Source organism: Taudactylus pleione, unplaced genomic scaffold (assembly GCF_031769625.1).
Source record: "Taudactylus pleione unplaced genomic scaffold, aTauple2 ptg000332l, whole genome shotgun sequence".
NCBI classification, from domain to species: Eukaryota; Metazoa; Chordata; class Amphibia; order Anura; family Myobatrachidae; genus Taudactylus; species Taudactylus pleione.
Genome location: NW_028284733.1, coordinates 1,547,607 through 1,685,076, shown reverse-complemented (window position 1 = coordinate 1,685,076; position 137,470 = coordinate 1,547,607). Strand labels below are relative to the sequence as shown.

Sequence of the window (137,470 nt, the reverse complement as noted above, 5' to 3'; positions counted from 1 at the left end):
GGATAGGTGCTATATATTGCAATTTGGTCCGGCCAGAATGCAGAGTTTCTTGATCCAGTCACACAGGACTGTCGGCAAAATGTCAGGAGTATGTGAAAGAAAGACAATATGTGAGGTTATGTGTGGACTGTGAGAGGGGATGTAATAAGACATGGAAGCTATGAAGGTTATGTGGTCGGTTCTGGAATCTGATAAGCTTGTCTGAAGAGGTGAGTTTTCAGGGAACGCTTGAAGGATTGAAGAGTAGAGGTAAGTCTTATTGTGTGTGGTAAGGCATTCCATAGAGTGGGTGCAGCCCGAAGAAAGTCCTGTAACCGTAAATGGGAGCAAGTAATGCGTGGAGATGAGTGACGCAGATCTTGTGCTGAGCGGAGAGGTCAGGTTGGGAGATATTTTGAGATGAGTGAAGAGATGTATGTTGGTGTAATTCGGTTAATGGCCTTATGTGTAAGTAACAGTATTTTGTATTGAATACGGTAGAAAACCGGCAACCAATGGAGGGACTGACAGAGCGGGGCAGCAGACGATGAACGTTTGGCAAGGAAGATAAGCCTTGCAGCTGCATTCATAATGGATTGTAATGGCGATAGCCTGTTTTTGGGAAGACCAGTAAGGAGACTATTGCAATAGTCAATGCGGGAAATAATGAGTGCATGAATTAGAGTTTTTGCATTGTCTTGTGTGAGATATGGTCGAATTTTGTATATGTTTTTTTGATGTACGTAACATGATTTTGAGACAGATTGAATGTGAGGAACAAAGGACAGTTCAGAATCAAGGATGACACCAAGGCAGCGAGCTTGTGGGGTGAGGCGGATTGTTGAGTTATCAACAGTGATAAAGAGATCAGATTGGTAACTGTTATGGGTGGAAATATAATTAATTCTGTTTTAGAAATATTAAGTTTCAGGTAGCGAGATGACATCCAAGATGAAATGGCAGAAATACATTCAGTGACACGGACCAATACAGATGGTGATAAATCTGGAGAGGATAGGTAGATTTGAGTATCATCCGCATACAGATGGTACTGAAATCCAAAAGAGCGGATTAGTTTGCCAAGAGAGGTGGTATAGATTGAGAATAGCAAAGGACCTAAGACAGAGCCTTGCGGTACTCCAACTGATAGAGGTAGCGAAGAGAAGGCAGAATCAGAAAAAGAGCGATCAGATAGGTAGGAAGAGAACCAAGAAAGGGCTGTGTCCTTAAGACCTAGGGATTGTAATGTTTGTACGAGAAGAGAGTGGTCAACAGTGTCAAAAGCAGCAGAGAGATCTAGAAGAATTAGGAGTAAGTAATGGCCTTTAGCCTTGGCAGTGACCAAATCATTTACTACCTTAGTCAGTGCTGTCTCTGTGGAGTGCTGGGAACGGAAGCCAGACTGAAGTGGGTCCAATAAGTTGTGGGTGTTAAGAAAGTGTGTGAGGCGGGTGTAGACAAGTCTCTCCAGTAGCTTGGAGGGGCATGGGAGCTGGGAGATAGGATGGTAATTAGAGAGAGTGTTAGGGTCAGAATTTTGTTTTTTCAGAATGGGAGTAATCACTGCATGCTTGAACAGTGATGGAAAGATGCCAGTAGAAAGAGAGAGATTACAGATTTTAGTTAGGGTTGGAATGAGCACAGGAGACAGAGCTTTACTAATTTGTGAAGGTAAAGGATCTAGAGGAGAAGTAATAGAGTAGGAGGATGAGAAGAGTGTAGATACTTCATCTTCATTTGTGGGGTCAAATGAAGAGAATGTGCCAGAGGGTTCAGGTAGGGAATTGAGTAGGTCACTAGCTGAGGAAGAGAATAACATTTCATTTCGGATATTATCAATCTTGTCCTTGAAATAGGAAGCAAGATCTTGTGCACAGATAGTAGCAGGTGGCTTGGGTGAGGGAGGGATAAGAAGCTTTTTAAATGTATTAAAAAGTCGCTTGGGGTTAGAGGCTTGAGCAGAGATAAGAGATTGGAAATATATTTGCTTGGCAGTGTCCAGAGCAGTACGATAAGAGTTGTAGATAGACTTATATGTGAGGAAGTCACTTGGAGTGCGAGACTTTCGCCACTGACGTTCTACTTTATATGAGAGTTTTTGTAGATGCCTTGTTAAGTTAGAATGCCAAGGTTGACGTCTGAGTCTACACGGAGTGTGATGGGTAGCTGGAGTTACTTCATCGAGGGCTTTTACTAGAACCTGGTTTAGGTGTGATGCAGCAGTCTCAGGAGAAGTGAGTGCAGAAATTGGTGAGAGTCGTTGTTGTAGAGAGGTAGATAGTTGTTGAAAGTTAATCACATTAATATTTCTGCGGGTTTTAGGAGGTTTGGTTGATTTCACTGACATTGAAGTTGATGTAATGGAGGAAAGTGTGCAGGTGATAAGATTGTGATCTGAGAGAGGGAAAGGAGTATTAGTGAAATCAGAAACTGAGCATAGTCTGGTAAATACAAGATCAAGGCAGTGGCCCTCCTTATGAGTAGAGGAGTTAGTCCATTGGGAGAGGCCAAGAGAAGAGGTTAGAGCAGGGGTTCCCAACCATGGTCCTCAAGGCACACTAACAGTCCAGGTTTTAGGGAAAGCCATACTAGAGCACAAGTGACTTAATTACTACCTCAGTTGTTTTGATTTAACCATTTGTGCACAATCATGGATATCACAAAAACCAGGACTGTTAGTGTGCCTTGAGGACCGAGGTTGGGAATCACTGGGTTAGAGAGAGTAGTTTGGAGGCATGAGGAGATTGTGGATTGTCAATGGGGATATTGAAATCACCCATAATGATGGTGTAGATGTCTGAGGATAGGAAGTGAGGGAGCCAGGCTGAAAAATGTTCCAGAAATTGTTGCGGTGGCCCAGGCGGGCGATAGATAACATCAACTCACAGAGAGAAAGGGGTGAAAGTCCTGATAGAATACTTCAAATGATGTAAATGTGAGTGAAGGTACCTGTGGGAGAACTGTGAATGTGAAAGATGTTAGTCGCTGACTTTGGCTAAGAGGCCTCGCTCTGCTAAGGTGTTAGTGGAACGCATCACCAGTTCTCTGTGGATTTATACTTTGGAAATTCTGCAAGGACCTATACGCTATTCATTGCTGTGTGTTCTGTGATTAGCTTCTACTGTATGGGATCCTGGAAACAATTGTTTGGACCCAGGGACTATCACTGCTGTGTGATCTCTGATAGTTTCTACGTGTGGGGTCCTGGAAGCGATTGAGTGGACATACACTATTCACTGCTGTGTGATCAGTGATAGTTTCTACTGTGGGGACTGAGGGTCTCTAGCTATTTCGTAGAATTGTTCTGGGACATTATACTCTACTGGGACTGCCTCTGCCTGGACTGCTACCTGTTTATTGTCTGTCCACTGTATTTACTGCTTGTCCTGTGTGCTGTGGAAAAATAAACCATCACGTTGGTTTCATCTGCTCGGTGTCTGGGTGATTGAGAGAACCCCGTATCCTCACTGTTACATGTACAATGGTGAAGAAGTGGATATTTTGCAGAGCAGTGTTCCATACAGATCACCAACCGGTGAGTGTTTGCTGCTGCAGGTAGCAGAGCTAAGTAGGAAACTACTGTCTCCAACCATGTCACAGGAAAAGGCAAGATGGCCTCTGCAGATGCTCGATAGTGACTGTGGTGGATATCTTGTAACAGGGCATGAAGCCTCCATGGAGCAACAGGAAGTCTGAAGTCTGTGCAGTAGCGCACTCCTCTTTCAACACCCCCACCCTTCGCTACAAGCTTCTCCATGTTACACATACATTTAATTTTAGCTTTTTTGTAGCAACCTTGTAAATAAATTGGGTCAAACATATGAAAAGGCATCAACATTTCACATGACTTTAGCTTGGCCTTCCTGGAATATTGTATACATAAGCAAAAGTTCCTTTACTGATAGCATGGGCCATAACAACAGTCTCACTATATCACGATTCTTGATATCACTATTGAGATATTCTACACCGTTATCAGAACTCAGAGTTTTGATTCTGTGACCTGTGTGATTATCTAATAGTTTCTTGTAATCTGCAATCTTTTCTACCACTTCAGATTTCTCTCTGAAGTACACGTGTGTCATTCTTGTGAAGTCATCTATAACCCTCACAAGGTATCTGTATCCACTCACAGACTTTACTTTCATTGGGCAACACACTTCTGAATTTACTATTTAAATTGGTTTTGTAGCTCTATTTGTTGTTTTTGAAAACAGTAGATGATTTTGTTTCCCCAAAATGCAGCTCTCATATTCACATTTCTCTGTGTTAGAATGAGATGTACTAAGCTCTGAAAAGTGATAAAGTGGAGAGTGATAAACTGCCAGCCACTCAGCTCCCAACTGTCATGCCACAGGCTGTGTTTGATAACTGACAGTTAGCAGCTGATTGGCTGGTGGTTTAGCACTCTCCAATTTATCACTTTTCAGAGCTTAGTACTGTCGAAGTCAGATAATTGAGTATGATCACTGTGCAATTATTATCTGATGATATAGTTGTCTATGGTCTGATGACGAATTGCTTGGACGCTACTCTGCGTCAGAGCAATTCCGATACACACAAATATATATTTATATTACTAAAAGGTTTAGTCAGAGTGTGGAAAACAGGTTTAATGTGTATGTCTGTGGGTGTTTGCATATGTTTTGAGAAACTCTGCATACTGATACAATATGCCTGTAACAAATAATTAAAATGTTACACAGATAGTGATATGATCAGAGAAGGGTTCTAAATGCAAAGTTTTGAATCATTGTCAGGAACCTGCAGATCATTAACAATTGTATATCTTTTTGTTCGGTGCTGTTTTTGTTCATAGGAACTGACACCTACACTTTAATTACGTGAAGAGGGGCCTGTCGCAAGCTACCAGACAAAGTGGCAACAGCAAACAGCTGGGGGCCTCCCCCTGCTTAGAAATAAACCTTTATTTACAACTTAGAATTTGGTTCAGGCAATGTCTAAATATTAAAATTATGCCAGCAAATAGATAAAGCTAGAGCTATATATATATATATATATATATATATATATATATATATATATAAATCTATCACAAATACACTGAATTACATAGCACACACACTTAGACTTACATGGTTACATATCTCGTATGTTGTCTCTGAAACCTGTACCAAATATAGGCTTGTGAGCTGGGGCAGTAGTCAGTCATCTTTTCCATATCCTCGGGTGACGGTGACTGCAGATTCAGGATTGAAATACTGCATACTGGGCCAGTGTGCATGCGTAAGTATCGGTTTGTACCTTTTGTATTTACTTGCTTTTTACGCTAATTGTGTTAGATCTAAGGCCCTGATTCAGAGCCAGACGCTCTGACGGAGCGCTCGCTCTGAATCTGGGCCATCCCTCCTACTTTTTGGAGTGGCCTCCTGGCCGCTCGCATAGCTGTGGGTTGCCACCCACAGCTATAGCGAGCGGCCAAAATGATGGTCGTGATGGTCAAGACCATCACGACCATCGGGCTTGCGACGAGACCCTTGCGGTAGGGTCTCGCTGCCGCAAGCCCTGGAGTGCTTTTGGCTCTATCAGAGCCAAAAGCACTCCCACTGACATCACTAGTGATGTCAGTGGGGCCGGCCCCAGATGGCCGGTGTTCCCATGGGAACGCCTCCATCTGGGCAGCCACGCCTCCGGCACGCCCACCAAAGGGGGCGTGCTGTCAATCACCATCAACAGTACGCCCCTTTTGGTGCGAGACCCATAACAACAGCTTGGCCATCGTTATTCGGGCCTCGCGCATGCGCACGACGGAGCCACCTCCGTCGTGCTCATGCGCACTTGGGCAACATTGACCCGCTTGCGAGCGCTCAGCGCTCGCGAGCGGGTCTGAATCAGGCCCTAAGTGTGTACCTTTCTTTTTATTGCAATATAACTTTTTGTGCTTTGGAACCACAATTGGATTGGAAAGCAATTATTTCTTATGTGACTGGTAGCGCTAAATAGTGACATTTTGTGTATATAGATTTAGGGCTATCAATAGATGACAGTTTGGATTCAATAGTACATATGGCCCTATGACATATGACATTCCTGACATATGACATTCCTGTGACCATCCTGTTCTGTAGCTTCTGAATACTGTCACATCCAAGGTGATCAAATCTACAATGCTGGAGTTCCAGTCACTGTGACTCAGTTGTCATCATTGCGTAACAGTACTGTCTGTTAAGGACATAAAATTGCTGACATCTTGTGCCTGTAGCTTAGATGGTCCCTTTTCTGTTTCTCACAATGCACTTTCCGAAGTGAACTATGTGGTCTATCTGTTCTAGGACACTGATGGCTATAAAATGTGTTCCCATTTTTGGTACATAAAGCACATCTTGTTTCTCTGTGATGTTTGTTCCTGTTCCAAATTTTAAGTGTACTTAAATTGGGCCAACTTTAACTTGGTGAACCATTCCTCATTGCAGCTGAAAAGCATTGTTGCATCTGAATAGATACTGATGTGTCCTACTACATATTTGGTCCATATGCTATGTAGCGTGCCATGCTAGTTGTACCATGCTGTGGACATGTATATCGCAGCATGCTGCAGTAAGGTGCAACGTAACGTACTGAAGTGCTGGAAAACCCAAAGTGTGTAAAACAACTTTCTGTCCACCAGATGTCACTTTTCCTAAATTGCACAGTGCATACATGAAATAGCCAGTGAAACTTTTGTAGCATTGTCTGCTGATTGGCTGATGGGACTGTGGACCTCATTCAGAGGCTGTCGTTAGATGCAAGCGGTCACACAGAATCAGCTTAACGACCAACCAGGTTGATGGGCGCGATGGTGATTACCATTGCGACCATCGGGGCTTACGACCAGACCCTAAGGTTGGGTCTGGACACTCGTAAGCCCCAGGGAGCTTCCTGCTCTGATGGAGCAGGTAGCTCCCCACTGACATCACTGATGATGTCAGTGCGGCCGCCCACAAAACGGTAGGGTTTTGGAAACCACCCCCCCCGGTCCGCCTACCAAACGGGGTGAGCTGTCAATCAACATCAACAGCCGCTCCTTTGGTAGCGAGCTCCGGAGCGACAGAGTTTATCTGTCGCTCTGGGACTTGTGCAGTGTGGCCGCTGCGCATGTGCAGGCCTTACCATCAAGTCGGTTACCAGCGAATTGGCGCTCGCGACCAACTCTGAATAAGGTCGTGTGTTTTGTCGTGAATGATCAATGGACATAAGTATTGTTTTTATTTTTATTTTGAATCTTCACTATAGGATTAAAATTAAATCACTTAGTGTGTGAGTGCTATCATTTATACAAATACAGGTATCTGAGTTGACCAGAAGATGCACACCCAGCACTGGAATGTAGTCGGGATACCGGCATGTGGGATACCGATGGTCTGAATACTGGCGTCGAAATCTGGACAGGATCCCGGCACCAGTATCCTGACCCCTGGCATCTCGAAGGTAAGTATCGGGGTGTTTTGGGGGAGGTTAGGGTTAGGTAGCAGGGTTAGGCATTAGGGGGAGGGTTAGGGTTATGCACTGGGTAGGGAGTGTTAGGATTGGGGTGCGGGGAGGGGGAAGTTAGGTTTAGGCACTAGGGGGGAGGATAAGTTTAAGCACCAAGAAGGGGGTGTTAGGTTTAGGGTACAGGGAGGGGGAGGTTAGGTGTAGGCACTAGGGGGGAGGTTAGGGTTAGGCTCAGAGATTGGAGGGTTAGGGTAGGGGTTAGGGCAGCAGTTAGAAAATCACTCACCATGCAATCCTATGTGTGTCTGGATTCTGGCTATCAGGATGCCACTGTCAGTATTCTGACCAATGGCATCCCGACAGCCAGGATTCTATACCCAACCCCCAGCATTACATAAAGACTGAGCAACTGAAGTGAAGATTTATAGAAAAAAAAAGAGAGAGAAAGAAAGAATCAATATCCAAATTTCCAGGACTGCAGAACGCTCCGCAATGTGTGCAATACAATGCATACTCCATAGCAGTAGAGCGTAAAAATGCAGCTGGTGGCATACAGTAGCATAGAAATGACAGGTGGTGGGAAGTTGAAAGTAATGCATTGAGGGCCTGATTAACAGCTGCATGCAAAAAGCATGTGCTCGCTCTGAATCAGGGCGGCTGCTTGTTTTTTTTGTTTCAGCCTCCTGGCCGCTCGCATAGCTGTTGGTTACCACCCACAGCTTCTGCGAACGGCCAGGTGATGGTCTCAATGGTCAAGACCATTGCGACCATCGGGCTTGCGATGAGACCCTTATGGTAGGGTCTCGTTGCCGCAAACCCCATTGGACTTCCTGCTCTAATAGAGCAGGAAGTCCACCTTCTGACATCATGAGTGATGTCAGTAGGGCCGCCCACAAACGGCAGGCGTTTCTGCAGGAATGCCTCTGTTTGCCCCGTATGTTGCGAGCACCGGAGCGATTGCTTTTTGCGCTCGCTCCGGGGCTCGTGCACTGGCCCACAATCAACCCACTTGCGAGCGGGTCTGAATCAGGCCCTGAGTTCAGTAGACTTGCATAAGAATACTGAACTTCAATTGCTCAGTCTTTATGTAATGCTGGGTGTGCATCTTCTGGTCAACACAGATACCTGACAGAACCCACACAGCAAGTGAACCTGATATGATCTCTCATCTGTAGCAGTTTACTGTAGTCTTGAAAAAGAAAGTGATAATTTCAAGCACGAGGAGTGACTGTTTACACTGCCTGAACCTGATTGGCCAGCCTCTAACGGATTACCGTGCACTGCTACAGTACTGAAATCAGTCATAACCCTTTTTCTTACTGGGTCAATAGAATGTGCCTCCACCCAAGCTTTATTTTATAATGATTCTCAAGGAGATGGCTTGGGTCATCCCCCACCAACACATTAAGTAATAAGACACTTTCTTATAATGTTAGGACAACTCACAAAATAAATATTATGACTAAAAGAAATAATAATTTATTTGTCTGGAATACTTCTCCTCTGCGATTCACCTAGGATCAATAATGGTATCATGCAATACAAGGTTATTGAATAGTACAACAATAATAATAATTCAGATACTTTAACTAAATTAATAAAGTTATTCCCCTCTAGTTTTCATCTTACACGGCCACACCTATAAATCTACATTGGTGAACTTTATATTAAGTAGGCTTTACAACTCCTGATAGGATCCTTTGATCCCCTTAGCGTCTTACTTAGTTATATGATACCCTTCAACTCTTAACAGAAACCCCCCCCCTTGTACCTGCTGAGTATACAATTTACTCCCGTATTCTCATTGACTCAAACTAATTAATCACTCAACACAGCTCTTCCTAATAAATATACACATAACTCTATTAATATTTCAATACCATGGTATTGGGATATTGCTTTAAATATAATAGTAGATGTCTAATATCAGTCTCCACTAGCTATTGGAATTGTTTTATGGACTCCCTTCAGTAGAGTTGACTTGAAAGGTACAAACCAGGTTTGGAAGGGATGGTCGTTAGAAAATTTCCTGTATCCAAAGCTAAGTTTTCACCGTTCCTCGGATGCAGGTTGGAATGGAAATAGTATATATATATATATGGATATTAAAGTGTTCACAAGAAGATATCTTTATCAATAGGTGTGAAGTCTATGTCTTTGGTGCCACAGCTGCCATAGCAGTTTAGTGCTAATTTCTCCACGGTGCATTTGTTAGTATGTGAAGGTACAGTCAGGGCCGCCATCAGGGGGGGACTGCTGGGACTTTAGTCCCGGGCCCGGGTACTCGGGGGCCCGCCTGCCTGCCTGCCACTATCCCCCTGGCCCACGGCAGAAGAAGTGACAACTGACAGGCTGAGCCGGGGGCCCACTCCTATCATGCTGCTGCTGCCGCACAATAATATGAGTAAGTGACTAATAAGTCACTTCTCATCCAGGCACCCTCCCGCACTAGCGCACGGAGGGGGGGTTTCTAAGTACACAGAAACGCCCCCCTGACCTACCAATTAAATTTTTTTTCAGATATGGAGACAGCCTTGTCTCTATCTCTGCACCATCCTCGGGCACCACCCACGATGGGTGCTGCCCGGCTGCTGCCTGTTCAGATGTCAGCGCTTCCACATCAGGTGGCTTTCATACCACCTGATGCGGAAGCGCTGCCAGCTGAATCGGCAGTGCACCATGGTCACAGCCCTCCCAGAGGGAGTTAGACAGAGGGAGACACTGCCGGAGTCGGGCTACGGCAGTGTTTCCTTCTGTCTAGCTCCCTCTGCAGGGTGGGTTGGCCCCGAAAGATTGGAGGAGCAGACGACGGTGGGCACAGGAGCGTGGATACAGGTAAGTGTTTTTTTTTGTCTGTGTGTGTGAGTCTTTGTCATTATACATGTAAGGGGCACTGCTGGGGGGAGGCACTACTGGGGGCACTGGCACTGCTGGGGAGGGCAGTATATAATGGGGGACAACTACTGGGGGCACTGGCACTGCTGGAGGGGCACTATATAAGGGGGACCACTACTGGGGCACTTGCACTATATAAGGGGCACTGCATAGGGGGGACCACTACTGGGGGCACTACTACTGAGGGCACTGCATAGGGTGGACTACTACTGGGGGCAAAATATATGGGGTACTGCATAGGGAGGACCACCACTTGGGGCATTGTATGAGGGTCAGTGTGTGTAGACATATACAGTGTAATGGTCAGTCTTTGACAAAGATTTTTTATTGTGTATAAATAAGGTAGTGGGGAAGGGGGGTTGTGGGGGGTGAGGGAAGGGGTTTGTAGGGGGGAAGGCAGGTTGTGGGGGAGGGGTGGGCTGATGGGGGCCCTGCCCATTTTGACAGTCCTGGGCCCCACAATTTCTGATAGCAGCCCTGGGTACAGTATAAGTGGTTTCCTTATTTTAGCTGTAATCAGGCAGAGGTCTGTGTGGGCTCTGTATATGAAGGTACAGTATAAGAGGTTCCCTTATATTAGCTGTAATCGGGCAGAGCTCTGTATGGGCTCAGTATGGGAAGGTATATTATGGGATGTTCCCTTATATTAGCTGTAATCGGGCAGAGCTCTGTGTGGGCTCAGTATGGGAAGGTCTATTATGGGATGTTCCCTTATATTAGCTGTAATCGGGCAGAGCTCTGTATGGGCTCAGTATGGGAAGGTATATTATGGGATGTTCCCTTATATTAGCTGTAATCGGGCAGAGGTCTGTGTGGGCTCAGTATGGGAAGGTATATTATGGGATGTTCCCTTATATTAGCTGTAATCGGGCAGAGGTCTGTGTGGGCTCAGTATGGGAAGGTATATTATGGGATGTTCCCTTATATTAGCTGTAATCGGGCAGAGGTCTGTGTGGGCTCAGTATGGGAAGGTATATTATGGGATGTTCCCTTATATTAGCTGTAATCGGGCAGAGGTCTGTGTGGGCTCAGTATGGGAAGGTATATTATGGGATGTTCCCTTATATTAGCTGTAATCGGGCAGAGGTCTGTGTGGGCTCAGTATGGGAAGGTATATTATGGGATGTTCCCTTATATTAGCTGTAATCGGGCAGAGGTCTGTGTGGGCTCAGTATGGGAAGGTCTATTATGGGATGTTCCCTTATATTAGCTGTAATCGGGCAGAGGTCTGTGTGGGCTCAGTATGGGAAGGTCTATTATGGGATGTTCCCTTATATTAGCTGTAATCGGGCAGAGGTCTGTGTGGGCTCAGTATGGGAAGGTATATTATGGGATGTTCCCTTATATTAGCTGTAATCGGGCAGAGGTCTGTGTGGGCTCTGTATATGAAGGTACAGTATAAGAGGTTCCCTTATATTAGCTGTAATCGGGCAGAGCTCTGTATGGGCTTAGTATGAGGGAGTTGGTTTGGCTGGAGCTGTGCTTAGTATTACTCCCTCTCCTGAGGTAACTTCACTATAATGCGCTACCTGATCTCCCTACGAATATTAGTGAGGTAGTCTGACTTGATGTACTAAACAATCCGGTCACAGAATTATATAAATGACAAAGGGCAGTAAGTCTGTTAACACTAGTGACTCATATGTCTATGAACTTGGGGTCTGATTCAGAGCCACTCGCTCGTGCTGTGCATTCGCAAGTGGCCTGATGTTCTGCGTACACGCATGTGCATGCTTCAATCTGCGTGTGCGCGAACTACACACTGCGATCGCATCCCTCTCGCTCACCCAGCAAAGGCAGCCCAGGGTAATGAGAGGAGAGGCTGTTTGTGGGTGGTAACAGGGGCAGGACACTAATAACGGAGGGTTGGAGATGCGAACGCAGGCGTGCCCGGGTGTTTCAACGCCGTTTTAGAGGTGTGCATAATTAACACGCAGCGTCACAGTACACGTCACTTACCTTTTTTTTACACTGATTTCTTCGCAATGCTTGCGGTAGGGTAAAGCTACATCAAGCACTGCGTTAGCATCCGATGGTGCTCGATGTACCAATATTTTAATACACTTCCTGGAGATGACGTGTTGCTGGTGGGCGCCTCTGCCTGTGCGATTGGGTGTACGCTCAGACAAAGTGGCCGCTTGCTAAGACATGATGGGCGTGCTTATGCCTTGGTGATCAATCACTTCCCGTGGCGTCACTTTGACAAATTTGCATACGCATCCAGCGAGAGTACGCAAAGAGCGAACGGGTCTGAATCAAGCCCTTGGTTTGCTGAGGGGGTATATACATATATTTACTTTGTTGATGCTGTGTCCTAATTTACCAGCAGATAACAGGATGTGAGCGGCTGCTTTAATTAATGAGGCAGGTACTGACCTCTCCAGACTACTTCCAGTCAGTACCTTTTCTTCCGCTTCTTCCACAAATATACCCACCAATAGCTATTGGGGGCTGTAAGCTGATCCTCTCCCCTCACACATTGACGTCCACCTCCTGCGGATGCTCCCTCACATATCTCTGTTGCAGCTGCAGGTTTTAGCAGTGCTGGAGCCTGTCCCCTCATTTAGGCCAATACCTCAGGAACTGCTCCCCATTTCCCCTCACCATATGTAGGGGAGCCAACAGGTCTCTGCCTGTCCAGTCAGTCACCTCACCACTACCTGTTACTCCCTTTGCCTCAGTGCTATTTATACCTCCTAATGGGTTGTCATGGAAACCTTAACATCACCCCAATGCTAACCACATGATGGACACTCCTAGATTAACCCCCTCAATACTGCCTAAATTAGGCACGGGGGCCTCTCAGACCCTCCAGGCCACAACTTTTATTAACAAATATTTAAATTAAATCCTGCTCTCCTTATAACTAAAAGACCACAGTACATTTATGCACAAATGAATAATAATATTTTACAAGATCCTCTAAACATCATATTTTGCATATGATATAGGTAACCACCACTCTAAAAGGAGGCTACACAGTACTGTAGGTTTCATTCATGGAGCATTCGCCACCCAGAGGTTAAGCTGTGTACTGCATGGTGTGTAGTCTTTAATAGCATTCAGTACGCCATGCACGACATAACATGCAGTATCTGCCATAACGCGTATTGACATGTCGTGCCAGGGAAGCCAGAATACCGCACTATGAGCAAAGATATGGCAGGACACACGTGTACACCAACAATCTTTTCTGTGGTTACCTGTAACACTCAGGACTGACTCATCTTTGCTGTCGCATCACTTGCTTTCCAAAGGTTTCATACTGCTTTTTGACCTACCTTGTGACAACTATAACCTTTGAATTTAACATTCTGAATTTTTCACTCTCTGGGGCGAATTGCATACCCAAACATGGGGGCATATTCAATTTGGCACATGGTTTAGCAAGGAAAAAATCTTGCGCCCTTTGCACCCAATTTTGGATTACCGCGGGTATGCACTCTCCCGATACGCACGGTATCCAATAAAAAAAGTGGTTGCAGGGTTTTCAGCTCTGAAAACCCTGCACCACTTAAAAAAAATTAATAAATAAATTCTGCACTTACCTGCCCGGGGGTCCGGTGGCCTCCCCTCTATCTTCTCAAAGCACCAGTGGTGGCTGCTGGGAGTCCCGGCGACTGCTGGGAGGCTCCAGGGACAGGTGGGAGGGGCAAGGACTGCAGGGAGATGTAGTTCTCCCAGCGCCCATTCCAGGGGGGCACATACACTGTAGACACTGGGGGGCCATGCACATCAGGGGTCACACACACACTTACTCATACTTACAAACAGTAACAAACACTCACACACACTGACTTACTCACGCTGCCGCAGAAGACTCTGCTTCTGACGCTGGATGCAGAAGAAGATGCAGAAGGCAAGTAATTATGGACTAATTAAGCTAATTGGAATATTCCAATTGCTTAATTAGTCCTCAGGGGGGTTGCCAGCGGGGTCCGAGATTAAGTCCTGCTGATTTTGCCTAAAATTAACGATTTTAGGTAAAATCACACTAGCTCTGGAGGTGCTAGAAAACCTCACAGGTGCGGGATTTTTGCTTTTCTCGCCCTGAATTGAATATGCCCCATGGACATGAAACAACACAATTATGGACCAACAATTTCTCAATTTGTTACTTCAGTTTACAGTGTAACCTTTTACTGTTACATTTATTATGACTCAATGTTATACCCCTTTTACACCGGAGCTAAAAGCTAAAACCCGGGTTTTTTAAGTGTTAACCCAGGCAGCTCCCTGGTGTAAAAGGGGAGAGGGTTGGATCGCCGGGTCGAGTGACCCGGCAATCCAACCCAGGTAACTAGCAGGGTTTAACATGGGCGTAGCCCGTGAAACCCTGCTGTGAGAACAGCGCACTCCGGGTCACGATGACCTGGAGTGCGCTGCTAGCCGGCCGATTGGTCTGGCTTCAGTGGCGCTTGGAGTTGACATCATCTCCAAGCATCCACTTTCACGCCGGGAAAGCCGGGTCTATGCAGACCTGACTGCGGTGTGAGCGGTGCCGACTCGGGAATATCCCGAGTCGGCACTGGAAAAATTCCGGGTCTGATCCGGATAGGAACTTTGGGCCTGATTCAGACCCACTCGCAAGCGGCTGTCCGCTCGTAAGTGGGTCGATGTTGTGCACTGTGCATGCGCACGACGGCGGGAGCTCCGTCGTGCGCATGCGCCAGACGCGACGAGCGAAGGACTTTCCTTCGCTCATTGTGTCTGATCAAAGGGGGCGTGCTGTCGATGTTGATTGACAGCACGCCCCCTTTGGTGGGCGTGCCGGGGGCGTGCCTCCCTGACGGGGGCGTTCCCAAGGGAACGCCTACCGTCAGAAGCCGGCCCACTGACATCACTAGTGATGTCAGTGGGAGTGATTTTGGCTCTGATAGAGCCAAAATCACTCCGGGCCTTGCGGTTGAAAAACTCAACCGCAGGCTCCGGCTCGCAGTGGCGATGGTCAAGACCATCGCGGCCATCAAACTGCACGCTCGTATAGGCTGTGGGTGGTGACCCACAGCTATACGAGCGTCCAGGAGGACGCTCCATAATTATGGAGGGCGGCCCTCATTCAGAGCGTGCGCTCTGCTCAGAGCGTACGGCTCTGAATGAGGGCCCTTGTTCCAACTCAGGGTCAGACCTGGAATTTAGGTGGAAAAGGGGTATAAGTGTGGTCACTGCAAAAGTACTTTTCCTATATGCAGTAAAATGCATATCTAGATTGAGGAAATAAAACCATAAAGTAAGTTACAGTACTCTGCTATTTAGTGTACATTAAGGTATATTCTTGTATTCAGATCTAATACCTTGGATAACCTAAAGAATAAGAAGCTTCAATATATAACACCAATATAAATCTTAGAAATTAGAGTTTGTGTGATTCCTTACTACAAGCTTCTCTCTCACACACGGGGCCTGACTCAGGAAGGAATGCAGTTGCTTATACTTATGCAATTGGCCGATTAATTCGTACTACGCATCAGCATGCATCACAATGCGCGAGCCAGACACTGATCAGGACTGCGATCACAGAGGATACACAGACCCATGGCAGAATGATTGACAGGAAGTGCCGTTTGTGGGTGGTGATGGGGGAGTGGTCGGGCGAACGCAGGCGTGCCAGTGTGTCTCAACGCCTTTGCAGGGGTGTGCATAAATTATCCACTGTGATACCGGACGCAGCCTGTGGCCTCATAGCGTGCTCTGAAATGAGCAATTCCTGAGTGAGGTCTCACCTGCCTTAACTGTCCGTATGCGTCTGATGTTACTCAATGTTACCCATTGTTTCGCTATGTTGCCCAAGTATACGGACGTGAGTAAGGGGAAGTGGGCGTCCTTATGTCAGGCTGCGATCTCAATGTGAATGCAAACATTTACATAGCACCGCTGATATTAGCAACTGCGTTACGTGCGTATAAGCAGAACAGCAATCCTTGCTGAATCAAGTCCACAGTCTTTACTACAATTAATTGTTAAAGCCCATATTATAAACTCTCCTCTACCCATGGGCATTCGTTAGGTGGTACACGTACTTTGTAGGTCAGAGACCAATTTCAATGATCAGATTCCTATGTAATAGACTAATTGGCTGAGGTTAGGCATGTATAGACCTTAAAAGGGTGTTGCGTAGCCAAGTTTCACTTTTGTGGTTTATCTATGTTGTTATGAGTCTATACACATACTATAGTATCCAGCCTCCTGTAAGGTCCATACAATGCACTTGCTATGAGGATAGTAATTAGTCTCCTTTGTAGGCAACTGGTCACTGGCATATGAGGCCATAATCTCTCTACACAAAGGGTTAGTTTTTTAGCAACATAATTATCCAGGAAACACACACAGATCCTTGCAGGATTCTTCCCCATATTGCTTTAATGCTATATGAAGTACAGCACAAAATAATAAATCAACCTGCACCTTATCTTTACCTTAGATATGTAGGTATATATCTGCTGCAGCTAAAAAAGGAGGTGCTGCCAGCCTCACCTTAACACATGGAAATAGGAAAAAGGATTATCTGTGCTGATACATCCTATTAAGAATTCTCTATCAGACCAGTATATTTGCATAAAACAGTTTATTAAATATATAAATTATGTTCAACGAATAAATAAAAAAATATGAAGCTTATAATTCCAGAAATATTTTTATCATTAGTCAATCATATATTGTCTTAAAACATATTACATTAGGGGTGAGTGGCTTGGAAGGCAACAGGAGCAGACGTGCTGTTTATGTGCTCCTTGCTGGCGCCTTTAAAATATCTATTTATCACTGTTCCTACGACCTGCCTGAGAACCCTGCTTGGCCCCACACTATTTCTACACCTAACCCACATTGGGGAGTCAGGTTCGCGGAACCCGGGTTGTGTCTTCTGTACCCCTGCGGGTTGCGCCTACTTACCCCATTAAAGCCGGGGCCTCGATTTCTGGAAGTGAGCCACCATTTCCACCTCTCGCACAGGGGACCCTAGATGCCTGGTCTGCCTGTGGCCACTGTTACAGCGGTGGTCCTGCCGCACCTGAAAAATATAGCAGTGAGGATCCGGACTCCTGCCTCCCATGCTGGATACATCACCTCCTCCTGTTGTGTGACCAGGAGGGTCGGCACTGGGTGCTGGCGGCCACCTTCTCTCTAGCCTCTCTACACTCTGCAGCCTCTCTCCCACCTGCTAGATGGGCTTCTTTGGTGCCGCAGTCACTGGCTGGACTGTGCCCGGCATCCTCCTACTGAGCTGCTGCTGTATGTAATCGGGACCTCTGGATGACCACTATGCCTCTCTGACAGGTGATGGTGGGTCTACAAGGAGGGACTGTGTTCTCTTCCCATCACACCTCCAGGTTTGCCCTTTTTGTTCCCTTCCCATCTTCCCCCAGAGCTGGGGCTGGTGTATACCTCCCCTGTACCACCTTGTCCCTGTGGTGTGAGCATGGTGGCTGTTTTCTATTATTATATCACCCACTATAATGCTGCCACATGTTTTAAACCCTGTGACTCAGTTTACTCAGCCTCCATTCCAAAGGGTTTGGCTTCCTCTTGTGGCAGCCTGTAGTTATTTCATGATTTGAAAAAACAGTGGCTCTCAGGATATATCATTACGGACTTCCGGTGGGTGGGCCGAACATAGCAGCCATGTTTTAATGGAGCTCCCTGCTTTGCCGCTGATTCCAGGCCTAATTTGGGTCATCCACCCACTCCAACCGGCTAAAAACACTGGACAGTGGCTAGGGATAAGGCCAAGCAAGGTGCATCCATCAGCACCGGCTCCCTGCTCTCTATACCACCAGACCACGGCCTTGTGGCCTCAGATGTGGTGGCCATCTTACTGTGACTCCCAGCAGCTGTCTCTCCTCTGCAGACAGAGTGCTGATCGCAGCCTGTGGAGCTGGACGGCGACCACCCCGGATGAGTTCCTGTCTGCAGACCCTCTCCTGCAGATAACACTGGGTACTACTCTCAATACACTCTAGCGCAAGGTGCCATCTTAACCAGCAGACACCAGCATCCTCTGCCTTCCCCTCTCGTCAGGAAGTCCTTTCATACCACAACAGGTTGACATCAAGGCATTGGCATATTATTAACTACCACTATCCTTATTATATCATTCTTTAGTTCTGGTATATATTCCTCCTTGTGCAACACCCTTTCCCACATTTCGGTCTGCAATGGAAAAATATGTGGCAAAGACCCCCAGAGGTCCTAGAGGTTCACAAACCGGGCGTAATAAGGACAATGCCTCTATATCTGATGCTTCTTCAACTCCAACATCTCCTAAAAGGGATGATTCAATAGATGCTCTATTTGACAGCAATAAATACAGCTCTCAATCTGTGCAGAAATCAAAAGAAATATCGGATATCATCTCACATTTACTTGATATAAAATTAGCATCACTAACAGAGGCAATTAATGCAGCAATTCCGCAACTCACGCATCATTCCAAACGGCTAACAGAGGCGGAGGACCGCATCTCTACATTAGAAGTTGAGTTACACAATGCAAAATCTCTCCTCCAACCACATGATTCCACTGTGGCAGCTCTCCATGATAAACTTGAGGATTTGGAGAATCATAAATAACAGAAGAAATCATTTACATCTCATAGGCTCCCTGAATCAGTGAAACCAAAAGATCTTCTCCACCTAGTATCTGCGTGGCTTCCTGAAACACTGGGTATATCATTCACTACTCACCCATCCTGGTGGAACGAGCACATTGTATTGGCCCAGACTGTCAGAATAATCACCAGCGTCCGAGACCTGTCATTTTCAATTTGAATTATCTTGACAAGGTTAAAATATTGGAAGAATACTGTACAAGCCTTTACTACGATGAATTCAAATTGCTATTGTGTCAAGATTTTTCCATTTCAGCTTTCCACAAAGAGAAGAGAATTATCCATGGTTTGCAAGGTACTGTTTACTAAAGTCATCCGTTTTGTGCTCTTATACCCAGCTAAATTGCGAATCATACATGATTTAAAGCCCCAATACTTTGACTCCCCAAAATCAGCGAAAAATGTTCTTGATTCACTGGGATCTGTCTCTCCTCATTCTGTCCTGGATGACAATGACTGATCATTGGGAGAGTTGATAAGTTGACTTATCCTTACTGTATCTTTCACATGTTATTTCTGTACACTATGCCAAAATTACTGCTACATTTATTTGCTGCTTATATTTTTTATGTATCTTTGCTGATAATGTCTGTTTCTCATTTGTATACATTACGACCTTTAGGGTCGTGTTTCTCTAATCTTATTCATCACTGGGTTATGTTGGAATGCCCTCAGGGGTCACCAAACTTGGGGCCTGATTCAGAGGCGTTCGCTGTTTGTGAGCGCTCGCTCTGAATCAGGCCATTTTTTTTGTTTGTTTGTCGAGTGATGTCACTAGGGCCGCACACAAACTGGGGGCCTGATTCAGAGGCGCTCGCTGTTTGCGAGCACTCGCTCTGAATTAGGGCATTTTTTTTTTTTGTCGAGTGATGTCAGTAGGGCCGCCCACAAACGGCAGGTGTTCCTAAGGGAACGCCTGCGTTTGTGCAGCCACCCCCCCTCCCCGCCTACAAAACTGGGCGAGCTGTCAATCGACAGCCGCCCGTCTTGTAGTGAGCCTCAGAGAGACGGAGCTGATGAACCCACACAGGGAGTTGAATTTTTGTGGCAAGTTGGTCCTCATATACTCAATAATGAAGATAGGGAGGCTATTTTATCCCCCATAAGAGACTTAGGGGTCTATTTACTAAGCTGTGTTAGGAGATAAAGAGAACAGTGATAAGGTACCAGCCAATCAGCTCCTAACTGCCATGTCACAGGCTGTCTTTGAAAAATGGCAGTTAGGAGCTGATTGGCTGGTACCTTATCACCGTTCACTTTATCTCCTAGCACAGCTTAGTAAATAGACCTCTTAGATATTGAATCAGTGATTAAATCATAACCAACTAGCAAAACATCAGGTCCAGATGGATTCTCAGCAGCCTACTATAAAATACTCTCACCGCACATTGCACCTTGCCTTTCAACATTGTATAATTCCATTCTTACGGGAAATTCAGCCCCATCAGGTTTTTAACACAGCCCGAATTATAATGCTGCCAAAACCAAACAAAGATTGTCTTATAGACCCATCTCCTTGAAGGTTTCATAAGAGCTCGTCATTCTGTTCATAATGTTTGCACACTGTTAGCGACCATGAATTAAAACACATCAGATGAAAGAAAAGGGGAATATAGTGATTAGCTGTGATGCAGACAAAGCATTCGACAGAGTGTCTTGGTCTCATCTTACTAGAATATTTCATTACCAAAGCTTTGGCCTTGCTTTATTGCTGTCTTCAACAGCCTATACCAAAATTCAACTGCTTTTTTTGGCTATTCATTAAATACACATTCTGTTTATCCTGTGGCACAAGACAAGACTGCCCGCTGTCCCCACTTTTATTTAATTTGGCCCTTGATCCCCTTCTTAGGCATTTTATTGAAGAGACCGAATGGCAAGGTACTAAACTTGGCCAGATTGAAGTTAAATTTTCAGCTTTTGCTGACGATCTCCTGCTATACTTTGCAAAATCAAAATATACAGTACCTTTTTTGGTATCTTTGTTTCATACCTTTGAATCAGTGGCAGGGTTTAAGATCAACAACACTTAAGGTGCATACGCACACAATGATGTTTTGAACGATTATCATTAACGATATCGTTTATCATTCAATCGTTGAAAAAATCGTTCACTTTCTGAGTTAAAACAATGAACGATTATCGTTCATGTGCGTTCACGTTTGTAGTTTGTAGTTCAGTCAGACTGACCAACTCACCGATTATCAGTAAGGGAATATGCAAAAATCATTTGAGGTTTGAAAAAATCGTTCATTACATTTAGTAAATGAACGATTTTAGTAAAAGATTTTCGTTAATTTTTCCCTAAAATCGTTCATTTAATAAATTGTTGTGTGTGTATGCAGCATAAAAGTGAAGCACTGGCATTTTTTCCTGAAGCAAAAATGGATTGGGGGTATTCCTTTCCTTTCTAATGGGCTAATGATTGCATAACTTATCTAGGAATCAAAATCACTATGCATCCCTCCTACATATATAATGCAAATTACACACCACTATTACAAAATACTTTTTCAGATTTTACTAAATGGACATATCTTCCTTTGTCCTATATTGGTTGGTGTCACCTATATAAAATTATTTGTTTCCTCAGACTACTCTACTGTATGTTCTTCAAATGTTTCCTATTATACCGTCAGAGAAAGTCCTGAAACTTCTAAACAAAGCCTTAACAAAATGTATCTGGACAGAGTATCATAATTTAAATTACAACAGACAAGTGATTTAGGTGGTGTCAATTTACCATGTCTCAGATAATATGCCTTATCGGCCAACTACAGAATTGCCATTGACTGGATAGTAGGGGCTAACTCTTATACTACAAGATCTATGGAGCAGGCTTGTATCCCAGATTGGAGCTTGATCTCCCTTTTACATACCCCTCCACAATCTCTGCCAATGGAGATTAAAGATAACTTATTACTTCATACTACCTGTATGGCATGGAGACTGGTCCGCTCTAACCTGAAAGAATCTTTATATGCATCTTTATTTTTACCTCTCTGGGGCAATCCGGCCTTCTGTCCTCATAGAACATCTCTGATTTTTAAGATCTGGCATGACAAGGGCCTTAAATATGTTTATCAGTTTTTAAATGCAGATACTATGAATCCACTCACACACTCTCAAATGCAAGACATATCACAATCCCCTTATTTCCATTCTTACAAGCTACAAGTTATGTACAATCAATGAGGCGATTCAATTCAACGCGAATTGAATAGCAACGGGAGTGAGCTCCCGGAGCTATTCAATTCAGTGTGCTGTGTGGTCGGAGAATGCCGGTTAACGCGCCTTAACAATGGTGTTAAGGCGCGTTAACCGACATTCTCTGACCAAAGTGCCGGGAGCAGAAAAACAGCTGCGTGCCTGGCACTTTGGTTGGATTTCTCCTTGCATCCCCTTAACCCGCCCAAACAGCGCACTGAATTGAAGAGCTCCTGGCGCTATTCAATTTGCATTGAATTGAATCGCCCCCAATATTACATGTATTAAATGAGAGAGACATGGAATGCGGATTGGATAACAATACGCTGTAGATCTGGTAACCTCTATTCCACATCACAGAACGTTCTCGTTCATGACTCAATATAGATTCAGGTAATGTGGGATTATACAAATGGAAAACTGACTTTCCTGAGCTCTCAATGAAAACCATATTAGCTTCTTACCTCAAACTAATTAAACAACTAACCTCAATTTCATATACTGAAATGCATCAGAAAATCTTATACAGGGCATAATTTACACCAACACTGAAGTTCATTATAGGTGATGCATCCACCTCCAACTGCTATAAGTGTGGAACCCAGAGGCTGATATTATATACTGCTTATGGACCTGTCCTCATGTGCAAACATTATGGATGAATCTTCAAAATTATATTAACAGCACACTAAAGATTAAGGCCCTCATTCAGAGCCGTACGCTCTGAGCAGAGCGCACGCTCTGAATGAGGGCCGGGCTCCATGAGAATGGAGCGTCCTCCTGGACGCTCGTATAGCTGTGTGTCACCACCCACAGGCTATACGAGCGTGCATTGTGATGGCCGCGATGGTCGTGACCAACGCGACCATCGAAATTGCGAGCCGGAGCCTGCGGTTGAGGTTTTCAACCGCAAGCTCCGGAGTGATTTTGGCTCTATCAGAGCCAAAATCACTCCCACTGACATCACTAGTGATGTCAGTGGGCCGGCTTTTGACGGGAGGCGTTCCCGTGGGAACGCCCCCGTCAGGGAGGCACGCCCACCAAAGGGGCGTGCTGTCAATCAACATTGACAGCACGCCCCCTTTGATCGGACACAACAAGCGAAGGACTTTCCTTCGCTCGTCGCGTCTGGCGCATGCGCACGACGGAGCTCCCTCCGTCGTGCGCATGCTCAGTCCATAACATCGACCCACTTGCGAGCGGACAGCCGCTCGCGAGTGGGTCTGAATCAGGCCCTAAATTTGTAATCACTAAAACTTGGGCTTTTTGGGATATTCACCTCAAAGATACTGCCCATGGCCTCTCCAGAAGTAATCATATATTACTTGCAAGACTGGCAGCAGCCACAAAAAAGATTATTTTATTTCAATGAATCTCATCAGATCCTATATCCATAACACTATTACACCCAATAATTTATTTTTTTATTTCTAATGGACTGGACTGAGGCATCATTACACAAAGAAAAACAGGTTGAACGGTTCTTTGACACATGGCTTCCATACGTACAAACTTTATCCCCAGTAATGAAAGAAAATTTGAGGAAATGCTTTCAACTCAATTCTTAGTAATGGTAGTCCCCCCTTCTGATTTATGGTTGTTTTTATGTCTAGATTGTATGTTAATTTTGGGATCTTTTGTGGAACTGTTTAATATATTTATCCTGGCAATGTCATGGATTGATATGCTTGTGATGAAATAACTGCACTACAGTTATTAAACACTGTATATTGTATTACTGTATAACCCAGATGTGTACTCTTTATACTATTTGTAAACCTATCAATAAAATGTTTTTTTTTAAATGTATCAGTAGGAACTTTTCTTAATGTCAACATAGAGACATTGTATCACAGAGCACTCAGACCAATATCAGCATAGATACAATCTAACTTAGTTCAAGTCTGTGTTGTTGTAGATTGTACTGGTTCCGAGAGGATTCTAATAGAAGAGTGACAAGTCTTTATGTGACAAACCAAGGTTATATATAATAGAAGAGTGACAAGTCTTTATGTGACAAACCAAGGTTATATATAATATAAGAGTGACAAGTTTTTATGTGATCTTCCAGATCATAGATAATAAAAATAATATGGACAGGCAAAAGTTCATATATAGTACGACAAAAGCAACAACCACTTAATATTCCAGAGAGTAATCATTGTGTTAAATACTGGCAAGTCTGCTATGTTGTACCATATATAGTAGATCAAGTAATAAAAGTCTTGACCTCTAAATTGTGTTATTAGCTGATTGTTGGCAGATATCTTGGCCCAGGAGGCACAAGTGGGGACTTAATGATTTCCCAGATGTGTACATTCTCACCCATTGGCAGCTGCCACAGCTGGAATTGATCAGGTCTCAGCCAGAATCACTGTGATCAGATGACTGTGACTTTCTGTGCAGACGTCTGATGGAGTGGTGATATGGTGAGTATTTTTTTTTCCCTAACCCTAATCCCTACACCTAACCCTCCCCTACACCTAACTCTAACTCTCCCCTTAATGCCTAACCCTAACTTCCCCTGGCAGCCTGACTCTAACATTCCCAGCGGTGCCAAACCATAACGGTCAGCTTTTTCAGAATGTCAACATTTCACATGGCGTCATTTCAGATGTCGACATTGTGAACATGTCAACATTCTGAGGATGTCAACATGGTGACTGTTGACCTTGAACCCTGTCAACAATTTTGTGTGATGCTGTGGTGTCAACATTATGAATGTCAACATGGTAACTGTTGACCATGTGACTGAATTCCTTTATTATAAATATCTGACACCCCTGATTTTAAAACACATTTTACCCCAATTGTCACACCTATCCCTTGTTTCTAGGCCATAGCACTGTTATAATGTAATATATTGTAATAATGTTTCTGCCTTACAGTAGCCACACATAATGTGCAGTAGCCACAGACACAGCGCGATTGTTATTACACTGCCCCTCCGCACCTCTTAAATTGTAAGCTAATTTTGTCAAGGCCATCTTTACCTTCGCTTCTGTGTCATCGTACACCATTTGTTTGTGTCATGATCCCTTCAATGTGAAGTGAAATGTAATATGTCTTTAGAGAAAAGTACAGAAATAATGAATAAATATAATGAGCGGGATGCATCAACACCAAAAATGCGGTTAGACCGCCGAAAATTGCCATTTTTGGAGGTTCCCCATATGCACCAAGCTTTGTTCCAATAGACAATGCCATCTGTAAATGCTGTTGCCTTATAGAAGCCCATGGGCTTCTTACTGCATAGTTACCTGAGAGGAATCCCAGTAACCCTGTGACTTGCTCCTTATTATTATTATTATTATCATCCTTTATTTATATGGCGCCACAAAGGTTCTGCAGCGCCTTACACAGTACATAAATGAGCACACAAGAAAAATAGTTAATAGTAATACAAAACAATGCAGGACAAGGACATGGTTATACACATTGCTGCATAACACAAGCAACAGGACATCAGCAACCAAGTGTTAGGTGCCGTTGTGGGGAGTTAGGAGTAAATGATAGTATAAGTAGGGGGAGGAGAAGCACATTAGGATGGAGGGCCTAGCTCTTGAGAAATTACATTCTAAAGGGGAGGGGCAGACAGACGGGTGACACAGTGAGGAAGGAGCATGGAGCAGTGGGTTAGGATATATGCTGCGGAATGTGTGTGTATAAGATGACATTGTGTTATGTCAAAATTAAGGGCCTCATTCAGAGGCGGTCGGAGGATGAAAAAGCGGTCGCTCAGAAACTGGGCGGCCACTTGCATCCTGACCGCCTGCCTCTGTTGCACTCGTTAGGCTGAATTTTTCACCGCTCGGGTGATGGTCGCGATGGTCTCTGGGCATCGGGGCTTACGACGAGACCCTAGGGTAGGGTCTCACTTGTCGTAAGCCCCGAAGAGCTTCTGGCTCTGTCAGAGCCAGAAGCTCTCCACTGACATCACTAGTGATGTCAGTGGGGCCTCCCCCAAACGGCAGGCCACCCCCCCGGCCCGCCTTCCAAATGGGGCGAGATGTCAATCAACATCGACAGCTCGCCCCCTTTGGAAAGAGACCCGCTACGACCGGCGCTGTCGGTCGTAGCGGGTCTCATGCATGCGCACGAGGGAGCCGGCTCCCTCGTGCGCATGCGCACTGGCAAAACATCGAGGCGGCCGTGCGGTCGTAGACCGTACGGCCGCCTCTGAATAAGGTCCTAAGTCCTTCGTTCATCTATCTCTATGACAAAAATAGATTTTATTTATGTGTTATTTACATGATAAATGTACAAAATAAAGTTGTTGCCCTATAATTTTTGTCTGTTACATTTTAGCATCTAAATACATCCAGCTAAAATGTGGCTATATGGGACTGTCCTGCCATCCTAATAGTGAGTACTATAGTCCCGGCTGCTGGATGCTATGCCATGCTCCTATGAGTGGGTGCTTCTTACATGCTAGGCCCACCCACAGAGAGGTGCAGCCATCCTCAGTATGCAGTGGCCATGCCCCCTCCAGGGGGGGACCCCCAGAATGTTGCTATACTCAGCTCCAGGATTTCTCACTGCAGCCCTAGAGGGGACCGGCAGAGACAGTAGGGAATAGGGCTTAGAGGTGGGGTAGCAAGACCATGGAGGGAGGGAGGTGGTTAAGAGTGGAGGAACAGGAAGGGTGGTTGAGTGAAGCAGAGGGTTGGAAGAGAGACTGGTGAGAGAAAAAAATGGGAACAGCAAGTGGAGGAGACTAGAGGGTGAGGATAGGGGTGGAAAAAGTAGGTAAAGCAGAGGATTATGTAGACACTGAATAAGAGCGGTGATTGAAGTAAGGGTGTTCATGCTGTGGATGAGGTAATAAGTGAGATGAAAACTGAAGTGGAGGCTGTGTGATGTGGAGGTTGTGTGGATGTGGAGGCTGTGTGATGTGGAGGCTGTGTGATGTAGAGACAGTGTGATGTGGAGGCTGTGTGATGTAGACGCTGTGTGATGTGGAGGCTGTGTGATGTAGAGACAGTGTGATGTGGAGGCTGTGTGATGTAGAGACAGTGTGATGTGGAGGCTGTGTGATGTAGACGCTGTGTGATGTGGAGGCTGTGCAATGTAGAGACAGTGTGATGTGGAGGCTGTGTGATGTAGAGGCTGTGTGATGTGGAGGCTATGTGGATGTGGAGGCTGTGTGATGTGGAGGCTGTGTGATGTGGAGGCTGTGTGATGTAGATGCTGTGTGATTTGGAGACTGTGTGAGGTAGAGACAGTGTGATGTGGAGGCTGTGTGATGTAGATGCTGTGTGATGTGGAGACAGTGTGATGTGGAGACAGTGTGATGTGGAGGTTGTGTGATGAGGAGACAGTGTGATGAGGAGACAGTGTGATGTGGAGACAGTGTGATGTGGAGGCTGTGTGATGTGGAGGCTGTGTGATGTAGAGACAGTGTAGATAAAAGTGGTTAGATGTTCAAAATGCAGGTAAAAGAACAGTGCTGCTAATGTATGAGCGCAGCTCCAAAGGTGAAATATAAATAGAAGTAATTGAGTATTGGGAGCAGGATTTAGTTACTAAAATAAAGAATGTTAAAGTAGATATATGTGAAACAATGGAAAGAGGCAATAGAGTACAAACAGGATGTTTATTAGCATGAGGGTAAAAATTATAATGTGCAGAGCAGATCTAGTCAAAGGTGTTTTGAACAACAAGAGCAATCAGTGAGGGCAGCACAGAGTTTGGGAAGTACTTGCAATGTTTAAGCAGGGAGTGCACTAAGGAGTTTCCTGGATGTACATAATGCAGCTGTTAGTGATGGTGAATTGGCTTATTCACACAAGTAAGTTTGATGTCCTTCAGAAAGTGTTCTGGCTTTCTGGATGTTCGCTTTCAGTATTTCTCCAGTTTAACTCCAGGTAACTCCGTCTTAGTTGTTAAATTATAAGTACACTTATGATAATGCACAGAAGGACTCCCGGGTCCTTATTCGGCAATGGACAGCTCTTATCGGATCTTAGCCTCAGTTGTACAAGCATACAGCGTTACTATGCGATGACTGATGCATTACACCCAATGTCATATTTAGTAAAAGCTGCAGGAAGGCATGTACACAGCAGATAAATAAAGGTTGTCTGAAGGGGACGAGTCCCTACAAGGATTTTTTAAATGCTGTTTAGTAATTTCTTCACACACTAGTGCAAATTTAGAATTGACACTAGTGTGTGAAGCATTTTATGTTCTGTACCTGTACATCACAACTGTATTTCTTTTACACAGATGAGTAACAGGTTTATGTATCAAGCAGTGACAATCGTGGAGAAGTGGACCAGTGGAGAAGTTGCCCATAGCAACCAATCAGCTCCTACCTTTTATTTATGGACTGTAGTTGATAAATGCTACAGTACTTCAAAGCTGATTGGTTGCTATGGACAACTTCTCCACCGGTTCACTTCTCCACACTTTTCACTGCTTGTGTACATAAACCCCTAAGGGGTCTATTTACTAAGCAGTGTTAGGAGACAGAGTGAAAAATGATAAGAAAGTGATAAGGTGCCAGCCAATCAGCTCCCAACTGTCATTTTTCAAACACAGCCTGTGAGATAACAGTTGGGAGCTGATTGGCTGGCACCTTATCACTTTCTTATCACTTTTCACGCTGTCTCCTAACACTGCTTAGTAAATAGACCCCATAAGTGTAATTTTATGCTTTCATGATTATCCGCAAATAATTACTAAAAACAAGTAATTCTTTATCTCTTGATATTGCAAAACAATCTCAGTGCTTCTGCATTCTGTCTCTTGTGTACAGTAATGAGCTATCTTTTAACCTAAGTCATGGATAGTAGCCAGAGCTTCCAGTAATTGTCTTTATGTCCTGTCAACTACGTTAACAAGGTTACACCAACAATCTAGGCTATTTAGCTATAGTGTATGTACAGTATCCTTGATAAATGTCAGTAAAGATGACTTAGTTTCTAAACACAAACTGCATTTTCTTTGAAACTCCGGGCCTGATTCAGGGGAGGACACAGTGGCCCTGATTCAGAGACGGACGCTCTGAAAGAGCGCTCGCTCTGAATCAGGGCATTTTTTTTTTGGGAGCGGCCTCCTGGCCACTTTCATAGCTGTGGGTGACCACCCACAGTTATTGCGAGCGGCCAGGATGATGGTCGTGATGGTCAAGACCATCGCGACCATCGGGCTTGCGATGAGACCCTTGTGGTAGGGTATCATGGCCGCAAGCCCCAGAGAGCTTCTGGCTCTAATAGAGCCGGAAGCTCTCCCACTGTCAGTGGGGCCACCCACAAATGGCAGGCGTTCGCATGGGGACGCCTCTGTTTATGAAGCCACCCCCACACCACGCCTCCAAAACAGTCCGAGCTGTCGATCAAAATCGACAGCCGCCTCCTTTTGGTGCTAGACCCGGAGCGACCATCGCTAGCCGGGTCTCACGCATGCACACGTCGGAGCCGGCTCCGGCGTGCGTATGTGCAGTGGCCTAACATCGACCCGCTCACTAGCACATAGCGCTTGTGAGCAGGTCTGAATCAGGCATAGTATCTGTAGCAGCTGCTTACATGGTAGTAGCTGCGATAGCTGTAACATGGTAATGAAGCGGGAGGCGTCATGCCTCCTGCATGCATTACCGATCCAATGTTTTGTTCTTGAACGCAACTCGAGACCATCGGCCAGCTAAGTGACCCTGGTGTCACGCAAGCCAGCGGTGGCAGATGGTAAAAAGAGGCTAGAACATCTCTGTCAACCGAAGGAGGTCCTGGCCTCGTCCCTCCCCCACAATGACAGAGACATGCCTCCGTTTGGGAAACGGAGCCCATCACCACCCCATCCCCGTCAAGACTGTCAATCACTGACAGTCTGCTGCCAAACTGTGAGCGGCAACGCAGACCCATACTGAACATGCACAATACGGGTCCAGTGCATGCGCAGATTCCCAAACATCAGGAACCTGCGTGAAAAAATATACTGCGTCCTCTGCTAAATCAGACCCTCCATAATAGAGTTGTTTCTGTTTTTCCAATATTTACTATGTAAGACAGTGACCGTTAGTGTTCTCTATGCTACAGAGTAACGATCTGATTCTGAGACTGATGCAGCGCGATGTCGGATGCAGTGGAGCAGTTTTGTTATTCTGCTCATGTGTCCAAATTCCCTGCACACAGAGTCGGAGTTGCAATTAAGGTGCATAGGAGACGCGCAGTGTTAGAACTGATTTGATAGTGTGTCGGGCGTTCCTGGGCAGTGACAATGAGGTGGCTTAGCGGTCTCACAGAGACGGTCCGTCTAATGAGCGTGCTGCTGTAAGTGGTTGTGTACAGACTAGAGACGCAGAATCACTCACATTGGAGGCCATAGGTGGTGCAAGTTTTGATAGTGCGTCTAAAGATGGTGGTATACCAAGTGGTATTTTAGCGTACATGGACGCTGACCGCGGGCCTCCCAGTTTTCCACATTCGGATGCACGGCTGTAACCCAGGGAGGGGCTAGGTAGAGGCATAAAGTCGCAGCGGTGCGACTTACTGTGTTCCTTGGCTAAGATATTCAAAATGACTAAAGGTCCTTTAAAAAGAGAAAATTAACACCCACACTTGTTCTTTATTCAGAGGATTTATAAATGGCCGTTGGTGCACTTGAGCATCGGAAGTTTGTGCGTCATGCAAGTCTTGTTGCATTGTGCATTCGCACAACTTGCACCAATATTTTTTTTTGCTGTACGTGTCTAGCACTTGTGCCCCATTATGTTTAGAGTTGTGGATAAGGGGCGTGTAATAAATAATGTATTTATGCCCATATGTTACAGTATACTGTAGGTATCTGAAAATGCTACAGTTATAAGTCAGGTTTAGTTACACTTACATCCGACTAAGCACAAAAGTCTTTTAACATTTAGTTTGACACCAAAAAAAACCACATTCATTATTAGGATTAAGAAGAAAAACCGTCTGTAACACAGCAGCAATAATACAGCCTCTAGTGAGCAAATGAAAGTAGTTAAAAATAAAGTCTAACACACCATAAAATTATATATGTACAGTCAATAAAGAAAGGTTCAAAAGTGATTTGCAATCAGAAGTGACTATCTAGTAATGATGATCATAACCTCCATCAGTGTATTTACCAGCAAGTGATTCCCTTGCTGGTAAGGGACACTTGCCAAATCCATATGGCAAGTGTTTTTGACATACCAGTCTTATTCATATAATTATGGCCACGCAATCCTATGCAATGCTGCTATCCATAGCATCATGCAGCTGTGGGCGGTGCTATAATAATGTGATTTGCCTCAAAAGCCACTGTCTTGCCTGTTGGAAACTAAATCGGTATGACATACCGCCGGACATAAGCTGGAAGGCAGAACACTGAAAATCCCGACAAGCCAAGGTAAGTATTTTAACTATCCCTAACCCTCCCTTAGGGGTGCCTAACTCTAATCCCCCCCCTAGTGTCTAACCCTAACCTCCCCCCCAGGGGTGCCTAAATCTAACCCCCCTCCCCGCACCCTAAACCTAACCCTCCCGGGGGGGTGCCTGACCCCTTTCCCTAGCCTAAGCCTAACCCGCCCGGGGGGTGCCTAACTCTAAGTCCTCCCAGGAGCCCCAAGACCTAACCCTCCCCACCCAGCGGCTGTCCACTCCCGATGCCCGGCTTACCTTCGTTTGGTATGCCATGTTCCGGGATTTTGGCAGGTAGATAATGATAGGGGTTGGGATTTTGACGCCAATCATTAGATCCTATGCTGGGATTTCACAGTCGGGAAGCCTGTGGTCGGCATTTTGACCACCGGCTTCCTGACCGCATACCGTTGGAAACATGTTCCAGAGCACCAGCGGATGCCCTGAGACTACAAACAGCCCAATTGCTTAACCAGTGGTGGAGTTTTATTAGTGTTATATGAGATATACCCATACTCACTGTTATACACTGCTTTAATGGAGTGGAGTGGAGCAGGGTGATATACAACTCACCAGCCAGTGTGTGTATCTGGTGACCGGGTAGTGGCACAGTGATGCTAGAAGATGTTGTGGGTGGTGGTAATACAGAGGTCTCTCTGGGGAATCGGTATGATTTACCGCCAGCTGCAGCCCGACAGAAGTCTAACCCACCTTTATGGGTGCCTAACCCTAACCTCCCCCCCCAAGTGCCTAACCCTAATCCCCCCTCTAAGTGCCTAAACCTAACCCCCCCTTCCCCGCAGCCTAACCCTGTCTCCCAGGGGGGGTGCCTAACCCTAACTTCCACCCAGGGGTGCCTAACCCTCCCTTCCCCTAGCCTAACCCTAAACTCCCGGGGGGGTGCCTAACCCTAAGTCCCCCTGGGAGACCCTAACCTAACCCTCCCCTCCCAGCTGTCCGCGCCCGGCTTGCCTTCGATCAGTAAGCCTGGTGCCGGGTTCCCGGCGTAGGTCTAATGACAGGCGTCGAGATCTCGACATCTGTCATTTGTATTTTGCCGGGATTAGACAGCATTGCGACCGCCGGCTTCCTGACTTCTTCCCCTCTCTGGAGCTGACACTCAACACAGTGACAATATGGTGCTGCATGCACTGTATCTATGCCTGGCGGCCATCCTAGGGAATTCAACCTCCCTGTAGGAAGAAAATGGAGCGTGCGCGGTAGCGCTCTCCACTTTCAACACTGCACACTGTAATAGGGAAGTGTCTGGTATCTGGGAGTATGCACTGAGAACTCATGAGAATTCATCGACCACCACTAAACTCCCAGACATTCCAGTAGAGTAAGCAAGAAAAAACCATACAGTATATACAAGGTACTGTAGTAAAAAAAAATGTATTCAAATTTAGATGTATACAAAAAACTTTGTCCATCCCCTTTAGCATTATGACATACATGCAGACTACATGGGTGAGGCCACATAAACTGGTAGAGAATCAATCATCTGTACTTTCTGTTCTTGGTGTGGTCCTGTGAATGTCCTGCCAATTGAGTCGTTACTATCACAAGCCCTGGAAGTGACAAATGCTACTTTATAATTTGGGAATTTAAAAAAATATCCTCTGGATTGATGGATTCTGGTAAAATATGTTAAACAAAATGCCTATTAAATGAAAAAGACAAGTAGATTATTATCTGCAATAGTTTCAGTTTATTTAACTTTTGTCCCAAATATCAGGATTTTCCTGTAATCACCACATTAATGGAAATTCCCTGCTTCCATTAACCCTCAGCCAGGCTTCCTCCTTATTTTAGATTTTCTATCTTAATTTCTGGATTTACCCTTGGATTTGTTCCTCTGTATTTCCTATGGTTCTCTAATTGTCATGAACTAAAATGTAAGTACAATTACATAGTTATACAGTGACAGACACCTTTCAGGAAAGCCCCCAAAACAATGTTACATTCCGAAAGTTTATATTTAGTACTTTATATGAAATCATTGAGGGTCTTATTCTAGCAGACATTAAGGATCATTTATGGACTGTAAAATCTGTGGATCTTCAATGTTTCTTGACGTTCTGTATAAAAGGACTCCTAGTTAGTCCACCAAGCACATTTGAAAGTTCAAGGCCACAAGCCTATCATACAAGCACCCTGACCTTTCCAAATGTTCAATAAAAGTGAGCAGTGTTCGAGGAAGAAATATGTCAGACTGAACATTTAAAATTTTAGATTCATTTATTTTCTTAAGTGGAACTTTTTAAAGGCATTACTTAATTATGAGAGGGAGAGGAAATCATTACTGTCTTTATTGAATGTTTTGTGATTTGATATTTATGATGGAAATATTTTCCTGCATAAGTTCAAGTACAGAGGCGTTTTATCCAAAGAGGGGGCTTGTGTGTAATCTTCGTATGCCCCACCTGCATGCACTTGCATTGTTCCAGAATCTACTGTACATGCATATATCTCCGGGAAAATTATGGCGGCACCATTTTCCCAGTGATTTTCTCAGCAGCGCCTTCAAGGTAAGTATATTGGATGGGTTGAGTAAATGGTGTGCAGTGTGGCACCCCTTTCCATCAAACACCCTGCACCCATTATAGATAAGCCAGTGTGCAAACAGAAGGTACAAACAGAGGGCCTGATTCAGACCCGCTCGCGAGTGCTGAACGCTCGCAAGCGGGTCGATGTTGGGCAAGTGCGCATGTGCACGACGGAGGCGGCTCCGTCATGCGCATGCGCGAGACCCGAATAACGACGGCCAAGCCGTCGCTATGGATCTCGCACCAAAGGGGGCGTGCTGTCGATGGTGAGTGACAGCACGCCCCCTTTGGTGGGCGTGCCGGGGGCGTTGCTGCCCAGACGGAGGCGTTCCCATGGGAACGCCTACCATCTGGGGCCGGCCCCACTGACATCACAAGTGATGTCAGTGGGAGTGCTTTTGGCTCTGATAGAGCCAAAAGCACTCCAGGGCTTGCGGCAACGAGACCCTACCACAAGGGTCTCATCGCAAGCCCGATGGTCGCAATGGTCTTGACCATCGTGACCATCATCATGGATGCTCGCATAAGCTGTGGGTGGTAACCCACAGCTATGCGAGAGTCCAAGAGGAGGCCGCTACCGAAAAAGAAAAAAAATGCCCTGATTCAGAGCGGGCGTTCGTTCAGAGCGTCCGGCTCTGAATCAGGCCCATAGTCTCTAAAAATAAGGATAAGACTTGACCTCTGAGTTGGTGCTGATTGTCCAACTGATTGTCCAACTGCCCAGAGCTCAGAGCTTTAGCTCCATCCTGCCCACGGGATGGGTCATATACCGATGTTAGTAATGCCATTACAACCACAAAATGATTTGACAATTAGCTATTAACTATTTTGCAGACTCATAATGGGGATATTATTATTTTGTAAACTTTTTCCACCCTTTAAAAATCAGCTGAATCCAGACAATGGAAATGGCTGCTTTCTAGGTGTGTGTATGCTTTTTTTAAACAATTGTTATGTCTACAGTCATCAGATAGACATTAAATGTAGATATACTGTACCATCCCTGGTGGTCAAGTGGTGTCTTACCTTCTACTGGTTGCAGCAGTGGCTCCAGCGTCTTCTTCCAGGTCCCGGCGGTCATGCGAGGAGCAGTTCTGGTGCAGACATGTTACGATTAGTATTTCTCCCCTATCTCTAACCTTCCCCCTACAGCCTAATCCTATCCTCCCCATGCAACCTTACTCTAACCCTTCCTGCGGCTCCTAACCGTACTTCTCGTTATTTCAGATGCCGACATTGTGAAATTGTCAACATTCTAAGGGTGACAACATGGTGCCTGTTGGCAATTTGAACCATGTCAATTTACCAATGGTTAATATCGACCTCCTGACCGGATACCTTGCTAGGTATCCTGGCTTCCCCGCTACACAACATGGAGGCACCATGAATGTAGAAACAGGCTCAGTAATAGGAAAGGGGTAAATGCAGTAGAACCAACTGCCAGACGAGGAGAACCCAGTAGGTTATATATAGTGATGTTCTCCACATTTATGCCTGTTTCTTGAGAATTCTGTATGTGTGTACCCTAATGTGTCCTGGGTAGGCCATCTAAAAAACAATGATTTTAAATGATCATTTTTTTTAAATATTAGAAAGAAATATTTTTGTTGTAACTTTAGTAACAGTGGCAGGTATTAAAATGTATAAACTATAAAAACATGTGCGATAGCCTGCAGGTTGACTGAGACACTGTGGAGTCTTTTTATGCCCAATAGAGAAGGTTTATAGTACAAACAGTTTTCTGCAAGTGAGGTCTTGTGTAGAAATTATATAGCATATTAACTTGTATGTATGTTGTTCTACCACTTCCGGTGGTAGGCCATACCCCCAATGAGCGCATATGCTGTAGGTCATTGAAAGGATTACATTCAAGCCAACGTGTTGGCCTCATTAGTAGAGGAGGGCGGTGACCTGAATCAGCCACGTTACAGGAGTAGATAGAAATGACAGCCTATTGCAACTTCTCTGCCACTCACATGGTGACTCAAGTCCAGGGCCACAACTAGGGGTGTGCACCACTGCCTGAGTATCTCTTGTATTGGGCAAGCAGGGTGTCAGGTACACTGCAGTCTGTAGAGCCACCCGGCCACTCAGTGTCCTAGACCTGGCCCCCTTTATTATTACATAAGGAAGACTAGTCTTTTCTGCAAGCAGAGGAGGTATAATGTGTTAGCCAGGGACTTGGTAGGAGGCGAGGAGGTTCTAAGATACACCTGCGATATAGGGTATGGATCCATGACTGTAAGACATGTCAGACAAAGTATATTAAGTTAAGATAATGTGAGAGTTCCCATATAAAGTGGTAAATATATTCTCATAAGAAAGTGGTGATTGCTGCATGAATGCATTATGATAGCAACAGTGGCAAACGCAGGATTTCTAGAGGAGGGTTTCCAAATGCTTGATTTTAAAATGAGTGTGGCCAGTCCATGAAGAGGGCATAATTAGCATTTAATCAGCTATAATATGTGTCACACAAAGTGTACTGTGTGTATTAATTCCAGCATATGCAGGACCAGTGATCACAGTAAGTCATTAAAATGCGGCAGTAGGGCCATCCTGCCTGAGCTGTATGTTTTTATTTAAGATGTGGGCACTATTCCAGAGCATTGGAGCAAGTTTGTGAGTCTGGAAGAGCAGCAGAAGAACCTAGCACTGCCCTGGACATATATGTACATATAGGTCTCTAGCAGTGCACCTCCAACAGTGCATGTTTTCAAGATCTCCTAGTTGATGCACAGGTGTATTTATTATAGGGATGTGCGCCGGACCATTTTTGCCGGATTTGGATTTGGTTCTAATTCGTCGTCCGGCTTTGGATTTGGATTTGGATTTGCCAAACTGCGATGACTGGCTTTGGATTTGGATTTGGATTTTTTGCCAAAATTGGCAAAAAAAGCTAAAATTACATAAATTGGGCTTTTTTTTCTTCCTAGAGTGTTATTTACCTCAATAACATTAATGTCCAGTCATTTACAGTCAATTTAGACCACCTCACAGCTTAAATGATTGTTTTCACCATTATTGACCAAAGGTTGCAGTGAGCAAACTATGCCACACAGCAGTGGCAGAAATGAAAGGTAGTGCTAGATGGAGTTGTCCTTGGGCCCTCCCACTTACCCAGTGGGGTACGGCCAGCAGAGTCACAGTACTTGTTTACACAGTGGGCTATGCCCTGTCACGGAGCTTGTATAATACTCAGTGGACTTATGCCCTGTCACGGAGCTTGTATAATAGACAAAGTGGGCTATGCCCTGTCACGGACCTTGTATAATACTCAGTGGGCTTATGCCCTGTCACGGACCTTGTATACACTCAGTGGGCTTATGCCCTGTCACGGAGCTTGTATACACTCAGTGGGCTATGCCCTGTCACAGAGCTTGTATAATAGACACAGTGGGCTTATGCCCTGCCACAGAGCTTGTATAATAGACACAGTGGGCTTATGCTCTGTCACGGAGCTTGTATACACTCAGTGGGCTAAGCCCAGTCACGGAGCTTGTATAATACACTCAGTGGGCTTATGCCCTGTCAGTTGTCAGTCACGGAGCTTGTATAATACAGTGAGTACACATACACACAGTGGGCTTATTATGCCCAGTCACGGAGCACACACAAAGGGCTTATGCCCAGTAAAGTCACAGAGCGGCAAGAACACTGCCTACTCTAATCTATCTAACACTAGCACAGACAGCGCACTACCTAACTACCTAACTACGCGTCACACGCGAAATGGCGCTGACTGCCGGGCGCCACGCCTTTTTATAGAGGCCGAACGTCACCCGGCTCTCGCGAGAATCCGACGCCGGACGGGTGACGTTCGGCCTCGAGGTGGAATCCGAGTCAGGCGGGAACACCCGAACTTGCGTTCGGGTGGACTCGGATTCCACCTGTTCGGAGCGGTTCGGATTCCTCAGAATCCGAACCGCTCATCACTAATTTATTACTGGCTGACACATGTTAAAAGATCCACAGGTGGTGCTAATTATTTCATTTGCGGTACTGAGAAGAACATGCAGCACTAGTAAACTTCTATTATATTACTATCTCTATTGTGGTCATGGTGTGGACTGGGGAGGGGGGGTTTCCAGGCAAATGGAAACCCCCCTGCATTTGCCTATGAGCAATAAAGAGGTTGTTGTGAGAACCCCATGCCAGAGAGAGGGTGGGAGGAACCACAAATCAAGCTCCTCAGCAAAATACATCAAATAAAGATCTTATAGAAAAAAAAGAGTGAGTAGGACTGCTGCATGAAGATGTTAGAACCCAGGGCTGAGAGAGATGCATGAGAGAGTGTCAGAGTCTTGGTGAAGAGATCACCCCTGGAGAGGAGGGATAAGCTGCAGCTGAGAGTACACAGAGAGAGTGTCAGGGTCGTGTGTAAGAAGTGTAACCCGAAATGAGCTATGTGTTACTTACCAGTGCAAAGAGTTGCTGCACCAGGTATTGTACAAAAACCCTAGATGGGAATATATACTTTTAATTGACAATTGTAATGTCATTAAGCATGTAATCAGATAAAATGCAGCTTCAAGCATTTTACTAGTGTCGGCAGTAAAACCATTAACATTCTGGTAGAGCAGCCTTTTTACAGTATGCTGCCAACACTGTTAACATTTTTTTAAGCTGCATTTTAACTTTTTTCGATTTACTGCCGCCGACATACTCCTGCCGGTCTCATACTTTCTGACATGATTATTGCATACTTACCGACATTCCTGGGCAGCTTTCTGGGAGCAGCAGGAGGGCACATGCTGCTCTCCTCTTTGGGGGGCGTGGCCAGATGATAAATATCATTAGGCCCCGCCCCTTTACAGAAAACCCCTGCTATTCACGGGTCCGTGAGGAGGGGGTGGGACTAAATGACGTGATTTGTGCCTCTTAGCCCCGCCCCTTCCCTACGGACCCGAAAATTCCAGGTAAAATCTCACCATCCTGCCCACTTCACTAGCAAGTCGGCGGGATGTGGGAGACATGCCTAGTCTTCTGGCGGTGCAGGGGGTTACCCAAAAAGTTGGGAGCCTGCCACGATACCTGGGAGAGTATTCATGTATGGATTATTGTCATTATGCAGAATACATACTGCCTACATGTGTCAGAGCCTGGGAGAAAGAAAGCATTAGGAGACTGAAGTGGGAGTAGCTGAAGAATTACTTTGCCCATGAAGACCTGGGGCCTGATAAAGAGATCTACACTAAAGTATTCGCAACTGCAATCTCAAAAATATGCAAATGCCTTCCAAAGCTTACCTGAGCACAGGGGCGCCACTGCTACCTTCTCACATCCGTCCAATGATGTGCAACAGTGTAAGCATCGGGAACATTGACGCATATTACCTCCCTCAAACACTGACTACCTGTCACTCACTTTGAGAGTGAATCCTCTATGCGAGTATAATCGCAAACCAAATGCTGTGCGTGCGCAGTGCGGCCTTCATGCATCAGCAATGGCTAAAAATCACTCAATCTGCGTAAATATCGGCACTGTGGAAATCTCTGAATCAGGCCCTTTATATGTAATATAACATGCATTCATTTGCAACCATAGTGTTTTCTTGACATACTGTAAGTAAATTAAGACTTGTGCTGCTACCATGTTTGCATCTTATGATATGCCTAAGGATGTGCAGGTGGAATGAGGAGATATCAGATGTTGTAACAGCAACTGTTCAAATACTTCAAGAAGTTGTATATTTCTACATTTTTACCCAAGTCTTCTGCTGGAGTGGAGAAGTTGTATAAATAAAGAATTATATTTTTCAAGATAGAGATGGCTCGGCATTCAAATTACTGTGATACTTATTGGTCTGCTCAACCATGCAACTGCACCTACGTTCACACTTAAGCAACAATGCTGTAAAACCCACATGAGTGGGGGTCCCTCTGGTCACTTACAGTATGCCCAAATCCCCACTCTAGCCAGGACAGATAATAGTGCATATAAAGAGTTGTGCTACCTACCCATCGCTGAGTTGCCAATGCACTGCACAAGACGTAAGAGTACCCACCACTTTGAAAGTCCTTGTCCAGCAATAAAAACATTCCTGGACTGCCCCAGATGCAGGAAATGGAATGGTAGGGATCACCCAGTAACTGCAACATTGATCAAGGGAGCTAAGTATTACCACCAACAGACAGACAGAAGCATACAATGTTTAGTGTACATAGACCTAAGACCTGGCCAGGTGAAGCTTAGGATGGTGTTGAGGTTTATAGACTTCCAAGGTGAGTCCACATCAAGCCATCCCCATCATCAATTCTATTAAAAAAAAAATTGGGAACTTGTTTTTATTTGGGGTCTTTCTTCCTTCAACAACATTTCCTCCCTGAAGACAAATTCTGAGTGGACTGTAAATCTACATTAATTTAAAGAACTTGTGTCTGATGTAGAGTTGAACACTAGTCCATTTGGGATCAGATCTTGGGGTATATTTGCTAAAGTGCGGGTTTTTAGAAGTGGAGCTGTTGCCCATAGCAAGCAATCAGATTCTAGCTGTTATCTTCTAGAAGGTGCTAGATAAATGTTAAGTAGAATCTGATTGGTTTCTATGGGCAACAACACCACTTCTAAAAACCCACACATTAGTAAATATAGGGCCTGATTCAGAGCCGGACGCTCTGAACGAGCGCACGCTCTGAATCGGGGCGTTTTTGTTTGTTTTTTTGCGCGTCCTCCTGGACGCTTGCATAGCTGTGGGTTACCACCCACAGCTTATGCGAGCGTCCATGATGATGTCAGTGGGGCCGGCCCCAGACGGTAGGCGTTCCCATGGGAACGCCTCCGTCTGGGCAGCCACGCCCCGGCATGCCCACCAAATGCATCATCATGGACGCTCGCATAAGCTGTGGGTGGTCACCCACAGCTATGCGAGCGGCCAGGAGGCCGCACCATTTTCAGCTAGCCCGGCCCTGATTCAGAGCGAGCGCTCTGGTCAGAACGTCCGGCTCTGAATCAGGCCCTCAGTTCCATACGCTCAGCGCAACTGTAATTGCTGCAACTCTGCATTTGCTCTTTTGTACCTATTCTATATATTTCATTGTGAGAATAGTTGGGGGAAAGGTTTACACCAATATGACATAAATAAGAGTAAGGAACAAAGGATATATGTTTATTTAAAATTTTTAAAATATATTATATGCTAATTCATAGGTATAAGCTGAATAGCGGGCTGCAAAATTCAGCCTCTGTGTAAGGTTCCATGTGGTGTCAGCGCCTATCAGTAGACTCGCGTTAGCGGTACCTGGAAATAAAATATTCCATATGCAATCCAATGAGAATACTAGATTCCTAAATGTGTTTTTTACACATGGGCACTGCTTACGCAGTACAATTATATATATATTGTTATAGTAGAAAGGCACTGATAATATTTTTAGGGCCACTCTTAGCTTTCCAGAAGTGCACACAGCCATTTCCACTCCTCAGACCTATTGCAAATAGGATCACACCCTGCACCTGTAGCAAGCCTCACAGGATCCATGTAGGAGGTCCATCTCGTATGTAAAGTGTTGGTGTTGTTTTTCAAACACAGGGGCGGGGGGTGTACTGAGCACTGAAAAGTGATAAACTGGAGAGTGCTAAACGACCAGCCAATCAGCTCCCAACTGTCATGTTACAGGCTGTGTTTGAAAAATGACAGTTGGGAGCTGAGTGGCTGGCAGTTTATCACTCTCCAGTTTATCACTTTCCAGAGTTTAGTACGTCTGGCCCACAGCCTGTGACATGACAGTTAGGAGCTGAGTGGCTGTTAGTTTGTCACTCTCCAATTTATCATTTTCCAAAACTTAGTACATCTTGCCCATGGAGTTGGGAGACATGGGAGTCCGATTGTTATGTCATTTATATAAAATCTATTAGTGTACATACATGCAATGCGTGATTGATGGATACTGCATGCTAACTTAATGAATATAAATGTTGTGTATGGTTATTCCGGTAACATCATCCAATATATTGGGAAATCATGTCAATAAATTTACAATAAGCAGCTGTACAATAGCACAATCTATATGTTATAGTAAAACAGGAAGTAGCTGTGACACACATCACTGCACATGTGAAGTACAACATGCAAAATTCTAAACACAGGCTTTATTTTTAGCATGTGTGTGCTGTTTTATTTAATCTTATATCTGGTTGTTATTATTATTATTATTATTATTATTATTATTATTATTAATAATAATTATATTTGCAATGCATACATTGGAACAAATAAGGTAATTAAACAAGACTGGTAGATGTGTATCTATAGTGGGAGCAGGGTGTACAGTGCACATGGACCCTAGAGTCCAGGGGGGCCTACACCCCACACCCTGCTTCCATGTATTATCAGGCCTGCCTACCCTCCCGATTTGGTCGGGATCCTCCCAAAAATCGGGAGCTGCTCCCCAGCCCCCAGAAAGGCAGGCAAGCCTCCCGGCTGCCGGCTGCCCCCCCGACTACCTACTAGAGTGGGGGGGGGCTCGATGACGCGATTCCACCCCCCTGCTTCACAATGCCTTTATTTTCTGCCCCAAATACGGACCCATTGCCTGGCCACGCCCCCCGCTGTATGCAGCATTCAGCTTCTCCCGGAAGGAGGGAGCTGAATGTCGGCAAGTATGATTATACTTACCTCTCCAGAGTCTCTCATCGGCAGTGGCATTGGTGCAGTAGACAAATCACCAGGAACATGGCATCTGTTCCATGTTCCCGGCAACCTGCGCATAGATAAACAGAAGACTCTGGTGCAGTGTTCTCGGAGTGCAACCTTGTTAGGTTCCGATGATATAACTATTCTTTGGAGCACCTCCCCTCACAGAACAGATTGACTTTTAATAAGAGGGGAATATATTTATAATTCCTGTGCGGATATATCTTTGTTTTTAGGTTTGATACCGCACAAGAAATAGATAGTTATATCAACAATTTTAACTACATGTGATGTTTACGTCATTTATGGTTTGATCGCAGCATTGGCGGTGCTCCCTTGAGTCAGGATATAACAGCAAAGGTTTTTATTTGCCAAGACAAAAATAGACGTAAGACTCTTTTTTGGGGGCACAATGTAAAAAAATCAATTGTATTAAAATTTAACACAGTGCCGGTGTCTACTCACCTGCGCCGCAAGAGTAGACACTCCCACACGGAGACTTCACAAGGGTCCCCTCCTCTCTTAAGTCACCCCTGAAGACTGGGGGCCTAATGTAAAAATTGTGGGTGCCGTGCGGGTTGTGAAAAAGTGATTTGTCTGCTTGGTAAAACCCAGGAGCATGTGCAATAGCCGGCAGGATACAGAAAGAGCAGAAATTTCTATGCTTTAGCCGCGAGATTTAAAGCAGCAATTTGGAACCTGCTGCTTTTAATGTCATGGCTCAATTGATTACATTCAAATCAATGTTGTGTACAGTGGAAGTTTTGTGTCACTCTAAATTCAATACCTTAAATATTTTCTATTTGTTTTCAGTGTTTAAGTGGAATTTTTTACCCCAAATGTGCATCTTTTTGGCACAAATAAAACAGCTAGAAGCGACAAAACTCTGCTAGATTACACTGATCAATTTCATGTGCGCCTTTTTCTCACGCCAAGTATTGTTGTGCTTGATCGTCAACTTTGTACATGTTTAAAGTTAATTCCCAGTGTCTTTATTACACTTTGAGTGTATGTAGTCAGCATCCCGGCACCAGTATCCTGACCACCGGCATCCCAAAGGTAAGTATTGGGGTGTTAGGGGGAGGTTAGCGTTAGGTAGCGGGGTTAGGGTTAGGCATTAGGGGGAGGGTTAGGGTTAGGCACCAGGTACGGAGTGTTAGGATTAGGGTGCAGGGAGGGGGAGGTTAGGTTTAGGCACTAGGGGGGGTAAGTTAGGTTTAGGCACCGGGAAGGGGGTGTTAGGTTTAAGGTGCGGGGAGAGGAAGGTTAGGTTTAGGGACTATGGGGGGAGGTTAGGGTTAGGTACTGATGGGGTGGGTTAGGGTTAGGGTAGGGTTTAGGGTAAGGGTTAGAAAAGTACTCACCATTACATCCTATGGGTGTCAGGATTCTGGCTGTCGGGATGCAGCTGTTGGTTTTCTGACCAGCGGCATCCCAACAACCGTGATATCATACCCAACCCACGAATATGATGTAATTCTTAAACAATAAAAAAATAAAGATGGTAAATTACACCTCTCGGAGCATCTCAGTAATGTTGAACGTATGACGTATAGATGCTATGTGTCTGAGGACATAACTGTAGAATGATAAGATCCCAAAAACCACATGGTAAACGTGGTATGTGGTAATTCAAGGTTGGTCATCATGTCCAGTGGCGGCTTCATAGTTGGGGCTGCAGTACACTCCAAAATTCAAACAGGGGAGCCACACCAACTGCCACCCCAAACCCTGCCCAACATCACTGGCCGGGACTCACTGGCAGTTGGTGTGGCTCCCCCTATTTGATTTTTAGACTGTGCTGTAGCTCCACCTCTGGATCCACCACTGGGCATGTCACAGACAAAGGTCAGGGCCAGAGGCATGCAAGGAGTAGTGAGTAGAGCATAAGTTCACAGGCAGAGGTCTACACAAGCAGGGCAGATGACAGAATATAACAACAACACAAACTAGGCTTAGCTATTCTATAGCAAGCAACATGTGATACATCTGTCTACACTACAGTATAAGGTCACAGAATATCTAGAACCCCCCCTTAGGTTTAGCAGAAATCAAACACCTATAATATCAACCATTAATATAGGAGAAATATAGGAGTTTACTGGTGCCTGTAAAAACCTTGGAGTGAAAGATTCATACCTGTGCCAAAAGGATGCAGTAAAATAAATTGGGGCTACCGACACCAGGGATGACACATGCTGTGAGAACCAGAATGGTATTCATAGCTAAATACACTCTTACCTTACTTTACAAAATGCATTGGATGCATTAAAAGCAGAGTTAGATTCAGACCCGGTCACTAGATGCGGCCGCTCGGTCCCTGCGTATGCAAATTCAGCTAAGCGACGTCAAGGCATCCACTCACACAGCAAGGCATAAGCACGCCCACTATGTCTTTGCGAGTGATCATTTTGTATATGCAGCCGCCCATTAGCGTATGGTGAGACGCCCACTAGCGCACGTCATCTCCAGGAAGTGTATTAAAACATTGTTACATCGAGGACCATCGAAAGCGATCGCAGCGCTTATGGTTGCCTCTACCCTACCGCAAGCACTGCAAGAATTTCAGTGTACAAAAAAGGCTGGTGACGTGTACTATGGCGCTGCCTGTTAATTATGCACGCCTCTGAAACGGTGTTGAGATACTCAGACACGCCTGCGTTTGCACCTCCACTCCCCCATTTTTACTGGACTGTCCCTGTTACCACCCACAAACGGCCTCTCCTGTCACTCATTACACTGGGCTGTTTTTGCAGGGCGAGCGAGCGGTTCCCGATCGCTATGAGTAGTTCGGGCACGTGCCTTGCGATGCATACACATGCGCAGATTACCGAACATCGGCAGCAGCGAGCGGACGCCTGCGAGCGACCAGGTCTGAGTCAGGTCCTTAGAGTTTAACTTTACATTTTCTCTTCACATTTTTTCAGTTTCAGTTTTTAACAAAACACAAAGTATTTTTGATACCGAGAAAAGGAGAGCAAAGACAGGAAGCTCGGGGAGGGAGGGCAATAGAGCATCATAGTTCTGCTTGGCTGGAAGATGAGCCAGTGTGTTATGGGCTACTGTCCTGAAGAGAAGCAAAGTTCATCACTCAGAGGACAGAGCTGGGATTCTGGAAAGTAAGGTAAATGTAGTTTATGTCATGCATGCCTTGTATGTATTTCATGTGCAACATATTAGTACAGGTATATCATACATTATATTCAAATTAACTGTGGAGAGAAAATGATTAAATATTTTTTTTTTGCAGCAAATATTTGATAAGTCGCAAAATAAATTACATTTGAATCAATGTGTTATACAGCGGGGAGAAGGGAGTATTGTGTCACTCTCAGAATGCGATACATTAAATCTTTTCTATTTATTTATTTTCAGTGTTTACGTGGAATTTTACTCTTTAAGACAACTGCAATTATATTTACTGAAAACTGTAATATTAATTTGAAAAATAACTGTATACACTTTATTTTGTGTAAAACATTTGGTCATTTCTATATTTGTTGTAGTTTATTTGCATCTTGTAATTAATAATAATAATAATAATAATTATTATTATTATTATTATTATTATTATTATATACACACACGCACACACTATAAATGGTAATGTAGATTTGCTGATCTAACCTTCCAAGCGGTTTCAGTGGTTTACATAGCACATTCTCAGCACTGATTGCAAATAACAGGAAAAGTATCTTTATTATTATACAATTGAAGGATTTTCCCAAATTTTCATCAATTTATTCTTGCTACATTACCCTCACCGTAATAAATAATGAAACAATATTTCTCAGCAATACTCATCTTTATTGTACTGCATAGATTACAGTTTGCAGAGTTCTGGATTCCATCTCCCCAGTATCCCCTGTGCAGCTCTGGATTGTTACACTGACTGCGGGCGCCATTTACAATTTTCACCAGCAACCCGCCGGTAGCAACGGCTGCTTTGTATATAGAGTCTTTCGGGCCTGATTCAACAAGGAAAGCGGCCGCGATTTCGCACGTGCCTGGCCGCTGTGAAAATATGCTAATGAACCCAAACGCAATGACTCCGCAGCACAAGAACCTGACGCCCACCACTATATATTGCTGCCCACTTCCCTTTACTCACATCTGCAATACCTCGCTAGACAGCGAAAATATCGGTAACATCGAGAACCATCAAACACATTAGTATAATAGTGTTTGACCTGACCTCACTCAGGATTTGGGCCGCTCCCTGTGTGCATCTAGAGCTCTGGCTGCATCTTCCATCGCAGGGGCTTAATTATGCAGGCCCCTGTGATAGCGTTCAAACGCACTGGCATGCCTGGGTCATCCCAACAGTCAGAATCTCAACACCATCAAGTAAGTACCCTAACGCTAACCCTTACCCCTAACCCTTACCCTCCCTCCCCGATGCCTGAACCTAACCTCCACCCTAATGCCTAACTCTAACCCTTCGCCTAGTGCCTAACCCTAACCCTCCCTCTCACCCTCCCCCTAACCCCAGATACTTAACTTTGGGATGCCAGCGGTCGGGGTACTGGAGCCGGGATTCTGACACTGTTGGGATCCTGACGCTGGTATTTTGACCATCGCCATCCAGCACGCCAGGATGCTGACTACCTGCCTTTTAAAATAATTTCTTTATAATGATTTTTCAATTGCCTACTATTAGCAATAGCTAATGGTAGGTAATTTAATTACTACCAAACAATAAAGTTTGATGTAAACTGTTATCAGGTATAAAGTCACTTAGGCACATCAAATATAGGGAGGGTTATGGTTAGGATAGGATTAGGGGGAGGGTTAGCATATCGACCAAAAAGTGTCGGTATGCTAACCCTGTTGGGATGCCGGCATTGGTATTCTGACTGCCGGGATTCTGACCGCTGGGATCCTGAGCACAGGCATCCCGTACCCAACCCGAGCGAGTGGAGGGTGTTGGAGAGTAATTCTGTGGATCACTCTCCCAGGTGGTTTGCAATACATATCCTACAGGCTACAGCAGCTGACACTATCTGGAGATGGCATTAGCTACTGGGCTGAAGCTCTGGAATGCATCGCAAACCTATGGGGGCTTCTTTTGTGAGCAAACACTGGGGACTCCAGCAGATACCTACATTGGTTGGGATGCAGCAAAGCAGAATTTGGGATCAAACCTCCCTTTGGACGTTTGGTCACTTACCGCATATGCACCAAGTACCAGAATTTGATACATTCTGGAGATTGTGTGCCATCTAGATGGGGTAACTAGATGGTGTTATTCACAATTCCCCTTGAGAGGGAACCAAATGGATCCCTTCCAGCAACCCCTATGGCACTTGTATCACTTCGTGCATGTGCAGAAGGACACCCGGTTTCTAGATCCAGAAGTCTTTCTATTACAAAGGACAGTTCTTACCTGGAGAGCTGTTCTTTGTGATTTTCTTAAATCATACAATGTTTGTAAACAATGTCATTCTTGCGATGAGTGGCGGGATGCATCACATTCAAAATGCAATGCATCATGCATACCACTCAATATCTCTTGCAGTTCACTGTACATACATTTGGGGGATACTTAATATTTGTGTTACTCCCTGAAAACACCCACAAATATTAATTGATAAATAAGCTCTGTTGTGACTCCCATTGTGGTCCCCATAATTTAATGAGCAGAAAAAGTAATTCAAAGTTTATATTGTTTTATTTTCAAGTGTAGCAACAATGTCTCCAGTCTCAGCTGGGCCAGATTATAGGCAGGGCAGATGGGGCAGTCATCCAGGGGCCCCCACAAATTGCTCCTACCTGGTCACAATGCACCCTCCCAGGCCTGCCCAGCTCCTGCCTCCCGGTGGCATTGCAGTCTCTCTGACTGCAAAAGCCCTCCTCTACCTCCGAGGCTCAGCCGGGATGGATGTGATAGGTGCTCGGTTTCTTTGCCTTGCTATCTGCTCTCCCACCACAGGCTGCTGCTGCTGCTCCTCTGTGAACAGCCAGTGAGTGGTGACAGCGGCTCCAGGAGAATGAAGACCGGGACCACCAGACCAGGGTCCTGAAAAGGTAGCACACTGGTGACTGGTTCTTGGCCATCTCCTGTGTGTGTGCACGTGCTCTGCCCTCCCCCTGCCTATTGGAAAATCAGCTGTGATGAGGGGTTCCAGATGGCAACTTGGCACAGCAAGGTGGCACATTGCTGCCTAATGACCACCCTCCTCACTGGCCCTACTGCTCCCCAAAGTACCATCTCTGGTATGTCCATATCTGTATTATTACTACTATTATGCAGGGGCATAATAGTGGCAGGGGGATCTTTGTCAATTTTATTGGTGGGGGCCCCTGAAATGCTACCAGAACTAGAGGTTTTGGGTGGAGCAAGAAGAGTTGAAATTTAGGCCCCCATTTGCTAACGAGTTTTATCACCAAAACAAGTGATACATTTCACTGTGTATGATAAATGGTGCTCCAGCCAATCAGCTCCCAACTGTCATTTTTCTAACAGTTGACAGTTGGGAGCTGATTGGCTGGAGCACCATTTATCATACACAGTGAAATGTATCACCCGTTTTGGAGATAAAACTCGTTAGCAAATGAGGCCCTTAATACAGTAGATATTACAGAAAGGACAACATTTTTTGTTATGTAAAATATTTGATTATCAAATCATGATGCACAAAAGCCTAGGATTTCCTGTTATCTCCTCATGTAATTAATCAAGAGGTGAACTGTAGCATTGTTTTGCTGGTTTGATGATATACTGCACAGATGTTACACATAACCAGAGGAGGATCATACAGATAGAGAACAGAGGTCATTTTAAGTGTTAAAAGTCTATAACATGTTTTAATTAAAGAGTGGTTTTGCAAAGCAATGTCATCCCTTGTGTGAGATTTTAAAGGCAAAATGTCCCTATTTGACCTAAGTGATGGAGATTGGGGGTTGTCAGCAGCAGGGGAGCTGCTACCGCTATCCCATGTAAGGTTGGAACCAGTATTGTAAAACTGGTGGGGACTGGGAGAGTGGGGAGCAGGAGGCAGTCTGATTCATTAGCACTGCAGCAAAAGGCTGCATGGTCCCTGACTCCCTACTGATGGCCAATCCTTCTCACTAACAGCAGCCTTGGTGGAACCAGCTTGCTTACTAAATGCTATGTGGCTGCAACAGGAGGAACTTATGTGATCTCTAACAGGAAAGTTGTTAGGGAATAGGGAGGAATGGGCATAGTTTATTAGGGTAATATTAAGAATAATGGAATAAGGGGTAAATGCTATGGAGTTAATAAAGATGAAGGGATTATTTTATATTAGATTGATGAAGTTAATTAGCAGGTTGACTTAGTTCTTTCTATATTGTAAAATATGGTGGTCACTGTGAGGTTCTCTGTGTTATAGGTTGGTCACTAATGCTATCTGTATTGTATGTTGGACACTGATGCTATTCTGGATTGTTGATGCTCTCTGTATTGTATGACAATCACTAATGCTCTCTATATTATATGACACACTCTTTATTGTGTGGCTATTACTAATGGCCTCTGTGTTGTATGGCATATAATTATGCTCTTAGTATTATATGTCAGTCATTGATGCTCTCTGTATTATATAGCAGTCACTGAAGCTACGTATCATATGTAGGTCACTCATGCTCTCTATATTGTATGGCTGTTAGTAATGGTCTCTGTGTTGTATGGAAAATATATATGCTCTTAGTTTTATATATCAGTCCCTGATGCTATCTGTAATATATACCAGTCACTGATACTCTGCATCATATGGAATTCACTGATGCTTTCTATATTGCATAATGGTTATTGATGCTCTTTGAATTTTAGAATGTTCACTGATGCTTTCTATATTATATGGTGGTCATTGATGCTATCTATATTGTATGAAGGTTACTGTTGCTCTCTGTATTATATGGGTTCACTGATGCTCTCTGTATTACATAGCAGCCACTGATGCCCTCAATATTGTATGATGGTTAGTGATGCTCACTGTACTGTATAGCAGTAATTTATGCTTTCTGCATTATTTGGTAGTAACTGATGCTCTTTGTATTATATGGTGGTCACTGATGCTCTCTGATCTGTATGGAGGTCACTGATGCTTGCTTAATATATGGCAATCACTGATGCTGCCTGTATTATATGGGGGTCATTGATGCTCTCTGTATTTTATGGCAGTCACAACCACTCTCTGTATTGTATGGTGGTCACTAATGCTCTCTGAATTTTCTGATGATCACTGAAGTTCTTTGTATTATATGGTGGTCAATGATGCTCTCAATATTGTATGGCATTTACTGCTGCTTTCTGTTCTGTATGGCAGTCAATGATGCACTGTATTATATGAATGTAACTGACTCTATTATATGGGGTCACAACCAATTTCTGTATTGCATGACTGTCACTAATGCACTCAGTGGCAGATTTAGGCATTTTTTTTAATTGTCAGTATGTCTGCCAGGCACCTGATACATAGTAGTAGCATGCTCAGAGGCCAGGCAACTCCACCTCTTCATAATTGGCTCTGTGAGATTTCCAACTGCTTGTAAGTCATGAAAGTGACATCATAATGTAATCAGCCCTGCAGAGGCCAAAATTCTTACTGAGGAGAGATGTGATGGAAATACTAAGGAGGAGAGTTTAAGGAGAAGGGGTGAGGTAGAAAGAATAAGGAAGAGGAAAGACTTAGGATGAGGGTAGAGGAAAGACAAGGAGAGACTAAGGATAAGACTAGAGGAGGAGAGTCTAACGGTGCATACACATTGTCAGATCTGTCAGATGAACGATTGAACGATTTTTAAAATCGTTGTCGTTCATATCTGACAACAAATCTGACTATGTGTATGCATCAAAAGGAGTAGAGATTAGGGAGGAGAAAAAAAGGAAGGGAAACTAAGGAGGAAAAATAAAGGAGGAGAAACTAAGGGGGGTCCTCACCTCCCCTGAGATCCCTGGCTTGGTCTGACTATCTTGGGGTGTTAATGCTTTGGCCTAGGAGACCCAGTGAAAGGGTCCCTTGCCTGTGGCATTACACCCTGGCTAGGTTGAGTTTAGTGCTGGTTTTAAAAATAGGGGGAACCCCACACCATTTTTTCCCCTATCTTTAAAACCAGAACTGGCTCTCAGAGCCCAGTGCTGGTTCCTAAAATACGGGGAAACCCTACACATTTTTTCCCCCGTATTTTTAGAACCAGGACTAGCTCAGGAGTCCAGGCTGGTTATGCTTTGGGGGGGAACCCCACATCAATTTTTTTTATATTAAACCAATATTTTAAAAACAAGACAGAAACATACATGGATCACACCGATTTGTGTATGTTTCTGTTAGACACGCTGCTTAGGAGGGTGTCTATTTGTAAGTTCTATTTCTACTTTTATTACACCTGTGATTATAATCCCTATTTTTGGTAAATTCCCATTTTGTATTTCTGTCTATGGAAAGTACTTCCATGTTCAGACAGTGGTGTATTCATTTGTAGATGTATTTATGGATGCTTTTTAACTAAATTGGCCATGTTCACAATTTACAGAAAATACATCAGTTTTTGCCACAGTAAATTCCCGTGTTTTAAAAATGGCTAAATAGTCCCATAAATGCTAAATCGGACCAACACGATTCTTATAAAATTTACCCCTGAAGAGAAGAGGAGACTTGAGAGGAGAGAAATAGAGAGGAGGAGAGCGATGAGAAACTAAGGAGGAGAGTAGACTCTGGAGTTGAGGAGAAGAGACACAGGTGCTGCAGTGGGTGGTAGTGCTTTATGGCACATTGTGCAACTACTGGGGGGATTATTCACATTGTCCCCCTTTGCAGCGCAGCTTGGCCCCACCCCCAGAGACCTGAATGGCCAAATGCTGGGGACCCTTAATACTGGGAGCCAGGGATGATCATGTGACATGTGAGCGGCAGATACAACGGTGATCCGCTCTCCAGGGTCCTGCAGGTAATCAATACTTGCTCCCCCTCTCAAGCTGTATCAAGGCCTTGCAAGAGGTCACCTTCTTTAAATAACTTTATATAGAGAAGGTGGGTGGTGTCAGACCCAGGAGGAGTAAAATGTGGGTTTGCCATCGGGTGATGGTGAAATTGATCCTGAGAAATCTAATTAACAAGTGGTGGATATTTTTTATTCTTGCCAATGCCTCAAAAAACCATAAGCAGAGCTTGTGAGACAATAGAAAATAGGAAATATGAACAATACTTTTAGGGCCTTATTTATCAACGAGTTTTATCATACGTAACTAGTGATAAAACTCATTGCATATGATAAGTGGTGCTCAAGCCAATCAGCTCCCAACGGTCATTTTTTAAACAGATGAAAGTTAGGACCTGATTGGCTGGAGCACCATTATCATACGTAACGAGTTTAATCACTCATTGTGTAGGATAAAACTCATTCATAAATGAGGTCCCTTATTGTCATGTTTTAAAAATGATAGTATGTAGCACATAACTTGATTTCTAAAAGCTGTGATTTTGTGTTTTCAAAATATTCTTGAGAACTTACCAGGAGACAGTTCAGTGATTCTGTGCAGGGTTTTGTAATGCTTGAGCTGCCAAGTGTTACCTACAGTATACCAGGTGTCACATCCTTTACATACTAAAATATTCTGTTTCCATAGAAGTCAATCAACAGAACAACTTACCGACCCTCTCTGTCTCATTTCATGTAATTATTCTTATAGAGAAACAAATACAGTAATACAGGGACGTATGCCAATGTAGTCAAATTTGATGCAACTGAATTATGGAGAAAAGGTAGATAAAAAGGGACTGTCCTAAGAGAATTCAAGCACATGGGAGACCTACCTATCAGTCCTCATGCCGAGGGCCGGCTCTAGGGGTGTTTGACCAGTGCGGTCACACAGGGGCGCCACCCATAGAGGGCGCACCCTTCCCCAACATCCCGATTTCAGCGGGACAGTAATGTCCCGCTGTTCCACTCGTGGGCCGAAATGGCCCGCAGGTGGTCAAATCGGGAGGTTCGGGGACCCCCACCGCTTCATCTGTGTGGCGTGCCGGACCCCCGGAGTGTGAATGGATGTCGCGAGAGGGCTGGAAGAAGCTCAGCCAGTGACGGAGGGCTGGGCTTTGCCCCCAGCCTGATGTTATTTGGAGGCGTGCCATGCGGGCATGTCTCCAAATAATGTCACTTAGGGGGCATGGCCTATGGTAATTAGAATATGCCCCCAATTTTGGTTGTGCATGGCTTGGCCGCGCGCGATTGCAGGGCACATCGTACCGGGCCGGCACAGGGTGCTCAAACCCCTGGAGCCGGCCCTGCTCATGCCCCCATATCTTTGGAAGCTGTGCCAATGTCTACAATGGTAACTGATGGAAAAGGCATGGTACTGTATGTTTTTTCAAAGCTATAGATCAAGTATCAGATCTATTTCATACAGCAAAATATAAGGCAGCTTAAAAATCAACGGGCACGATTCTATTCAACGCGATGTGAATAGCGCTGGGAGTGAGCTCCCTGAGCTATTCAATACACCGTGCTGCCAAGTCTGACTAAGGATTTCTTCTCGCATCCCTGGAGCAGAAATCCAACAAAAGTCCCGGCGCGAGGCAGTTTTCTGCCCTTCGCGCCGGGAAAACAACCTCGCGCTGGGAAGTTAGGTCGGGGAATGCCCGTTATCATGCCTAAACACACTGTTTAAGGCGCGAGAACGATCCTTCCCCGACCTAACATGGCGATGAATTGAATAGCTCCGGGAGCTGTCTCCCGGCGCTATTCACATCGCGCTCAATTGAATCGTGCCCAATGAGTGAACACAATTAACATGTTCATTAAAACTTCATATAAGAATCAAGTTTTTATTACTATTTTTAAAATGTAATTATTAAAATATAAAATCAGTCATTAATCAATGTAAAATCCATAAGCTTCAAATATATATATACAATTACAACAATATTACTGTGCTCCTCACTCCAAGAAAATTGGTATACAGTAAGTTTGTGCTGCAATGAGGTATTATACCTGTAAGGTTTCTTTGACATAGGTCATTTTCACAATTGCCAGATATTTGAATATCCAAAACTCTGATGTTTAGGGAGCTTGTTATTCCCTGAGGGAACATTGCCTGCTAATTCCCTGTGTGCTGCACTCCCGGTGTTCGGGCATCGTGCTATCACAGCTCTACCCACTTGCGGAGGGCAAGAATCTCCATGCAGCAATCTCTTCCAGCGGTTGATAATTTTGTTCCCGAAGTTGTAAATGTGGGGGAAGTGGAGGCAGGAACTTGCAATGTTCTCTCAGTCCAAGTGGGATCTCTTACATTTGGGCATCCCTCTGAGGGCTTGTAATTAAAGGACCAAATAGTTGAAGCTGTGGTAGCAATATAAGAGAGGTAGAGCATCAGGATAGTAAAAGTTCCATTTAAATGTTCCCCAGTAAGTGAGGGAAATTAATCCAGTTGGACACCTACGCGTTTCAACACCTCCCTTGCATCTTTATCAAGGCGTAAGTTCATTCTGAGGCTCTCTATATATAGCTTGAGCACATCACATTAAAATAATTAAATAATCACATACAGTACACTTGTTTAGTAAGTATTTGAGTGAACATTGTTAATTGTATGGTAAATTGTAAACATTTGTAAACATTTTTAAAAAACAGAATGAATTGATATTCTGTATGAGAAAGGAAACAAATGTAACTAACATATTAAATATTTTTTTAAAAAATCTGCATTTACAAACAAGATATGTAAATATTTAAACACATATTTAAATAGCAGAAACTGAATCTTTTACATAAGACACTTGTACTTTCAGTAATAAACAGAGGTAATATTATCTCCTTACATATTTGTAATTTCTTATGGAGATTTATATTCTTTTTCTCATATATGAAGGACACACAAATGCTACCTTCATAAATTTAAAATATAGTGGTAATCAAAACGAATGTATATAAGAAATAGTTCAATAAAATTGTTACAAAATAGAATAAATGTAGAGTATCCACAATTATAAATCTAATAATACTGAAAATAATAATAATAATAATAATAATAATAATAATAATAATAATAATAATAATAATAATATAATTGTTTGATTATTAACAAGTGGAAACGTGAAAAAAACAAAAAAACTAAATAAACTATACAGGAAGGAAAGGGATTTTGTGTAAGGGTGCATGAATATAAACTAGAAAATGGAATTTAATTCTATTTGTTCATTGTGGCCATCGGGAAATAGATAGTTCATCTGGAAAATCCAGTAATTTCCCCCGTCGTTTCACATTACACAGATCAGATGTGCCGGCCCCATAGATGCTAAAAAGAAACAATATTATCGCATTACAACACTATTGTTAAAAGAGAAACATAACGCAAGAAGGCATTGTGTATATTTACCAGCGGCCAATCATGGAGAAAAGCAAAAAAATAAGTAATCTCTAACAGCTCTCTCCCATAATCCGTTGGGCAGATCTTGAGAGGTGCATCACATAAGTGACTGCACAGTAACGCTAGAAACGTCTTTCACAAATGTGAAAGATGTCAGCTCTTTAATGAGAAAAAGCACGCAGGTAAAGACGATTAGCACTTGGTCTGACTCGGCATTATAAAATATATCTAAAATATATTGTATAAATAGCAAAATATTTTCTCGAAAAAAGGAGCGAAAAGTGGAGACATTTTTATTGATCATATTTAACTTTTTTTAACTGTTATATAAATAGTCCCATACTCTTTGATTTTAACATTTTGCATTTCCATTTTTTTTCTTTAGAATAATGGATAACGTCATAATATGGGGTATTAGGACATTCACATGCCTACTCTTGATAAACAGAGGTAAGTTGAACTTTAGTGTTTTTAAGTCTGAATGTGATATATATGTATGTATATACTATATATATATATATATATATATATATATATAAGGGGTGTGCACCGGCCACTTTTCGTGTTTTGGTTTTGGATCTGGATCTTTCTTCGTGTTTTGGATCTGGATTGGTTTTGCCAAAACCACCCTTCCGTGTTTTGGGTTCTGGGTTTTGTGTTTTGGATCTGTATTTTTTTTAAAAAAAGCATAAAAACAGCTAAAATCACAGAATTTGTTGGTTTCTCTGCTCCTATGCTATTATTAACCTCAATAACCTTAATTTCCACTCATTTCCAGTCTATTCTGAACACCTCACACCTCACAATAGTGTTTTCATGTCCAAAAGGTTGCACCGAGGTAGCTGGATGACTATGCTAAGCGACACGAGTGGGCGGCACAAACACGTGACCCATCTAGGAGTGACACTGCAGTGGCAGACAGGATGGCAGTTAGAAAAACTAGGCCCCAAACTGTACATAATGCAAAGAAAAAAAAGAAGTGCAAGATGGAATTGTCCTTTGGCCCTCCCACCCACCCTTATGTTGTATAAACAGGACATGCACACTTTAACAAATCAATAATTTCAGCGCCAGGGTCTGCCACACAACTGTGGCTGAAATGATTGGTTCGTTTGGGCCCCCACAAAACAAGCTGGCAATTAATGTGTCCCTGCACAAACTGGCTCTACGGAGGCAAGATGTCATCCTCATCCTCCTCATCCACCAATTCCTCACCCTCTTCAGTGTGTACATCCTCATCCTCACAAAGTATTAACTCGTCCCCACTTGAATCCACCACCACAGGTCCCTCTGTACCTTCTGGAGGCTGGTCTCCCTGGAAGAGCTGATAATTCATTTTGATGAACATCATCTTCTCCACATTCTGTGGAAGCAACCTCCTACGCCTTTCGCTGACAAGGTTCCCGGCTGCACTAAACACTCTTTCGGAGTACACACTGGAGGGGGGGCAACTCAGGTAAAATAGAGCCAGCTTGTACAGGGGCCTCCAAATTGCCTCTTTTTCCTGCCAGTACAGGTATGGACTGTCTGACATGCCTACTTGGATGCTGTCACCGATGTAATCCTCCACCATTCTGTCAATGGTGACAGTATCATATGCAGTGACAGTAGACATGTCAGAAATTGTTGCCAGGTCCTTCAGTCCGGACCAGATGTCCAAACTTGGTCCTGCCTGCCCTGCATCACCGCCAGCGGGTTGCTTAGGATACCTAAGTTTTTTCCTGGCAGCCCCAGTTGCGGGAGAAAATGAAGAAGGAGCCGTTGACGTGTCACGTTCCGCTTCAGCTGACAGTGTGTTCACCAGCAGGTCTTTGCACCTCTGCAGGCTTGTGTCGGCCGGAAAGAGAGACACCACATAGGCTTTAAACCTAGGATCAAGCACGGTGGCCAAAATGTAGTGGTCTGATTTCAACAGATTGACCACCCTGGAATCCTGGCAAAGCGAATGAAGGGCTTCATCCACAAGTCCCACATGCCGAGCGGAATCGTTCCGTCTTAGCTCCTCCTTCACTTTCTCCAGCTGCTTCTGCAAAAGCCTGATGAGGGGAATGACCTGACTCAAGCTGGCTGTGTCTGAACTGACTTCACGTGTGGCAAGTTCGAAGGGCTGGAGAACCTTGCACAACACGGAAATCATTCTCCACTGCGCTTGAGTCAGGTGCATACCCCCTCCTTTGCCTATGTCATAGGTGGATGTATAGGCTTGTATGGCCTTTTGCTGCTCCTCCATCCTCTGAAGCATATAGAGGGTTGAGTTCCACCGCGTCACAACCTCTTGCTTCAGGTGATGGCGGGGCAGGTTCAAGAGTGTTTGCTGGCGCTCCAGTCTTCGGCACGCAGTCGCTGAATGGCGAAAGTGGCCAGAAATTTTTCGGGCCACCCAAAGCGTCTCCTGCACGCCCCTGTCGCTTTTCAGAAAATTCTGCACCACCAAGTTTATTGTGTGAGCAAAACATGGGACGTGCTGGAATTTGCCCAGATGTAATGCCCGCACAATATTGGTGGCGTTGTCAGATATCACAAATCCCCAGGAGAGTCTAAGTGGGGTAAGCCACTGGGCGATGATTTCCCTCAGTTTCTCTAAGAGGTTGTCGGCGGTGTGCCTCTTACTGAAACCGGTGATACACAGCGTAGCCTGCCTTGTAACGAGCTGGCGTTTCTGAGATGCTGCTACTGGTGACGCTGCTGCTGTTGCTGCGTAAGGTGATACATCTACCCAGTGGGCTGTCACAGTCATATAGTCCTTAGTCTGCCCTGTTCCACTTGTCCACATGTCCGTGGTTAAGTGGACATTGTGTACAACGGCATTTTTCAGGACACTGAGGACACTTTTTCTGACGTTTCTGTACAGTCTCGGTATCGCCTGCCTAGTGAAGTGGAATCTAGACGGGATTTGGAACCGGGGACACACTACCTCCATCAATTGTCTAAATCCCACTGCACTAATGGCGGATACCGGACGCACGTCTAACACCAACATAGCAGTCAAGGCCTCAGTTATACGTTTTGCTTCAGGATGACTGCTGTCGTACTTCATCCTCCTCGCTAAGGACTGTTGGAGGGTCAATTGTTTAGTAAAAGTACTGGTGTTCCTACTTCCTCTCTGGGATGATGAACGACTCCCAGCAGCAGCAACAGCAGCAGCGGCAGCAGTAGGCGTAGCAATGCAGGATCCTCCAGAGGAATCCCGGATAGGAGAGTCAGTCATGCCAGTGACATGGCCTGCAGGACTACTTCCGATCCTGACTAAGGAGGAAATTGACGAGGAGGGAGTTGACGGTGTGGTTTGCAGGCGCTTGGATACAACAGGACAACGGGATTTAGGTGTCCCTGGACTGCTTACGGTCTTAGCCAAAGTTTCTGAACTTGACAGTAACTTTTTATGAACGCGCTGCAGGTGCCGTATAAGGGAGGATGTTCCTAGGTGGTTGACGTCCCTACCCCTACTTATTTCACCTTTACATATGGTACATATGGCAAGACAGTTGTTGTCCGGATTTGGATAGAAATATTGCCAGACCAAAGAGGTGGAATGTTTGGTCTTCTGCCCAGGCATGACCGTGATGGGCTTTTTCATCCCACGGACAACAACTGTCTCCCCCGGAGCCTGATTTAAACAAACCACATCACCATCAGAATCCTCCTTGCCAACTTCCTCCTCAGCGCCAGCTACACCAGTATCCTCATCCTGTTGTACTTCAACAGTGACATCTTCAATTTGCATATCAGCAAGTGGACTGTGGGTGCTCCTTTCAGCACTTGCAGGGGGCGTGCAAATGGTGGAAAGAGCCACCTCTTCCCGTCCAGTGCTGGGAAGGTCAGGCATCGCAACCACCACCACACTTGGACTCTCCTTGGGGATTTGTGATATCTTCTTAGAAAGCAGAGTTCTTCGCTGTGCTTTTGCCAGCTTAACTCTTTTGATTTTTTTAGTGGGAGGAGGGCTTCCATCGTCATGTGAAGCTGAACCACTAGTCATGAACATACTAGGGATCGACCTTAGCCGTTCCTTGCCACTCCGTGTCGTAAATGGCATATTGGCAAGTTTACGTTTCTCTTCAGCTGATTTAAATGTCTTTTTCAAGGTCATTTTCCTGAACTTTGCCATTTGGGATAGTATGTGCCCTCTACTATGACATTGGGCATCGGCGTTGGCAGACGACGTTGATGGCATGTTATCGTCTATGTCATGACTAGTGGCAGCAGCTTCAGCACTAGGAGGAAGTGGTTCTTGATCTTTCTCTATTTTATTTTTATCGGAGAAAGTTTGGTCCTCCATTTATGTTATATCGATTTGATATATACGTGCGGCTAAACACAGAAAATAATTTTTTTTTGGTTTGGACTGGAGAGTATTTTCGGGGGTTACAGCACCCTTAACGGTCAAGCCAGCCGGCCCTTTACTTATGACACAGGCGCACGCTTGGCACTACTTTGTTGATGCACGTGCAGCTACTGCGCACACAATTCACAAATACAGAAAATAATTTTTTTTTGGTTTGTACTGGAGTGTACTTTGGGGGTTACAGCACCCTTTAATGGTCAAGCCAGCCGGCACTTTACTTATGACACAGGCGCACGCTTGGCACTACTTTGTTGATGCACGTGCGGCTACTGCGCACACAATTCACAAACACAGAAAATAATTTTTTTTTTGGTTTGGACTGGAGTGTACTTTCGGGGGTTACAGCACCCTTTAACGGTCAAGCCAGCCGGCCCTTTACTTATGACACAGGCGCACGCTTGGCACTACTTTGTTGATGCACGTGCGGCTACTGCGCACACAATTCACAAACACAGAAAATAATTTTTTTTTTGGTTTGGACTGGAGTGTACTTTGGGGGTTACAGCACCCTTTAACGGTCAAGCCAGCCGGCCCTTTACTTATGACACAGGCGCACGCTTGGCACTACTTTGTTGATGCACGTGCGGATACTGCGCACACAATTCACAAACACAGAAAATAATTTTTTTTTTGGTTTGGACTGGAGTGTACTTTCGGGGGTTACAGCACCCTTAACGGTCAAGCCAGCCGGCCCTTTACTTATGACACAGGCGCACGCTTGGCACTACTTTGTTGATGCACGTGCGGCTACTGCGCACACAATTCACAAACACAGAAAATTATTTTTTTTTGGTTTGGACTGGAGTGTACTTTCGGGGGTTACAGCACCCTTAACGGTCAAGCCAGCCGGCCCTTTACTTATGACACAGGCACACGCTTGTTACTACTTTGTTGATGCACGTGCGGCTACTGCGCACACAATTCACAAACACAGAAAATATTTATTTTTTGGTTTGGACTGGAGTGTACTTTGGGGGTTACAGCACCCTTTAACGGTCAAGCCAGCCGGCCCTTTACTTATAACACAGGCGCACGCTTGTTACTACTTTGTTGATGCACGTGCGGCTACTGCGCACACAATTCACAAACACAGAAAATAATTTTTTTTTTGGTTTGGACTGGAGTGTACTTTCGGGGGTTACAGATCCCTTAACGGTCAAGCCAGCCGGCCCTTTACTTATGACACAGGCGCACGCTTGGCACTACTTTGTTGATGCACGGCGGCTACTGCGCACACAATTCACAAACACAGAAAATAATTTTTTTTTTGAAATGGACTGGAGTGTACTTTCGGGGGTTACAGCACCCTTTAACGGTCAAGCCAGCCGGCCCTTTACTTATGACACAGGCGCACGCTTGGCACTACTTTGTTGATGCACGTGCGGCTACTGCGCACACAATTCACAAACACAGAAAATATTTTTTTTTTTGGTTTGGACTGGAGTGTACTTTCGGGGGTTACAGCACCCTTAACGGTCAAGCCAGCCGGCCCTTTACTTATGACACAGGCGCACGCTTGGCACTACTTTGTTGATGCACGTGCGGCTACTGCGCACACAATTCACAAACACAGAAAATTATTTTTTTTTTGGTTTGGACTGGAGTGTACTTTCGGGGGTTACAGCACCCTTAACGGTCAAGCCAGCCGGCCCTTTACTTATCACACAAGCACACGCTTGTTACTACTTTGTTGATGCACGTGCGGCTACTGCGCACACAATTCACAAACACAGAAAATATTTATTTTTTGGTTTGGACTGGAGTGTACTTTGGGGGTTACAGCACCCTTTAACGGTCAAGCCAGCCGGCCCTTTACTTATAACACAGGCGCACGCTTGTTACTACTTTGTTGATGCACGTGCGGCTACTGCGCACACAATTCACAAACACAGAAAATAATTTTTTTTTTGGTTTGGACTGGAGTGTACTTTGGGGGTTACAGCACCCTTTAACGATCAAGCCAGCCGGCCCTTTACTTATGACACAGGCGCACGCTTGGCACTACTTTGTTGATGCACGTGCGGCTACTGCGCACACAATTCACAAACACAGAAAATAATTTTTTTTTTGGTTTGGACTGGAGTGTACTTTCGGGGGTTACAGCACCCTTAACGGTCAAGCCAGCCGGCCCTTTACTTATGACACAGGCGCACGCTTGGCACTACTTTGTTGATGCACGTGCGGCTACTGCGCACACAATTCACAAACACAGAAAATAATTTTTTTTTTGGTTTGGACTGGAGTGTACTTTCGGGGGTTACAGCACCCTTAACGGTCAAGCCAGCCGGCCCTTTACTTATGACACAGGCGCACGCTTGGCACTACTTTGTTGATGCACGTGCGGCTACTGCGCACACAATTCACAAACACAGAAAATAATTTTTTTTGGTTTGGATTGGAGTGTACTTTCGGGGGTTACAGCACCCTTTAACGGTCAAGCCAGCCGGCCCTTTACTTATGACACAGGCGCACGCTTGGCACTACTTTGTTGATGCACGTGCGGCTACTGCGCACACAATTCACAAACACAGAAAATAATTTTTTTTTTGGTTTGGACTGGAGTGTACTTTGGGGGTTACAGCACCCTTTAACGGTCAAGCCAGCTGGCCCTTTACTTATGACACAGGCGCACGCTTGGCACTACTTTGTTGATGCACGTGCGGCTACTGCGCACACAATTCACAAACACAGAAAATAATTTTTTTTTGGTTTGGACTGGAGTGTACTTTCGGGGGTTACAGCACCCTTTAACGGTCAAGCCAGCCGGCCCTTTACTTATGACACAGGCGCACGCTTGGCACTACTTTGTTGATGCACGTGCGGCTACTGCGCACACAATTCACAAACACAGAAAATAATTTTTTTTTTGGTTTGGACTGGAGTGTACTTTGGGGGTTACAGCACCCTTTAACGGTCAAGCCAGCCGGCCCTTTACTTATGACACAGGCGCACGCTTGGCACTACTTTGTTGATGCACGTGCGGCTACTGCGCACACAATTCACAAACACAGAAAATATTTTTTTTTTTGGTTTGGACTGGAGTGTACTTTCGGGGGTTACAGCACCCTTAACGGTCAAGCCAGCCGGCCCTTTACTTATGACACAGGCGCACGCTTGGCACTACTTTGTTGATGCACGTGCGGCTACTTGCGCACACAATTCACAAACACAGAAAATAATTTTTTTTCTGGTTTGGACTGGAGTGTACTTTCGGGGGTTACAGCACCCTTAACGGTCAAGCCAGCCGGCCCTTTACTTATGACACAGGCGCACGCTTGGCACTACTTTGTTGATGCACGTGCAGCTACTGCGCACACAATTCACAAACACAGAAAATAATTTTTTTTTGGTTTGGATTGGAGTGTACTTTCGGGGGTTACAGCACCCTTTAACGGTCAAGCCAGCCGGCCCTTTACTTATGACACAGGCGCACGCTTGGCACTACTTTGTTGATGCACATGCGGCTACTGCGCACACAATTCACAAACACAGAAAATATATTATTTTTTTAGCACTTGGGGGGAGCACCCCTGATGGACAGAGCACCCCCTGGAAAACACTACAGCACCCCTTTAGGACTGGGACACTGCACAGGACTTTGGAGTGGACACAGCCCCTATGGAGAACTGACTGCACAACACAGTGCAGCCAGCCCCTATGGACTTTGAAGTAGTAGACACAGCCCCTATTAACAACAGCAGCACAGCACAACACAGCCAGCCCCTATGGACTTTGAAGTAGTGGACAACAGCAGCACTACACTACACTACACTACACAGCCCTAACTCCCACCCTCCCTCTTCACTGTCCACAGCCGAGTGAGAAAATGGCGCCGACGCGGGTACCTTATATAGGATCCAAAACCCGCGAGACTCGGAAGGCGGGATGATGACGTTTTGCCTCGATTTCAGATCCGAGTCAGGCGGGAAAAGTCGAGCCTGACTCGGATTGGACTCGGATCGGGGGGGCTCGGGGGGGTTCGGATTTCAGAAATCCGAACCCGCTCACCCCTAATATATATGAACAAATGCAGTCCGGCACTCAATTTCTGTTTAAAACAGCATGCTCCGGTGCCATATCCAAATGAATGTATGTAGTAAACACTGGAAGACAGAGAGCACTCAAGTAGACTATAGAAATGATGAACCTCAGTGCAGTTTAATGGTCAACGTTTCGGAGTGACCTCCTTTATCAAGACTGAATACAAAAATGCAACATAAACATACATTTATATAACTTACCATCAGCGTGACATATACAGACCTAAACTCCCACCGGCAGGTCCCAATGACGTCACCAGAGCGACTCCTGGCCGATCAGAAACTCTCCAGGGGGCGTGGTCTGCAAGGATCATAGTGCAACACCGTCACCAGGACAACAATATACACAAACTTAAAAACACTTTCGGATTGCGTACAGTCCAGAGAGAAGTCTCACAGCAGTGTAAGCATAACAATCAATAGGAACATAACTCCCACCAACCTCAAATCTAATAAAACAAAACCAATTAATGGATACAATAATCTATGACTCGGTGGCAGAGGATAATACCTAATAAATGTATATCAATGCCAACACAGCCTGGGAACAAAATAGAAGCCATACTGCAACTTGTGGCAACCACATCTATATCTAGAAATAAATACAGTACTTAGATATCTGATCAGAATTAACTGCAGAAGGAAGATTTGCCTTGCCGCCAGTGGTGGTGCAACCAGGAGATGCCGACCGTAATAGGTGAATAAATGCACCACACAATCTGCCGACAGTTGCTACCCCTCTAAGACTTATTTTTTGGATTTGACTGGACTTCGTTTGTTACCAGGCTCCATAGCTATATCATGGACTTCTAAGGCTGTACATGTGTCCAGGGCCATTAAGAGCCAGCCCAGGCACAAGTGAAGGGGCATGGATTCACTGTGAGAGGTGTGGTCACGCCATCCTAAGGGAAAAAAAGCAACAAACTGCTGAGGATGGGGGCACCCAGTGCAAATCCAGGGGGGGGATCAGGAAGTCAGGATCAGCAGTCTCCCTTTATAACCCAGCGCACAGCCGCGTGTGCTTGGCTGCTCAGCTGACAGGAAGGATGGAGGGGGGGCAGTGTCAGACCTTAGACTCCCACCAGGCCACTCCAGCATGCCAGGGTAATTTGTACCCATTCCACCCCTCTCGGCGCCCCTGCATGTGTCCAAGAGTCAAATGTATCTTGTGATCCTTGCACTGTAAGGAGACAGACAGGGAGCTATACTATAGAAGACGTAGACTGTACACTTTGCCTGCCTTATACATTTTTAACAAAGACAAATGTCAACATCAACACTGGAAGAATCCAGTTCAAATTAATTTCAGTCATTTTGCACTTATATATGAAGCTCTATTGCCAGCCTTAGTACCAAATCCACATCAATAACAATAGTGGCATAAACATAAAATCAATTATACTAATAAAATATTTTATTTATTTATATATATATATATATATATATATATATAGTGGGGCAAAAAAGTATTTGGACAGCCACCGATTGTGCAAGTTGTTGCACTTTAACATACCCGGTATGAGAGAGGTCTGTAATTTCCATCATAGGTACACTTTAACTGTGAGAGACAGAATCTGAACAAAAGATTCCAGAAATCACATTGTATGATTTTTAAACAATTTATTTGTATATTCTAGCAGAAAATAAATATTTGGACACCTACCAACCAGCAAGAATTCTGGATTTCACAGACCTGTTACTTCTTCCTTAGGAAGCTCATTTATCCTCCTCTCGTTACCTGTATTAATGGCACCTGTTTGAACTGGTTAACTGTATAAAAGACACCTGTCCACACCCTCAAACAGTCAGACTGCAACCTCTCCACCATGGCCAAGACCAGAGAGCTGTCTAAGGACACCAGGGACAAAATTGTAGACCTGCACAAGGCTGGGATGAGCTACTCGACAATAGGCAAGCAGCTTGGTGAGAAGAGATCAACTGTTGGTGCAATTATTAAAAAATTGAAGAAATACAAGATCACTGACAATCTCCCTTGACCAAGGGCTCCATGCAAGATCTCACCTCGTGGGGTATCAATGATCTTGAGAACGGTGAGGGATCAACCTAGAACTACACGGGGGACCTGGTCAATGACCTCAAGAGAGCTGGGACCACAGTCACAAAGGTTACCATTAGTAACACACTACGTCGTCATGGATTCAAATCCTGCAGCGCCCAAAAGGTCCCCCTGCTTAAGCCAGCACATGTCCAGGCCCATCTAAAGTTTGCCCGTAACCAACTGGATGATCCAGAGGAGGATTGGGAGAATGTCATGTGGTCAGATGAGACCAAAATAGAACTTTTTGGTATACACTCCACACGCCGTGTTTGGAGGAAGAAGAATGATGAGTGGCACCCCAAAAACACCATACCCACTGTGAAGTATGGGTATGGAAACATCATGCTTTGGAGATGCTTTTCTGCAAAGGGGACAGGACGACTGATCCGTATTACGGAGAGGATGAATAGGGCCATGTATCGTGACATTTTGGGGAAAAACCTCCTTCCCTCAGTTAGAGCATTGATGATGCAACGTGGCTGGGTCTTCCAGCATGACAATGACCCCAAACACACCGCCCGGGCAACTAAGGAGTGGCTCCGTAAGAAGCATTTCAAGGTCCTGGATTGGCCTAGCCAGTCTCCAGACCTCAACCCAATAGAAAATCTGTGGAGGGAGTTGAAAGTCCGTGCTGCCCGGTGACAGCCCCAAAACATGATACATCTAGAGAAGATCTGCATTGAAGAGTGGGCCAAAATACCTGCTGCAGTGTGTGCAAACCTGGTCAAGAACTACAGGAAACATTTGACCTCTGTAATTGCCAACCGAGGTTACTTTACAAAGTATTGAGTTAAAACTTTTTGATTGTCCAAATATTTATTTTCCGCAAGAATATACAAATAAATTGTTTAAAAATCATACAATGTGATTTCCGGAATTTTTTGTTCTGATCCTGTCTCTCACAGTTGAAGTGTACCTATGATGGAAATTACAGACCTCTCTCATCTTTTATAGTGCAACAACTTGCACAATCGGTGGCTGTCCAAATACTTTTTTGCCCCACTATATATATATATATATATGGTGTTTTTATGGGGTGTCCAAGTTAATTATCATATAGTGGGACTGACATCAAACTAGGGGGTATCTTTACCATCCATCGGGATGTCACATGGTTATTGCATTTTAATGATATGCTGAGCAAGCCTGACATAGCATTTAATTCTTTCGCCATTTTAATTCTGTTGGAAAAAGCCGTTGAGGATTGAAGCCATTGACAACCTATTGGTTAGAAAAAATGCCTCTTCATAATAGAGACAGTAGTAATATATTTTGTATCTAATTTGAGGTGGCAAGCCTACATTTATTTTCTTTATTTTACAAAATGTCACACATGTTGCCAGTTTATTTTAAAATAAAAATCCTTGGCATACAGTATCGTGATTTTTAAAAACTGCAATGCAGACAATTGCCACCAGTTGGCGTTTTAGCAACATAAATAGCTCTGTACCGTGCATGTTCAATGTTTCTTATTGACAACCAGGAGATCCGGTAGCTGGCGCACGTGAAGACACATCCTCAGGGTAGTTTTTGTTAAAAAATACCCTCAGAAGTGCATAGAAAGGATTTGCGAAGACAGAGATTACTCACAAGCTCTGTCCCGTGATGCAAATCTTAATAGACTCATATGATAAATGCAAATATTGCTATGCAAATGTAATCAATATTTTTGTATTACATTCACATTTTTTTCTGAATAGTGATAAATATGCCCATCTGTCCTATGAATTGGGGATAAGTGCTGATGTGCACACACCAGGGGAGAGCATAAAGTAGTATATCAAGGAAGACCCTCAGGGGTATATTTACTAAAATGAGAGTATTTAGAAGTGGATATGTTGCCCATAGCAACCAATCAGGTTGTAGCTATTATGTTCTAAAAGATGCAAGTTAAATGTTAAGTAGAATCTGACTGGTTGCTATGGGCAAAAACACTCACTTTAGTAAATTTACCCCTCAGTGTATCCTCTAGTGACTGTCTGGTGTTAACTGTATCAAAAATAAATTAATTGAATCAGAGAAAAAAAACCTGTCATTGTGTCCTGCTTTATAGTTGCACTAAACAATTCCTATTTTGCATAAAGCACACATATTTAGCATACATGCACGTTAAAAGCCCTATATCAAAACAAAAATCACAACAACAAAAAATGATACAGATTTGACATGAGCTGAATTGAAAGGTATGTATAGTTATAAGAATAATTTCTGTTATCTCTTTCATGTCCAGGTGGATCAGTTAGCAGGAAATGACCACATTATTTTATATTTAAAATAAAAAAAATAATAACTAAAATTAATATTATTTATTTCACCTGTTTTTATTTTTGTTCCTTAGGCTCGGCTAATTCTAATGTTATTGATAAGAAGTACGTGACCGTTTTAAAAAATGTGAAAGCCTGGAGTGGCTCTTGTGTCCTGTTACCATGTACACATAGTTACCCGGAAGTAATAAAAAATTACACATGGTTATACAATCCAGCGTACAAAGAGGATGATTTTACAGGGAAAATTGTTTACAATAGCCTGAAGATGACACGGCTTGATAGTTTGTTTGAGGGCAATGTGATATATTTTGGAAAGACAGAAAACGACTGCACCATACTAATAAAGAATCTGACGGATCAACACAGCGGACAATATGGACTGAGACTGAGGAAAGACAACCCTGCTTTTAAGTGGATGTCAAAAACCTACGTAAACGTCACAGTATCAGGTAAGCTGGTGGATGTATGCTAAGCAGTAACTTCATTACCATGGGGATGTGTCACACTTTATTAAAGAAAAAAACATATGTACTAAACAAGGTTGTTGGTTTATTAACTTTATTTCCTTGTATTTGAGTTAAATGTATCTTGATAGAGGACCAAAGAGAGAGGAAAAACAAACAGGGATTAAAGTCAATGCAATTAATTATTGGAGAGCTGACCCAATTTGTCCAATAATTTACGCTGGTTACATTACAATGATAAACGCTCATGTTCACATTTTTACACACTGAAGCCTAAATTATTTAAATAAACTCAATAACTTTTAGATATCCAGTTTAGTTATAGGCTGTATAACCTCAATGCCTGTCTTTAGTTGGGGATTTATAAATTTATATTTTTATTAATTTATTAACAGTTTCTTATATATCGCAGCATATTCCGTTGTGCTTTACAATTGGAAACATTGATCAAACAAAACTGGGTAATAACAGACAGAAATATAGGTAGGAAGGTCCTGCTCGCAAGCTTACAATCTATAGGGAAATAGGCATTGATACACAAGGACAGGTGCTATATATTGCATTATGCTCCAGCCATGTTTCTTGGTGGGCTGCATGATCCAGTGATACAGGAATGTCGGCCAAATGTCAGGATGATGTGAAAGAAAGACAGTGTGTGAGGTTATGTGTGGACTGTGAAAGGGAATGCAATAAGATATATATGGTGTAATGGTTAGCATTACTGCCTCACAGCACTGAGGTCATGGGTTCGATTCCCATCACGGACCTAACTGTGCGGAGTTTGTATATTCTCTCTGTGCTTGCGTGGGTTTTCTCCGGGTACTCCGGTTTCCACCCACACTCCAAAAATATACTAGTAGGTTAATTGGCTCCTACCAAAAAATTAACCCTAGTTTGAATGTATGTGCGTGTACATGTTGTATGGAATATAGATTGTAAGCTCCACTGGGGCAGGGACTGATGTGAGTAGCCAAATACGTCTGTAAATCGCTGCGAAATATGTGTGCACTATATAAATAACTAGTATTAAATAAATCATGAATAAATAATAAATGAATAAGATATGGAAGCTATTAAGGTTATGAGGGCGGTTCTGGAATTTAATAAGCTTGCCTGAAGAGGCGAGATTTCAGGGAACACTTGAAGGGTTGAAGACTAGAAGAAAGTCTTATTGTGCATGGTAAAGCATTCCATAGAGTGGGTGCAGCCCAAAAAAAGTCCTGTAACTGTAAATGGGAGCAAGTAATGCGTGGGGATGAGAGACAGGTTGGGAGATATGTTGAGATGAGTAAAGTGATGTATGATGGTGTGATTTGGGTAATAGCCTTATGTGTAAGAAAAAGTATTTTATATTGAATATGGTACAAAACCGGCAACCAATGGAGAGACTAACAGAGTGGAGCAACAGACAATGAACGTTGGCAAGGAAGATCAGCCTCACAGCCGCATTCATAATGAATTGTAATGGCGAGAGCCTGTTTTTTGGAGGACCAGTAAGGAGACTATTGCAATAGTCAATGCAGAAAATAATGAGTGTATGAATTAGAATTTTTGCAGTGTCTTGTATGAGATATGGTCGAATTTTGGGTATGTTTTTTAGATGTATGTAACATGATTTTGAGACAGATTGAATGTGGGGAACAAAGGACAGTTCAGAGTCAAGGATGACACTTAGACAGCGAGCTTGTGGGGCAGGGTGGATTGTCGAGTAATCAACAGTTATAGAGAGATCAGGTTGGTAACTGTTATTGGCTGGTGGAAATACAATTAATTCTGTTTTAAAAATATTAAGTTTGAGGTGGCGAGATGACATCCAATATGAAATGGCAGAGAGACATTCAGTGACAAAGACCAAGACAGATGTTGATAAATCTGGGGAGGATTGGTAGATTTGAGTATCATCTGCATACCAATGATACTGAAATCCAAAAGAGCAGATTGAGAATAGCAGAGGACCTAAAACAGAGCCTTGTGGTACTCCAACTGATAGAGGTAGCGAGGAGGAAGCAGAATCCGAAGATTGAACAGTGAAACAGTGATTAGATAGGTAGGATGAGAACAAAGAAAGGGCTGTGTCCTTAAGACCTAGGGATTGTAGTATTTGCATGAGAAGAGAGTGGTCAACAGTGTCAAAAGCAGCAGAGAGATCTAGAAGAATTAGATGTGAGTATTTGTCTTAGCCTTGGCAGTGACCAGATTATTTACTAAATTAGTCAGTGCTGTCTCTGTGGAGTGTTGGGAATGAAAGCCAGACTGAAGTGGGTCCAATAACTTGTGAGCTAAGAAAGTGTGTGAGGTGGGTATAGACAAGTCTCTCAAGTAGCTTGGAGAGGCATGGGAGTTGGGATGGTAATTTGAGAGAGTGTTAGGGTCAGAATTTTGTTTTTTCAGAAAGGAAGTAATCACTGCGTGCTTGAACAATGATCGAAAGATACAAGTAGAGAGAGAGATATTACAGATTTTAGTTAGGGTTGGGATGAGCACAGGAGACAGAGCTTTACTGATTTGTGAGGGTATAGGATCAAGAGGAGAGGTAATAGAGTAGGAAAATGAGATGAGTGTAGATACTTCATCTTCATTTGTGGGGTCAAATGAAGAGAATGTGCCAGAGAGTTCAGGTAGGGTATTGAGCAGGTCACTAGCTGAGGAAGAGCATACCATTTCATTTTGGATCTTATCAATCTTGTCCTTGAAATAGGAAGTACGATCTTGTGCACAGATAGTAGCAGGTGGGTTGGGTGAGGGAGGGGTAAGAAGCAGTTTAAATGTATTAAAAAGTTGCTTGGGGTTAGAGGCTTGAGCAGAGATAAGAGATTACAAATATGTTTGTTTGGCAGCATCCAGAGCATTACCAAAGAGCAGTAGATAGTCTTATATGTGAGGAAGTCACTTGGCGTACGAGACTTACGCCACTGACGTTCTACTTTACGTGAGAATTTTTGTAGAGGCCTTGTTAAGTTAGAATGCCACTGTTGATGTCTAAGGGGTTGCCTAGTACTTTTCTATATTCAGAGTAAAATTATTCCGCACCCATAGTATATTCAGTAGTTTGTCACCTATGAAAAGAGATATTGATACCCTTGAAATTTTATTTGAGCAGATTCATCCAAATTAGGATGCAGAATTAGGAATTCATGGTCTACATTCACTCCAAATCACCAGTTAGAATTGATGAACTGCACAATCAGAATTCGCCTTGCTCAGTTTTCAACATGTAAGTGTTTCTGTGGAATGGAGATGGCTTTGCACCATTCCAAAAGTAAGAGACAGACGTAAGATAAGTAGATAGTTGACAGCACTACCTAACCTCTTCTCATTGGGTGTGGTATATTTTGCTGACATTTATTATATCAACTACTGACATTGACCAGGTCAACATTCATCATGTTGACACAGGTGAAATGTTGACATCATTAGATTGTCGACAAAATGTTTCTGGTGGTCTAGAGGTGACTTGCCAGGCCTGGTGGGTCTGGCGGCTCCAGCGGTGTCTTCCAGATCTGGCGGTGACAACAAAATGATGTCTGGCAGATCCTGCTGTGCTTCTGGCAGTAAGTATGGCTAACCTCTAACCCTAACCCTAGTCCTAGCCCTAACAATCCCCCTAATGCCTAACTCTAACATCCCCCTTCCCCCGTAGCCTAATCATAAACTCCCCTTACTGCCTAACCCTCCCTTCCCGTAGCCTATCCCTAACCCTGTGCTGACGGTCAGTGCAGAATTTCACATGTTGAAATTCTGCAGTTGCCGACATTTTCAATGTCAATATTTCAAACATTTTAGCACCTTAACTGTTGACATTGTGGTGTCCAAATTATGAATGCCAATGTTGCAAATGTGGACATTATGACTACAGTCCTTCTCAATATAATTAACCAAAATTCACTTCTGAAGCTAATTGGTGCTTTCTATGTTGCTTGTGCATATACAGATGTGTCCTTTTTGAATGCACCCACGCACTGCGAGATGCGTCTTTTCACGGGCGTGGGCATTAAGCGGGAGCGTTCGCACCAGGCGATCCTACGGATGAACCAGATGCATATGCTGATTTGTTGGCGCGCTTTGCACATTAAGTCTTGCGAAAAGTTGCAGCCGCAGCAAAGACGTAGATGGACACATCTGTATTATTTTTTTGTGTACAGGTTTTAGCATTTTTTGGGCATGAGATGGATGGAGAGTTCTACCTGCTGTATTTTCGTTTTTATGGAAACTTATTAGAGAATCCGTATATGACAAATTAATAAAAAAGTTACTACCTAGTCTTAATTCGGGTCTGCTGCAAGTGCAGCAGATTGCATGTAACAGGTCCATATTACATGATTTTATTTGTTTTCTCAGTTTTAAAGGAATCCAAAACCAAGTCTGAATCTGAACCAAAACATTTGAGGGTGTTTTTACCAAAACCACAACAGGGCGTCCGCACACATCTCTAGTAAAAACATGGGTATAAGTTTATGTGACATATGCCTGGTGTGTGCCAATGGTATCTTGCAATGTAAATGCATCAATATATGTATTTGTTAGTGTTCCAATTACATTTTGGATTGGAAATTAGCACCATAGGCAATCGTCTGGGTTCACCTAATGGTAGCGCCAAACTGCTGCCTATTGTTCTCTTCTACTCAAATGTATCCTAATAAATATTATTTTTGGTAGTTAGAAAAAATACAGATCTCATTAAAGTGTATTTTTTATTTTTTACATCTACATAATTTTGTTCCTATTTCATTTTTTTATGACATATGTAAAAAGGCTTACAAACCAATATAATTAACTAAAATATTTATTTTGCTATATAAAATTGTGAAAGTCTCTAAAACGTGCATATGTAGAATGGTTGTGTTACCAATAGCAACCACTTCAGTCTTTGTTTTCATTTTTGTCACTAAACTAGAAAAAATTAAAGCTGCAATCCCATTTGGATTCTTTGGGCAGCGCCAATATTTACCCTTTACACTTGTTTTTATAATGCCCCCTAAGTCTTTTAATAGCAACGATATCAATTATGTATTTAGGCCCTCATTCAGAGCCGCTCGCTAGCGGCCGTACGCTCGTTCCGAGCGATGTTCGCACATCTGCGCATGCGTACGGTTTTTAGTACGCATGCGCGAACCAGTCAGTGCGGCCGAAAATTGTTTGTACGCTATATAGCGAGTGCCTGCTATTTTGAGTGACAGAATGAGGCGTATGTGGGTGGTAACAGGGGAAGGTGCTTGTAAACGGGGGAGTGGAATTCGAACGCAGGCGTGCTTAAAGGTCAAAACGGGCGTTTTAAGGGAGTGCATAATTAATACAGCAGCGTCATTGACCACGTCACTTGGTTTTTTTTAACTCAGAACTGCTCGGAAAATAGAGGTTGAAAAAACCAACCACAAGAATAGCGAGCAGTTCATACGCTGTACGATGTACTCGATTGATCTAATAAATAGCGGACATGACGTATGGTGCGAGCGGCCAGGGGGCGTTTTTATCAAATAAACGAGCGTATGTTTTGCTCGCTCGTTCAGACTTAGAGGTGTGAACAGACTGCAATTTGCGAACGGATCATTTGAATAGCCACCCCTTGTTTTTGAACGAACGACCGCAAATAGCGAACGGCTCTGAATCAGGCCCTTAGTTTTTTTTTTCAAACAATTTTTATTGACAGATTGACACAAAGAACAAAATACAAAACACAATGTCAGATACAAATATTTCATATAAAATATCCAATAACATACAAACAAATAAATATCAGTAGGATATACAGCAGAAAGGGGGTGTAAACAAATATATGAGTCCCATATTTGGTCATAAGGCCAACCGCATCATTTAGAAAGCTATTCCTGAACCCAGAACTTCCAATTGATACCATTCCGTTAAACCAAAGCATTTTCTTAATGCTTCTTTTAATACATCCGAAACTGTATGAATATAGGGGAGCCATGTTTCAAAAAAGATTTCCGTCTGTTTTTCTTTATGTAAAGATACTTCTGTCCAATCCATATAAAATAAAAAGGAACATTTGGTATAGAATAAATTTGCGGGAAGTGGATCAGATGAGATCCATTGTGATAAAATGAACCTTTTAGCAGCTGCTGCCAATTTAGTAAGTAAAATGCGGTTGCCCTTAGGAGCCGCTATGGCTTTTTGCAGAACACTCTATCATTTTTTAATTTCTGTTTAAGTTTAACATGGTTTTAATTTAAAATACAGTCACCATTTATTATTTTTTATTTTTTCTCCACCTGGACGTTATACTTCCGCCACTTGCACACCCTGCCAGATGAAACCTACGCAGTGCGCCCCAGATGGCTGCCTCGGATGGTTCTTTCTTGGGCAGGATGAACAAACACGTGGATCTATTCATTCAGTGCGTTTCATATTTCACATGTTTCAGTCACCCGGAAATCTCATGCCCAAACTGCAGCACTGCTTTCTGTATTTACTATTCCCTGTTCTGTAAAATGTACTTCCACCCCACTGTATGCTATACTGGTGTGCTTAACATCCACTGTATGATATACTGGTGTGCTATACATCCACTGTATGATATACTGGTGTGCTGTACATCCACTAAATGATATACTGGCGTGCTATACCTCACTGTATGATATACTGGTGTGCTATACCCCCACTGTATGATATACTGGTGTACTATACCTCCACTGTATGATATACTGGTGTGCTGTACCTCCACTGTATGATATACTGGTGTACTATACCTCCACTGTATGATATACTGGTGTGCTATACATCCACTGTATGCTATACTGGTGTGCTATACATCCACTGTATGATATACTGGTGTGCTATACCCCCACTGTATAATATACAGGTGTGCTATACCTCCACTGTATGCTATACTGGTGTGCTATACATCCTCTGTATGATATACTGGTGTGCTATACCCCCACTGTATGATATACTGGTGTGCTATACATCCACTGTATGATATACTGGTGTGCTATACATCCACTGTATGATATACTGGTGTGCTGTACCTTCCCCGGAATGATATACTGGTGTGCTATACATCCACTGTATGATATACTGGTGTGCTATACCCCCACTGTATGCTATACTGGTGTGCTATTCCTCCACTGTATGATATACTGGTGTGCTATACCCCCACTGTTTGATATACTTGTGTGCTGTACATCCACTGTATGATATGCTGGTGTGCTATACCCACTGTATGATATACTGGTGTGCTATACATCCACTGTATGATATACTGGTGTGCTATACCTCACTGTATGATATACTGGTGTGCTGTATATCCACTGTATGATATATTGGTGTGCTATACCTCACTGTATGATATACTGGTGTGCTATACCCCCACTGTATGATATACTGGTGTACTATAACTCCACTGTATGATATACTGGTGTGCTATACCCCCACTGTATGATATACTGGTGTACTATAACTCCACTGTATGATATACTGGTGTGCAATACATCCACTGTATGATATACTGGTGTGCTATACCCCCACTGTATGATATACTTGTGTGCTATACATCCACTGTATGATATACTGGAGTGCTGTATATCCACTGTATGATATACTGGCGTGCTATACATCCACTGTATGATATACTGGTGTGCTATACCCCCACTGTATGATATACTGGTGTGCTATACCTCCACTGTATGATATACTGGTGTGCTCTACCTCCACTGTATGATATACTAGTGTGCTATACCTCCACTGTATGATATACTGGTGTGCTATACCTCCACTGTATGATATACTGGTGTACTATACCTCCACTGTATGATATACTGGTGTACTATACCTCCACTGTATGATATACTGGTGTGCTATACCCCCACTGTATGCTATACTGGTGTGCTATACCACTTATGACCACTGTATGCTATACTGGTGTGCTATACCTCCACTGTATGATACTTTGCTATCACTGGTGTGCTATACAGTGCTCATGTATATACTGAGTGCTATACATCACTGTATGATATACTGGAGTGCTATACCTCCACTGTATGATATACTGGTGTGCTATACCTCCACTGTATGATTCCTGGTGTGCTGTACCCCCACTGTATTACTGGTACTCCACGTATGATATACTGTGTGCTACTGATACCTCCACTGTATGATATACTGGTGTGCTATACCTCCACTGTATGATATACTGGTGTGCTATACCTCCACTGTATGATATACTGGTGTGCTATACCTCCACTGTATGATATACTGTGTGCTATCACTATGTATACTGGGCTACCCCACTGTATGATATACTGGTGTGCTATACCCCCACTGTATGATATACTGGTGTGCTATACCTCCACTGTATGCTATACTGGTGTGCTATACTTCCACTGTATGATATACTGGTGTGCTATACCCCCACTGTATGATATACTGGTGTGCTATACATCCACTGTATGATATACTGGTGTGCTGTACATCCACTGTATGATATACTGGTGTACTATACCTCCACTGTATGCTATACTGGTGTGCTATACATCCACTGTATGCTATACTGGTGTGCTATACCTCCACTGTATGATATACTGGTGTGCTATACCCCCACTGTATGATGTACTGGTGTACTGTACCTCCACTGTATGATATACTGGTGTGCTATACCTCCACTGTATGATGTACTGGTGTACTGTACATCCACTGTATTATATACTGGTGTGCTATACATCCACTGTATGATATACTGGTGTGCTATACCTCCACTGTATGATATACTGGTGTGCTATACCTCCACTGTATGATATACTGGTGTGCTATACCTCCACTGTATGCTATACTGGTGTGCTATTCCTCCACTGTATGATATACTGGTGTGCTATACCCCCACTGTATGATATACTAGAGTGCTGTACATCCACTGTATGATATACTGGTGTGCTATACCCCCACTGTATGATATACTGGTGTGCTATACATCCACTGTATGCTATACTGGTGTGCTGTATATCCACTGTATGATATACTGGCGTGCTATACCTCACTGTATGATATACTGGTGTGCTATACCCCCACTGTATGATATACTGGTGTACTATAACTCCACTGTATGATATACTGGTGTGCTATACATCCACTGTATGATATACTGGTGTGCTATACATCCACTGTATGATATACTGGTGTGCTATACCCCCACTGTATGATATACTGGTGTGCTATACCTCCACTGTATGATATACTGGTGTACTATACCCCCACTGTATGATATACTGGTGTGCTATACATCCACTGTATGATATACTGGTGTGCTGTACCTCCACTGTATGATATACTGGTGTGCTATACCTCCACTGTATGCTATACTGGTGTGCTATACCCCCACTGTATGATATACTGGTGTGCTATACCTCCACTGTATGATGTACTGGTGTACTGTACCTCCACTGTATGATATACTGGTGTGCTATACATCCACTGTATGATATACTGGTGTGCTATACCTCCACTGTATGATATACTAGTGTGCTGTACATCCACTGTATGATATACTGGTGTACTATACCTTCACTGTATGATATACTGGTGTGCTATAAATCCACTGTATGCTATACTGGTGTGCTATACCTCCACTGTATGATATACTGGTGTACTATACCCCCAGTGTATGATATACTGGTGTGCTATACCTCCACTGTATGATATACTGGTGTGCTATACCTCCACTGTATGATATACTGGTGTGCTATACCTCCACTGTATGATATACTGGTGTGCTATACCCCCAGTGTATGATATACTGGTGTGCTATACCTCCACTGTATGATATACTGGTGTGCTATACATCCACTGTATGATATACTGGTGTGCTATACCTCCACTGTATGATATACTGGTGTGCTATACATCCACTGTTTTGTACTATACCTCCACTGTATGATATACTGGTGTGCTATACATCCACTGTATGCTATACAGCTGTGCTATATAGTACATCCACTGAAGTCCATCCTTCATGGGTAGGATCTTCCTGTGGATCTATTCACAAAGGTTATATCATACTGCCACACATGTGTCAGTTTTCCCATATATTCCTTGGGTCCTTGTATGGTCTATCACCCACAGTCGAAACTTCGTAGTGCGCCCACCATGGCTGCCTCACCTGGTACACTTGTGGATGGGATGAGAGCTACATGGACCTGACTATCATGTTGGGACCTTACTCCTAGCATCAGGATGCTACAACCACCCATTTTGTGTCATCTCTTCTAGGCATAACCTATTCCACTCAGGGTAATCCTACATAATGCGCCCAAGATGGCTTCCTCATGTGGTACCTTTGTGGGTGGAATATATAACCCATAGAAGTTAATTCACAAAATGTCTGCACCAAACCTGCAATCTGTTTATTCTGTTCTCTAGGTTTTCGGTTGATTTTAATTATCTCGGTTGTGGTTTTCTATTTTTTTTTGCAACACCAAATCCTTGTACAATGTACCATGTTTTCTGATGTCTGTAAAGCGACTTTGAGTTCTATGGGAGAAAAGCACTATATAAATAAAATTATTATAATTATATTATTATTATTATTATTATTATTATTATTACTTCTAATGGAGTAAATACCCCAAAAGAACCATTCTTTAGTTATTTTAAACCTAATCTTCAAACAGTTAACAATATAATCCTGAATGAACTTCCGGAACACTTGAACCTGAGGGCAATACCAAAAGCAATGTTTAATATCTGCCTCTGGAGTACCACATTTGTAGCAGTTGGAATACTGCGTCTCCAATAATAAATTTTAATTTTGGGGTGAAGTATGCTCTGTGTAAAATTTTCTGGTGCATTTTGGTGTAGGAAGATGAGGAGAAATTTTTATTAAGTTTTATATAGGCCTCTAGAATACTTGTCAAGGAAAGGTCAGAAAAGTCTAACTTCCATTTTAATAATCCTATCAAACCAGTTTCTAAATTTAGAGTAGAACGTAAATGTGCATAGATGGATGAGGTGAAGAGGGAGTGTTTAGGTTTAAAAAACAACATTCTGTCTAGGGAGCAAAGTTGATCTAACTTTAAGCCTTGTGATACTTTTTGAGCATAACTCACCGCTTGTAAAAAGGGAAATACAGGTTGAGTCTCCCATATCCAAATATTCCGAAATACGGAATATTCCGAAATACGGAATGATTTTGGCATGACTGAGATAATGAAACCTTTGATTTTTGATGGTTCAGTGTACACAAACTGTCTAAGTCACAAATTATTAAAAATATTGTATAAAATTACCTTGAGGCTGTGGACCTCATTCAGAGTCGGTCGTTGCGGCCGCACGGTCGTACGGGAAAAGGGGCCGGATATGCAAATGATGCACTCGCATGTTGCGTCCTTAAGATCGGATCGTTAGCTGGCCGACCAAGGGGAGGAAGCGGCCGGAAGACAAAAAATACTCCCCCTTCTCGTACGCATTACACAGCATCTCCGGCCATATAAGGATTAATCGAGACCATCGGGAACCATCGGAACTGGTCGTAGAGCTTAAGGTTGACCATACCCTCTCTTAAGCACTACGATCATGTCAGTGTAAAAACCTCCCATGTCACGTGTGCCATGACACTACTTTGTTAATTATGCACTCCCATAAAACGCCGTTCGCATAATTAGGCACACCTGCGTTCGGATCTCCACTCCCCCGTTTTCAAGCACCTTCCCCTGTTACCACCCACAAACGCCTCATCCTGTCAATCAAACTACCGACCTGACTGTGTTCAAGGAGAGAGAAATTTCTGATCGTAGCAGCTACTTTGCGCACGCGCATTGCGAACTTTACACATGCGCAGTTCAGCGAACATCGGTGGTGTATGACCGTGTGGCCGCAACGACCGACTCTGAATGAGATCCAGTGTGTATAAGGTGTATATGAAACATAAATACATTCTGTTTGTATATTTGGGTCCCATTCCCAAGATATTTCATTATGATTTGCACATATTCCAAAATACGGAATATTCCGTTATCCAAAATACCCCTGGTCCCAAGCATTTTGGATATCGGAGACTCAACCTGTAGTGGTATTGGAAGAAGAGGGAATTTATCTTGTAGCTGTGAGCGAGAAATAGGGGAGAGATAATCAGTATTTAGGAACTGATAAACATAGCATAGTCCTGCCGCATGCCACACCTTAAAGATTGATGAGGTTACATTTGGAATAAAATTTGGGTTGCCCCATAGTGGTAAAAATAATTAATTAGATTTTGACACCTTCAAACTAGATCTTGTTAATCTCCACGCCATACATGTGGACTGTATTAGGATATTTTCCTTTATCGAGAATGGGAAAGATATTAAGGGGGTGTGCAACAAGGAGATCATGTTACAATCAGGGATAAAGGCCTGTTCTATATGTCGCTTCGTGTAAACATCAGAGCCTCCTATCCAATCAAGTGCTACTCTATACTTTGCCGCCAAAGCATAGGTGCGGAGAATGGCAGATTAATACCTCCCAGGTCCCGTTTTTGCTGCAATTTGAGCAACGATATTCTCGAGCGTTTACCTGCCCATATAAATTTTGTCAGGGCTCTGTTTAAATTTACTAAGTCTGATTTGGATGGTATTATCGAGAGCATTTTTAAAACATAGAGAAATCTAGGAAAACAGATCATTTTGTACAAGTGACATCTGCCCAGGAAGGATAGAGGAAGATGTGACCATCTATTAAAATCCGATATAGTCCGCGATAAAAGGGGAGAGAAATTGGTATCATATAGTTTGGTGGGGTGTAATGGTATCTTGATACCCAAGTAAGTGATGTAATCCTCGGTAGCCCATTTGAAAGGAAATTGATCTCCCCAGCCTAATTTAGCCTCCGGAAAAAAGGCCAAAGCTACAGTTTTTTGTTCAATTGATTTTAAATCCGGATATCAATTCAAAAGAGTCAAATAGACTCTTCAAATATGGTTATGATAAGTGTGGGTCCGCAAAGTATAGTAATAGATCATCTGCAAATGCAGAACATTTGATTTCCATTTGCGCTAGTTGAATACCTTTCCATCTAGTTTCATTGAAAAAGGATCTGATGAGGGGGTCCAGTGACAAATCAAATAGAAACTTATTTAGTTTTTAACATTCATTTACATAGTGCCAGCATATTCTGATTTACAACTCTACAACTAAGCAGTAGTGAAATAAGACTGGGTAATAACAGATGGCAAAGTAAGTAAGAAGGCCCTACTCAGAAACTTTCAGTCTGTAGGGAAATAGGAATTTGATACATAAGGATAAGTGCCCCATATTGAATATTTGTCCAGCCAGATTGCAAAAAAATGCTTGGTGAGCTACATGATCCAGTCACACAGCAATTTTGACCTGGGTTCAGAGAGTTGTGTGAGTGTAGAAAGAGAACACATGTAAGTTTTGTGTGAACTGTGTAGAGGGAAGGTGATTGACTAGAATAGCTTATGGAGGTTACGTGGGTGTTTTTGCAATTTGATAAATTTGTCTGAAGAGCTTTTAATAACAACCAGAATACTGAAACTTTATTTTTTCTAGATGCTGGGCCCAGTTTTGGAATAGAATCGGTGCCTGAAATAACAGAGTCGCAGTTTGTGACTCTAACTTGCTCTATAAAATATTATTGTCCTCTCTACACCATCAACCTGACTTGGATTGAAGATGTAAATGGTACAACTAAGACTGAAATAAAACATGACACTGGTGATGTAAACACCAAAACCTCTCTGACATTTTGTCCGTCGTGGACCGACCACAACAAAACCATCACATGTCTTTTTCATCAAAGGGACCGAGAGAAAATTGAAAGCAAAAGCATACAGCTCAATGTGAAGTGTAAGTTTTTTTGGTAGCTCTGATGCTCCAGTAACATAACATGCATACAGAACTGTGATGGCACCTGACATAACTATTATTACTTTAATTTAAAATTAGTTTCTTAAATTTTTTGTGAATGATGCACTTTGGTGCAGATTATTTCCCGTTTTTAAATAACCTGCGCTAATCAGATGTTGACTAATCAGATATCTGTGACAAGTTATCACATATTCAACACAGTAATAAATATTGGTCCATAGGGGTGTAACATTAAGTCACCAAACCATTTAGCAAAATTTGGGGTGGAGGCTGGTGAGAAGTGTCAGTTCTTCCAGGGGCCACTACTTTGTGTTTCCAAGTATTCATGGGGGCTGGAACTGAAAGCCCTTATGGGGTTTTTCTTTACATACTCTGGCACTTCTTACCAGCATCCGCATGGGCTGACCTCCACTAGTCCCGCCCCTGCTGTCCCACACAACTATCAGGAGCACCAAAACAGTAGCCTTCCAAGTTTACAGATGCTATTGTAAAATGATTTTATTTATTCAGAGATAATTTGAATGTTCCCTGGTTATGAGCCATAAGTCATCTTCTAACATCACTGTAACCTCAGATTATACTGAGCACAATTTTCAAAATGTTTTCGTAAATTATTTGCCTTGTTCTGTTTTAACAGCAAAAAGTTTGCACGTTTTATCAGTGGAATTTGTCCATAAGTGTTCCCACCACTACCTCAACCAGAACAACCAGTGTAATGAATTGACCATGATCATCCCGGTTCTCCTCATAGACTATAAATGCTGTGAAATGCAAATTTACCAATATAGGGCCCCAAAGAGGAGTTGGACAGAATTTGGGCGCATTGCATGCATGGAGAAAAATATGAATATTCCCCGTATGCAGAGTTGTAGGTATTTGCAAAGCGCCCACGCCCTTATGGATGCTTGATCATACTACTAGTCATCTGCATCAGTGCACACCGGGGCCAGCCTATACTTTAGGCAAACAATTTGCCTGGAAAGAGGTGCATTTATGCGTATGTCCAATGCCATATGGCCCAAAATGTGTCAACACGCACGGATTGCACTTTGCCTACATGAGGACACTACAGTACAGCTAGGTTACACTTCTTCAGTCACAAGTATCGATGCGTTTGACATGCATACAACTCTGCATCACTTGTACTTGTGTGCGCACAGTTGCAGAGCATGCAAGGTGTGAAACATGGAAGATCTGCTCTGCTAAGGCATACATTCAACTCTGCATCAGGCTCACAATGCGTAGAGTCATTCTGTCAATCTGTGAAGCACAAGCGGAACTGGAACATTGTACAGTCAGCGCTTTGGTTACTTCTAATGAATTACATTACATTAGATTGAGTCGAATGTTAGCAGATGCAAGACCGTATATCGCTTTCTCTGCCTGAAGAACAAGGACCTAATGGTGCGTACACACTGGGCAATCAGGAAAGACAGTACGATTATGACATCGTAATCGTACAGTCGTTCCTGATCCCCTGTAGTGCCTACATTGAAAGATGTGTCGTACAGTGTAAGCTCCATCCATCGTTCCTGAACATGGCCGGAAACGACCAGCTGGACCGCGCATCGCTGGTCGTTTCCATCATTATAGTGCACGATTTGTGCATGATTACTGAGCAATTGCATGATTATGATGTCATAATCGTGCAATCGCTCGGTAATTCCGCCCAGTGTGTACGCACCATACGAGTTAAAAAGTAAAAAAAAAATAAAGTTCCGTCATTTCATGACTCCATTATAAAATTTAGGTAAAATTTTTACAATTTTGTTAGTAGATTTGCTCCTCTTGATTACTATTAAAGACATTTTGTCTGCATCTCTCTGTCTAAGAGGCCAGCAAAACTTAGGGCCCGATTCACGTATGCATGACATTGGTCTGCTCCTACGGCCACCTTGCGTGCTCCTAGATAAAGGTGAGCATTCACCTGTATACAGAGTTATCTGCATATCTGCCTCCATCCACCCGCCTGTGAAAGTATCTGCCATCACTATCAGGACCTGCACCAGCCCTAGCCTTGGTGCGAGGGATCCATCAGAAATCAGATGGATCTCTGGAAACGCACAACTCTGAGTAGTCTGTCTACACTGACACAGCACACATATATACTATGTGCACACGCCCAGCAGCCTCTAGTTACACCCATTAAGCCACGAGTGGAGTTGCAGCTGAGATGCGTAGAACTCTAACTTGACCCTACTGTGGTTACTCCTTGGGGCCTGATTCAGAGTCACACGCTATGCTGAGTGCAGTTGGTTGATGTTTTTAGTACAGCGTATGCGCCTGAGGTGCACTGCGCATGCCTCCTGATTTTTTTCCGCAAAGAGCTGCAGAACATATTCGGATGCAGGGAATGTGGATATCAGTTGGTGTACCTGGAAAGTAACAGGGTGGGTGGTTAGACAGACGCAGGTGCGTCGCAGGCATGTCGCTGACAGTGACTGTGAGTAAGGAAGCACAATCTCTGAGGCCGTACGTTACACTCAGACTGAGAAACTGGACCTGCCGTAGAGCTGGTGACTGTCTTGATGTTGCACCTTACAGTGCATCCGGTGGTGCACCTGATGGTACATCCAAAGATGCACCGAGGCAGATTTCAACAGGCACAAGATGCTGCAAGTGGGCATCTCAGATGTGAAGAAATTGGCCGAAGGCGTGACAGCGTGTGACTCAGAATCAGGCCTTTAACGTCCAAGTGTCATATTAGAAAACCCAAAACTGCCGCCCCACTGGTCCATTCCTACCTCCATCTCTTATTACGCAAGTTCTTATTGACGAGCAGGATGAAGCCATCCAACTAGGATCTAAATGTCGGTTACACTGATTCCAGTTTCTTACCTTTATTAGTAGCAACAGTCTGGGATGAAGCACATTCAGTTCACAGCTGGGATCAGTAGTGCTACTGTGCCTGTGCGCCTCACCTCTACTCTTCATCTTTGCTTTTATTTCTATATTTATTTTCCCATAACGACCAAATAACAAAACGGATGTATACTGTCACATTTGTATTTCTAGATGCTCCAAAAAATGTCAAGATCTGGTCTAACAATTCAAAAACATTCGAGGAAAGGGAAAGTATAACCCTGGAGTGTTCTGTTGAAGCTAGCAACCCGCCAGTTCATTCCTTCAGGTGGTACAAAAATGGTGGACAAGTGTATCCCAGTGCAAACACAATTACTGTAAAAGTTGCAGGAAAATACCAGTGCGAGGCTGAAAACTCTGTGGCCCAAACTAAGTCGGAGGTTGTGGAGATTTCTATGCTGTGTAAGTAATCAGGTCCATTCTGAAATTGCTATGTTAAGATGTAAAAGTACTGCCGCTAGACAAATAAATCTGATTAGCTAAGGGCCTGATTCAGAGATGTACACAATACCGAGATTATCTGTAATCTGCCCGTGCATCTAAGTCGCACAGCGCATGCGTTAAGATACATTACCGTGGATGCTTGCAATGACTTTTTACACGCAGTGTGATGGACAGTCAGTGACCGCTTGGGGGAGGTAACGGGGAGTGATGACAAACAAAAGCAGGTGTGTCGCGACCATTTTTTTTTAGCATATCACATCCTGCGTCTGCGATCCCGTACTCGATAAAAATCGTTCCACATCGTAGTATTCTGTCCATTCCATAGGGTTACTCAGACGTTAGATTATCAAAGGATCTGCATCCAATGCTGCGTCTCTGTACATAGCCGCTTGGATTTGCCATCTGTGGGCGTTTCAATACACATCACAACGTCCATATCACGGCTGTGGCTGAATTAGCTTCCATGTCTAAATCAGGCCCTAAATAATGGATAGCCCAAGAGTTTAATGCTCACTCAGAGCTATAAAATAAATTGGCTGCTCTTACTGGGCTTTTTTTTATTTTTTTATTGCCATTCTTTTATTCATTTTTGCTGCTTTCTTTATTGCAATTCATATTGTGTTTTACAAATGTTTTCAGATGCTCCCAAAAACACAAATATCAAAACAGAGGGGAAGATAGTGGAAGGAGAGACTGTTACCCTGACTTGCTCCACTTACGCAAATCCACAAGTTTCTCTTTACATCTGGTACAAGAATGGAAATCAGTGTTTCAATAGTACCAACAGTAAATATAGGTTGAATACAATAACAACATATGCTAGTGGAACTTATATGTGTGAAGCTACAAATAAGCTGGGATCAAAGATATCAGCCCCCTTAGAAGTGGACGTAATGTGTGAGTATTTTATCTTTACGAAAGTCATGTAAGATGATATTTTAGAGAGAAAAAAAATTATCGTGAGCCGGAATCCTTACCAGTGTGAGTCTGTATATATACTGTATCTAGCACAATATAAAGAATTATTGTAATGAGGTGCAAATTCAATCTTCTTTATACTAGACTACTCTTCCGAAATTGCAGGGAAGCTCCCGAAAATTGGCCGGTGCTCCCAGCTGCCCAGAAAATTGGGCAAATCTCCTGGTTGACTGCCACCTGCCAGAATACCCCCGGAAACCCCCCCCCTACATCCTTACACACACTCGCACTACAGGGGTTGCAATCGCGTCATCTTGGCCTTGCTACCTGCTTCACAATGCTGGTAATATTGTGTAGCATGGGGGGGGCCATGATCAAGCAATCATGTGGCCATGACCCCATGCCGTGTCAGTCCCTGACACACCCCACTTGTGTCATGCCACACCCCCAGCTGCGCTGACCTGGTTGCCACCTCCCGTTAGTGACAGCCAGAATACCATCTTCTTTCACATTAAATGTATCAAACCTTTGAGAGAGCTAAAGTGGAAAAGTTCCCCATAGCAACCAATCAGCTTCTATTTAATAGTTAATAAATGGTGATTGGATAATTATTCAGTCATATTGCACTGTGGTTGGGGTATAATTAGGGAGAAGTTGGAAAGGATAGAGGAAGTTTGTGTGGAACACTTAAGGACAAATTCCAGTGGAGAAATTCTGCAACCACTGTGTCAAGAGATGAATATTTTGAGGTAAAGTATTGAATATTTTTCTCATTTGAAAATGGTAATTGTACTCTATAAACAATATTGCTGGTTTCTAAGACTACAGAGGACTAATGTCATCGGTTCATATATAGAGGTTGCAAAGAAGGATGAATTACCTTTACCAAGATGTATTTATGGAATCGGTATGACTTACTGCCGGACCCCTGGCCGGCCATTCAAATCCCGACAGCAAAAGAAATAGTTGATAGGGATGCGCTGACACAAGAAAGCAGCTAGTAAGGGGTAGTCACACCCTGCAAATACACATAGGAAACAGCAAAAAGAACCAGCGCTAGTAAAGATGGACAGTGATATTCAATGATATAGTTGTAATTTATTACATATATTGACACAAATAAAAAATAAATATAAATGGCAATGAACCACACGGTAAAACAAGTGACTAGCACTCTTAATATAAAAGTCCCACAGAAATTTCTGGACCAATATTTAGTGTCTCTGATACTATAGGTAGGACAAATTAGCCAACAGTTATGATATGGAATTCCAATAGAAGATAAAGCAACCGCAAAGTGAATGTTGTTTTTAATCCTGCACATAAGTCAGATGAAAAAGGACCTAGGACTCCATCCCCTATATCCAAGACAATGAGGTCTCAAGCAGCCAAGCAGCCAAGTACTCAATGAGTGTGATAGGTTTCAACACAGTCTTTAGCACACAAGGTGCAAATGAAATAAGCTGTTTGTAAATCCACCTGTATTATGGTTCCGGCGCTGCCCTCAGTTCTGTAGAGTTGTGGGGGTCCAAAATTTATGGTCCAATGTGGTCAGGATAATAGGAGTAACCACCTCGACGCGTTTCGCTAGGCAAACGGCACCCAGCTTCCTCAGGAGTGTGTATACTAGTTCACATTGTGGGGTTTGTTAAATACCCTTAGATAATTATCTAATTAGAAGCACATGTAGATGCAATCAACAACAGAAAGAAAACACTGTCCATCAATCTTATTATAAAACAGCCTAAACAGGGCTAGAATAAGGCAATCCTACTTACCTGCATACATGGGGAATGAAACCTTATTCATTTGAAAAACCACATTATAAAATCATCAATTTAGAAATGAATGCGATCATGTGACAATACAGTATCACGTGATTATATATCAGAATCTCATTAGTCAGAAGCGAACCTCCATAAACTGTATTCAACTGCATATAGGTAATGTCCGGACTGTATCCAATGGTTTGTGTCTCCACCCATAGTATGACGTATTCCGTACATAGCCCGGAATCTGTTAATGGCACATGAAGACGAGACAAAGGGTCTCTCCATAAGTCCTGTGTTTGAACACGTAACAATGCGTGTCAACACCGGAGCACATGGCCATAGGTGGCCAATAACACTGCGAAAACAAACCAGTCTCCCTCCGAACACATGACTAATCCTGTGTCTGAAAAGGGGAAGCGCAGTGACACCCATAAGGATGGGCCACCCTCCAATAAGATGACTAGAAGGCGTGGACACAACCACCGTTCAGCCCGGACTACATTACCCAGCAGGCATACCTCCGATCATGTGACCTTTGAGGTGATTGGATAGTTGATCTCCATAGAGTTTAGTAAATATGTCTATGGACTGCATATCCCAGCAGTCTCCTTTTCCAATCACGTGACTTATCACTTAGCCTTACTATATGTTTATCAATAAAGATCCATACGTTTCTCACTTGGTGCAGGATAAGTACAAACAACTCATAATAAATAGGTCACATGATCGGAACCTGTAGATAAACAATTAATGAGATTCCTTAACTTATATATAATAGAAATAAATAAATGAATAAATAAACAAAATAAAAGGGGGAGGAGAGGAAAAAAAACATAAATATTGGCTCCAAATACATTACTAATTGATGACAGAGTTGAGCTCAATAGTCTCATTCAAGCCATCCGGATAAAGAGAATTAAATCTGAGCATCCAATACACTTCTTTGCTACACAGTTGATTGAATCTATTACCACCTCTTGCAGTTGATGGTATAGTCTCCAAACCTACAATTCTTAAACCTGATGGGTCACTATTATGTTTATCGTTAAAGTGACGAGGGACGCTATGTTGTGTACTTTTGTTTATGATGTTCCTCCGATGTTCCATAAACCTCGTTCTTAGTGATCTGGTTGTGCGTCCCACATAGAAAAGGTTACACTCACAACTCAATAAATAAATAACGAACTGGGACTCACAATTAATAAAGCTCCTTAGTCTATGTTTGTCATTAGAAGTTGGTATATCCACTTCTGTGGTACATCTAGCCATGTGGGAGCACATGGTACATCTAGATTTCCCACATCTGTAGAATCCAATCGGTTTGTATGGCAACAAGTTGGTATATCTATTTCCCTTGGTTTCAATTCTCTCATTCTTAATAGGTTCAATGTTTCTCAAATAACTAGGAGCAAGGATGTTTTTCAATGATTTGTTTTTTCGATAGATGATTTTAGGTTCCGATGGTAAGATATCTCGTAAAATGATATTTTGTTTTAAAACTCTATAATTCCTCTTCACAATACTCTTGATTTCTTGAAAGCTGTTATTATATTTGCATATGAAGGATATATCTCTATTCTGATCTTCATCACTAATCGGGTCCCTGGACACTTCTTTAGGTTTTAGCAGTTCCTGTCTATCCATCGATGTTGAAATGTTCTCTAAACAAGCATGTGATATGATTCAGACTTTTAGAAAACGAGGATACCCAGATACTCTACTAGATAGGTCCTATAGAGAGGTACTCTCGATGAATAGACAGGAACTGCTAAAACCTAAAGAAGTGTCCAGAGTTTTAAAACAAGATATCATTTTATGAGATATCTTACCATCGGAACCTAAAATCATCTATCGAAAAAACAAATCATTGAAAAACATCCTTGCTCCTAGTTATTTGAGAAACATTGAACCTATTAAGAATGAGAGAATTGAAACCAAGGGAAATAGATATACCAACTGGTTGCCATACAAACCGATTGGATTCTACAGATGTGGGAAATCTAGATGTACCATGTGCTCCCACATGGCTAGATGTACCACAGAAGTGGATATACCAACTTCTAATGACAAACATAGACTAAGGAGCTTTATTAATTGTGAGTCCCAGTTCGTTATTTATTTATTGAGTTGTGAGTGTAACCTTTTCTATGTGGGACGCACAACCAGATCACTAAGAACGAGGTTTATGGAACATCGGAGGAACATCATAAACAAAAGTACACAACATAGCATCCCTCGTCACTTTAACGATAAACATAATAGTGACCCATCAGGTTTAAGAATTGTAGGTTTGGAGACTGTACCATCAACTGCAAGAGGTGGTAATAGATTCAATCAACTGTGTAGCAAAGAAGTGTATTGGATGCTCAGATTTAATTCTCTTTATCCGGATGGCTTGAATGAGACTATTGAGCTCAACTCTGTCATCAATTAGTAATGTATTTGGAGCCAATATTTATGTTTTTTTTCCTCTCCTCCCCCTTTTATTTTATTTATTTATTCATTTATTCATTTATTTATTTCTATTATATATAAGTTAAGGAATCTCATTAATTGTTTATCTACAGGTTCCGATCATGTGACCTATTTATTATGAGTTGTTGGTACTTATCCTGCACCAAGTGAGAAACGTATGGATCTTTATTGATAAACATATAGTAAGGCTAAGTGATAAGTCACGTGATTGGAAAAGGAGACTGCTGGGATATGCAGTCCATAGACATATTTACTAAACTCTATGGAGATCAACTATCCAATCACCTCAAAGGTCACATGATCGGAGGTATGCCTGCTGGGTAATGTAGTCCGGGCTGAACGGTGGTTGTGTCCACGCCTTCTAGTCATCTTATTGGAGGGTGGCCCATCCTTATGGGTGTCACTGCGCATCCCCTTTTAGGACACAGGATTAGTCATGTGTTCGGAGGGAGACTTGTTTGTTTTCACAGTGTTATTGGCCACCTATGGCCATGTGGTCCGGTGTTGACACGCATTGTGACGTGTTCAAACACAGGACTTATGGAGAGACCCTTTGTCTCGTCTTCATGTGCCGTTAACAGATTCCGGGCTATGTACGGAATACGTCATCCTATGGGTGGAGACACAAACCATTGGATACAGTCCGGACATTACCTATATGCAGTTGAATACAGTTTATGGAGGTTCGCTTCTGACTAATGAGATTCCGATATATAATCACGTGATACTGTATTGTCACATGATCGCATTCATTTCTAAATTGATGATTTTATAATGTGGTTTTTCAAATGAATAAGGTTTCATTCCCCATGTATGCAGGTAAGTAGGATTGCCTTATTCTAGCCCTGTTTAGGCTGTTTTATAATAAGATTGATGGACAGTGTTTTCTTTCTGTTGTTGATTGCCACTACATGTGCTTCTAATTAGATAATTATCTAAGGGTATTTAACAAACCCCACAATGTGAACTAGTATACACACTCCTGAGGAAGCTGGGTGCCGTTTGCCTAGCGAAACGCGTCGAGGTGGTTACTCCTATTATCCTGACCACATTGGACCATAAATTTTGGACCCCCACAACTCTACAGAACTGAGGGCAGCGCCGGAACCATAATACAGGTGGATTTACAAACAGCTTATTTCATTTGCACCTTGGGCCTGATTCAGAGCCGTTCGCAATTTGCGGACGTTCGTTCAGGAAAAGGGGCTGGCTATTTAAATGAACCGTTCGCTCTTTGCGGTCTGTTCACGCCTCTATGTCTGAACGAGTGAACAAAACATGAGAACGTAATTTAGAAAAAAACGCCCCCTGGCCGCTCGCATCCTACGTCATGTCCGCTATTTATTAGATTAATCGAGTACATCGACCAGGGTATGAACTGCTCGCTATTCTTGGGGTTGGTTTTTGCTACCACAATTTTGCGAGCAGTTCTGGCTATAAAATAACCCAGTGACATGGTCAATGACGCTGCTGTATTAATTATGCACACCCATAAAACGCCCGTTTTGACCTTTAAGCACGCCTGCGTTCGGATCTCCACTCCCCATTTTCAAGCACCTTCCCCTGTTACCACCCACAAACGCCTCATCCTGTCACTCAAAATAGCAGGCATTCGCAATTTAGCGAACAAACAATTTTCAGCCGCAATGACTGGTTCGCGCATGCGTATTATGATCCGTACGCATGCGCTGTTGGGCAAACATCGCTCGGAGCGAACGAGCAGCCACTTGCGTCCGGCTCTGAATCAGGCCCCTTGTGTGCTAAAGACTGTGTTGAAACCTATCACACTCATTGAGTACTTGGCTGCTTGGCTGCTTGAGACCTCATTGTCTTGGATATTGGGAATGGAGTCCTAGGTCCTTTTTCATCTGACTTATGTGCAGGATTAAAAACAACATTCACTTTACGGTTGTTTTATCTTCTATTGGAATTCCATATCATAACTGTTGGCTAATTTGTCCTACCTATAGGATCAGAGACACTAAATATTGGTCCAGAAATTTCTGTGGGACTTTTATATTAAGAGTGCTAGTCACTTGTTTTACCATGTGGTTCATTGCCATTTATATTTATTTTTATTTGTGTCAATATATGTAATAAATTACAACTATATCATTGAATATCACTGTCCATCTTTACTAGCGCTGGTTCTTTTTGCCCAATCCTGACAGCGGCTGCCCAAACAGGATGAAAATCCCGATCGTCCCCATGTAAGTATTCACTAACCTATTCCCCCACCCTAACCCTAACCCTCCCTTAGGGGTGCCTAACCCTAACCTTCCTCCCCAGTGCCTAACCCTAATCCCCCCTCTAAGTGCCTAAACCTAACCCCCCCTTCCCCGCCACTTAAACCTAAGTCCTCCGGGGGGTGCCTAACCTTAACCCTCCCTTCCCCTAGCCTAACCCTAACCTCCCGGGGCGGTGCCTAGCCCTAAGTCCCCCCGGGAGCACTAAATCTAACCCTCCCCCCCTGCGGCTGTCCGCAGTGCATCACTTCGATCAGGATGCCGGGCGCCAGTCTCCCGGTGTCGGTAAAATGGCAGGCGTCTAGATGTAGACGCCAGTCATTTAACCCTCGCCGGGATTAAGTAGTCGGGACCTAATACCGACAGCCAGCTTCCCGACTGCATACCGTATTTATAAACAGTCCCCATAAAATCTACTATTATTTTTGTTCATGTTTAGTCCCCAGTTGCCACCCCCAGACCCCTCAGAGCCTTAATATTACTTTGCTTTTTATGCCACTATATTTCTTTGCATTAGAAATGATGTCATATAGTATTATGGATGAAATTGGCTTCTCAGAAATACACACCTCTTGGTTATTGTTGGACTTGGGTTGGTCTTCAGAGAGAATGTTATGTCTTTGAATATACTGTATGAGTGTATTACGATGGCTAAGAACGTCTACAATGGCCAGTCAGTCAGGGGTAAATTTACTAAAACGGGAGTTCTATTTAAGAAGTGATGTTGCATATAGCAACCAATCAGATTCTACTTCTCATTTATCTAGCACCTTGTAGAAGATTATACCTGGAATCTGATTGGTTGCTACATGCAACATCACTTCTTAATAGAACTCCCATCTTAGTAAATTTACCTCTCAGTGTGGAAAGCCAGAGCCATCTAGTGTCCACAAAATGATACAATTCTTGCCATTATCAGTGGTAACTTTCTATGTTAACCATAAGAATATATATTTTTTTATACTGATATTGTGCCAAGGTGCAAATATACATTAAACTGCAAGGTAGACCTCCCAGACCAATTGCCACCCCTCCATCCAAATCCATCCAGTGGAAGGCATAGAACAGGCTCACCGGGTCAAAGTTCTGCCCATCGTACAGCATCAGGAGGTCCGACCAGGAGCTAATCTTCCAGTTATTAAGTTAGGCATCCCAGACTAATTGCCACCCTCTGTGATGTTTTCATCGAAATCCATCCAGTGGAAGGCCTAGAACAGGCTCCCCTGGTCAAAGTTCTCCCCAGTTTACACGAACGGCAGGTCTCACTGGGACCCTAACCCCCCCTAAAACCTGGCCAGGATGCAACTGGACCACCTCGCATTGGTTTCATCCCTATCAGTGCAGGGGTGTCCGAATGCATAACCGGACAGACAACAAACAGACCAATGAATATTATATAGATATAGATATATATAAATACATATCATACACAGCAAACTACTGATACTGTATTTGTAATATGGATGATTAGTCATTACATGGTTTCCCAACATGATAAATACTTGTATTTGGTGCATGATGTAGAACCCAGTCGCCAGTCCCTTGATAGTAAATATATCTATGTATACAGTACTTGCAATTCTGACAATAATATTTGCCTGGTATCAAGGCGTATTGTTTTCCTGATTGACCAGACCTCTGCTAAATGCAGAGTACATTGCACAATTACAGTATATACACTCATTGAGGCGCTCTTTTCATTGAGAATACTTAGAATATAGTTCATGATATTTCCACCTGACTATACCATGATGTTACTAAATTGTATGTTAAAAAAAAAATACAAAAGTGTATGGATTATATTTCATTTTGCCTCAGCAGAGCAAGATTAACTGTTTGGTGGCTGGCCCGAAACTACATGGTAAGGGCGAAGCACCAAACTAGACGTGAAGGATCGAAGCTGACTATGCAAAACTGTAAATTTATTCTACTTAAGTTCATTAAACCAAAAAAATTGCTGAAGATTATTTTTGAATGATAAAAAAACTGTCTACTTTCTTCTAGATCCTCCCAAGGAAGTGAAGATCGTCTTAGAACCAAATTCAAAAACATTCCGTGAAGGAACCAAGGTTAAATTTGCTTGTGTTGCCGGAAGTAGCAACCCAAGTGTAACAAACATTGTATGGTCCAAAGATAATAAAACTCTTTGGACGTTCAGTGAACAAATGTCTATCAGGGCACAGGACTCTGGGATGTACAGTTGTCAAGCTGGAAATAATATTGGTGCTTCAATGTCTCCTGCCATTTCCATGGAAGTCCTTTGTGAGTACAAAAATGTTATGTGTTCAATTATTTATTGACACGGCTATTTAGCAGTGGTTGGGGGCAGGTAAAATGACAATATTAATATTTTAGTTATTGTTGCCTTATGGTTTGTGAGTTGTATATTTGTCCAATTTGAGCTATATTTATCTCCTGTGCCCCTGCAAGGCGTATTCTGAAATGGCACTCAGAATATGGATTCAAAGCACTTTACATTAGCAGGGACTCCATCTTACAAAGGAGGCAGCCATTTTGAGCACAATACAAGACATAGGTTACAGTGGCTGGATTTAGAATATGAAATACAAAACTAACAGATAACAACAGTGTCATCAGTTAAGCAGCTTTATCATCTCAACCAGGAAAGTACTAGACGAGGCAGCCATCTTGGGTGCACTACATAGTTTACAATGGGTGGGATAAAAATATGTGGTTAGATGATTACACTTTGGGTATAAAGAGTACAAAATGTAATATACGAAGAACAAGATACCCTAAGAATCATATTTGCCATGGATTGTACCACCAGGCCCGCCGAGAGCTGCGACAGGCCCGGGTAAAAAGGGGGCGTGGCCTAATTGTGGGAGGCGTGGCCACACCCCCATCCGTGAAAAGAAAACGTTTTGCAGCGCCGTGAAGCGGCACTGTGCGCTGGGGAGGGGGGCGCTCTTAGCCCCCTCAGCCTGGCGCATAATCAGTGGGGGGCGCGATCAGCTTGATCGCTCCCCCCACAGGCATAGGAGACTGCTATGGCTGCTCCTTAGCAGCCGCGAGCAGTCTCCCAGTGCAGCCCAGCACACAGCAGCATGTGCTGGGCTGCTGTTATGTAAGGGGGGGGCGTTCCAGACCCGGGCCCCCGCCGGGCCCCTCCAGCAAGCCCGGGCCCGGGTAATTTGTACCCGCTCCCCCCCTCTCTGTACCCCTGTGTACCACAGGCGAAGCAGCCATCTTGGCCATAGTACATTGGTAACAATTGGGTGAGAATAGCAATACCTGGACATGGGATCCATAATGGGGAAATACAAAAGGCAGCAATTCATAGAAATATAATAGTCAGTGTAGAAAATCTGAGATACATGGAAATAGTGCAAGGAAATTAGCTGTGGGGTAAACCCCAGGCCTAAGTGAATTCCTATACTTACATATTTAGGGCTCCATTTACTAACGAGTTTAAGGTGTTTTAAACTTGTTGCGAGTGAAAACTACTGCTGCTGGTATTTATTAAAGTATGTTGGCACCTCCGTAATGCAGAGTTGTTGTTTTTCCGTTTGTACATTGACATCAGTAGGCTGCCTTTATTTATCAACGAGCGGTATTTGCTAATTACCGCTCGTTGTGTTCGTTGAAACTCTCCAGCCATAACCTTCAGTTAATCAGAGCTCACAAGCGCTGTGGTCCCGTCGGCCAGCATCTACTCATAATCCCCCCACCCACAGTGTTCAGCAGCCGGTGTGCCCTTCCTCTCTAACCACAGTAGTCGACGGATAATCCCCCTTCCTCCCTCCCAAGTCCCATAGCAGAACAGACGGCCGCCCCTCCCGAGTCCCATGGAATCAGCAGACGGCCCCCCTCCCTCCCAAGTCCCATAGTAACAGCAGGCAGCCCCCCTCCCTCCCGAGTCCCATGGTATATGCAGGAGGCCCCCCTCCCTCCCTAGTCCCATAGTAGAAAAGGCGGCCCCCCTTCCTCCCACAGTAGCCCAGCACATGGCTGGCTACCTATTAAGTAGTAGTCGTCGACGGATAATCCCCCTTCCTCCCTCCCAAGTCCCATAGCAGAACAGACGGCCGCCCCTCCCGAGTCCCATGGAATCAGCAGACGGCCCCCCTCCCTCCCAAGTCCCATAGTAACAGCAGGCAGCCCCCCTCCCTCCCGAGTCCCATGGTATATGCAGGAGGCCCCCCTCCCTCCCTAGTCCCATAGTAGAAAAGGCGGCCCCCCTTCCTCCCACAGTAGCCCAGCACACGGCTGGCTACCTATTAATCCCTGCAAGGCAGCGGCAACAGACTCCTTCCCAGCCCAGCACCCACGGCTCATGCGCACATTAAAGTAATAAAAAAATGTTTGTCCGTCAGCGCTGTTTGGAGAGAAAAAACAGCGCTGACAGGTTATTTAGCATTACCGCTCGCCGGGGAGCAAACTATTGATAAATTCAAGTAAAGAAACCCTAAAAGCCACAATGAGCGGTAATGCTAAATAACATACCTACACAAACTCTTTAGTAAATGGAGTCATTATATGGCATTCCTGGTTAGGAAAATTGGGGCTAACTTAGAGTAGGGAGTAAAGAAAAAAAAGTAGAAACTTTATACCTGGGCAGAACCATGTTGCACTGCAGGCGGTGGAGATGTACAGTAAAATGTGCAGAGATATTTACTGTAGTGTAGATGTGAGAGGGGTGTGTAATTTAGCTCATTTCTAAATTCCAGTGTAAAAATAAAGCTGTCCAGTATTTGTGGGCTACATGCAAAAGTAGCCAGTATTTACCCTGCATGCAAAAACAATAAATGTATTTGCCTCCCTTGTTTGTCCAGGTGAAAGTTTACTCTTTCTTTTTTTTTTCCTTTGCTCTCGACTCAGAATCAACCCAAACTGTGTCAAATTAGAGTCTGTAACCTTTTCTTCAGTTACTCTAACTAGGTAGTCAAAATCTTTGCATTTACAAACTTGGCCAAATAAAGGAACAAAAAATGCGATAGCTACTAATAACCACTAATACAGCTACCAACTAATGCTTTTTAAAACCCTAATAAAAATAGATAATTTGGCATAAATAATTGAAGCTTATTCAATAAGCATAAAAGGTGCCTATACGACAGTTACAATTTAAAAAATAGACCAAACCTAAATTATATAAATGTCAAAAACTATTAATTTTCAAAATTACTGTATTGACGTGCAATACCAAGAAGCCAATCTGTTGTTCAAGTGCATGAATACATTTTAAATAAAAGAAATGTACTTTTATAACATAATTAAGAATAAAAAAATAATGCTGAAGAATGCTTCTTTTGCTTTTTTTTCCCCCAGTTTTTCATTTTCCTACATATCGTTATTATACTGTATCTATAGTTGCTAAATGTTCTTAGAGATGAGCAGTTCGGTTTTGCTGAAAACCGAACACACCAGAACTTTTGGGTTCCAAGTATAACAGAGGCCCTGATTCAGAGCCGGTCGCTCTGACAGAGCGCTCGCTCTGAATCAGGGCCGGTCTTTTTTTTTTTAGAATGGCCTCCTGGCCGCTCGCATAGCTGTGGGTGACCACCCACAGCTATAGTGAGCGGCCATGATGATGGTCGCGATGGTCAAGACCATCTCGACCATCGGGCTTGCGACGAGACCCCTGTGGTAGGGTCTCGTGGCCGCAAGACCCAGAGAGATTTTGGCTCTAACAGAGCCGGAAGCTCTCCCACTGACATCACTCGTGATGTTAGTGGGGCCGCCCCAAAACGGAGGCGTTCACAAGGGAACGCCTCCGTTTGGGCAGCCACTCCCCCGGCCCACCCACCAAAGGGGGCGAGCTGTCACTCAACATCGACAGCTCGCCCCCTTTGTTGCGAGACCCGGAGCGACGGATTGCCCATCGCTATCCGGGTCTCGTGCATGCCCACGACGGAGCCGGCTCCGTCGTGCGCATGCGCACTGGCCCACCATCAACCCGGTTGCGAGCGCACAGCGCTTGCGACCGGGTCTGAATCAGGCCCAGTGTCCCGACTTGGGTCTTCTCGCCAAGTTCAGAACTCGGATCTAAACACGGATCTCATGTGTTTTGGATTGCATTTATGTTCCTCCCTAATGACTGGAAATTAATGTTACTGATGTTATATGAACAATAAACAGGGCCAGATTACATGATTTTAGAAGTTTTTATCCATTTTTAATTAAATCTGAAACCAAAACCAAACCAAAATACTTGAGGGTGGTTTTACCAAAACCAAAACATGACGATGCTTAAACTTTTCGCTCATCTGAACCATTTTCTTTCTTTTTAATCTTTTTATTTTTAAAAAAAAATTATATTATGTCTGTTTATACTCAATGACTGAGTCATAGACTAAAATAATTTTGTTTACTTTCTCCTTTCAGATCCTCCAAAAGAGGCACAGATTAGAATTGTAAAAGGATCGGAGGTTAAAGAAGGAGATCAGATCGCATTACAATGTTCTGTACATCATGGTAACCCCGAGATCAGCAATTATGAGTGGATCAAGGATGGAAAACTGTACAAGTCTACAGCAGATTCAGATGTCCTGTCAATAAATTTAACATGGAAAGATTCTGGATATTACTCATGTAGCGTCTCAAACAAAATAGGAAATAGCGTATCAGACTCTTCATTTCTTAATGTCCAGTGTAAGTACTTTTTGTTACTTGTAACTGTGAGCTCGCTTTTACCAGTGGTGTCACTGGGAGGGTGCGTGACGTGCGGGGACACTGGGTGACACCATCTGAGGAAGTGTTGCCAAAATAGCAGAGCTGCTGTGATATTTTGGTGTCACGCCCACAAATAGTCATCCACACTGTGCTGGAATAGACTAGGGAATTTCCAGGAGCTCCCAAAATGCTGGGCAAGCCCCCAGCGTGAACAGGAGGGGGCGTGAAATGCCTCCTAAATGGAACACATCTAGGGATATGACCTTGTGGGCATAAGGCCACTCACTATTGCACAAGCACACAAGGGATTGGTTAGTGCTGCACTTGGGTCTGCATACCCTGTGATGCCTCTGCTTATGTACAAACATTTATAGACAGATGAAACAGGTGGCAGAGAGTTGCAATAAGAAGTAAAACCAGAGAGAGTGAGAGAACAAAGAAAACCATAGAGTGGAGGGAGTGTGGAGAGGTAAGAGGGTGGGGCAGGGGAGTTGAGAGAACCTGAAATGGGTCGATAGATGGGAGTTGGAAAAGAGAAGAGAGAGAACCAGAGAGGGGGTGTACAGTACAGTATGAGAACATAATGATACAATGAATAGGAGATGGAGAAGAGTCAAAAGACAAAAAAACCATGGGCCTCTGAACTAGTTTGTAAATTGAATCTGATCAAAACCCTGTTACATTTAAAAATGGGGTGCTGCCAGTGACTACTGTAATAATAACTATTGGAAACTTGGAGAGGAAGTATAGATGTTGTCCTTGGAAGGTGCATTTCTTTAAAATATAACTGTTAATGTATCATTTAAAATGACGACAAATTGTGAAGAATTAAATCTGGCTATGTCACTTTATTTCTTTTCCCCCTATCCTTAGTGTGTGTACAGGCGTGAGGTAGTATTACTCATGTAACAATTCAAATTGGTATATCTTAACTAATTACAGTAGATGCAGTTAACCATACAGGTATATTCCTGTTTCTTTGCCAAATTCCATTAGGATATCATATGTATATAGATAACACTAATGCACAATGGGCCCTTGTGACCCATTTTGAAACAGTTTCATGAATTAATTCTTACCTGTCAGTGATGGCAAAACACACCTAGAGGTACATTTACTTAGGTACGTGTTAAAAAACTGGAGATCTTGCCCATAGCAACCAATCAGATTATTGCTAACAATTATATGCTACTCTCTAGAAAATCATTATTATTAGAATCTGATTGCTTTTGGCAACACTTCCACTTTTATTAACTTCATCCCAAAAATTTACTCAGTACAAACTTCTCTCATTTTAGACATACTGTAGACATAACATATTCAAACAGAAAAACACCAGCTACTGTAATCTTTAGTCTTTTGTCTGGCAGATGTTTCCTTTTGTAAATCTTTATGTTGTTCTGCCATAAATGTGGATGGACTATTACAGTGTCTTTGTGGTCATTGTCCAATTACGCTAATGATGCCCCTTTCAGATCCTACAAATTCTTCCAGACTTGTTATGTGTGGCTATATCTTACAGCCCATCAGTTTGCTGGGCCTGATTGGTCTGTATATGGGGAGCTTTACTCATCAGTAGGTCATGTTTCGCTTTCTTTTGGAAAGTGTTGCTTAGCAGGACTTCATTGACAACTGGTTTCAGATCCACCTAGTTAGGAAACAAAATCTATTTATAAATTGGACCTATTTGTTATATATCACCCTGCAGATGCTCCACGAAACGTAACTTTATCCATCACACCTGGGACCCATGTAACAGAATACACGGATGTGAAGATGACGTGCAAAGCACAATCAAATCCACAAAAGTCTCTGTATTTGTTGTATAGAGATGGTCAAGTTATCAAACTGAATGAAGATTTGTTCCTGGTTAATATACAGCGCAGTAACGGGGGAGAGTACCACTGCTCTGCAAAAAATTCTGTTGGACAGCAAAACTCAGAATTTGTACATCTGTATGTTTCATGTAAGTGTCTACTCTCCAGATAACTACACAGACAAAAGCCGATGCAGGCATCCCACCACATATCACTGTATTATAGTCTGTAACCAATACGCTACCAGCATTTTTCACAGCAAAGAACACAACAACTATTTTGAACTGTTTCTATGACTCTCTTGTACAAATCAGTGATAAGCATCTTTGAGAAGGTTCATCCAAGGAAACGTCTCACTGCTAAAGCCAAGGGTGCAGGAGGTGTACTGTAAGCTAGTATAGGGCACAAGCAAGACCAGATTGCTCATCTTGCTATTCTGGCAAATGCAGATAGGCCGATGGCCTGATGGGATGGCGTTGCCTGAAATCCTGTCTGGACCGCTCCGCCTCCCGGTGCTTTGCTCAGCCAGCATGCAGAGAGACGGGGGATGCCAAGAGACCACTCCCCAGTGACTCACGAATGCCCTGTGAGGAGTGACCACGCCCCATGAGGTGTGACCACGCCTCTTTTACATTCATGCACGCAATATAGGTGCGACTTCTGGGACAGAAATATAGCCCCAGAAGTCACCTCTGTTGTCTGTGACCTAAATAATAGCACCTGGACTGCAGCATAATGCTGTAATGTGATAGGAAGAACTACATGATGACTTCCATTTTCCATATAACTCACAATCAGGTAATGCATTAGACCAGGGATGGGGAACCTCAGGCCCAGGGGTCGTATAAGGCCCTCGGAAACCCTTTGGACGGCAATCTGAGCTTTTTTCTGCTAGCCTCATCTGGCTATCAGGGTGCTTAGAATGGCACCCTGCAGCCAGAATCTATTCAGTAGTGACGCCTGGAGCATCCTTAGGATGCTTCAGACGGTCACCCAGCCGCCCTTACAGCTTCCTGGAGCATCCTCAGGATGGTCCGGGCATTTCTGTAATCACCAGTGATTGTGAACCTACCCCCATGTGATGTCACATGGAGGGGGCGTGGCCTGCACCAGGCCCACAAATAATGTTATATATATCAAAATGGACCTCGGTAGAAAAAAGGTTCCCCACCCCTGCATTAGACTATGGAATCAATTCATTTTGCCAGTGCAATAGGTAGGTATGTAGGGACGCTACCTGTGATGTGCCTTTGGAATTGCATTCTAACAACTGAAACGGCACGTCGACCAGAACGTTGGGGGAGGCAAAAGGGCTGCTCTCCTCCCCCCCCCCCAACATTTGAGAGAGGCACCAATCAGAGGAGGAACTGAATATAGTAATACTATAGTAATATTGTAATGTTATTATAAAAAAGGAATGCATGACTATTTGGATAAGAGTACTACTAAAACAGCATAACAGTGAGAAATGCACGAGACATTTTTTTAAATCACTCTGTCTGTGCTTTGTGAAGGTTCTATGTAAGATATACAGAGCAGAGCCAGCATTCAACATCCATATAAACATCCATTTTGTTGCAATCAGTGGCATCACTGGCGTCGGTGACACCCAGTGTGGGCAAAAGAAGCCCTGCCCATGCTGAAAGCATACATGCCCAAAAAGAGTCTGTGGCCTTGTTGCACCCCCGTTTCATCACTCTGGGAGCATGCCCAGCACTCCCAGAGATGCTGGGCTGCCCCCAGAGACCCTCCCCACACTGCCAGCTCCTCCTCAATGATCTGGAGCCGGCTTTAGGTGGGAGAGTGGGGCTTCCAAACTGAAAAAGATGGTGACAGCTAAACCACGCCTACCATGATTACTATAGGCTAAAACCTACCAACAGCAAAAAACCTAAGAATTCAAATCTACCCAGTAACAGAGGTTCATAGTCTCCAGCCAATCACAAAAATTCAGGACTCTTATCTAGTCTCAAGCTTAAACAGCCATCGCCTACTTTTCTTATTATTATGTTCTAAAATGTATCATTAATGTCTTAAATTATTTTGTACAATGTTAAAATGGATTTTTTTTATTTAGAATAATGTATGCATTTGTTATTGTTTTGCAGATAGCTGGCACACCATAGGCATATATGTATCGTCAGTTTTGGGGTCCCTAATCTTCATTATAATTCTTGTCATTCTCATTGTTCGGTTCAGAGTTTGGTAAGTTAATTTCTGTGTAATAAAATAACATTCCATAAATTTATTGGTGGCTATTGGATATGTAATAGGGCATGTCGAGATGCCGTATTACATATCCAGCAGCCACCAGCATAGTCCTAATGTATTCTCCAAAAATATTGTGTTTTGTAATGTCATTTGATTTCATTATACACACGCACACACTCAAACACAAACACACCCACATATCAGTCTTACCTTTTCAACTTATTTCTATGTCATCAAAATAAGTTTTTAATTAACTTTCTTCAGTGCGTAATAAAAGGTTTGTGAATTAATTCATCAAAAATAGAACAATTGGCTTAATACACAAAATCATTTCATTAACTAAAGTGCGGGAGTTCCACAGTTGTCTTCTAACAAAAGAAAAACATTAGATATATAGATAGAAAAATACTGATAATAGACAGACAGATAAAGGGGCCTATTCATCATAACTTAAAACTCTCTGGAGGTAATTAGGTGTAGAGCTCGCAAGGAGTTCAAACTAATTACCAGAGGAATTCATCATTCCTCCTCCCCATAATTATCTGTTCCAAAAAGCAGTAATTTATGCGATGACAGCTTTTTGAGAAATAGATACTTTTCCCTCTCTACACTAATTTACCGCAGCTGTAATCTGTGCAGCGCATGCGCTGTTACCTTCACAAAATTGGCGCATGCGCAGCACTGAATACAGCTGCGGTAACTCTGTTTGCCCCCCCCAACCACCCCTCCCCCCTCCGCTCACCTCCACCCCTGTCCTGCACTTACCTGCCCGCTGCAGCGCCACCGGCTCCGGTGGCTGCTTTGTCACGTGTTCTCCCAGCAGACCACAGTACAGTTTAGAAAAAAAAAAAAAAATTCTAAACTTTATTGTGTTCTGCTGGGAGAACACAGTGGCCCTCATTCAGAGGCAGTCGCAAGAAGCGATCGCTCTCTCTGAATGAGGGCGGACGTTTAATTTTTGAAATGCGGCCTCCTGGTCATTAGTTAAGCTGTGGGTTACCAGCCACAGCTTAACCAACGACCAGGTTGATGGTCGCGATGGTGATCACCATCGCGACCATCGGGGCTTGCGACGAGATCCTAAGGTTGGGTCTTGGCAACCGCAAGCCCCAGGGAGCTTCCTGCTCTAATCGAGCAGGAAGCTCCTCACTGACATCACTGATGATGTCAGTGTGGCCGCCCACAAAACGGTAGGCGTTCCTTAAGGAACGCCTCCATTTTAGAAACCACCCCCCCCGGCCCGCCTACAAATCGGGGCGAGCTGTCGATCAACATCAATCAACATCGATCAACATCAACAGCCGCCCCTTTTGTAGCGAGCTCCGGAGCGAGAGAGTTTGCACAGAGCTACCCATCGACCCGGTTGTGAGCACATCGGTGCTTGCGACCGAGTCTGAATGAGACCCAGTGTCAGCACAGCAGACGAAGCCAGAGGAGAGACCAGAGCGCCGGAGGGAGAAGAGGAGGACCTATCCAGTTGAAAGAAGGTAAGTGTTACCTGCTATTCACAACCTCACAGTGGTGGATAGTAACTCCATCAAACACCGAAAATACATAATTTTCAGAATTTGATGAATAGCATAATTTCCATATCCCCATACTAATGCATGGGGATTGTGGAAATTAACGCAGGGGGACTTAGCCAGGAGATATCAGTGATATCTCCTGTGTCAAGTGGCTACATGAATACTAAAATAACGTTAATTAAGGAAAATGTCCTTAAAAACTTTATTTTAGTGTTGATGAATAGGCCCCAAAGATATATAGATATGAGAGAGAGAGAGAGAGAGAGAGAGAGAGAGAGAGAGAGAGAGAGAGAGATGGTAGATGGATATAGATAGATAGATAGATAGATAGATAGATAGATAGATAGATAGATAGATAGACATGAGATAGTTAGATATATAGATAAATAGTTAGATAGATAGATAGATAGATAGATAGATATGAGATAGATAGATGAATAGATAGATATGAGATAGATAGATAGATAGATAGATAGATAGATAGATAGATAGATAGATAGATATGAGATATATAGATAGATAGATAGATAGATAGATAGATAGATAGATAGATAGATATGAGATAGTTAGATATATAGATAGATAGATATGAGATAGATAGATAAATAGATAAATAGATAGATATGAGATAGATAGATAGATAGATAGATAGATAGATAGATAGATATGAAATAGATAGATATGAGATAGACAGAGATAGATAGATAGATAGATAGATAGGTAACTATAAGATAGATAGATAGATAGATAGATAGATAGATAGATAGATAGATAGATAGATAGATAGATAGATATGAGATAGATAGATAGATAGATAGATATGAGATAGAGAGATAGATAGATAGATAGATAGATAGATATGAGATAGATAGATAGATAGATAGATAGATAGATAGATATGAGATAAAGAGATAGATAGATAGATATGAGATAGATAGATAGATAGATATGAGATAGACAGATAGATATGAGATAGATAGATAGATAGATAGATATGATATAGAGAGATAGATAGATATGAGATAGATAGATAGATAGATAGATAGATAGATAGATATGAGATAGACAGATAGATATGAGATAGATAGATAGATAGATAGATAGATAGATAGATTGATTGATAGATATGAGATAGACAGATAGATTTGAGATAGATAGATAGATAGATAGATAGATAGATAGATAGATAGACAGATAGATATGAGATAGATAGATAGATAGATAGATAGATAGATAAAATGTAATTTTCCCGGAAATGACAGATCTCGGTTGGTTGGATTGCATATACTGTAAGTCCCTCCCTGTCATATTCCTTCTACTTATGATTCCTCCCTGAGGCAGGTTTGACTTTGTGGGCAGGCTAAAAGCACTGCATATGATATTTGCAGGCTTTATTTTGTGTTAATAGAAGAAATTACTAAATAATTTAGAAGTAACCAGCCGGGGCGATAAGCTTTGTGATATTCTTACGCCTAACAGATGATTTTCAGGGTCTTAATCCTTCAGCTTAAATTTCTGCTATAAGAGGTTCTTGACATTTGTAATATGCTGTTTGGCTGCTTAACAATGTTCTGTTCTGTGTACTTATGGTAGAAACAATGGGCCTGATTCAGAGCCGTTCGCTATTTGTGGTCGTTCGTTTAAAAACAAGGGGTGGCTATTCAAATGATCCGTACGCACATTGCAGTCTGTTCACACCTCTAAGTCTGAACGAGCGAGCAAAACATACGCTCGTTTATTTGTTAAAAACGCCCCCTGGCCGCTCGCATCCTACGTCATGTCCGCTATTTATTAGATTAATCGAGTACATCGACCAGCGTATGAACTGCTCGCTATTCTTGTGGTTGGTGTTTGCTACCACAAATTTGCGAGCAGTTCTGGCTATAAAATAACCCAGTGACGTGGTCAATGACGCTGCTGTTTTAAATATACACACCCATAAAACGCCCGTTTTGACCTTTAAGCACGCCTGCGTTCGGATCTCCACTCCCCATTTTCAAGCTCCTTCCCCTGTTACCACCCACATACGCCTCATTCTGTCACTCAAAATAGCAGGCCCTCGCTATATTGCGTACCAACGATTTTCGGCCGCACTGACTGGTTCGCGCATGCGTACTAAAAACCGTACGCATGCGCAGATGTGCAAACATCGCTCGGAACGAGCGTACTGCCGCTAACGAGCGGCTCTGAATGAGGGCCAATGATCAGTCTTTAAAAGTACAAGGTCCATAAGTAGTACTGCATCTAGCTTGTTTCACCAACAATGCCCACTTTGCTTTAAGCCATACAGGACATAGGGCCTGATTCGGACCCACTCGCGAGCGGCTGTCCGCTCGCAAGTGGGTCGATGTTATGCACTGAGCATGCGCACGACGGAGGGAGCTCCGTCGTGCGCATGCGCCAGACGCGACGAGCGAAGGAAAGTCCTTCGCTCGTTGTTTCCGATCAAAGGGGGCGTGCTGTCAATGTTGATTGACAGCACGCCCCCTTTGGTGGGCGTGCCGGGGGCATGCCTCCCTGACGGGGGCGTTCCCACGGGAACGCCTCCCGTCAGAAGCCGGCCCACTGACATCACTAGTGATGTCAGTGGGAGTGATTTTGGCTCAACCGCAGGCTCAAGCTCGCAATTTCGATGGTCGCGATGGTCTCGACCATCGCGGCCATCAAAAAGCACGCTCGTATAGCCTGTGGGTGGTGACCCACAGCTATACGAGCGTCCAGGAGGACGCTCCATGAAAATGGAGCCCGGCCCTCATTCAGAGAGTGCGCTCTGCTCAGAGCGTACGGCTCTGAATGAGGGCCATAGCTTTCTATAGTAAACACACTTCTACCTTTTGGAACAAACCCTCACAGTAGTGCTCAGGGAGTTCCATGTCAATTTCTTCTAGCAATTTCCCATTTAAAAGAATAATCGGAGCGCTACACCCTACACAGTCAGTCTGTATAGGACACGGAGCAATGCTCTAATTGGTTAAATACAAATATATATATCAAATGCTATAACAGTACAACGGAGTAATGTTATAAAGCGTCTCAATGTTTACCGTATCAAAAGATAAATACAATACAGCACTCATGTCATAGATAAAAACAAACAACCTTGCTGATAGGATGCTAGCTGTGGATGAGTGATGCTATAGAACAAACAAAAATAAATCACTAATAATGAATATATGACATCTGACCACAATGCGGGTCAAATCCTTGTGATACTGATCCAATATATAGAAAGTGATCACGGTGTGAAGAGAATGTGAATATAGCAAAATGAGAATATTGGCACTACCAGTTAGATGTGACTGTCAGAGTCTCAAATTGTTGCAGCGGCATCCCGCTGGTTGATTAGTCATGGGTAGGTGCCCCGGGGGTATCTTCCCGGAGAGGAGTACGGCTGCACACTCTGGTTGCTGGGGTGCAGGTCCTGAACGTGACCACTGGCTGGCCTTGTGTGTGGGCGCGGGCGTGCAGGCCGGGTGATCCAGCCGCCCACCCGCGTCACGGGACACGGACAAAGCCTGTACGTCTGACAGGAGGGGATGACGGCAGCGAGAGCTCCGGTGAGCCTGCACCACTGCTGCGCCCCTCCAATGGACAGGACACTTACCTCCCTCAGTTGCTACCAGGCGGCCGCTCCTCCTCCTTGCCGGCTCTCTCCTTCCTTTGGGTTACGTATGGGGTGTGTGCAGTCCGGATGGGGCTGTGTGACTGCTTCTTCACGAGATGGGATGTCAGGTTTCACTGGTGTATTCCAACAGCTGGAGACGTGTGCCTGGCTGCAGGCGTGTGTGATGCCCTCCAACGCATTTCGGCTTCCGCCTTTGTCAAGGAGTACTGATAGGTTGTCACTAATGCCTATTTATTGCTTGATTGAGAGACTGCAGGTGTGTGATAAGTCAATTGGTATGATTAAACAAGGGCTAAGTACTTGATTGTCACATGGTAGCACTGATGTTAATCTCCATGCCTTGCAGAAATAGCGTTAGGTATCCACACTTAATTAATCTTATAATAAGTGTTAGATTGATAGAGAAATAAATAAAATAAATATATAATATAATATAATAATACTGATAATATAAACCAATGAATAAATGAAAAATGAATAAACGAACAAATGAACTGACATTATCAATACAGATTATGTCATCCACTAGATATTCTATGGATATGTCAATGTGAGTACATATAAAATGCATGGATTTCAGGGAGTACTATATTGCCCTAAGATATATCCACTAACTGTGTCCTATGACTCTACTTAAATTGATACCATCACTGCTTATATCAATAATGCCCTAATATACACGTACGGAGGTGTATCATATTACTGAAAAAACAGCCTGGCACTTCTAAGAGGAAATATGAACTAGTATATACCTAATAACCTGGGAGTGGATTCCTAATTACATAAGGTACTGGTGATGTTGTGCTAACCACCCCGTGGCATTGATGTTATTGGATGTCTCTATAAGGTAATGGCAAATGTGTTGGGGGATCTGTCATAATTCAGTAGACTCAGTAGAACATGTAGGCAGAACTACGAGATCATTCAGTCAAAGAGACTACGAGCACTTACGGAATATACCATAAAAATAGGGAATGAACACCATAGCGTGTCCAGGCATTTTAAGGAGCATCACCAGTGTAATCCCTCTCAGATTGATTTTATAGCTATAGAAAAACCTAAGATCAATTGGAGAGGAGGGAATTTTTTGAAATTTTTGAACAAAAAAGAGACTATATATATATATACACTAGAGACGTTAGAACCAGGAGGACTGAACATTGATTTTAACATTGCGAGTCTACTGAATTAAGACAGATCCCCCAACACATTTGCCATTACCTGAGTCTATGTACCAACAGGCCCTTCTGTGGCTGTCTGTGACACTATAGGATGACTCGTTTTTCTTGTCACGCTTCCTTTGTTGCGCAGCATACAGTCATATGCTATCTGCAGGGCTATCCACATGCTGACACTTTCCTGTGAACTATGGAGTAAACATGTTGCTCCACACTTAAACCTATAATACCCATTACTTTATCGACTTCATCAGGATTAGGATTTTCACCTGGTGCAGTTGTAGTCTTCTACTTGCTTAAGCTACATCTCCATAACAAATTTCCATGTGGCATAAATCTCTGAGCCTCTAAATTTCATGAAGTATATGATGACTGCTACTGGTGCTGCACAGTGCAGTCTGCTGCAAACAAAGTGCTTACTGTTTTCTTCACATGTAGTATTCTTTAGTGCTTGTGGATCTTGGGACCATAACCTGTTGATATGTCCTATTGGTATAGAACTATAGGCACCAGCGGAATGTGAAAAGAAGGTTAGTCCAAACAGCTTGTCCTTTAAACAGGTTGAAGTTTTATTCAGGATAACAGCAGTTGTCAGTGGTAATAACAGTAATGGTATGTAATACAGAGTAAGAGGATATGCTAATAGAGACAGCAGTAGTGGTATCTAGCTGAGATACTACTTCCCTGGAAGAAAACATGTGCTGCACATTCATAAAGTACAATCCCAGACTCATACACATGTAGGCATCTTAATGAATTTTTTTCTCTGTTTCCCAATGTCAGGAAGAAAAATTGTAGGAAAACAGTAGATGATACATCTTTTTTCGTGTTGAAAAAGGTATGGAGATAGTCAATGAAGAAACATCTCAACATTTTTATACAGGGCACAGAGAATATCCATGGCTGCTAGTGATAATCAGTAACATTAATATGCCAATTATGATTTGCTTCTTTATGAAAAATAATATTTATTTTACCTAACAGTCACACAATGAGAACCAGGCAGGACAAGATACCCCATCGGCCAACAGCTCCACCGACCAGCTGAATTACTCCACACTGCAATTGCCTGCTGGCAACAATAGACTGATTAACCATCCCGGGTTTGTACTGATAACATTGTAATGTAATAAGATAATAAATTGCTTGTTTTGTATGACAGTAACAACGTCATCTTTAATCTCCGTGTACATGAAAATAAGCCTACAATATTAAAAATTAAACAGGCAGTAAATTGATGAGAAAAAAAATTCCTATTATTGTTTCAAATAAAAATGTTAATGTTTGCTGAATATTTAAAAAATATTTTATATTAGGGGCCCCATAATTTTGAAATAAATAAAAAAAATTCTAGTGTTAGGACTTGGGGATAACCAGGTGACCTGAGGTTTGCAAAGGTCATAAAATAGAGATAAGGCCTCCTTCTAGGTCCTACAGGAACCTTCAGTAGTTCCACTTATCCTGACTATGGGAATATCAGGGGTCTAAAAAGTAAAAAGATTAATATAGCTAGTTAAAAATCAAATGTGTGAATACAGGGGCAGTCACTGGGCCACATGAAGCCTTATAGACATGATCATCAAAAATCTGGAGATTTACTTGTTAATGTTATACTAGAAATATACAGAATTCAATAATAATGTTATGTGCCATTAATCATGCAATAATTTGGCAAGGTTAGGTCGGTTCTCTAGGTGCAATTATAATACAGATGAAACAGAGTAAAGTACAGCACCTTGGTGGAAACGGCACGACCTGGCACATTGTCATGTCTTTGTCACGCAGCTCTGCATTCACTTAAAGAATGTATCAAATTGCTCTTAAACCATTTGCTGTTGTACACTGAGGAGTCAATCAAGAGTACCACGTAAAGTGGCCACAACTAAATGCGGATATTCACCCGTATGCTTAGTAACATGCATCTTTGCAACCGTGGCTAATCATCCGCTTATTCAAGTAGACGTCATCATTATCGATGAGCACTTGCACCAAACCTATACCTGGTGCAATAGACCAGTCTGAAATCCAGAGCCACCAAGACTTGTGGCAGGTCTAGGTGCTGAGAGGGGGCATGAACCTATAGTTCTTGCACACTAGAGGGACATGGTTACACCAGTCCTGTAATCCCGGATCCCTACAGAGGCCATCCATACCTGATCTCCACTCCTCTTGGCGCCACTGCTGATATCAGATGGATTTGTGAATATGCACAATACCATAACCCACAATTCCATTTACACAACCTCTACACTCTTCCTCAACTTAGCCTACATGCGAATACCCATTTGCTGCCCATTTAACCCCATTCAGCCATACTGTAAGTGGAAATGTGACTGAGATGCTTAAAACTCTGAATTACCCGTAGATGTGTACACTCAGCTAAGAAGCATGTCCAATACTGAAAATGGCAAGATATGTCTGCAAAACCAACTTGCGGCCAACTCTGTATCAATCCTTTCATGTCTAATGTATAAACCACACTGAACTATATTATGGCCGATATTAGAAATGTATAGACCATATGGGATTCCTCTAAATGGTCAGGAACCCAAAAAGGTCTGGTCAGATGTAGATGGGACATCTCCAAACGCTGTCCTACATCTTTTCAGCAGATGACAACTGTCTGTCTGCCTATGGGGTGATCTGCTGACCACACTAAGATGACCCCATTTGTCCTCAAGATGTCTAAAATTTTTCAATATCAATTCTAAAACCATTTTATGAAATCGAATGTAAATTTTAAAAATGCATCTCAAACATTAGATCAATTTACAAAAAATAAAATTAGTGAAATTTGAGCAAGGCGAGCTGGCTTATAAAGTTTGTGCTCAAATTAACAAATTTGAACTATTTCCCAAAGCCAGTGATAAACCTGACATTTGGACGGCATATAAGGAACCTCTAACGTGCACTTCACGGTTAAAACAATTGTTAAAATACTTTTATCAGTATTTAGGAATAATAGTGTTTAAAAATATGTAATGCCAATTTTAATGTGAACAGCAAACCGTGAACTGTGGAGGCAAATAGCAAACCGTAAATCAATGTGTAAAAGTGAGATGCGAATATATCAAAACTAAAATCAAACTGGCATATACTGAAGTTATTGGGTATAGATTCATATACTCTGTGGTTGGAAGGAGTGACTGAAATGACTGATATGTGTCTAGTTTAATCCTGATCTACAGTACCACTGAGTAGAGCAACAATATAGACAAAACATTTGTAGCACAAATTATATAGAAAGTTCTCTGCAAAAGGAAGAACTTTAATGGTTTGGGAGTAAAATTTTTTTAAGTAATGCGTCCACTACCAGTAAGAAAAGGAATATATACACACTGGGGAACATTTCCAAGTCAGGGATTAGTGTGAAACTGCCTGTGAATTCCTATCATCTGTATTTACAAATGTTAACTTAATGATCTCTGTTTAGGGCCGAGAGAAATCAGGAAGATATCAGCACCATTTACAGCGTTGTGAAGAAATTTCCCACTACTGCCGAGGTAAATCTACACCCTCCATCGCTTGATTGGACCAATCAACATGTTTTATGCAGGAACGATTTCTGGACTAAACTGAGAACATGATCTTATGAGGGGTATTCAATATGAAATGTTAACCTCGCCAGCGAGGTTTTCGCCGCACATCAGAGTTTTTTTACGTCGAAAGAGTGTCGCGTGCGTTCCCGATATCCCCGTATTCAATACGAAATCGTTGAAAACGGCACCCGGCGAAACTGAAATCAGCAATAACTTTGCTGATATTCGGGAAAAAGACCCTAACACCCCCAAAAAGTTGTTTTGACATGGGGGATCACTCTGGATACCACCGATTAGCCCTTCTGAAGATTTTTGGGGTCTTTAAATGGGCTCGATAGCTGCTATTTTGGGAATTTAGGAAGGTGGTGAAGAATAGTATTTAGAAGTTTTTTTAGCTGAAAATAACTAGTCCCAGCAAATTTGGGGTGCTTGAAAATGGGGGTGAGCATATTTAAAAGTTGCTAAAGTGAAGTTTTAAAAAACGTGAAAAATCCACCTGCTGCAAGCACCTGCAATGAAAAAAACACTTGGGGCATACTTGGGGACCCCCCTAGATGCTGGTTAGCTAGTTTTTACCTTTGTATCCCCATTTTTTTTTTTTCGCCCACAAAATGAAAGTGCTATTTTTGGGGTGTTCTAAGGTCTTTTTTGAAAATTTTTTGACACAGTTTACCTTTGGGGGACTGTCTGAAGGGTGCAGGGTGGTTTCCGAAATGTTGCACCCCAAAACCCCAATTCTGCTTTTTTTTTCGACACCCATTCCTTGGTGATACTTTTTCGCAGGGTCGAATGCAATATACTTTTCGCACCGGCGAAAAGTCTTCAAATTGAATACGGTGTAAAAGTAAAACCGGCGAAAATGACTTCATCCGAGCGAAAATCTCGCAGAAACTGAGTTTTCGCTCCGTATTGAATACCCCTGTATGTTTCTTACTGCATGAACAGGCAGAAATGTAGTTACATGCTAGAGATGTGTGCAGAGCCCCGTGTTTTGGTTATGGTTCTAATTCATCATCGTGTTTTGGTTTTGATTTTGGAAAAACCACCCTCAAGTGTTTTGGTTCAGATTCGGTTTTTGTTTCAGTTTTGGAAATTTATAATAATTGATAAAGAGAATCTATAAAAACAGGTACAATCATGTCATTTGGACCTGTTTACAATTTACATGTGGGAACTGCCCTCTCATGTGATTGTGTTAATAAGGATGGGTTAGGAAAATGGGAGCAGCAGCAATTCCAGACTGAGAGTTAGATAATGGAAGGAGCAAGTTCCTTCAACAGCACAAGGTACATACCTTGGTAGATAGAGTAATAACATTAGTAGACCTGGACTTCATGTACTGTATGAAGCAGTGAAAAGATAGAAGTGTGCCAATGGAGACGTTGCTTATAGTAACCCATCAGCTTCTACCTATCATTTTCTAGAATGTGCTTGATAAATGCAACCTCAAAGCTGATCGGTTGCCGTGGGCAACTTCTCCACTCTTTTAACTGCTTCATACATCTACCCAGTGTAACAGATTATTGTAGGCTTCTATCGCCTGATGTCGAAAAATGGTTGTGACAAATGCCCATCTACATGAAATAGGTGGTCACAGACCCAATATTACAATAATACTAATGGTACTAGTGGAGCAACCTTTAAAAAAGTTCCCAATTAACTTTTGCAAACAATGTCCTTACTTTCCAAAATGATATTGCAATTAATAAACATTAGAAGAAGGTAAAGTCCCCACCACCCCTCTAAACAGAGGTAATCTAGTTATTTTGTTGTCACATTCAATTGTAAGGGGAATCCAGAATCCACTTAGGGGTGACAATGTAAAAATTTAATTATCTCTTGGGCACAAGTTGGCTACATGAATCTACGTTGAATACCAATGTTCCTGATATCTGTCTCTCTATGGTAGGACCACTAGTCCAATGGTGGTTACAGAGAAAGTGAAGAGTTTGGAAACTTAAATTGACATAAGCCTGTGAGAAGTGACCTGCTCATAATACCTCCATTTTGGAAAAAATAGATATTTTTGGAAGATATACAGTATATATACCTTTGTTGGACCATTCTCTCTCACTATTACCACTATTGGACTATTGGTCATAACACAGATAGACAGATATCAGGATTATTAGTGTTTTATGAAGATTCATCTACCCTACCTGCTCCCAAGTGTTATTTCCTTTTTTATGTGCATTGGTCATAATCAGTGACGGTTCCTACCTATTCCAACCCGGGGGACTGCCCGGGCTGCAACATTGGTCAGCGCTACTGATGACCAGAGTCCCTAATCTTGTACTGCACATGCTCAGCTGGAGTATCAGCCATAGAAGCATATTTCAGCCAGGGATTAGCACAGTGTGGGCTTCCTGCTGGAAACTCTTACTGTGCTATCACACTCCGGGCTGGCAGTCCCACAGGGGGAGAAGTTTCCTCCCCTGTGACTTCTTGCCCTGTGTAAGATCAGCAGGTAGGGCTTCCAATAGGAAGCCACTACACTGCTAACACATGCAGGGCAGGTCAACACAAGGGGGCTGTCTCCTTCTCCCTGCTGAGCTGTGCCTGCCCTGTTAATGATGATCGCACCGGCCAGGTGAGTGGGGAGTGCTGGAGCTAGATAGACCAGAGCTCTCTAGGGACTAGCAGTGGCGGATATTTACTGGGGGGGCTGCAGTCCCGCAGCCCCTAGGTAGAATCCGCCACTGGTCATAATGTATTTTCAAACATGAGTAGAAATTTCAGGAGGTGTAGTTTGTGGTGTAACACAGAATGCCTGGGCAAACAAAATGGGAAATGAGTGGGGTAAATCGAGTGAGAACTCTATATTGGGGTCTGCACACATCTGTTCATTGCAGTCCTGCACAAAACAAACGGGAGGGGGGGGGGGCAAATGTACTAAGCTCTGGAATGTGATAAAGTGGAGAGTGATAAACTTCCATCCAAAGCTCATACTTGTCATTTTTCAAACATAGCCTGTAACATGACAGTTAGGAGCTGATTGGTTTGTAGTTCATCACTTTCCAATTTATCACTTTCCAGAGTTTAGTACATCTCCCCCCTGGGAATGAAATAATAGTTTCATCTGATGATAATGCTTTCCCATATTATGTTCAGTACAACTCTATGCAAGTAGAGTTTTACTGAACAATATATTTTTCTTGTTGTATACAGTATGTTGGGTGTTAAAAGAAAACAAATTAGTATAGCAATAATACCAAAAATAATGATATAAATGTACAGTGATGAAGGGTTCTATTTACTAAGCCTTTGTTAGGAGCTGATTGGTTGGAACTTTATCTCCCTTTACTTTATCTCCATCCAAGGCTTAGTCCATAGGCCCCAAAGTGACTGATACAGTATCGTCAGTTTACAATGTTTTGTTGTTTGGTATGCAGTCGGGAAGCCGGCGGACCTAATCCCGACAGCCGGCTTCCCGACTGTCATATCCCAGCAAGGGTCTAAAGACAGGCGTCGATATGCCGACGCCTGTCATTAGACATACGCTGGGAGCCCGACTCCCGGCATCCCGATTGAAGGGACCCCGGGCGCTGAGTGGGGATAGCGCTGGACCGAGTGTGGATAGCCGCGGAGGGGGTTAGGTTTAGGGTTCCCGGAGGGGGTGGACTTAGTGTTAGGCACCCCCCCGGGAGGTTAGGTTTAGGCTAGGGGAAGGGGGGGTTAGCATTAGGCACCCCCGGGGGGGACTTAGGGTTAGGCACCCCCCAGGGGACTTAGGTTTAGGCAGCGGGGAAGGGGGGGTTTGGTTTAGGCACTTAGAGGGGGGATTAGGGTTAGGCACTGGGGGGGGAAGGTTAGGGTTAGGCACTCCTAAGGGAGGGTTAGGGTTAGGGGGTAGAAATAGGTTAGTATACTGTGTGCTTACCTTTGATGATCGGGATTTCCTACTCTGTCGGGATTCCAACCGCCGGGCATGGGTCCGGCGGTAAATCATACCGATTCCGTTTTTTTACCATTAGTTTCGGGAGTGGATATTTATGTGCTGTGTAGATGGTAGTAAGTTATTTGCTACCAATGTTAAAGACTTTGGATGCCTGGTGGAGAAACAATTTTCCCTCTTGGCAGAAATTGTAAAGCTCAGATGAGAATGATTTACTGTCACAAGCAAATTTATATAAACCCTTTGTAGCTCTGTATTCATACAACCTGATGTTTGGTTGACCCAGAACTAGGAGTGAGATTAGTAATTTTCACAAAGTATCTTCTTACATTTCCAGTATGAGAACATTCAGTCTTCGAAGAAGGTCCATGAAGGAACCCAAGATGATATTCACTACTCAGTCATCGCCAATTTACCCAAAGAGGGCACTCAACGCAAGCCAGGCCCGGAGGTGGAATACGCCATGCTCAGACATTAATGGAATAGATCAGATATTCTTTGTACGTGTGAATTTGTAGATACCCCCCAAAAAAGAATAATCTGTTGTTTTTCAAGAAAACTCTTCCAGATTATTAGAAATTAAAAAACGATAATTTCTACTGAATTTAAGACATAATGTCCTCAAACATATGGTCTGAGCAAGAAGACCAGCAAATGCAATAGGAGCAACAAGGCAATGTTCAGTTCTTCATCTGGACACCTTAATAACTTGACCATCTACAAGTGGCCAAATCGCTCACACATTTATTAATTTAATGGTGATCTTAAAAAGTCAGATGGTAAAATGTGTGGGCATCATGAATGCTGTCATATATCCAGCTATAGATTGAGGGTGAAATAGTTTTACTGAGATATTGAAAGCTTTTAATTTTTTATTACATTACTGTATATATTGTGATGCTAAATGTGCACTATTTTTACTGTATGTCAGTATGATATTCTAAAATGTGAATGTTTTTCCTCTTTATTTGTATACAATAAAACATATTTTAATTAGGGGTGTGCACCGGCCACTTTTCGTGTTTTGTGTTTTGGTTTTGGATCTGGATCTTTCTTCGTGTTTTGGATCTGGATTGGTTTTGCCAAAACCACCCTTCCGTGTTTTGGGTTCTGGGTTTTGTGTTTTGGATCTGTATTTTTTTGAAAAAAAGCATAAAAACAGCTAAAATCACAGAATTTGTAGGTTTTTCTGCTCCTATGCTATTATTAACCTCAATAACCTTAATTTCCACTCATTTCCAGTCTATTCTGAACACCTCACATCTCACAATAGTGTTTTTATGTCCAAAAGGTTGCACCGAGGTAGCTGGATGACTATGCTAAGCGACACGAGTGGGCGGCACAAACACGTGACCCATCTAGGCGTGAAACTGCAGTGGCAGACAGGATGGCAGTTTGAAAAACTAGGCCCCAAACTGTACATAATGCAAAGAAAAAAAAGAGGTGCAAGATGGAATTGTCCTTGGGCCCTCCCACCCACTCTTATGTTGTATAAACAGGACATGCACACTTTAACAAACCAATCATTTCAGCGCCAGGGTCTGCCACACAACTGTGGCTGAAATGATTGGTTCGTTTGGGCCCCCACAAAACAAGCTGGCAATTAATCTGTCCCTGCACAAACTGGCTCTACGGAGGTAAGATGTCATCCTCATCCTCCTCATCCACCGATTCCTCACCCTCTTCAGTGTGTACATCCTCATTCTCACAGAGTATTAATTCGTCCCCGCTGGAATCCACAACCACAGGTCCCTCTGTACGTTCCGGAGGCTGGTCTCCCTGGAAGAGTTGATAATTCATTTTATGAACATCATCTTCTCCACATTTTGTGGAAGCAACCTCCTATGCCTTTCGCTGACAAGGTTCCTGGCTGCACTAAACACTCTTTCGGAGTACACACTGGAGGGGGGGCAACTCAGGTAAAATAGAGCCAGTTTGTACAGGGACCTCCAAATTGCTTCTTTTTCCTGCCAGTACAGGTACGGACTGTCTGACATGCCTACTTGGATGCTGTCACCGATGTAATCCTTTAACAGACAGACGCACGCTTGTCGCTGCTGCTTTGAGGATGCAAGTGCGGCTACAGCCCACACAATTCACAAAGACAGAAAAAAAAAGAAGAATATTTTTATTGTTTGTGGAGCGCCCTTTGAGGGTTACACCACCCTTTAACAGACAGACGCATGCTTGTCGCTGCTGCTTTGAGGATGCAAGTGCGGCTACATCGCACACAAGTCACAAACACATTAAAAAAATATTTTTTTATTTTTTGGAGCACTTTGAGAGTTACACCACCCTTTAACAGACAGACGCACGCTTGTCGCTGCTGCTTTGAGGATGCAAGTGCGGCTACAGCCCACACAATTCACAAAGACAGAAAAAAAAGAAGAATATTTTTATTGTTTGTGTAGCACACTTTGAGGGTGTCACCACCCTTTAACAGACAGATGCATGCTTGTCGCTGCTGCTTTGAGGACAGTATCATTTGCAGTGACAGTAGACTTGTCAGAAATTGTTGGCACGTCCTTCAGTCCGGACCAGATGTCCAAACCAGCCCTTGACTTATGACACAGGCACACGCTTGGCGCTGCTACTATGTTGATGCACGTGCGGCTACATCGCACACAAGTCACAAACACATTAAAAAAATAGTTTTTTATTTTTTGGAGCACTTTGAGAGTTACACCACCCTTTAACAGACAGACGCACGCTTGTCGCTGCTGCTTTGAGGATGCAAGTGCGGCTACAGCCCACACAATTCACAAAGACAGAAAAAAAAGAACAATATTTTATTGTTTGTGTAGCACACTTTGAGGGTGTCACCACCCTTTAACAGACAGACGCACGCTTGTCGCTGCTGCATTGAGGACAGTATCATATGCAGTGACAGTAGACTTGTCAGAAATTGTTGGCACGTCCTTCAGTCCGGACCAGATGTCCAAACCAGCCCTTGACTTATGACACAGGCGCACGCTTGGTGCTGCTACTATGTTGATGCACGTGCGGCTACATCGCACACAAGTCACAAACACATTAAAAAAATAGTTTTTTATTTTTTGGAGCACTTTGTGGGTTACACCACCCTTTAACAGACAGACGCACGCTTGTCGCTGCTGCTTTGAGGATGCAAGTGCGGCTACAGCCCACACAATTCACAAAGACAGAAAAAAAAGAACAATATTTTTATTGTTTGTGTAGCACACTTTGAGGGTGTCACCACCCTTTAACAGACAGACGCACGCTTGTCGCTGCTGCTTTGAGGATGCAAGTGCGGCTACAGCCCACACAATTCACAAAGACAGAAAGAAGAAGAATATTTTTATTGTTTGTGTAGCACACTTTGAAGGTGTCACCACCCTTTAACAGACAGACGCACGCTTGTCGCTGCTGCTTTGAGGATGCAAGTGCGGCTACAGCCCACACAATTCACAAAGACAGAAAAAGAAGAATATTTTTATTGTTTGTGTAGCACACTTTGAGGGTGTCACCTCCCTTTAACAGACAGACGCACGCTTGTCGCTGCTGCTTTAAGGATGCAGGTGCGGCTACAGCCCACACATTTCACAAAGACCAAAAAAAAAAGAACAATATTTTAATTGTTTGTGTAGCACACTTTGAGGGTGTCACCACCCTTTAACAGACAGACGCACGCTTGTCGCTGCTGCTTTGAGGATGCAAGTGTGGCTACATCGCACACAAGTCACAAACACATTAAAAAAATTGTTTTTTATTTTTTGGAACACTTTGAGAGTTACACCACCCTTTAACAGACAGACGCATGCTTGTCGCTGCTGCTTTAAGGATGCAGGTGCGGCTACAGCCCACACATTTCACAAAGACCGAAAAAAAAGAACAATATTTTAATTGTTTGTGTAGAACACTTTGAGGGTGTCACCACCCTTTAACAGACAGACGCACGCTTGTCGCTGCTGCTTTAAGGATGCAGGTGCGGCTACAGCCCACACATTTCACAAAGACCAAAAAAAAAAGAACAATATTTTAATTGTTTGTGTAGCACACTTTGAGGGTGTCACCACCCTTTAACAGACAGACGCACGCTTGTCGCTGCTGCTTTAAGGATGCAGGTGCGGCTACAGCCCACACAATTCACAAAGACAGAAAAAAGAACAATATTTTAATTGTTTGTGTAGCACACTTTGAGGGTGTCACCACCCTTTAACAGACAGACGCACGCTTGTCGCTGCTGCTTTAAGGATGCAGGTGCGGCTACAGCCCACACAATTCACAAAGACAGAAAAAAGAACAATATTTTAATTGTTTGTGTAGCACACTTTGAGGGTGTCACCACCCTTTAACAGACAGACGCACGCTTGTCGCTGCTGCTTTAAGGATGCAGGTGCGGCTACAGCCCACACAATTCACAAAGACAGAAAAAAAAAGAACAATATTTTAATTGTTTGTGTAGCACACTTTGAGGGTGTCACCACCCTTTAACAGACAGACGCACGCTTGTCGCTGCTGCTTTGAGGATGCAGGTGGAATCTAGACGGGATTTGGAACCGAGGACACACTACCTCCATCAATTGTCTAAATCCCACTGCACTAATGTCGGATACCGGACGCACGTCTAACACCAACATAGCAGTCAAGGCCTCAGTTATACGTTTTGCTTCAGGATGACTGCTGTCGTACTTCATCCTCCTCGCTAGGGACTGTTGGAGGGTCAATTGTTTAGTAAAAGTAGTGATGTTCCTACTTCCTCTCTGGGATGATGAACAACTCCCAGCAGCAGCAACAGCACTAGGAGGAAGAGGTTCTTGATCTTTCCCTATTTTATTTTTATCGGAGAAAGTTTGGTCCTCCATTTATGTTATATTGATATATATACGTGCGGCTAAAGCGCACACAAACACAGAAAATATTATTTTATTTTTGCTGGAGAGTAGTGCACTTTGTGGGTTACACCACCCTTTAAGAAATGAGCCAGCCGGCCCTTTACTTATGACACAGGCGCACGCTTGGCACTACTTTGTTGATGCACGTGCGGCTACTGCGCACACAATTCACAAACACAGAAAATAATTTTTTTTTTGGTTTGGACTGGAGTGTACATTCGGGGGTTACAGCACCCTTAACGGTCAAGCCAGCCGGCCCTTTACTTATGACACAGGCGCACGCTTGGCACTACTTTGTTGATGCACGTGCAGCCACAGTGCACACAATTCACAAACACAGAAAATAATTTTTTTTTTCGGTTTGGACTGGAGTGTACTTTCGGGGGTTACAGCACCCTTAATGGTCAAGCCAGCCGGCCCTTTACTTATGACACAGGCGCACGCTTGGCACTACTTTGTTGATGCACGTGCGGCTACTGCGCACACAATTCACAAACACAGAAAATATTTTTTTTTTAGGTTTGGACTGGAGTGTACTTTCGGGGGTTACAGCACCCTTAACGGTCAAGCCAGCCGGCCCTTTACTTATGACACAGGCGCACGCTTGGCACTACTTTGTTGATGCACGTGCGGCTACTGCGCACACAATTCACAAACACAGAAAATAATTTTTTTTTGGTTTGGACTGGAGTGTACTTTCGGGGGTTACAGCACCCTTTAACGGTCAAGCCAGCCGGCCCTTTACTTATGACACAGGCGCACGCTTGGCACTACTTTGTTGATGCACGTGCGGCTACTGCGCACACAATTCACAAACACAGAAAATAATTTTTTTTTAGGTTTGGACTGGAGTGTACTTTCGGGGGTTACAGCACCCTTAACGGTCAAGCCAGCCGGCCCTTTACTTATGACACAGGCGCACGCTTGGCACTACTTTGTTGATGCACGTGCGGCTACTGCGCACACAATTCACAAACACAGAAAATAATTTTTTTTTTGGTTTGGACTGGAGTGTACTTTCGGGGGTTACAGCACCCTTAACGGTCAAGCCAGCCGGCCCTTTACTTATGACACAGGCGCACGCTTGGCACTACTTTGTTGATGCACGTGCGGCTACTGCGCACACAATTCACAAACACAGAAAATAATATTTTTTTTGGTTTGGACTGGAGTGTACATTCGGGGGTTACAGCACCCTTAACGGTCAAGCCAGCCGGCCCTTTACTTATGACACAGGCGCACGCTTGGCACTACTTTGTTGATGCACGTGCGGCTACTGCGCACACAATTCACAAACACAGAAAATAATTTTTTTTTTGGTTTGGACTGGAGTGTACTTTCGGGGGTTACAGCACCCTTAACGGTCAAGCCAGCCGGCCCTTTACTTATGACACAGGCGCACGCTTGGCACTACTTTGTTGATGCACGTGCGGCTACTGCGCACACAATTCACAAACACAGAAAATAATTTTTTTTTTGGTTTGGACTGGAGTGTACTTTCGGGGGTTACAGCACCCTTAACGGTCAAGCCAGCTGACCCATTACTTATGACACAGGCGCACGCTTGGCACTAATTTGTTGATGCACGTGCGGCTACTGCGCACACAATTCACAAACACAGAAAATAATTTTTTTTTGGTTTGGACTGGAGTGTACTTTCGGGGGTTACAGCACCCTTTAACGGTCAAGCCAGCCGGCCCTTTACTTATGACACAGGCGCACGCTTGGCACTACTTTGTTGATGCACGTGCGGCTACTGCGCACACAATTCACAAACACAGAAAATAATTTTTTTTTGGTTTGGACTGGAGTGTACTTTCGGGGGTTACAGCACCCTTAACGGTCAAGCCAGCCGGCCCTTTACTTATGACACAGGCGCACGCTTGGCACTACTTTGTTGATGCACGTGCGGCTACTGCGCACACAATTCACAAACACAGAAAATATTTTTTTTTTAGGTTTGGACTGGAGTGTACTTTTGGGGGTTACAGCACCCTTAACGGTCAAGCCAGCCGGCCCTTTACTTATGACACAGGCGCACGCTTGGCACTACTTTGTTGATGCACGTGCGGCTACTGCGCACACAATTCACAAACACAGAAAATAATTTTTTTTTGGTTTGGACTGGAGTGTACTTTCGGGGGTTACAGCACCCTTTAACGGTCAAGCCAGCCGGCCCTTTACTTATGACACAGGCGCACGCTTGGCACTACTTTGTTGATGCACGTGCGGCTACTGCGCACACAATTCACAAACACAGAAAATAATTTTTTTTTAGGTTTGGACTGGAGTGTACTTTCGGGGGTTACAGCACCCTTAACGGTCAAGCCAGCCGGCCCTTTACTTATGACACAGGCGCACGCTTGGCACTACTTTGTTGATGCACGTGCGGCTACTGCGCACACAATTCACAAACACAGAAAATAATTTTTTTTTTGGTTTGGACTGGAGTGTACTTTCGGGGGTTACAGCACCCTTAACGGTCAAGCCAGCCGGCCCTTTACTTATGACACAGGCGCACGCTTGGCACTACTTTGTTGATGCACGTGCGGCTACTGCGCACACAATTCACAAACACAGAAAATATTTTTTTTTTAGGTTTGGACTGGAGTGTACTTTCGGGGGTTACAGCACCCTTAACGGTCAAGCCAGCCGGCCCTTTACTTATGACACAGGCGCACGCTTGGCACTACTTTGTTGATGCACGTGCGGCTACTGCGCACACAATTCACAAACACAGAAAATAATTTTTTTTTGGTTTGGACTGGAGTGTACTTTCGGGGGTTACAGCACCCTTTAACGGTCAAGCCAGCCGGCCCTTTACTTATGACACAGGCGCACGCTTGGCACTACTTTGTTGATGCACGTGCGGCTACTGCGCACACAATTCACAAACACAGAAAATAATTTTTTTTTAGGTTTGGACTGGAGTGTACTTTCGGGGGTTACAGCACCCTTAACGGTCAAGCCAGCCGGCCCTTTACTTATGACACAGGCGCACGCTTGGCACTACTTTGTTGATGCACGTGCGGCTACTGCGCACACAATTCACAAACACAGAAAATAATTTTTTTTTTGGTTTGGACTGGAGTGTACTTTCGGGGGTTACAGCACCCTTAACGGTCAAGCCAGCCGGCCCTTTACTTATGACACAGGCGCACGCTTGGCACTACTTTGTTGATGCACGTGCGGCTACTGCGCACACAATTCACAAACACAGAAAATAATATTTTTTTTGGTTTGGACTGGAGTGTACTTTCGGGGGTTACAGCACCCTTAACGGTCAAGCCAGCCGGCCCTTTACTTATGACACAGGCGCACGCTTGGCACTACTTTGTTGATGCACGTGCGGCTACTGCGCACACAATTCACAAACACAGAAAATAATTTTTTTTTTGGTTTGGACTGGAGTGTACTTTCGGGGGTTACAGCACCCTTAACGGTCAAGCCAGCCGGCCCTTTACTTATGACACAGGCGCACGCTTGGCACTACTTTGTTGATGCACGTGCGGCTACTGCGCACACAATTCACAAACACAGAAAATAATTTTTTTTTTGGTTTGGACTGGAGTGTACTTTCGGGGGTTACAGCACCCTTAACGGTCAAGCCAGCTGGCCCATTACTTATGACACAGGCGCACGCTTGGCACTACTTTGTTGATGCACGTGCGGCTACTGCGCACACAATTCACAAACACAGAAAATAATTTTTTTTTGGTTTGGACTGGAGTGTACTTTCGGGGGTTACAGCACCCTTTAACGGTCAAGCCAGCCGGCCCTTTACTTATGACACAGGCGCACACTTGGCACTACTTTGTTGATGCACGTGCGGCTACTGCGCACACAATTCACAAACACAGAAAATATATTATTTTTTTAGCACTTGGGGGGAGCACCCCTGATGGACAGAGCACCCCCTGGACAACACTACAGCACTCCTTTAGGACTGGGACACTGCACAGGACTTTGGAGTGGACACAGCCCCTATGGAGAACTGACTGCACAACACAGTCCAGCCAGCCCCTATGGACTTTGAAGTAGTGGACACAGCCCCTATTAACAACAGCAGCACAGCACAACACAGCCAGCCCCTATGGACTTTGAAGTAGTGGACAACAGCAGCACTACACTACACTACACTACACTACACAGCCCTAACTCCCACCCTCCCTCTTCACTGTCCACAGCCGAGTGAGAAAATGGCGCCGACGCGGGTACCTTATATAGGATCCAAAACCCGCGAGACTCGGAAGGCGGGATGATGACGTTTTGCCTCGATTTCAGATCCGAGTCAGGCGTGAAAAGTCGAGCCTGACTCGGATCGGACTCGGATCGGGGGGGCTCGGGGGGGTTCGGATTTCAGAAATCCGAACCCGCTCACCCCTAATTTTAATACAGAACCTTGTTATTTCAATAATATGGCTTTTTCAATTTGTTTGAAAAATACTTTTCTTCCAAAAGAAAGAGAAGAGCAAATACAGAGCTGCATATACTAACTTGCACACCGTACTTGGTCAATTTTATAACAGAACAACTCCTTATGGAATACTTATTTATTATATACAACTCAATTCTGCCCATAAATGGAGCAGAGCTCAGCTTTATCAAATTTGCGGATCTTGGCATATGACAGAGGGAAGAGAGCAACATATATTCCTCATTGTCATGAACAAATTTATTCCTGGTAACTTGCTCAAGCTCTGCCCAGGCTTCACTGCTGGGCATTCCTGTAGGATGATTTTTGGTTAGGAAAGACTGAAACAGTCTATTCTCCTGGCCAAGGAAAGCCTAACCTGCCTAAATCACTTTACCCCTTCAAGTCATGTACCCCACCTTAGTCTCTATGGTGAAGTTCTAAGTAAGGAACACTACTTTATTTAGGCACACATTCTGGTTACTGTCTTTCTCTGGGGGAGGAATCCTTGCCTCTCTGCTACGGTGTGAAGGGGGTAGTAACAAAAGTACAGCTGAAGAGAAGAATCTTAGAGCCACTTCCTCTAAACACACCAAGACAGGGTAACATAAACAAACATAAAGAAATCTCCTTTGGGGTATCACACAGTAATTACTGTTTCTTTACAGTTTGACATGAATACAAATCATATTTATAGAGTAATTTGTCTCTTTATCATGAATTTGTTTTGTATACTTACTGTTGTGGGCAGACTGTAGGGCACATAAGACGTCAAGGAAATGTTTCCGACAACAAGCAATGAGTTTCCATGGGGTTTATGACCTTATGACTGAGAATTATTATCTCATTTACTATGACTAACAATATCTGATGGTTACATAGAGTAAAAAGATAAGTGTATGCATAATGATTGCCTGTCTCATATGAATGTAGATAATGTTTATTACTATTTTAAGGTCAAATAATTATCAATCATGTCCTACAATTGGAGCGGTACTTATAGCATTGCAGGGCTTACTGTGGCACATTTTTTATCACTCATGTCCTGCTATTGGTGCGGTGCTCATAACATTGCAGGGCTTACTATGGCACATTTTTATCAATCATGTCCAACTATTGGTGCGGTGCTCATAGCATTGCAGGGCTTACTATGGCACATTTTTATCAATCATGTCCAACTATTGGTGCGGTGCTCATAGCATTGCAGGGCTTACTGTGGCACATTTTTTATCACTCATGTCCTGCTATTGGTGCGGTGCTCATAGCATTGCAGGGCTTACTATGGCACATTTTTATCAATCATGTCCAACTATTGGTGCGGTGCTCTTAGCATTGCAGGGCTTACTGTGGCACATTTTTATCAATCATGTCCAACTATTGGTGGGGTGCTCTTAGCATTGCAGGGCTTACTGTGGCACATTTTTATCAATCATGTCCAACTATTGGTGCGGTACTCATAGCATTGCAAGGTTTACTGTGGCACATTTTTTATCACTCATGTCCTACTATTGGTGCAGTACTCATAGCATTGCAAGGCTTACTGTGGCACATTTTTTATCAATCATGTCCTACTATTGTTGCAGTACTCATAGCATTGCAGGACTTACTGTGGCACATTTTTTATCAATCATGTGCTACTATTGTTGCAGTACTCATAGCATTGCAGGGCTTACTGTGGCACATTTTTTATCAACCATGTCCTACTATTGTTGCAGTACTCATAGCATTGCAGGGCTTACTGTGGCACATTTTTTATCAATCATGTCCTGCTATTGGTGTGGTACTCAAAGCATTGCAGGGCTTACTGTAGCACATTTTTTATCAATCATGTCCTACTATTGGTGCGGTACTCAAAGCATTGCAGGGCTTACTGTGGCACATTTTTACTCATAGTATTGCAGGGCTTACTGTGGCACATTTTTTATCAATCATATCCTACTATTGGTGCTGTGATCATAGCATTGCAGGGCATATTGTGGCACATTTTTTATCAATCATGTCCATTTGTTGCGGTACTCATAGCATTGCAGGGCTTACTGTGGCTCATTTTTTATCAATCATGTCCTACTATTGGTGCAGTACTCATAGCATTGCAGGGCTTACTGTGGCGCATTCTTTATCAATCATGTCCTTCTATTGGTGCGGTACTCATAGCATTGCAGGGCTTACTGAGGCGCATTTTATATCAATCATATCCTACTATTGGTTTGTTGCTCATAGCATTGCAGGGCTTACTGTGGCACATTTTTATCAATCATGTCCTACTGTTTGTGCGGTGCTCATAGCATTGCAGGGCTTACTGTGGCACATGTTTTTTCAATCATGGCCTGCTATTGGTGCGGTACTCATAGCATTGCGGGGCTTACTGTGGCACATTTTTTTATTAGTCATGTCCTACTATTGGTGCGGTACTCAAAGCATTGCAGGGCTTGCTGTGGCACATGTTTTATCAATCATGTCCTACTATTGGTGCGGTACTCATAGCATTGCAGGGCTTACTGTGGCACATTTTTTATCAATCATGTCCTACTATTGGTGCGGTACTCATAGCATTGCAGGATTTACTGCGGCACATCAATCATATCCTACTATTGGTGCGGTACTCATAGTATTGCAGGGCTTACTCTGGCTCATTTTTAATCACTAATGTCCTACTATTGGAGCGGTACTCATAGCATTGCAGGGCTTACTGTGGCACATTTTTTATCAATCATGTCTTACTATTGGTTTGGTACTCATAGCGTTTCAGGGCTTACTATGGCACATTTTTTATCAATCAAGTCCTACTATTGGTGCGGTACTCATCGCATTGCAGGGCTTACTGTGGCACATTTTTATCAATCATGTCCTGCTATTGATGCGGTACTCATAGCATTGTATTGCTTACTGTGGCACATTTCTATCAATCATGTCCTGCTATTGGTGCGGTACTCATAGCATTGCAGGGCTTACTGTTGCACATTTTTATCAATCATTGCCTGCTATTGGTGCGGTACTCATCGCATTGCAGGGCTTACTGTGGCACTTTTTTATCAATCATGTCCTGCTATTGATGCGGTACTCATAGCATTGTATTGCTTACTGTGGCACATTTCTATCAATCATGTCCTACTATTGGTGCGGTACTCATAGCATTGCAGGGCTTACTGTTGCACATTTTTATCAATCATTGCGTGCTATTGGTGCGGTGCTCATAGCATTGCAGGGCTTACTGTGGCACATTTTTATCAATCATGTCCCACAATTGGTGCGGTGCTCATAGCATTGCAGGGCTTACTGTGGGACATTTTTTATCAATCATGTCCTACAATTGGTGCTGTACTCATAGCATTGCAGGGCTTACTGTGGCACATTTTTATCAATCATGTCCTACTATTGGTGCGGTACTCAAAGCATTGCAGGGCTTACTGTGGCACATTTTTATCAATCATGTCCCACTATTGGTGCGGTGCTCATAGCATTGCAGGGCTTACTGTGGGACATTTTTTATCAATCATGTCCTACTATTGGTGCGGTACTCATAGCATTGCAGGGCTTACTGTGGCACATTTTTTATCAATCATGTCTTGTTATTGGTGTGGTACTCATAGCATTGCAGGGCTTACCCACTGGCCACGACCAAATGGCCTCTTTGCAAATGCAAACACATCATCGGTTGCTGATCAGTCAATATTCGACCTTCTGAGCAAACCTATGGTCGCGCGGAATAGCCACGGGAACTGAGATGCCAGAGCCATTATTGCTGCAAAAGGTATCGCCATGAAACTGGTTGCGACACACCCGCATTTTAGTCACCACCCCCTGTTGCACCCACAAATGGTCTCTGCCTGCCAATCACTTTGCGAATAAATCCTCAGGAGCAACATCAATAATGAAACTTGACGCATGCTCAGTGCGACTCAGACGCATACATTGAGCGCCGATAATCGCTCAAACATAGGCACTTCGTCCATGTCTGAATCAGACACTATGACAAGTGTAGTAAATTCTCATAACACCACAAGTGGTATTGAACACTACATGAAAAATTTGCCCCTTTGGAAACTTACTAATATCATATATCATCAGTGGAATTTGTTAAAAAATAAATAAAAATAAACCTTAATTGAGAAAGTATTATAAGTAACTAATTTTTCTCCCAAATACTATTTTTGCTGACAACCGCAGTAGAAGATTTGTGAATTTGTGATACTCAGTTCCCAGTGATACTGACAGACAGGTGGTAGTGTTGAACTTTCCGCTTCACCAACAATCTGCAAACTGACTTTTAAGAAAAAAAAACTGAAAAACATTTGTAAAAGTATTTAATTTTTTTAAAAAAAAATCTGCTTACTGCTCTTGTAATCGCTATCCTGAGATGAGATGATCACAGTAATAAGTGGATAGCAGCAGTACAGGTACTATCACAGTCCTTAGATTGTAATGCATAGGGAAAAAAAAACAGTTATTAACAGGCTTAGGGCTTATCTGTGTTTATTACATATACTCCTAAAATACTGCTCTATCCTCCTTTTATGCAAACAGTTTTACCCTGTGCAGAATATTAATAGTGAAGTAAAAATTATATACTGAAACATGGTTTATTACTGTTTATATATATAGCACTGCCACATTACATAGCACTGTACAGAGAATCATTCCCATAAGTCCCTGCACCACTGAGATCAATGCAAACATGAGGAGGACATGCAAACTGTACACAGATGCTGCCCTGATATTGTTAGGGGATACCCTCTTATCTACTTTCAGGGTCTACTTTTTATAATGAAAAGTATTTTGGACCCTTCATTTGCCGGGTCGCTGGCTATTGTGTTCAATATTGCAGGTTTTGTTTCCTTTTTCTCTTTATTCCCCTCTTTCTTCCATCTCTCTCTCTCTTCTCTTCTCTTCCTCCTAACTCTCTCTCTCTCTCTCTGCCTATTCCTCCCATCTCTCTCTTCACTTCTTCCTACAATCTCTCTGTCTCATCTTTTGCCATCTCTCTTGCTTATTCCTCCCATCTGCCTCTCTCCTTCATCCTTCCATTTCTCTCTCCCTCTTCCTTCTATCTCTCTCTCCCCCTCTTACTGTCTCCGACTCTTCCTTCCAACTCTCTCCTCCCTTACCTTCCATCTCTCTCTCCCTCTCTTTCTCTCATCTCATTGTCTCCTCCTCTTCCTGTCATCTCTCTTTACCCCTATTCCTCTCCTCTCTCTGCCCCTCATCCTCCCATTTCTCTTTCTCAACCTCTTGGTCCCATCTTTCTCTCTCTCTCCTCTTCCTTTCATCTCTCTCTCTCCTCTTCCTCTCATCACTCATTCCCCCTCTTATTCCCATCTCTTTCTTTCTCAACTATCCATCCCATCATTCTCTCCTCTTCTCCCCATTTCTCTCCTCCTCTTACTCCATCTCTGATTGCCAGAATTGACACTGGCTAATGTCCAAGTTGTCTGTTTATCACACTAAAGATGGAATTTTGGCTGTATTTCTATGTCTCTTTTAATACATTTTATGTTATTGATAAATGTTTCTATTTTGCTCTGATCCATTTGTATTCTGAGTTTTCAGATATACAGTATTGGCAAATGCACCATTTTTTAATCTATACTTATAATAAAGTTGTAATAGTTGTGTCTGTACATACAATTTTTTTACACAGTTGTACTCCTTGGGACTGTGTATGAACTATGGAGACAAAAATATTTTTTTTTCTGAAATTTTGTTTGTCTGTCTGTTCGTTCTGGCATCATGCAAAAATGACGGGATGAATTTGGATTGCATTTTTAATATTGTATAGATTAGTCACCTAGAAAGAAACTGAGGTATGTATTATCTCAATGTGACATCAGGGAGAGGAGCAATAAAGAAAAAAACAGACACTTGACACTCGGCGCTTGCAGTGTGCAGGATCCTCAAGCAAAAAATAATTAGTTGTATATAAATATACATATTTTGGGACAAATAAATTTTTAAAGACTGTTTATGAACTATGGAATCAGAAATATATATATATATATATATATATATATATATATTGCACACCAGTTATATATGTATGCATATGTAAATGCATCAATATCTTAAGATCTATTGCGAAGGAAAATTCAACTATATATTAATCACTAATCAGGCAGCTTATCTTGACTCATGAAGTTGCAGTATACATGTAAATCCAGTAGATGGTGCACCAAGACAAATACTACATATCATAGAGTGCTGCTCTTGTTACTTGCAACCTTCCATTGTTACTGTAGGTTAAGTAGCAGCAGATTTGGGATATATAAGATAAGATTAGTTTGACTAAAGTGAACATAGACTGGACTATGGAATCAGAAATATATATATATATATATATTGCACACCAGTTATATATGTATGCATATGTAAATGCATCAATATCTTAAGATCTATTGCGAAGGAAAATTCAACTATATATTAATCACTAATCAGGCAGCTTATCTTGACTCATGAAGTTGCAGTATACATGTAAATCCAGTAGATGGTGCACCAAGACAAATACTACATATCATAGAGTGCTGCTCTTGTTACTTGCAACCTTCCATTGTTACTGTAGGTTAAGTAGCAGCAGATTTGGGATATATAAGATAAAATTAGTTTGACTAAAGTGAACATAGACTGGACTGTGGGATTGATTGCCCCTTGAATTGAATTTTGTGATTTGTAGATCTCAGGACCAGCTGCTTCTCCCATTAGCTGCTATACCTGGCTTGCTCACAAGTTAGTAGCCCCAAGCATCTTTTTGTGTTAATCCCTGAAAGAAAAACTGTAAATATTGTTTACAAAGACATTCTGTGATCAATGTCTACAAGATAAAATTTACATCACAATATCAAATGCCACTACTGTCTTTGTAAAATTTGTTCCGCTGAGCAATAACAGACATTAACGCAAGCGAAGCTACTTGCAAACGTTGGTTGGTATATGAGAATAGTGCACTGTGTTTTCTCTTCTATTATATTGCCTAATGTACAGTCTTATTTTTTTCATTTTAAAGCAGTAATGAATTCCTTTACTTTTCTTAAGTATTGAAAATGACATCAGTGTTTTTTTCTTCTCAGCGAATGAACACAGTGACCATAGTGCATTCTCTTATCGCTAGTCAGCATATAGTTACTCAATTTCATCATATGTTTGTATTTGTTTTGCTAAATGTCCATTCATGGCTGTAATGGCTGTAAATTATGTTCTCCTAGTTACAATCTCTATGAGACCCAAGCGTTCACTGTGCGCTTCTCATCCTGTACCAGCTAACTCTCTCTCCATTCTGCATTAATGAATGTTTTGTAAGAACGATGGTATAAATCTCTTGAAGGCTTATCATTTAATTGACAGTATTTCAGTACTCATTGAAAACCACGTTATAGAATCAGTCCAGAATTTATTGCTTTATAGGCCGTTAGTTAATGCAGACTTGTTAAACGAGCTTGTTGGATGAAATATTACAGGAGATCAGCAAATCTTTCTGGACCATTTCCCATCCATTTAGAGAACAAAAATAAAGGACAGATTAGCTATGAGTCAGGTGTTTAATAATTCACTCAATATTGGCTGCGAAATTCACAGCAGGCTCTATTTTACGTTGAACAAGTCAAGTTGAGCTGATAGTCCTGATACATCAGTGGTGACAACAAGTGGAGAATTCTATTTTCTAAACAAACATTTCATTTCAAGTGGGACTGCTGGTCAGCTTTGCCTGGGGTTGTATAGAGCTTTGGTCAACCAAGAAAAGCAGAGATGTCTTCATCAACATATTTCCTGACCATCATCGGATGCCTCTAAAATGTCACTGGATACCTTGTCGCTGGCAATTTATGTGATGACCATGTTTTTAGGCCTGCCATCCAACATCCTGGCATTTTACATTTTCTGCAAGAAGGCTCGGAGCAGGCTGACCCCAAATCTGATCTATATGATAAATCTGTGTGTCTCTGACCTGGTATTTATTATGTTTTTACCTATAAAAATTATGGAGACTTTCCTAAGTCGCTGGACCCTGCCAGAAATCTTATGTCCGCTGTATAACTTAATTCACTTCGGCACCATTTACGCCAGCGTGTGCTTCCTCAGTGCCGTGAGTGTTGGTCGATACCTGAGCGTGGCTTTCCCAATCAAATACAAGATTTACAAGAAGCCCAAGTACTCCTTTCTGATCTGTGTAGGTCTCTGGATAATCGTGGTTGCCCATGTGGCTTTTGTGTTTGTCTTGGAGACCTCTCAAAATGGCCATCTTGAAACGTTTCTTTCCCAAGATGGCGATAAGGTAGTCTGCTATGAAAACTTCACAACCAAACAGTTGGCTTTGATAGTACCCGCAAGGCTTGAACTCTCCATCGTCCTATTTTTCCTGCCTTTGGCAATCACTATCTTTTGTTATGCACGATGTATTCAGATCCTCATGAGGTGTTGCATGCACGCAAAGCACAAGAAGAGAGCCATTCGCGTCGCAGTCACAACCTTGACCGTTTTCATTGTTTGTTTCGCTCCTTATAACATTTCACATGTCGTGGGCTTTGTAAAAAATGAGAGCGTGACATGGCGCAAAGTGGCACTCTTGCCTAGCACTTGCAACGCCTTCCTAGACCCTCTCATCTTCTACTGCTTGTCTTCATCTGGGGATCAAGGGTTTTACAATGCCTGGAAGTCACTGCAGAAAACATACAGCATGTCCAAGAGGAAACTTTCATCCGTGTTCATGAAGGAGCCTCCGGAAAAGTCGAAGGCACAGGGTATAAAAACAATATCAGGATCTCTACAAACAGAATAAGCATATGCTGTATACTGAAACAAGCAGTGGATATAAAAAGAACTGTAAAATAATAATTAAATTTTTTTCAAAAATACTTTTTAAACCTTTTCTTAATTTATATTCAGAAAAGAGTCAGAACCTTTCCCAAAACTCTAACTGTGTGGCACTAATTTTTGGAGCTGCATTTTAGTTGTTTCATCTTATTACTAATGGTAGGGTTTAGTGTAAATAGTTATAGCATAATGTAATTGATAATTATATGTGTTGACTTAAAGTTGACTTACATTATTGTTTACATTGTCAATTTTAAAACTGAGATTTAAAATAACAAAAAACACAGCAAAATTACAAGAATAAATTCCAGAAATATTTTTTATAAAAAAAATAAAAAAAAATTAAACAGGATAATTAGTTTGAAATGCCAATATTGCAAATAATTTAGTAAAACAAACCATGGTACAATAAGTTAGCCAATACTACTGCCTGACCTGGACCGAAGATTTTAAAGGGCCTGTTTGTGTTACTATTATTTGTACAAGTGCTTAAAAAATCAGAAAACATTGAGTTCAATGAGAGTTGTACCATTTCTTTGTGTATATAAAATTTATGTCATGATTCACATTTTGTGAGACTTTTATACTTAATAAATGTATGAAAATATAGTGTCTTTTTATAAATTGGTTGTTTATGTATTAATAGTAGGGTGTAAAAACTGCCCTATATCTTTTATGATGCAAGATAATATATAATTTTTCTACTTCTGCTAGTGTCTGTAACCATTTTCTCGGTTATTTAAACACATCTGATTCAGCTATTTATAAGAGATTTCTGACTACAGTCTATAAATGACAGCAAATTAATCCAAAGACATTACTTGTACTAATATTGGTGACACCTGTTTATGAGATTATCTGTTTTATAGTATTATTTGTCAATAGTTTATTTATGGCACTGTGACAAGTTATATAAGGTTATTACTAGGAAGTAATATGAAACATACTTCCCTTATTGATTAGGTGATTAAGCCAGATCTGTAAACAGTAATATCATTATTTTAGATACAAATAATGCCACATTATCAATGCGGATAACAGAGAATAGAATTAAAGTGTTATGTATTTTAAGTACAGTAGATTAGAATTTTCAATTACATTCTAAAGATAGATAGATAGATAGATAGATAGATAGATAGATAGATAGATATGAGATAGATATATAGATATGAGATAGATACGGTAGAAAGATAGTTAGATAGATAGATACATACATACATAGATAGGATATAGAGAGATAGAGATAGATAGATAGATAGATAGATAGATAGATAGATA

The 137,470-nt window shown here is 43.0% G+C and overlaps 2 protein-coding genes across 2 annotated transcripts; both read left to right on the top strand.

The window, feature by feature from the left end:
• Window positions 1-40,227: 40,227 nt before the first annotated feature.
• LOC148509075 (B-cell receptor CD22-like) lies at window positions 40,228-119,018 on the top strand. Its single transcript, XM_088443617.1, has 13 exons — window positions 40,228-40,255; window positions 68,779-69,156; window positions 82,662-82,958; window positions 85,995-86,243; window positions 86,925-87,182; window positions 95,701-95,958; window positions 100,045-100,311; window positions 102,041-102,298; window positions 104,258-104,354; window positions 111,473-111,527; window positions 111,674-111,792; window positions 114,123-114,192; window positions 118,461-119,018. The coding sequence occupies exons 1-13, from the start codon at window positions 40,228-40,230 to the stop codon at window positions 118,599-118,601; spliced, it is 2,475 nt and encodes an 824-aa protein (XP_088299743.1). The 3' UTR covers window positions 118,602-119,018.
• Window positions 119,019-135,167: 16,149 nt separating this feature from the next.
• LOC148509074 (free fatty acid receptor 3-like) lies at window positions 135,168-136,157 on the top strand. The gene has a single exon (XM_088443616.1). The coding sequence runs from the start codon at window positions 135,174-135,176 to the stop codon at window positions 136,155-136,157; it is 984 nt and encodes a 327-aa protein (XP_088299742.1). The 5' UTR covers window positions 135,168-135,173.
• The last annotated feature ends 1,313 nt before the right edge of the window (window positions 136,158-137,470 follow it).

What these genes read in the sequence shown, in the direction of transcription:
- LOC148509075 (XM_088443617.1), top strand. Translation starts at nt 40,228, where the DNA reads ATGGTGTTGAGGTTTATAGACTTCCAAG. An exon ending in CATTTCCATGGAAGTCCTTT is followed by an intron (nt 95,959 to 100,044) that starts GTGAGTACAAAA and finishes TTCTCCTTTCAG; the next exon opens with ATCCTCCAAAAGAGGCACAG. An exon ending in AGACTGATTAACCATCCCGG is followed by an intron (nt 111,793 to 114,122) that starts GTTTGTACTGAT and finishes ATCTCTGTTTAG; the next exon opens with GGCCGAGAGAAATCAGGAAG.
- LOC148509074 (XM_088443616.1), top strand. Translation starts at nt 135,174, where the DNA reads ATGTCACTGGATACCTTGTCGCTGGCAATTTATGTGATGACCATGTTT.